At 41.6% G+C, this 124419-nt stretch overlaps 8 protein-coding genes across 11 annotated transcripts; 4 read left to right on the top strand and 4 right to left on the bottom strand.

Annotated features, from left to right (window-relative positions):
* Nucleotides 1-3770: 3770 nt before the first annotated feature.
* On the top strand, nucleotides 3771-35935 carry hlcs (holocarboxylase synthetase (biotin-(proprionyl-CoA-carboxylase (ATP-hydrolysing)) ligase)). Of its 4 annotated transcripts, XM_076101602.1 has the most exons (11): nucleotides 3775-4152; nucleotides 4705-4845; nucleotides 6837-6999; nucleotides 8048-9075; nucleotides 10062-10241; nucleotides 16052-16332; nucleotides 33180-33247; nucleotides 33357-33517; nucleotides 33715-33829; nucleotides 33985-34198; nucleotides 35335-35935. In XM_076101602.1, the coding sequence occupies exons 1-11, from the start codon at nucleotides 3889-3891 to the stop codon at nucleotides 35504-35506; spliced, it is 2787 nt and encodes a 928-aa protein (XP_075957717.1). In that variant the 5' UTR covers nucleotides 3775-3888; the 3' UTR covers nucleotides 35507-35935. The 4 variants fall into 4 exon arrangements, 3 of the variants coding, with proteins under 3 accessions (XP_075957714.1, XP_075957717.1, XP_075957715.1); XM_076101599.1 differs by lacking the exon at nucleotides 4705-4845 and having other exon boundaries at nucleotides 3774-4152; XM_076101600.1 differs by lacking the exon at nucleotides 4705-4845 and having other exon boundaries at nucleotides 3795-3900.
* A 3990-nt stretch (nucleotides 35936-39925) lies between these two features.
* Nucleotides 39926-60120, bottom strand: sim2 (SIM bHLH transcription factor 2). The gene is made up of 11 exons (XM_076102562.1): nucleotides 59946-60120; nucleotides 53442-53524; nucleotides 50527-50616; nucleotides 50206-50314; nucleotides 48097-48182; nucleotides 46005-46204; nucleotides 45601-45707; nucleotides 41631-41778; nucleotides 41385-41538; nucleotides 40844-41168; nucleotides 39926-40659 (listed from the first exon to the last, which is right to left on the bottom strand). Exons 1-11 carry the CDS (start codon nucleotides 60118-60120, stop codon nucleotides 39926-39928), a joined length of 2211 nt encoding a protein of 736 aa, XP_075958677.1.
* Nucleotides 60121-70271: 10151 nt separating this feature from the next.
* On the bottom strand, nucleotides 70272-72710 carry LOC142960469 (lactose-binding lectin l-2-like). Its single transcript, XM_076102318.1, has one exon. It carries the CDS (start codon nucleotides 70758-70760, stop codon nucleotides 70272-70274), a length of 489 nt encoding a protein of 162 aa, XP_075958433.1. The 5' UTR covers nucleotides 70761-72710.
* Nucleotides 72711-76639: 3929 nt separating this feature from the next.
* On the bottom strand, nucleotides 76640-77167 carry LOC142960677 (galactose-specific lectin nattectin-like). Its single transcript, XM_076102629.1, has one exon. The coding sequence runs from the start codon at nucleotides 77165-77167 to the stop codon at nucleotides 76679-76681; it is 489 nt and encodes a 162-aa protein (XP_075958744.1). The 3' UTR covers nucleotides 76640-76678.
* Nucleotides 77168-79474: 2307 nt separating this feature from the next.
* LOC142959724 (galactose-specific lectin nattectin-like) lies at nucleotides 79475-79963 on the top strand. Its single transcript, XM_076101124.1, has one exon. The coding sequence runs from the start codon at nucleotides 79475-79477 to the stop codon at nucleotides 79961-79963; it is 489 nt and encodes a 162-aa protein (XP_075957239.1).
* Nucleotides 79964-83232: 3269 nt separating this feature from the next.
* On the bottom strand, nucleotides 83233-83721 carry LOC142960751 (lactose-binding lectin l-2-like). The gene has a single exon (XM_076102757.1). The coding sequence runs from the start codon at nucleotides 83719-83721 to the stop codon at nucleotides 83233-83235; it is 489 nt and encodes a 162-aa protein (XP_075958872.1).
* Nucleotides 83722-85998: 2277 nt separating this feature from the next.
* On the top strand, nucleotides 85999-86487 carry LOC142960627 (galactose-specific lectin nattectin-like). Its single transcript, XM_076102552.1, has one exon. It carries the CDS (start codon nucleotides 85999-86001, stop codon nucleotides 86485-86487), a length of 489 nt encoding a protein of 162 aa, XP_075958667.1.
* Nucleotides 86488-105349: 18862 nt separating this feature from the next.
* On the top strand, nucleotides 105350-106213 carry bhlha9 (basic helix-loop-helix family, member a9). Its single transcript, XM_076101484.1, has one exon. The coding sequence runs from the start codon at nucleotides 105350-105352 to the stop codon at nucleotides 106211-106213; it is 864 nt and encodes a 287-aa protein (XP_075957599.1).
* Nucleotides 106214-124419: the final 18206 nt, after the last annotated feature.

Genomic DNA, 124419 nt, shown 5'->3' with positions numbered 1-124419 from the left:
CAGCTAGTTATGAAGTAAAAGGCCCAAATTGCCTTATTTCTTTGTATTATTTGTTATTTAAGACAGCAATATCAATAAACTTGTTTTTCGTCCACCACCAGCCAAAGTGCACCTACAATTTACAGGAACAGGAAGAAGCTTCCAGAAGTCTAAAAAGTAGGCTTCCATCATTTGACTAACTGAAACGTTCAGACACATTTGAGCCGTGAGGAGACAGCTTCTAACTGTTTCTGAAACATATAGTGTCACTCCCAGCCAACACAGAACACATACGTAACAAATCAGCATCTACTGAATACTGTATGAAGTGATATACCTTTCCAAAGCCTACACAGCAGGCAGCTGTACAGGAAAACTTGCTGTTTGTCCTCTTATTGAACTGCCTGTCAATTCCGCTGAAGGGAGCAGAAATGCAGAAACGGTTGATTATACATTACACGACTAACGACAGAGCTGTGTGAACGCTATTCTAATTCCCTGATGTTATTTCTTCTTATATGTTCAATAAGAACAATATCATGTTGGATAAGTGTGTGATCCACGTGGGCCGTACCATGCTTTTATGCGATCCATCAGAGACGCAGGGTGTGACAAGATGGATGTAGACGTGCGGGATGTCCCGGCTGGGCTCGGACACAGCTGCTGCATGGAGGACATGCAGCTCTCCAGGAAGTCTTGCATCTGATGAGACAGAAGCACGGGTGTAATTTAACATGTTGGAGTTGCCGAGTCATCTTCACGTAGCCGGGAGAATGTTACAGGTTGGACCTAAAAATATTTCTGTATCACTTTCAACATCATAAGTGTGAACAGAAATGTGCATCTTGACCATTCTAACTAACTTTCTAAATTTTTTTTTTTTTTTATATTCTTAATGAAAGAAAATTTGGTGGTCTGTTGTGGCCTGAAATTCTTATTTACCACAGCCAATATTTTTCCTTGCTCACTTCCTTCCTCCTGGATATATCTCTTGTTCGTCCCTCAACTGTATGGAAGTGCAATGCTAAATCACTGGAGTTCCTCTTTCATCAGTCCACTTATTCTAAGTTACGTATGCTCAAGCTGGTGCTGCAGCTATGCATGTCGCACTTCACCAGCATCCGGTGAGAGAGACGCTGCAAGCTGAACAACTGAACGGCTCACCCTGGCTCTGCCTTCCTGCTTCACAGTCCTGAGCCAGTCAAAGGGCGTCCTGCCCTCCCAGTCGTGAAACCTCAGATCTCCTCCAGCATCTAGCAAGCCCCTAACCACTGAAGGGTTACAGGAGAGTATGCCCGCGTGAACCGGGGTGCTCCGGTCCATACAGCGACTAGAAGAGAGTCGATAATGTAATCAATATGCTGTGTTGTAAAACTGTGACAGAAACATTGTTTTGCAAGTACCAAGTAAGTCTTGGCTAGGAAGTTCCGGGTCAAGTTCTAAGTCAAGACCAAAAAAGGCACAGGTCAACAGCAGTTGGTATATTACGTATTCAGAAATAAATGCTTTTTGCAACAAAGGTCCCATAGCCAGAATCGAACCTGAGACATTGCAGTTGGCAACCACTTGGCGAGCAAGGCGCTCTGTATTTATAACTTTTAAATACATTTGATATCTACAGGTATTCTATTCCTGGGTCTCGGGTTGAGGTTTGATATCGTTTTAGCAATGCAAAAACATACCGTCCACTCAGCATATTAGAGTGATGTTAAACAGCGATGCTACTTTTACCTCACAAAAGATCTTTAGCTCAGTACGGACACCAGCTGGCAGAGAGGCCATGAACCAAACAACAGACACATTTCATTCTAGGCTACAATAGAAGTCTCCTCACTGGTATGTTTTATGTGATACTGTGCTGATGTGCACTGACAAACATCTGTCCCTTCTGCTTGCGCAAAGGGCTCGTGTTGGATGTATTCAAAGTATGTCCGTTGTCAGAAATATGAAGAGTTAATACACGGCGCACTTTTGCATGACATCACCTTGAATCTTTGGGTTTGTGGCGGAATTAAGTCATTCCAGGCCAGAGGGCTAAAGTTCGAGTCAAGACACAAGTCATTGGTGTCATTGGTCAAAGTCTAAATCATTCTATCAGCGTGACCAGGACTTTAGAGGTAAGCTTTATGAGAATGGATGAGCTACAAGTATCCTTAGAGTGAGTGCCAGGCCCAGACTTACTGGTTGGGATCAGCCCCGTGACGCAGGAGCAGCTCCGTCACCTTTGCTTGGCCCGACAGAGCGCCATGGAACAGTGGAGTCTGATCCAAGTGATTCACACAGTCCACGTCAACACCTGGAACACATCAGGAAACACGGAGTGCAAGCGTCCCTTTATGTCAAGCACTGGGTGTCTGACTTAAGACTAGTATTGGATTCATCTTTATCTGCATGATGCCAACCTGGACGTATTACTGGTACAATTATAAATACAATACTGGTGCTATTACAGCAACCAAGTGACATACCCTTATTCAGAAGTTTCTCCAACTTGGTGAGGTTTCCCATCAAAGTGTATTTGTGCAGTTGAGCGTGTACGCCTCCAGTGGTAACAACACCCACATGCACAGGGCAGGGGAATGGCAGCGTGCTCATCCTGTTTCTGGTCGACCCTGCAGACAGTTACAGTGAAGTCAGACTTGTTGAAGCCCGTTTGACCTTGTGGATGCTATTATAGCTAACATGTTTGATGCAGGTCAAACACCAGTGATCTATGTAATTATGCAAAATCATTCAGTTTATCACCACTGCCTCACAGCAAGAAGGGAATAATATATAACACTTTCAACTAGTATTAAGAATTAGTACTTTTACTTAATACATTTAGAATTCACCCCTTGATTCCTTTATAGTAATATATTTCTAATGTTAACGTTACTTATGACATCATCTCTCTGTGAGGTGTTCTGGAAAATCCAACGTACAAAGTTCCCATATAATGTATTAGAATGCAGGACTTTACCTTTTATAATTAGCGTAACTTTAAAAATTCTTCTTCTTTTTTTCAGATTATAACTTATCACTAGTTCTCCTTAAGACATTTCTCTTTATCCATATCATATGGCAAATTAGCAAAACTGCTAATAAAATGCTAGCTAACATTAACTATTTTTTTTATAAAACGTTAGCTTCTGAAAAGAACACCCATAAAATAAACAATTCATAAAAACACTCATAGTGTATCCATATAGATGCCTGATCAATATTGAGTAGTAAAACTCAGACTTACGTAACGTTACAGGTAACAGATGCGTTCAGTTTCTTATCACAGCTAAGCTGTGCCTCATGATGGCGGAGGGACCAGGTATCTGACCCGCCTAGATGTGTCCCGTGTCACTCGTGCCTCTCAGCCAATAAGGAGTCACCTCGACTGTTAGCTGATCTATCCATGCTAACAATCGTTTCATGCATTACTTCAGTGGCCATTGCAGTGTTAAAAGAGCAAACAGAAACTCAGCAAAATTTAAAATAAAACGGTAAGATATAAATATATAAATAAATAAAAATGTATGGAAGTGGTTGTGTTGAGGTAAGGGCAGAGTGTAACATTAGTTGTCTCCTGTTTGTGTTTTATAGGCCTATATTTTTTTCAAACAGTTCAGAAATACTGGGGAATAATATTCCCTCCTTTGTTCCCATCCTGCCTGAAAAAAAACGTAATGACGTTAACATCCGCCATCTTGTTTGTTGCTAGCCCAAGAGCACTGGCACACACTCCAACATAGGTGGCGGCAATGCGCCATAACGCTTGTTACTCTACCCGCTGTTAAATAGAGAGACGAAGAGTCGTAGCAACCGGCTTTACGTTACAGCCAGCAGTCATGTTGTAACTGCTGTGAACAACATCAACATAACATACATGGCGAGAAGAACAGTCACGATGTCCCCCCTTCGTGTTGGCCGGTTAAGATGTTAATAACGGTGTGCTACGTCTATCTTTGGGTGCGCTTTCACAAGTGCTACTCGGTTTTGATACGTAACAGCCTGTCCCGACTGAGCAGCGGCAACTTCAGCTTCAGCTTCCGAGTCTGCTCCAGCTCGGCCTCAGCACCGGCCACAGCGTCGCCGACCGGGCGCCACACAGCTGCGCGCCGGCAGCCCGGTCCGCTTCCAGCCGAGGACAACGTTTTCCTCCAGCTGGGAGACAAGGCTGTGTATGTCACGGAGCCTCAGGTTAGATGCTTGAGCTAGCTTTAAATTGGCATTATATCGCACAACTGGATCCGGCCTGGGCCTGTCACCGCCTTGTTTACATTTCTCATTTAGCTCTAGAGCTACTTAACAGTGGTGCAAGAAGCTAGCAGTCCTGCTAGTCCTGAATTCCAAAACGCAACTTAAGTCAAAGTACTTCAACAGCTGTGATTAAGGAAATTGAATGAAAAAGGAAAACAAATCAGCAGTGTTTGGTTGGTAACTTACTGTAAACAGAACCAGGTTTACATACATAGCCCTAAATCACAAAAACTAAGATTTATAGACCCAAGTCAGACATAAGTCAGGAGGAGTCCTCATTTATGAGACTAATCTTGGACTTTTGACTTACTTGAGACTTCACTGCTTGAAGACCTAACTTGATATGAGCCTGTGTGTCACTGTCTACATGCCTTGATGTCATTCTGTGCCTTTATGGTCAAATCATTTTCGCAGCCTCCCCGTCACTAACTACTAATCACTGTGTAACAGCCTGGTAGTGTTTGGTGTCATTCTTCCCTGTGCTGTCCCCAGGCGTGCGACGACCTCAGCAAATGGACCGTGCTGTTGGGGTCCTCTCTGGTTTGCGGTCCGCGAATAGAGAGCATTTCATTCATCATAGAAGCTGCAGGACACAGAGTGGGCTACCATTCTCCTCACACGTCCAATAAGAAAGTAGGCACCACACATTGTCTAACAAGTAGTATCTTCAAGAGCACCATTCTAATTTAGTAAATCTGATTTATTTTGCCCCAACAGCCAACTTCATTATACCCAAATCACATGAATCTATAGTTCATATCTGTTATATTCTATGTCCATTTTTTCATATTTTATTCATGGCTGTTATCTAAATATAAGCTTGTATAAATACATTTTTTAGATAAACTATGTGTAAGGAAAACAGGCAGATGTACCTTTGCTCCTCCTCGACTAAGACACAGTAATACTGTGTGTATTACCGGTTTAGGTTATTGTAACTGGTATATAATATCTACTTGTACCAAGGACAGAGTCTGTAACATCCTGAGAGTTAACTTTAAGACAATAAGTTGAGACCAGCGTTTACCTTTCAAAAATCAGATTGCATTTAGCATCCTCCAGTGGCCAATCGCTTCCAACCTTTCTTACAGTATTTCAGAATCAAAAATACATACTGATACAGTTCTGTTAATCTAGTCATTTATTAGTCATACTGAACACCACCTATCGGTGAAATGCCATCAAACTTAGCAGAACTGTTTGATGTTCACATATGAACAGGCCTTCCATCTTTGGTTGGATGATGCATTCAAGAGTTATGACAGTGCTCTATTAACTGCCCACATGGTGGTGTTAACATGCATACAGTATGTTGAGCATATGCAGAGGGGGAACCGGTGTGCCAGCGACAAATATGCAAATTAAAAGAGCAGGCAGGGCAACCTGTGACTGGACTCGTGTTGATCGTCATGAAGCTCTGGTAGCTCTGTGTAACTGGAGGCGCTTCCACCTGACAGAAAAAAAGTATTCAGGTCTTTGTTCTTAATATTATCTCCATGCATCCCCTGCCTGCTTTCCTACAGAGCATGATTAAGTGATGCCATTTATTTATTTTCATCAACTCGGTAAGGTTATTTTAATTTTATTTTTTTAGCATGCTGGGTTTTTATTTTCATTTTTATAAACCACTAACTTGCTTTGCTCGTGAGGCATTTGGTTGCACTTTCCAGGACGGCTTCTCTTCTTTTGATGCGCTCCCTCTCTCCTCCACTTTTCTGTTTCTCCTTTCTTCCTCCAGTGCTGTCCATTTGTCTTCACACCGCTCGGCCATGTGCGCTCTACGCACTGACTGGATGTTGTGTGTCTGCCATGTTTTCACTTTGATTTACCCATTTCACTTTGCATTTTTAACACTGCTCTATTAATCTCTGTGTACATTTGTTTTTATTTCACACAAGTGGCTTCCTGATTATAGTATTTTAGAGTGTTCAAATGTATTTCTTAGTATGGGTAAATTAATATAATTTAGATACTTTAGCTGTTCATTAATTCTGGCATCACGTTTGCATATATAACTTATTTATCCTTGTATTTGTTTTCTTTCTATTTTCTCCATTTTCCCATTTTCTAATTCTCCAAACTGCCACTGTGAGAAAACCATTGCACACATCATAATTTATGTTTAGCGACTGAGAGTGTTTGGGGGAAACATCAAGTTAGTGTGGGAAGCATCATCAGTAACTCTGTTAACCTATTAAACTACAATGGTGCACCATTACCACATACTGTATGCCTTTATTATATTAGTATATACACAGAGTTGCCACTAGTTGCTAGCTACACCTGTATACATCTATTACAACTTCTATTATTCAACTTCCAACCTATTTTCAATGGCATACTTCATTAGTATTAGTTACAGTATAATGCAGATTTAAATATTATTGATCTTCAAATTATTTATTCATCTTTTGTGGGTTTGACAATTGCATCGAAATAAATGTTACTATAGTTAAGTAGTAACTTTTAGTTGCTCCTGGTTTAGCAAACAGCTCCCATCTCTATAACATGTAGCCTGGTTGCTCTGTCCAGAGTCTGTCTGTGTTTGTGCAGCAGACAGACATGATGAACTCTAGCGGATCAGTCCTGGGTGTCAGCTAACCAGTGATGTGTGTTGTGTGCAGGTGCTGAAGTGGTCTGACTACTGCCTCCCTCTGGCCCGCAGTCCCGGCCAGCCCTTCAGGGCCGTGGCTCAGGCCAGCGTGGACAACTTCAGCCGGCTGGGCGTGGCTTTTATCGAAGATCGCCTTCAGCTGGACAATGGACTTACGCCATCAAAGATAATCCGTATGTCGCCTTCAGTTCATTTTCATATTTCCCCTTTTCATATCACTGCCTCAGAACACCTTACTGATGTGGCAATATATCTCTTTCAATACTTATTTCATTTAATGAGCTGTGCGTCATCCGTTTTGTAAAGTCGCGGTTTAATAAACCAGAATGTGGCTTGAGCAGATTTCTAATAAATTGCACTGTATGTGCATTGTTCATCCTCATTTATACATTAGATGTCGGCTACATTTAGTGATATTATTCTTGGTAACTTCTGGAACTATATTTTACCATTTCTGATTGTTACATCTTAATATTACACTTACACGTTTACATCTTACATTAGCATCATAATCTTTGAGCGGACCCTTTGGCTGTGAACAGAAACCGCTATTTAGCAATTTATGCTCGTTTTAATTGACTTCAAGATTTACATATAATCAGAACTGTTTATTGCCAAGTCCGTTACACATACAATGAATTTGACTCGGTGAATGGTGCATAACAATAAACAATAATAACATCGTAACTGTTAATATATCTGTTACTGAATATTTAAGCCATGAAGTGTATTAGAGTTTAAATACAGAAATGCTTTTTGTAATATTTGCAATTAACCACTTTTATGTCAAACATTAAACTGTTTAGTTGTGTTTATTAATTGTATAGGATTTCTCAGACACATGGGGTGTTCTGGTCTAGAAACACAGATTTGTTTTTGCATTGTAAACTTAAAAAACTACACATTCAATATTCATTCACCCTCACTACCTGCTCAGCACCAAACTACAAACCGACAGTTAGCTGGTGAACATAGTGGAGCTTCTAGCAGCTGCAGAGACAGACATTTTTCTCAGGAGTCGATGGAAACTTGAATATTGAACTTTCTTTCATCGTGACTGCAAATAAGTGCTAAAGCTATCTGCTGGAAAAATAGACAACGTGTTTCGACTTTGTGACTTGGCTTAGCTGAAATACATGTATTATATATGTATAATTTTTACTAAATTTAAGTCACCAGACTGCACTGATGTTTTTCTAAATTGTTATGACCTTCCCGTAGCTGTCCTCATCCAAGAATCCACCCTCAGCGAGCTGCTGGAGAAGCAGTGTCCAAAGACCGAGACACCACCATGTCTCTGCGGCGTCCGGACTGGACAGGGCGTTGCTGAGCCTTTGCGCCATCACCTGCCGGCCGACCGCCAGCACCCGACGTGCCGCAAAGGCAGCCTCCTCCTCACCCCGGAGGTCAGGAGGAGGTTGGAGGAGCGGCGAGGGTCGGAGCCGCTCTGCGGCACTAAGGACCCGGGACCCATTTGCGACTCGGAGGACCGCTCCTTGGGGAACCATCACCACATGGAGGGCCACAGACACCACCTCCATCTGTCCAGCTGCAACGAGTGCTTGGAGCTAGAGAACAGCACCATCCTCTCAGTGAAATACGCGTCGGCTGAGAACATTCCGGACCTTCCCGATGATAACTCAGCAGGGCTGGACAGTGGCGCTGAGACTCTGGATGACGTCCACGATGCCAAAGGGTTTTCTGGGCAGAGCGGTGGACTGGACTGTAATATCAAGCCGCCAAATGTTCTGCTGTACACGGGCGGCTGCCAGGAGCGTTTTCAGTATGTCCGGCAGATTTTATCAGAGTGTATAAACATGGAAGACAACATAATATATCCCCTCCAACCACAGCAGGCTCTGAGCGACCTTTGGCTGGACAATACCAAGCTCCTCATCCTGGCAGAGAAGGAACCCCTGACCCCCCAGCTTCAGACCTGTTTTCTCACCTACCTTAGCCAGGGGGGCAGGGTGCTGGGGCTGGCCTCCACCCTGTGCCCGGCGGGCCTCTGCCTGGAGGCCAGGGAGGAGCGACGCGGTCGGGTCGGCAGGCTGAGCTTCACCAGGGAGGACAGCACGGAGCTGGAGCTAAGCGTGTTGTCGAGTGGGAAGGTCTACGTCAGGGACACGCAGGGAGGAGGGGAAGTGGAGCTCTGGGGGGAGCTGAAAGGGGACGCCCCCCATCAGAGGGACATGGTTGTAGTCAGGGTGACCCACGGAGAGGACGGCGGGGAGGCTGTCCTCTGCCAGGTAAAGACACATGACATCGCTAAAGGGGATGATTGCAGTGGTTTAAAGGGCTGAGTCTTCTTTGAAATGTTTATAGCTTCAGAGTCTTATTCGTCTCATACTCAAACAGCTCAGTGGACACTTTTTTATTTAGGTGGACCTGTTCATTTTTTATTGCAATCCAATTCAGCTTTGCCATGTATTCTACCATTATGAAGATTGTGATGTTCAGTTTTGATTGACACTTCCAGAGAGGTAAATGTGTGGTTGTAGTTGCAGTGGTGATGCACTGGACTACATGAGAGGGGACAAATATTCAAAACATATTTTAATATAATGCGGTGAAGTACAACTAACAATTTAACCTCAGTCATGAACATTATTATCAGAACATCCTGTAAGACGGTGCCTGATATTCCTCCAGGAGTCCTGGGTATCATCCAGCAACCCACATTCAGATATGACCGTCACCAGAGTTAATGTGGTTGTCCAGCGTTGGCTATGAAGCTTGCCGCTGCTGTTGAGGTGGATTGGAACATAACTCAGTCACCTCTGTCCTCACTGCAGCTCCTCGTATTGTCCTTTGCTTTCAAGCTGCATCAATTAGTCGTCAACTATTAAATCTAATCGAAAACTATTTAGACAATTGATCAAAACTAAAATATAACAACTCAAACTTGGTAAAGAAAAGAAAGTCAACACTGGTTGCAGCTTCTTAAATCTAAGTATTTTCTGTTTTCTTTACTCCTCTATCACTGTAACATTTTACAGACCCAGCAACTAATCAACAACAAAAATAATTAATATTTAATTACTTAATTTATATTTCGATATGAGGAAGAAGACTGCAATTTCTGAGATGTATTGTGAGGATATGTCTAAATTGCAAGTGCAGTTTGTTGAAATGCATGTTGATATTTGCAATAGGAAAATACTGTTTGGGACAGTCTGTAGGTAAGTCTAAGTCTAAAGCTTGTCAGACATGCTTTGTGTTCCCCTGTCTGCAGGTCCACCTGGAAATTGCTCCCGACCCCCAGAATTTGACGGCCAAAGGTTTCGATGAACTGAAGGTCAGCAACGCGCTGCGTTATGAAGTCTTGACGGAGATCCTCACCTCTCTGGGCCTCAGCTGCGAGCTCAACCAGACTCCAGCCCCAAGCCCAGTCCACCTGCTGGCCACCTCTCAGGTAAGACCCCCGCTGCTCGCCATCGGTACGTTGGCGGGCCGCAGGATTAAGATACGGTTGTGTCCAGACCAACAGAGTTATTCCACATAACAAGGCCCGTTATTCTCTGCAACATCAAGTACCAATACAAAAGTAGAAAAAAACAGTTTTCTGTGTCTATGGTCTATCAGTGTTTTCAGCAATGTAAAAACACAGCTAAGTCGATGTCTATTCATCCATCATCATCATTATCCATCCATTCATTCATATACACACACACACACACACACACACACACACACACACACACACACAAAGCAAGCACCAGATTTTTTTTGTTAAAGTTAATTGTATGAGCAGCAGCACAGATACCCGGCGTACTACGCATGTGGAAACAATTTGGCGTCCTTAATGTATGCAAATGTCTGAGCGTATATATACGTATATGCAGCTGGCCCACAGAAGGTCTGTGTACAGAGGGCCAGTACAAACAGGGCAGTAATCAGTCTTTGATCAGCCATCGCAGTGACTGGCTGTGGCGAGTGACACTTGGTTTGGGTACCATACGGTTTGATTTTTGGAAAAACATTTCAGTATGCTTTATCGTGAAGATATGTCTCATGACTGCAGTCAGATTAATAAAAAGCTCAAAGAAATATTTGGAATGATTGAAAAATAGTAATTTCAAATGTGTAGGTATAATACATAGCAAGTCTGAATTATTTATAGATTTTTTTAGGTGTCTAAAATACGTCCACCGCAGTACATTGTACCTCATACAGCCCTTTAAAATAGCCCCAAAAAGCCGTCTCTCCTCTGACACTGCACTGACAATAACCATAAAAGGTGCATGTCCACTGGAGATTTTAAGTTTCCGCATCACTTCATCACATCATCACTTCATCACATCATGTTGGACTGCGACTTGCCTCCAAAATAGTGATGTCACAAAATCAACAACAAACTCTGCACAGACATCATTCTGCACAGTGAAGGTCCAATTAATTTAAAGCAAAAAAATATACTTTTGTGATAATGAACACAGATTTGTCCTTATTTACATTTTATTTAAATATTTGTGGGGACGTGTAAGAAAAGGACGAGAATGGCAGCATTACTTTTGCACTTTTGTCTCAGGAGATTGAGGGCGTTTGATAGGAACGGTGTGGTCATCATGAAGAATCGCATATGTTTTTTACTTTTAGTACGTACTGCAGCTGCCCTTACAAAGTACATACTATTGCATGCAGTATGCATTCAATTGGGACACAAACATTGCTCCTTGAACTTTATCCCTCTTGCTCATACATCTGCGGCACAGAGAATTGTGGGTCAGAATAGCGGGGAAAAGCATACTGAATTTGACAAACTATGTAATGGGACAAACTAAATCTTTTTCTGTCATACTAAATAGAAAGATAGTGTGGGTGTTGAAACGCACAGTGTGTTTTGGTGATGCATGTACTCAAGACGAACCACTAGGGGGAGTCAGAGCTCCGGGGTTGCTGAGAAACAGAAATCAAGAACCTGAGTCACATTTTCTAATGTGACCTTTAGTTCCACTGGCTGGTACCATTGAAGGGAGATGTCCTACTTGGGCACTCCCTTAAAAAAACATAGTATTACATTAATATTGGCAGTAGTTGCTTTGGTATTGTAGTCGTTTTAGTCTTCATTGCTGTATATTTGGATTGCTGTGTGACCTTTAACCCTGCTGCCCCAGCCACTCCCCCCACAGTCCCAACAAGAAGCAGGCTTATGGAAATTGGGGGCTGCAGAATCGTTTCCAGATTGTTGTGGAGGAGAGCTGTGAACCTCAACATGTCTGTAGAGCGGCCTCTCTGCTCCTGGTGCACTACGTTGCATCGGTTCCAGTAGCTTCTATTCAGTCCTAAGGTTGTTTTTGTCTCTTGGTGTTTTGGTCCTAAGTCTGAGCGGTGGAGGTTTCCATTAGCGCTTGTTGTCGAGCATTGCTGCCCGCTCTCAACAGGTTGGAAGTTCTTCCCTGAATAAGTAGAATTTCACCGATTTCTTCCCATTCCTGGGCCAAATATTAGTAATATTCTCACCAGGACTTTGAAATTGACGTATTTGGAGCCCAGAAATCAAACCACTGTTATTTGTCTGTTTTGGCAGACAGACTTAACCTCCTCTCTGTGTCACATATTACATCCTTTCAGCAAGCGTAAGCGGTAGAACCTGAACAATACATTGGTGTGGGTAACATTATCTGCCAATATCGATCCACTTATATTGATACTATGTTTTGTGATACGAAGACGATTCTCAAAAATATGGTCAATTTTTAATGATTAAAAAATAGATATGCTGTCTCTGCATGTGCTGTATGTGTTTGTAACACTGTCTGTTTATATTTTTTATTTACTTAATTTATTACTTCAAGAATACCTTTTTTCTCAGACTTAATGCATAATGGTGGTCTGTTTTTTATACTTTGACAGTTTTTTTAAAAATTAGATTTAAAAGATCACATAACATATGCTTGAAGTATTGCAATATATCACAATATATTTAATCATAATATCACTATCAAGATTGCCAGATTCTGGCCAAAACACAGCCCTACTTTTTATCTCTCTCTCTCATTATCTGTATGTGTATACATATATATATATATATATACACACTACGCCAATTATCACTATTGATGTATACATATCTGCTGATAAGTAACGAGAAATGTCAAAAATTTACCAAAAAAGACACTAGTGTACAGATGTATAAATACGGCAGATGATAAGAATTAAATCATATACACTATCTACAGGCATAATTGTGCATAAATCTCACTTGGGTCATTTTACCAGTGTCTCTCCACAACTCGAAAGAAACAAATCGGTTGTGTAGTTTTAAACCTGTGTGGGGCCAGGGTAGCCACTACATCCTGCCACTGCAACAGCTGTAAGGTTGACACACTTGTCGTAGTCAGTGTAGTAGCAGGACTCTTTGCAGGTGATGAAAAGTCTCTCCAGCACACACTAATTCATTCAGTGTGGTGCTGATCAGTGTGACTGACTTCCACCGCTGCTCAGTGGGTGTTCCTGTTCTCCGCCATGAGGTGGAAAATCACCATTTCCCTCCGTATGGAAATGAAGTGGGCTCTTGAGTTAAATAGAATCAGGACAGGCATGGATTTGCTCTTATATTATAGAATTCATTCACAAGTGCAGAGGCCTATTGTGTGTCAAAGTTGTCAGATGTTATTTTCTTTATTTACAGTCATCAATAGAGTGAAAGTTGGGTGAGCATTCCAATGGAAGTCCAGTATTTCTGTTAACTAATGTGTTGGCCTATCATTAATTAGGCTCTGCAGTGGGTGTTAGGCTGTCATATATCTAATGGGACCGCTGACAGCCGACACCAATCTCTCGCCCTGACCTAACTAACCTTTGAGCTGGTTTTAACTCCTACTCTCACCCAAGCAAAGAGCAGACACTCGGCAGTCCTATACATCTACATTATATGTATTTAGGCTAAGCTACCACGGCACGCTCGGTTGTCCAGCCAACACTTTATCTAGCCCCACTAGTCTTACAAGTAGTGACTAGTTATATGAGAAAAAATGTCACTCCATTCGCTGACCTTTTCAAGCATCCTTGAACCCTATGCTAAGTGAGAAAGCTAACATTAACCAACAACGGGACAACGCCGCTGTGAGACTACTTTGCCAGAAGGAGAGCGGACGGGAGCTACGGAGAGGACAGCTGGCTAGTTATCTAGCAAGCTAGCTTGTCCATCTCCAGAGCTGGCTAGCTAGGTGGCGACTGTGGCTAAGTGGAGAGCAGGGCCGTCCTTCAATCAGAGGGACTAGCTCCGCTATTCGCATGTCGATGTGTCCTTGAGCAACACACTTAACCCCAAAATTGCTCCCGTAGCTGTGTAGCCTACGGTGTGTGAATGTGATAGAATCTGAATTTTAAGTCGCTTTGGATAAAAGCATCTGCTAAATGACTGTAATGTAATGTAATGTTACCTAGCTAGCTTGTCTATCTCTAAAGCTGGCTAGTTAGCTAACTAGTCTCCTGAGCTCATTCCTGCTCTTCTCCCGGCAAAGTAGTCTCCTAGCGTCAAGAAGTGAGGGACTGTCAGCCACCACCCAGCTGTTGGGGTGATTTTCTTTAACCAGTGTAACGTTAGCATGGAAGCGACCATGGTGGTCACAGTTCATCATCTCAAATATATGTGATATCGACTCTGCCACTCAATAACACAGCAAGATGACATTTTCCATGTCATGTTTCCAGAATCACTGAAGATAATCCACGGACCTCGTTGTGAGCAGTTTCATGTTGGGACTATGGTTGAAGGAAAATAGTTCCTACATTAAAATGCGCACAACGAGGTCTGTAAGTTGTAAACAATGCAAATTGTGTAAAGGAAAAAAAACGTTACATAACATAAATACCATCTCTTGTCCATATTCTGAGCTGGCTAGTTACCTTGCTAGCTAGCTTGTAACTAGCTGGGATTCAATGTAGGATTTTCAAACGGCTTCACATGACATCATTTTTTTAACAAAATGTGTGTTCGGATAGTATTTATCTGCCTGAAGTAATTAATATATATACCCTTAAAAATTGTGTTTTGCTGTGATGCTTTTCCTTCCCTGGCTTGTTTAAATTCTGCCAGCTGGGGGTGGAGCATTTATAACGCTTCCCCCTCCTCTGGAGGCCTTCTCTATTCTTTGAACTCATTTTCTGAAATTGGGACATCCCTCAACATGCCAGGTTTCCGTCGATTTCCGGGTCAAGTGATCAAGGATAGAGGAGTCAAGGAGGGATATTGGGGTGAACCCTAAGTTTTGTTGAAACAAACCTTGTCATGTTTCAGGCTTGCAGACATGTGTGGCACTGGGACCAATCTGTCATGCTCAGCCATTCATGTGGCAGGGTATGTTTATCCACAATGAGTTTCTGATCCATCTGTCAGTATCATACTGAGTGCAAATCATACCCTGCTATGTCTTGTGAGGATGACTTCACATTGATGTCGAATCAAATTTAAAGGAAATCATCTTTTCTAAAGTCAAATCTAATAAGAGAGGTGAAGGAAGTACATATGATGATATATTCATCATTCTAAAGACCAGAGTAAACATTAAGACAAGTTTTGTTGTGTGTAAGTACACAGGAGAGAAGCCTGATTAATAGGAAGTGACTGGAACAGAGCAGACTGGGACTGCTGCCTAATTACACCGTGTCATTGATTAGCCACACACACTGATTAACTCATTCAGCACATTTATTTCAAACGGAAAATCCATCAAATCCAACTCTTATTTTGGCCAGCTGATTCTGGATATGAAATGTCTCTCTAAAGGCTCGGACTGGGGGACGGTGCCTGATATGACAACCCAGTCAACTAGATAAATAAGTGTCTAAACTCGCTGCGGCTTCAGAAGATCCATAATTATTGACTGAGTAATGCCAATATTTAAGTTCCTTCATTGCCATGAACACTAAAAACAAAGACTAAGTAATAACAATACGATCATAACTATGTAATTACACAAAATGATTAACGTCTTCAGTAGGAACCAACAGGCTTGTAGCTGAGAGCCACAGAGTAAGGAAGTCAGAAAGTACTGACATACCTAGCCCAAGTAAAACAAAGTTTTACTGCCATATTAGTAGGTGCCTCGGCATATGTACTGTATATTATTATACAAAAGCAATTCCAAACTTTTCTAAGAGGTTTTCAGGTGGTTTGTCCAATAACATGACAGATGGATTTAGTTGTGTGTCTATAGAGAAATGGCTACGATAATTCATATAAAAGATGGTGTCATTGTCCTTCTCTGCTCCTCACAGGAGGCCAAGACCACCTTCGTGGATTGGCTGCGGACACGTGCGGATCAAAATGGCCTCCTCACATTGTCCAAGGCCTCCTTCTCGTTGGTGTCCAGTTCTGAGCTCCAGGACGGTCCTTCGCTTCCTGAGGGCTCTGTGGCCCTGGTCACCAACTCCTTAGAGTCCCAGAGCTGGCCGCAGTTCAGCATGGAGACCTACAGAGAGAACCTGAAGACCAGCCTACTGGGGCACACCCTGCTGTACGCTGAGGTCGCCACATCCACCATGGACCTGCTACAAGGGTAACACATGCTCCTATGAGCCTGCTTAGTGTTGGGAATGTGCACTTAGGCTGGCAGCTGCGTATTTTCACGGGCAAAATGGCGGCTTTGTGGCCGAATGGACATGCAACACTTGGTTTTTGATTGCTGCAATGTGCACGGGCTAACCAGCTGTAGCCTTACATGGCGCCTTTCATCACTCTAAAGCACAGTTCCCTGCAACTATTCAAATAAACTAGTCGGCTTTCTTGCAATTGTTACACTTGATTGTTCAGAGCCTCCAACAAGTCCAGATGAAATTAAATTCATCATGTGCTCACAAGATGTAGTATGGATCTTGTGAGTTGTCTCACAACAGGGTCGACTGGGATAATAATTCACACCGTGATTCTGGCACCAACCTCAGACACAAATCTCCACACATTCACTCAAGGTAAAGAATTACTGTCAATGCCAGGAACATGTCTTTTAGTTTTATAACTACACACAAAAAAAGGCTGAGAAAAAATATTTAAAAACAGCCAAGTGTCTTCAGTTTTAGGAGTTGGTCAATTGATTTTCCATAATTAAAGTATATATAGTTTTTGTTTTGCACTTTATGTTTCCTCAAAACCATGACTGGACTTGTGTTGATCATCATGACGCTCTGGTAGCTCTGAGCCTTGATTTAAATATTATTTCCATGCGAATCTATCTCCTACTTTGTGGAGATTACTTTTATTTGTTTTTTAAATCACACAATCCAGTGAGGAAAGGTCGCCAGGTACGCCTTTCTGTCTGGTTGCTTTGCGTATCTTTACAGTTGTGAAAGAGCTCTTCATGTGGAAAAGCCACCTGCAAAAATTTGGATTGGGGTAGTTTTGATTATTTATACAATTTTGAATAGTATCCTTATCTAAACAGGAATCTTGTGTGAGTGTAACATTTCTAACTTGAAAGAGATCTATGAATACGTGACACATATGATACCTTTTTCCATTAGTTTAGAACTAAACCTGAACTGACTGCCAGTGCTTAGGGGCAACAGTTTGATCAATGTAAGTTCAGTGTTGATATGCTAGGTGACATGATATTCACTAAATATACTCGTCACACTGCAGACAGTGCAGTGTTTTATTGACAATCTTCATGAAAAAGATTTGTGCTGAATCTAAACAGATTTTTAATAAATTAACAAATAAACCCCCCTGTGCAGGAAACAGACCACCAACCTCCCAGTCTGAGATATTCAGTCACACATGCACGAACACTCGCATGTTAATTGTCTTTGAAGCGGCAAAGGGTTGTGCACGTACTGTACGTGTGTGAGGTGTGGCATTCCAGCCTTTTTAAAAGAACGTGCACGAACGTGTGTATGTGTGTGTGGTAGTGAGATGACTCTTTTCTTCCCCATACACACACACACACACACACCAGCACCAGCACCTTAACCCAGTGTTGTAGTACTTAAAATCGATCTTGGTCTCAAGACCTCTTTTTGAAGGTCTGTCTCTTCTCGGAATCGACAGCATCTTTACTTGTTCTCATCTTGTTTTCAGAGAAAGAGGACTCTGGATTTTATTACAAGACGGGTCAAGACCACAACCGAGGAGAAATCACTAAACTCTATTACAACTACACTGTCTAATTCATTTGTTCAATCAGCACGGTGATTGCTCATAGAAAAACAAAGAAACATTCACGCGTTTAAAATTCACCTCTGCAGTGCCTTTTGACTATCTTATCAAGACTTTTCTCGTGCTTCACTTATACATACACACACATACAGTTTTTATGTGGATCTTTCAGATCAGTGCGAGGTTTGCCTATATGGTTTGCATGTTCCACATTCTATCTGAAAGTGTGTCATGCAGTGTGGGACTCGCACTGGTCCGGTCTTGATTGGTCCCAACCCCTGAAAGTCTTGGTCTCGTCTCGGTCTTGGTACACTCTGGTCTTGGCTATTCCTTAATCTCTGTTTATGTGGTATTGAATGCAACACTGCCGTTAACCTCCGCCATCAAAATAATAAATTAGGAGCGGTATATTGCATGTCTAAAACACAATTTAAATGAGTTCAGTCAGCCAACTGTACTGATACTATGAAATTTAAATAACCTCGACAATGCCAACTTCCCTCTTAATTGTGTGTGTGTGTGTGTGTGTGTGTGTGTGTGTGTGTGTGTGTGTGTGTGTGTGTGTGTGTGTGTGTGTGTGTGTGTGTGTGTGTGTGTGTGTGTGTGTGTGTGTGTGTGTGTGTGTGTGTGTGTGTGTGTGTGTGTGTGTGTGTGTGTGTGTGTGTGTGTGTGTGTGTGTATAGACGTGCTGGAACTAATTTAATGCCTAAGTGACCTCACTGCAGCGAAGGCAAGTTGCACCTAATAGACTTCTTTGTCTGCATCCACACATGAGCAAGAGTGGCTGTTGAGCGGGTCGATCAGGCGGCAGGTGGGAGCAATTAAAACTGTCATAAAGTTTGAAAAATGGACGGCGGAGCCGCAGTGAGCTGATTGGAACAGACAATGTTGTCATTAAGGTTATACAAAAACTAATGCAGGGTGAGCGAGCGGGCCGCGCAACCCCAGCCCCGCTGCTGCAGTTTGATTTCACCGCTAACGTCTGAGTTTCCAGATGTCCCCCCGGTGCAGCCTTGATTAATGTTATTATGAAGGAATGTCTGTTTTATTTCTTCGAGCGTTGGTGTTTATTAAGCATTCAGTATGATACTGAATACTTCTCAGAGAGAATCGGCCTCGTAGAACTGACAGTTGTAAACTGTTTTAGAGGGAAGCTAGTGGGGGCTAACGGAGAGTTTTAGCTCTGTGCGCACCGATGCTTCATTTCTGTTGGACAATATTTTTTTACAGTTTTTAATGTACAGATTAATGGAAACCTGCATTGTAGGATTTATTGTAATGGGAGTTTGAACTGTATAAATAACTAAAGTCGGGATATCTCGGCTTCTGTTGCGTCATTTTTACTTTTTTTCATCAATCTTTTGCAAGTCCCCCAACTTAATGGATGAATAAAATTTTTCATCACAGAGAGCACAATTGAAAGAATAAATATAAATAAGGCAAGAGACTTAAGAGTAAAAACACCACAAAATGTAAAATAATAGAAATGGATAAAACTGCGCAACAGAACGTGTAAACAGGTTGGGTCCTCATGGTCCACAGATCTCCAGTGTAAAGGGAGCGAGTTCCACTGTCTGTTAGCTTCAATCCTGTGAGCGTTGCAGAGATGTGAAGAGTTGGGATGAGAAGACATATAAATGTGAATAATCTTGATAATAGTCAGACTTTTTATTGATAAAAGGGTACTTTTCTTTTATGGATAAAAGTTATTTGATTTTGTTTAAAATTATGATTTTACGAATACATACCTACATTAGATATAAGGTCAAAATACAGCACAATACAGATGTTAGTAAATTAGATATCAGTGCGTACGGTAAATCTAAATGAATAGAATTTAAATTACAGTGAACCTTTGCCTTGACACAATGTATTACCTCAGCACCACTGGAGTGGACACGGTGTTTCTCTCATCTTTATTGAATAAATGGAATAAGAAGAAACTGATTTTCTTTGTTAATCTAAAGGAATATGAAAAGATGAAGTAAAAAAAATAGCCTCTCCATCTCTACACTTTTATTCACAATTTTCTCAGAAGACGTTTTAAAACTTATGATATGCAAGAAAGCTCTTGTGTGAGAAGTATATATGAATTCATCTGCAGTTTTCCGGTCAAGATCAAAACACTCACACAACAGAGTGCTGGAAATGAGTCAGCGTTTTTGCATTTCCTGTTGCCTCGTCTCAAAGTCAATGACGTGAAGTCATGTGACCGCGGTGTAGTTCGTTAATATAAACGTTAACATTTTAGCTCTGCCGATTGTATTTATGCTTCAAAAATCGTGAAAGTGATTTCTGAAGATTATCTTGCTGAACAATATAATACATTATATTAAACGTAAGTATAATAAATGTTTGTTTGTCGCAGAGCTTATTTTATGCAATAATCCAAAATCCTCTTTGTGGAGGGAAGCAGTCATCCCTGCAGCACTCTATATCAGGGATGTTAGAATATAATACAATTCAAATATATTATGTTATATTATGTTAGAATGATTTAAATATAGATACAGTTGTGTGAAAAAGTGATTGCCCCCCCCTGTTAAAACATAAATTAACTGTGGTTTATCACATCTTTGGAAAGCTGAGTTCAATTTCTCTAGCCACACCCAGGCCTGATTACTGCCACACCTGTTCTCAATCAAGAAATCACTTAAATAGGACCTGCCTGACAAAGTGAGGTAGACCAAAAGATCCTCAAAAGCTAGACATCATGCTGCGATCCAAGGAAATTCAGGAACAAATGAGAAACAAAGTAATTGAGATCTATCAGTCTGGAAAAGGTTACAAAGCCAGTTCTAAAGCTTTGGGACTCCAGCGAACCACAGTGAGAGCCATTATCCACAAATGGCGAAAACATGGAACAGTGGTGAACCTTCCCAGGAGTGGCCGGCCAACCAAAATTACCCCAAGAGCGCAGCGACGACTCATCCAAGAGGTCACAAAAGACCCCAGAACAACATCCAAAGAACTGCAGGCCTCACTTGCCTCAATTAAGGTCAGTGTTCATGACGCCACCATAAGAAAGAGACTGGGCAAAAATGGCCTGCATGGCAGAGTTCCAAGACGAAAACCACTGCTGAGCAAAAAGAACATAAAGGCTCGTCTCAGTTTTGCCAGAAAACATCTTGATGATCCCCAAGACTTTTGGGAAAATACTCTGTGGACTGACGAGACAAAAGTTGAACTTTTTGGAAGGTGTATGTCCCATTACATCTGGCGTAAAAGTAACACGGCATTTCAGAAAAGGAACATCATACCAACAGTAAAATATGGTGGTGGTAGTGTGATGGTCTGGGGCTGTTTTGCTGCTTCAGGACCTGGAAGACTTGCTGTGGTAAATGGAACCATGAATTCTGCTGTCTACCAAAAAATCCTGAAGGAGAATGTGTTCTCGGCCATCTGTTCGTGACCTCAAGCTGAAGCGCACTTGGGTTCTGCAGCAGGACAATGATCCAAAACACACCTCTGAATCCACCTCTGAATGGCTTAAGAAAAACAAAATGAAGATTTTGGAGTGGCCTAGTCAAAGTCCCGACCTGAATCCGATTGAGATGCTGTGGCATGACGTTAAAAAGGCGGTTCATGCTCGAAAACCCTCCAATGTGGCTGAATTACAACAATTCTGCAAAGATGAGTGGGCCAAAATTCCTCTACAGCGCTGTAAAAGACTCATTGCCAGTTATCGCAAACGCTTGATTGCAGTTGTTGCTGCTAAGGGTGGCCCAACCAGTTATTAGGTTTAGGGGGCAATCACTTTTTCACACAGGGCCATGTAGGTTTGGATTTTTTTTTCCCCTTAATAATAAAAACCTTCATTTAAAAACTGCATTTTGTGTTTACTTGTGTTATATTTGTCTAATATTTAAATTTGTTTGATGATCTGAAACATTTAAGTGTGACAAACATGCAAAAAAATAAGAAATCAGGAAGGGGGCAAACACTTTCACACAACTGTATGTTACAACCAGCTCATTTGTGTACAATGTTAAAACATGTAAACTGCTGAGTCAGTGGTTACTTCACTTGTCTTAGGCATTCCACAGACTTCTGTTCTCTGCTGCTGATACAACAAGCATACATATTCATACTCACTTAGATTAGAGTTCGTTGGTGGAGGTTGTTGTTCTTGACGCTGCACATGCTGATAAACAGACCTTATTACCGTTAAAAGTCCTCGTATCGTAACTCATTTGATAAAAGAGCGATATATTGTTAATCAAATAAGCAAACAGTGAAACAGATGATGAATTCCAGACGAGTCAGTTATTAGAGTCCTTTGAGAGGACAATGACTGTGGCTTTTCTTATATCTGCAGTACAAATAAAGGATGAGAGGGCCTAATGGCCAGAGGGGGAATGGGTTTGAAGGCGAAGTGCCCGCAGGTCAGCGCTGCCCAAAATTGAGGAGCTGATGAAAACACGGGTTTGGGCCGTTTGAGTGCAGAGGCTGGAAGCCGAGGCTCAATGGCCGGCAGACCGCGTGTTTGTCCAGGGTATTAACGCTTTGTTTGGCAGGAGGCGGCTAATAATAGCCGGTACCGAGACACAGGATAGTGTTCTCACAAGGTCACACGCAGCTGGAATCTCAATGCTTTTTAGAGAGCAGCTTCACGGTGACGGCTCAGTTCAACAGCTAGCACAGGGTGGACGCTATAGTGAAGGCCTTTCAGTGCCGTCTTCATGAGGAATGCTTCTATATACATTGTTAAAGGAATGTTTTTGTCATTTCCGCTTTCTCTTGGAGAAGATGCTACACCTGTCTGTTTAATACAGACTACAGCCAGCGGCTGGTTAGCTCAGCTTAGCACAAAGACTTTACACAGTGAGAATTTAAAACAATGCCGTTTTTAAAATATGTAATACCTTCAATAACAACAGACGTAGTCCTACAAGGTGCAGCCCCCTGCCTAACGGTCTCAACTAAAATATTATTTTTTATTTAATTTTCATTCTTTAATGATCTAATTTGTTTGAATTGACGGAAAAATCGAATTTTCTTCGAGTGTCTTTCGAATATAAGTTGTCCGACCACCAGTCCAAATCAAACAGTTTGAGTTGACATTGATGATAAATCCTCACTTTAGAGGAGCTGGACCCAGAGGATGTTTAACACTTTAACCTAAACCATTAATCGCTCATCACAACCGCCCACGGTTCATTTGTTCTTGCCAGTTGACTAATCGATTTATCAACTAATAGTTTCAGCCCTGTTGGTGTGTGAGAGTGTGTGTCAGCAACAAGCTGTTGGTATTTGGTTAAGGCTAGTTAGCAGCGTGGAAGTGTTTATTTGTGAAACACTGGGAGAAGAGACTACAGGGGTTTCTAACACCACTTGGCCGCTCCAGAGAGCATAATGATTCTCTTCCTGCTCGGCTGAACTTGATCCCTGCGCCTGGAGCAACACACTTCCTACTTGTTGACTTTTTCTTGTAAGAGCTTCAGGCTCAGACATGAAAACCCAAGGGCCCACTTTTACTTTTGTGTTCTTTCCTCCCCGACCACCGCTTTTATTTTCCCCCTATGCATAAATGAAGAGAGGCAGCGATGGGTGTAGATGTAACTCTGATTATTTTCCCTTCTACTTCTGCTCATACAAAGTTCTGTTTTCCGTGCTGTCCGCACGTTTAGAAGGTATTTTTTTTACATTTGACTTTAAACACTGTCGTAATGTCACAGTCACGACCGAGAGTCACGTGAACAGAACGAGTTACCGCAGCATAGCGCCTTCATACTCTGGAAATCTGAATAGAAAAACAACCTGAACAACGGATTCTTCTACTTAAAGCTGTTCCAGTTGTCGGGCATAAAAAAACAACAACCCTGGCAGTCTCTGTTTGTTTTGACAAGCAATCCAATATCCAAACTGACACTGTATGGAATTAGAGTCCTGTTTCCTGTGAAAAACCAACCAAACCGCAGAACACTCATGGGGGGTTTGGAGCAGAGAAAATGGATTCCTCATAACTGCGGCAATAGGTTCCACCATAAAAATCAAATTGGCCCAATTGACCTTGCATGCTCCACCTGCAATTATAAAAGATTGTAAGCAGATGCCTAAACGTCCCCGTTTCTTATTCTGTGGAACATATGGTGCAGTGTTTGACTTGAACTTTTTATGTCCGGTGGAAGGTATGTTATACTCTGGAGCCCCGTGGTGGTGAGGGGGTCATGGAGTCCCATGAAGGGTCCACAACGTGCAGGTCTTCATTTCAGCTTCACCAAGACTACTCCAACCTGTTAGCTTTCAAAGACGATATGTAGCGTGAGGAGGGATTGGTTTGTCATATTTATATTACTAGTTGTATACTGATACATACCCTCTAAAAAACTTCACATCACTTACGCTGTGAGCAGATTGTCCCTGCACAAGCTGCCTTGAAGGATCACTCTTGTTCAGTACAACGTGGATATTATTTTCAGAGGTGTGGCCATTGTTTCTATCAGTTATAATAACATTGCACTCACTAGAAACATGATGACATCAACGATAAAGTCTGATGGGACAAGAAATAGGCCCCTCAGGGGCCAACGAACGCTCCATGAATGCCATGTGTCAATCACTGTCAGGTGGTTCTATTGATTGGAATGTCCACCAGTAGAGAAGAGTACAAGATACGAACAATAAAATACTTCATATGGCCAAAAGGTGGGACTGGGCACCAATCTTCTTACATTTTATATATATTTTTTACAATGAATGCTTGAAATGATGAAGGCACTTGAAAATGACATGGTAGAACAAAATGTTTCCCGTACTTTGGTGTTTCATTTTCTTTACCTCAAGATTTCATTAAAGGTGTTCTTTTTCAAAATGACCCATAACACTGCTGATGATGAAGATCAATGATGAAGATCTCGGGCAGAGCTTTCTGTTTGTAGAGACGAGCCTCATCCTGCTTTTTAGTTACTTATTTGTTGACTAAAGGTTTGGGCATTTCAATCTTGTCTTGAAGTCAAAGATAAGAAAAACTGTTAGTATTTCAGTTTAGTTTCAGCCAATGAAAACTGTTTTAGTCATCAGATTATATTGAACATTTCGGCTGGTTACTTTCTCCCGAGCCGTTATTAACTTTAACTTAGTAGGTAAGTTACTGTTAGTCCTACTGACTGCTCATCGCGTGCTGCCGCTCTAGTCCTGATACTGACACCACAATATATAATATTTCAAGTTCATATTTTTCCGAACTACATTTCTGTCTCGTCTTGTTGCCAGCAGATATAGTCACAGTTAGTGTCTCGCCATTGTCTCATTGTCATGGAGAAAAATCTTTTATTTTAGTCATAGTTTTTGTCAGTGAAATGATGTAATTAATATAAGAAATGAAAACAAAATCATAAACATGATGAGTGCCTACCTCTCGTGCAGTGGTGTCCACACAATGAGCTCAATGACCACTGCTGCACAACCTGTTTTTAGCGTGCCTTTGTTTTCCTACCCGTTGTATTGACATTACACCTTTTCCAAATATGAAAGTTATCGTTTATAACATAACGCAAACTCTGTGGACTCCAAGCGTCACCACAACAGTGGTCTCTTCTCCTGTAAATGTCTTCTCCTACAACTGGCGACGGCTGACATCCATCAATCTCTGTGATCTTTATTGATCGAAAATCAGATGAAATCAAACTAGAATTGGTGCTTCCGCAGTTGTTTTGCTTGTGTCTAGCCCAGTTAGAGGCTGGGAAGTAAACTGCAGGACGTCCATGAGAGGACACCTGCTTTGGCCACAAAACACAAAAAGTGGAGGTTTTTAAGTCATGTTGTCGGTCTAATGGACGATTGCGTATTGCTGCCCAGAACCTCAGCCAGCCCAGATGAGCAGGCAGCAAAGAGCAAGGTCATCCATCGGTGCCTCAGCTGCCCCGCGGTAATGGAGCAGCCCTCTCTCATTGATCACTTCCAATAGTGCTATTTGGAAATGATAATTTCTGCTGTCCCTCGGTAAACAGGATTAGCTCAATTAATCACATTTACAGATTAGTTTGTCCTCCCTTATTGATCATCCCCTTTGATGCCGCTGGATGATCAATGCAAACGCACTTATGCACGGCAAATCCTGTTTCAAAAATGAGCATCGACGGCAGAAATAATCTTTTAATCTGAGATATTTTAATCTGGCAAGTGAGAGGTTTTTTAGTTGTTTTTTTTGTGGGAATGGTTTAGGAGATAAATGGCTTTCAGAAAAATGATATCTTAACTGACCACATCAAATGCACCCATTTAATTAGCTTGATTATGTATCTGTTATCTTCAATCTTTACTGGATTTGAAAGTAACTCACCTTTACTCGCACAGTGCTGGAAAACGTCTGAAGGCTGCTTTAAGGAAAGCAGAGACCCCCCCCCCCCCTTCATGTTGGGCGTCTGCCTCGCTGCGCTGTGTGAGAAAGACGCTGTCGTGCCCCGTAGCTTGCGATCACAGGTCCTCTTTCACCTTTCTTCTGTCACAGATGACTCGGCTGGTGGCCGTTTATCCTCCTGACCCGCCACGTCTCGGAGGGTGACCCCTGTGGCTTAGCCGCCCCCTTAAAACAAAGAGTCCTGAGCGGGGATTTAGAGGGCCCATGCTCTTCCTCCTGTGACAATGCCTCCCACTCCCTATCTGCAAACACGCTACTTTGTATGTCTTTGTTCCTGGTCTTGTTGGAATGAGTCGAGGACAACGGTCACAGAGTGATCTGAGGAGATGAAATGGATCTTAACACCACAGAGGGTCCACGTTCTCTCTGTCTGGGTGGCTTTTCATCACCTTCTCTCTCTCAAATAACCTGCCTTTATATTTTCTTTTTTTTCCAATTGAACACCCTGTGCTTCAAATGGAGCTGCAACGCGTAGAATTATCATTATGATAATCAGTTAGTCGTAATTGGCGAAAATTCTTTGGTTTCAGCTTCTTGAATTTGCTGATTTGTTTCTTTTCTATAATAATAAACTGAATATCTTTGTGTTACGGACTTTTAGTGGAACAAAACAAGACGTTTGAAGAGGTCACCTGGACTCTGAGAGACATTCTTCACAATTGTTTGACATTTTATGGACCAAACAACAAAACGATTACAGCCCCAAATACAACTTAGTTCTTATTTAGGTGGTTTTAAACAATCCCATATATATACAAAAGATATATCACAGTTTACTGACCCATTTACTACTTCAACTTTGACTAGAGGTAGAAATCTTGGGGAATCTCTCAATTAGATTTTGATTCTTGCTTTAGTGAATAAAGGGGCCTCTAGTTACAGGCTCTGACTCCACTTCTTATTAGAAAATAGGATTGTTCAGGTAGCGGCACTTTTGCCCCTTAAATAACAATGCACAGTTGGCAGCAGGTCGCTGATTAACATTATTGTTATCAAACCCTCAACCCTAATTGCACAGCCTCAAGAGCATTAGCAGGCTGGAAGCTGTTTGGAAAGTTACACAGTACATTTCAGATTCATACACTTAACCGTGGCTGTAATCTTAAAGTAGCCTGCTGGTTTGTTCCAGACCTGGAGAGGCCAGAACCAACATCTGGCAGGGCCTCATCGTGATCTGCTGTGAGCGGGATTCATTAACAGCTGTCCCTGAACAATGCAACTACCTAATGAGAGAATACCCTATGATCAACACGTCCTTGAGAATGAACTCAACAGTAACTGCATGTATCTGAGAGTTTTACCGGGTTTTGCTCTTTTTAACTAAAATGAGTCTGGTGTTTGCCAGAAAATGACCAGCGTGTTAGTCCTTCTCTCAGTGATTCTGACTTCCCTGCTCTGTCTGTGGCCCTCGGCTTCAAGTCCACTGGTTCCTACTGAAGATGTAGATCTTGAAAAGCATCCCATTTTTCAGTGGTGGATTAATCCACATTTGGTGCTCTAGTGCAGGGGTCACTAATCTCTGTGTGTGAGTTTAACATGGTCTGGACTAGTCTATTAATTTTCACTCTGTCCCACATCTGCAATCTTTCTCTTATTGCCACTTTTGCATCCCTTTATGGACACGAATGCGAATTCTTGTAATACATTTGAGACTTTTCTCCGAGCTCGTGGTGGCGTCAGTGGAGGTGCTTTCAAAATGAGATTAGCTTTCTGGAGGAATGCGATTGCCCCCTGCCTTCCAGCCAGAAGCTGGAGTACGCAACACTCCTCCTCCTCTATTGACAACCGGCCATTGAGTGAGTAAGAGCATTAAGGTGTTAAGACACAGGATTCGTCACTGATCTCATAATTGAGTTCCAGAGATGAATTTGTGCTTCTTTGGATGTCGGGATGGACATAGAGCAGGATTTTCATCTCTGAATGAGGCACTTTCCAAAGTAAAGGGTTTGGGATTTGGTCTTCTGACCCGCTGCTGTGGATCTGGTCCTAATAGTCTGAGACCCACCAGAGCAGTGATATAATACACATAGGACTAGTCATTTAGAACCAGTAATCTACCAGTGCTACTACACCAGCACTAATGTTGACATGAGTTAACTATCACTAATACAGTCGGAAATAAAAAGCTTCCAGCTTATTTTCCACAAGGTCCCGATTCAAAACTAAGATAAGCTTCAAATACTGACATGTACAGTAAGGTCAAAGCTGAAGCAGGACGTGGGTGTTTATACTGGATATTTTGGGTAGAAATGTTACAGTTGTCCTTCATGTTTTACTTTGTATAAGTTTGACTAAAACCCCTTTCCGACTGGACAGAAACACCCTGCTAACATCTGGCTTTTGTCTTCAGTGGGAAAGGTTACAACCGGCATTCATTCCCGGGACAAAGACTCTGCAGCGGGCCTAATTGGACAATTATTATAAATTATCAACGTCCAAAACATGCAATTTATTTGCAACCTTTTAAAAGCCACTAGACTCCAGTCAGAGCAGTTTACCTCGCTGATCATTGAAACACGCTTCATTCAAACTAAACTGAAGCTAAGTAAAACTATTTACACCATTCCAACCATCACCAACCATCACCAACCCTGATTTACAGTTAGAATGAGAAACTGAGTCAGTAACAGATATATAAAGAAAAGAAGTAACTCTCGTAACATTTTCACTGGCCTCCATGCTGCTTTCTACTGTTTACTCACCATAACTCTATCCGTGTTTACAAAAACTGCACATTCGTGCTCATTTAGTTGGAAGAGAAGGTTTGTTCACACGCTGTGTGATGGTCTGACTGCTTGTGTTGCTCGTGCAAACATCATTCATGTCACTTGGTTGTCACTCAAAGAAAGCCTCTAAGGTGGATGGGAGTCGACATAAGATGTATGTTATATCTTAAATACATCCCTGCGCTGTTTCAGTCAGGACAGATGCTTATTGCATCATATTGCACATTTTACACATGAGGATGATTGTTGATGATCAGATGGAAAAGAATGAGTCAGGACTGAGCGACTTGGTGTAGAAATGGATCCACTTTAATAGTTCAAGTCCTCACAAACTGAACGTGGTGCGTTCCCAGCCCCGTCCTGTGTCCCCCATTGATGCAGACACCGCTGCGATATCAGAAGAGACGGTCAGTGGTGGACTCGCTGGTCTCGTTAGGTCCAGCTCCTCTCATATAAAGCTCATTTTATGAAGCTCGAGGACTCCGGAGAGTCAGCTTGGACCCCCGGTCCGGTTCTCCACGTGGGGCTGATTGTCAGCAGAGACCCTTCAGTCACGGATCAGGCCGATTCTCCGGTGGTCCTGCCAAACAGCAGCATCCCCCCAGTTACAGCCTCAGCGGGGACTAAGCACCTCCTAACCAGCCTCACCCTCAGCAGGGTCATGCTCCAGCTAACACGGCACACATTAAGATCTCACACGGCGAGCGCTGCACCGAGTACCACCCCTCCTCCCAGTGCTGTGTGTTTATCGCTTCATATGGAAATATTTCATGTGCTCCAACATAATTCAATCACATAAGAAAAAAAAATACACTTCAGCCTCGTCTTTCCCAGTTTTCTGCATATATAATGATCTATTATTATTCCATCTGAGCATAAAGACAGCAGAGACCCAGGGTTTTGCTTTTTTAATCTATTTTGTTTGTCTTTCATTAGTGAGCACATGTTGGCGGTTACTTGGCTGCAGAAGCGCCGCACAAAATGTCCACTGTGATCAGCTTCAGCTAAGTGAACGAATTCCTGAAGCTGTGAGCTTTTTCAGAACCCCCCCCCCACATGTTTTCATTCGCCCCCAAGCTATGCGCGTCTGGCCGACATATTTGCATAGATTAAAGGATTTGCAAATAGAGTTGTTACGAAATAACCACTGCACAGGTGAACTGTAAGGATAGGTTCACATGTCAAACAATAGCTAGGTGTCCGTGTGAAGATTGAATCAGAGAGTTGCTGTAATCATTCCTCCTGTTCACACTGGCCGTTAAAAGAGCCTTTCGTAATGGGCTTCAGCAGTCTGACTTCATCACATCTAGTGGGTGTCTTCCAAAGTTAAGGTTGTTTTAGTATAAAATCCCCTCTTTGCTTTTCTTTGTTGAGCTGCAGGAAGGAGAGTAACAGTTCTGTCTTGTTATCCTCATGATCCGTCTAACTTGGATGGCTGAGGCCGATTAGCTTCAGATCTTTCTTTTAAAAGAAATTGTACATTTTTGCACCAGAATGAAGACTGGATTTTGTATTATTGTAATGCCATTAGGAAGCAGCATGTGGGCATTGGGCAGCTGATTATTGTTATGGAGTGCTGCATAAATGAGTCCTAAAACCATAGACTTTAAATAAGGGGGCGTAGTCGTCGTGACGTCACCCATTGGTTTGTGGACTGCCGATAGGAAGCCTGGATTTCGCCGTCGCCATGTTTTTTCCGCAACCAATGAACAGAAGTTACCATATTTAGAATACAGAGGAGTGACGTAGAGAAGTTATATACATACGGCTCTGGTAGCAGCAGTGACCTGTCAATCACAGTAAGCCCCGCCCTAAAGCATACTCTGCTTTATGGTCTGTTTGACTCTAAATGGACCATCATTTACTAAATGAACATCATGCTGTATTGAAGAAGACTTGAAACTAGAGTTTGAGACCATAAACTCATGTTTACAATGTTTACTGAGGTAATAAATCAAGAGAGAAGTAGAGTCATTTTCTCATAGACTTATACAACCAGAGGAGTCGCCCCCTGATGGACATTAGAGAGAATGCAGGTTTTAAGGCAGTTCCACATCGGCTTCACTCGGCAGAACCGGAGGTTGTCGCCTGCCTAAAACCCAGAAATGAGTCCGCAAGTTCTCTGGTACCGAAGTCAATGTTTTAAAAACTAATAGGTTTCTGGTTACATGCCTTAAAATAAGGTCTGTGGTTAACACAAGCTTAATCGATTTTAACGTTTTGTACTACAGTATAAAATATATCGGTAAATACTACAGTAGATTCATTCTGAAGCCTTTACGTGTCTTAAAGAAGGTGGTTGCTAACAAGTGTCTAAATGAGACGACTAAGCATCCTCACTGGGACACCAGTCCTCCTTTAGCTCAGTGGTGGTGACGTGAAGTCACGTGACTGTCATGTAGTTCCTTTATAGCCTAAGGTTAGCTTTTTATTATCTTGATGAATAAAATGTGTCGCTGTCATAAACCTTTGTTTTCTGCAACAATCCAATGGGAAAATCTCATTGGATTTTTGAGAACCAGTGTAACGCAAACGTCCTGGTTGGCCTACAGAAATGTGTCCTCCCTGCAGCGCTCTATGAAACAGACAAGAAGAATTGTGAACGTTCTTTTCATAATCAGTCGTACTTAACTCGACTAACGGCTGATAAACTCCTCGCTAATTCAGTCCGCCGCACAAAGTCATCAGCCCGTCACATCAACATTCCCTGAGCTCAGAAGCCAGATTGAGCCGTCCATCTATCCCTTTGATAAACAGCTCTTAGAGAAGTCTGTTACAAAGCTCTATCTGGCCAGAGTTGGGGGTGCCCTCATCCTTAAGCTGATTTACCGATGACTAACTTTGCATCACAAAAGCAGAAAGGCCCTGCTCGCATGCTTTGCACCCTCACAATCTTTGTTCGCCAGCCAATCGAGGGCAGTTCTTCTTGGGCCGCTGGATCAGCTTTAATTGCATTTGGAGATGAGAGAATGTGCAAACATTTTCCCTTTTTGGTTTTCTGGTAGTAAGGCCGACACAGCTCTCAAATGAGCATTGATGGAATGCCAACACACTGTGCTAATAATTACAACCTCGCAGGACCGTCATGGAAATACAACTGCACTTCAAGCTATAACTTACATTCACTTTATTTAGAAACTTCATAAGCTTTAAGAGTGGACGTTTTTTACTTTTTGAAATGAATTCCACGAGTCGTCAAAAATGAAAGTGCTTCTGTCTGGTTAACACGCTCTCTGCATGTTGAGTGTGCTATTTAGTCTCAGTCAAAGATCAACAAAGAGGCGGCACTCAGTTCGATGGTTGAAAAACATGTGAAATTGGTTTGTCTTTTTTTGGGGATTTAAAAAGAGTTGACGTTACCATTAAGACGTCGGCCATATTGCCCAGAGAATTGTTTCAATTCAAAACTTGCACAACAGAAATGCGTTTCTGTTTTTTGTTTTGTCGTGTTTTTCTCGTGTAGAAAATGGGCGACAACGGCACTTGGTTGTCAGTGTCAGCACAGTGTTTCATGATGAAAACAAATTCTACTTTGTGGCCGGCTCATATGCTCAAACAGCTGCGTGTGAATCGTGGACGAAGGTGGCTTATGTTCTCATCATAATGTGATCCACGCCGGGTTGAGACTCGTAGGTGTGCCATCGTGAAGCCCAGTCATATAGCAGTCAGTGAGTTTAACAGAAGCTAGTCTGTAATGATAAACGTTAAACATGATGAACATTCTGAAATCAACACAAATATAAAACCTCCCAAGGCGATCCACAGGATCTAGATGAGGACAGATCCAGGCGTTCTGATGAATAAGCATGAATCCAGATCTCAACATCACCTCTATTGAAGTAAAGTACTGACCACAGCATTGTGAGCTGCTGGACCACATCGCATAGAAATAGCTGTCAGTTTCTTTTCATTTTATAACCACGATTACTGTAATAGTCAGTATTCCGGAAAGTATCTTTTAGTTTTTACATTCGCACAAAAAAACGTCTGCACCAAATCTGCTGGAGATGACAATTTTTAATTGCAATAGAAATAATAAATGTTAAGAAAAGCCACATTAACTAGACTTCACAGTCCCTGGTGAGACTGTTTTAAGAGTAAGACTAAACCAGGGGCCCCTGTAATACTCTTTAAAGGTTTTAACATGTCTGTCTCCCTCTTTAGGTTGACTCTGCACTTACCAAAGGAAGTGGGTCTGATAGCGGTCGCTGCTCAACAAAGCCAGGGCAGAGGTCAGTGCATCATATTGACATGTTCGTTTTTCGGGTTTTTTCTTCATCTTATTTGTCAGAAGTGTGTACCACCTATCGTCCCCTCGTATGTCTCCTGTGTTTCCTGCAGGTCGGGGCAGGAATGCCTGGCTCAGCCCTCTGGGTTGCGCCATGTTCACTCTGACGGCCCAGGTAAAGCTGAGCTCCAAGCTCGGACAGAGGATCCCCTTCCTGCAGCATCTGGTCGCCCTGGCGGCAGTGGAGGCTGTCCGCACTCTTCCTGGATACCAGGTACCAGCACACACGTCCTCCCTTCACCGGCTTCATCGGCCTGCACATCCTCTGTGATATCGTATCCAAACATCATTTAAATAGTGCTCCCTGGTAGCAGGATATCATATTGTAGCACAAAGTGAGTATTGGGTATTCTATGAAAATGTCTTATGTTGATGGTTGATGACGTTTAAACGTGTTTCAACCTTTGTCAGGACATAGACTTGAGGGTGAAGTGGCCCAATGACATCTATTACAGTAACCTGATGAAGCTCGGGGGAGTACTGGTGACTTCCACTGTGATAGGATCAACCTTTCACCTGCTCATAGGTAACAACCTCCTCTTCGTCACCTTTTCATTTTTGGGACAAATAATGAGTCACCAGTGGTAATAATACAGTCTTTTTGCACCAAGTTATCCATCAGGCACCAGTCAGAAACAGTGTTTGCACAGTAACATGTCTTGAACACTTTGTGCCCTACAGGCTGTGGGTTCAATGTGACGAACAGCAACCCGACAATGTGTATCAATGACCTGATCCAGCAGCACAACGCGCAGCATAACTGCAGCCTGCAGCCGCTCCGCTGCGACCAGCTCATAGCTCGCACGGTCGGCTGCCTGGAGGCCCTCATCGGCAGCTTCCAGCGGGGGGGGTCGGACGCCGTCCTGCCCACCTACTACAAGAGATGGCTTCACAGGTGAGCGCGGGTTTTACTTTTCATTTTGAATCAGAAACTTTGCTTTAGCTGGTACACGCATGTTTAGGTGGAGATGTCAATACAGCTCCACTCAGGTTACCAAGTACAGATGGTATGCCGGCGCTCTCCCACCTTTATGTAAGCAGAGCTGAGGCCAGGGCTGCTGTGACTAAAGGAAACACAGAAATCTATAATTACGCTGAAGAAGAAACTGTGGATCTGATACTCATCCCACGAATCAAATCAATGCATCACTAGTCGATAAAAAAAATGAACAGCTATAAGATAAGAACTCCATTGCACATGAAACAATGACAAATATCTAAGAATGCTATGCACAGACACAAACACATGCAACGGAGATGACAGGAAAGGAAGGAGTCTGTTAGATGTGTTGAATGTACAAAGTACATCGTCTTTCTATGCAGTTTCAAGAAAGTAAAACGTACATATATGCATATGATGGGATCGGCACATATGAAAAACTAAATTATTGACATCAATAGAATTATTAATGTCAATAAAAATATTAACAATAATAACAGCGCACCACCCTGAGAACAGGGTCCAATAACCAAACTAGAATTGAAGTCTCATAGTTAGTGTTCAAAGTACTATTCCACATTCAGAGTGAACAGTGAAGGTTTGAATTGGAGCATAGGCCACAGATAATATCCAGCTATTATCCCAATACACATGCACGAAGTCATCACAGACAGCTGCTCTTTAAGTATAACAGAGGTTAGTGTTGGATGTGCCGAAATACAAACAAATCAAACTAGAAAGGTGCACTCAGTAGAGCATTGCTGTGTTGAAGGAGTAAATAAATACTAACCAAGTGTGCATAATTCTGCAAAGGACAGGAAATGGAGGAGTCAAGGCAGTGAAACACATGACACACACATGTCAGTCAGTAGTAGGGAGCATCAGAGTTTGGCTTATATGATATTGGGGTAAGGAAAGCCACTAGTGAATATTGAAGTATCCATGTTTTTGCTTGAGATGCCCGTCCCTAGCGGATAGTCGTCTCAGTCTTTAAGGCTCTTGGTCTTTGTCAAAGCCGAGAAACAAATACCGCTTCCAGCCGCAGCTTTTTGTCATTTCCCTGAATGGGCTCTCTTGTGCTCTGCCCTCAGCGGGACTCGGGTGCGTCTCTGGAGCGAGGACGGACTGGAGGCCGCGGTGGTGGGCCTGGACCACAACGGCTTCCTCCAGGTGCACAACAAGGAGCAGGGAGTGGTCTCCGTGGAGCCCGACGGCAACTCCTTCGACATGCTGAAGAACCTGGTGGTCATTAAGCAGCATTAGGACCAAATCCAGCATCTCTTCCAACAGACTGAAGCACTAACTGAGTTATTTAGTCTGATCAAAAACTTTATGTAACGATATAAATGTGTTTATAATTGATTAATACATTACTATGTTCCTGAGTATTGGTTAGCTTCGTGTGCTAACCTGACATCCATTTGAGCTAGTTGGGGTAATTTGGAAGACAAAGAGTGACTGTGACTGGGTTTAAAGGCAGCTAGTGATACCTGCATCACTACACACATCAGGTTGATTATGACCGGCTGAATCGGGACCACCAGTTCAAACCAATATCTAAGAACCTGACTTTCTGGGAGCATTAAATCCTGTACCCCTCATCTGAACACTTAACCTGACGTCACTGTTGCATGAGAACAGGGATCATTGAGGCTGTTGCTAATGTCTGCAAAATAAAGATTTCCACAGAAATACGTGGCTCGTGTCTTTTAACTAAGCAGCTTCTGTTGACCTGCCTGGTCTACAGAATCCTGATTATCAAAGAAAACGTTACAGCGGTAAGTTGTCTAGAAAAAGATCAGCACTCATGGTGATGTGTCGCAGTATCTAAAATACAATGACATTTCAAATCTAAAACTACTAATATGACAATGATAAAGATAGTAGCTTTTAGATTTGAACAGGAAGTATTAAAATTCTGTTTCACTGAAAGGAAAACTTGAAAAACCATATTTTATATCCGTACGTGTTTATAAACCACTTGGCCGGTGTTTTACACACCTAATATAATGTAAACCACGGCATATATTTACACAAACATGATGAACTGAACACTACCCTCTTTGTAAAGGTAAAATGTGTGGCTACGCTGTTGTATTGGATTACTGGCGTGCCTAATAAAGTGGCCACTGAGTGAATCTCATGAAGGACTCCTATAACATGTAGTGTCGTGTATTGCATGTGCTGTGATATCGGTGGAGAGGAGTGTCGGTGTGCAGAACGTCCTGCGGGTTAAACCCGGGCTCGTGTGCTTCCAACGTGTCGCCTCAAAGAGAAGCCTCTGAGCTGATAAAACACTCGGTGCTATATTTAAATCTATAAATGCTATTTTTCATATCAGTAGTGCAGTAAAAGTAACAGTATATCCCTCTGCATTTTGTAGTGAGAGTAAAAAGTATTAAGTAGCATTAAATAGAAATACTCAAGTAAAGTCACTGCTATAATACTTCTATTATATCCACTGCTGTTATTATTAGTAAGAGTCATCATATTCCCACTTTTATTTCCGCTATGCTATTATTATCATTCTATTAAATGCTACTATTATTGTTGTTATTTAGTCCAATCTCTATTATTGTTATATCTGTTGTGCTATTGCTGCTGTACATCTCTCTCTCTCTCTCTCTCTCTCTCAACCCAGCCCGGGTCGGGGCAGGTGGCCGCCCATCCAGACCCGTTAAAGGGGAGTTCTCTTCTGGCTCATGGGGGAAATGCTGTGTCTCAGGGAATCACAGAGTACGGTCTAGTTCTGCTCACTCTCTGAAAGGTGTTTCCGTAATGTTGTCAGACACTTCTAATAACAATCTGAGCCTGTCGGTGGTTAAACTAGCACTTTTAGTGGACGTACATTGACGGTGAGGAGTTGCCCCGAGCACTGCAGTCTGCAGCGCTCTCTCTCAATACTGGACCGATTTCACAAATGGTTGTCCCCATTAGTCACTTAGACACAAAGACATGGGACAACAGGACCTGAGCTGAAACATATCCAAGTTACTCTTCACTGTACATTAATAACCCGTCAATGGTTAATGTAACAATTCTGATTCGGAGCGGCTGTGGTAGAATGAGTCGTCTACAAACTTCAAAGTCGGTGGTTCGAGTCCTTGAGCAAGACACTGGTCCCCCAAATTGCATGGAGGTGAAAGTGCTTCATCTAAATGCAGAGGATAGCTGCACTTTCAACCCGTGGTGTGTGTGTGTGTGTGTGTGTGTGTGTGTGTGTGTGTGTGTGTGTGTGTGTGTGTGTGTGTGTGTGTGTGTGTGTGTGTGTGTGTGTGTGTGTGTGTGTGTGTGTGTGTGTGTGTGTGTGTGTGTGTGTGTGTGTGTGTGTGTGTGTGTGTGTGATTGTTTCTCTGAGATCCGTCCCACAGCTACTTGATGACAGTTGTCTTCAGCTCCTGGGCCTCCTGGCTCGTCCCACCAAGATGAAGTGAAAATGTCACCTGGCCCTGTGCTTCATCACAACCTCGGGCCTCCTCCTCCTCCTCTTCAACCCTGTCTGTAAGACACAACACGCCAACATGGAAGTCATCACGGTCAACAGGATGTTCTGCAGTGAGTGTATTCACACGCACGGGCCGGTTCTCTCATGAAAGCCCATTTACAAACTAAAAGTGGCTTATATTACATGACTGAGCTAGTATAATGCAAGTAGGCATGTTTGTTCTTATGAGTCCAGTTTAAAGATATTACAGTTATGTATTACAGCTGCAAGATAAATGATTCATAGTTTTCATTATTTAACTAAACTGATTCACAGTGGATTGGTTTTGATTCTGATCAAACAAGTGAACAGGAAAAGTCAAAACAAAAATACAAATGGATCTTTAGAACATTATGAAATGGAAATAAATAATTCCATGAAAATGAGTTCCCTTTATGTTAATATGGAAGCAGACAGCATGTGGATAGGTCTGTACTGTCTTTACACTTTCTGATAAGAGTGAAATAAAAAAATCTATCAAGAAATTGAAACCAGCTGCTGGACCTTCCAGACACACATGTCAAACTTGGATTATATGCACACAGTCGATCTCCATTCAACCAAGTATGTGACCTTTAAACACAGTTGCCTGCACCAGTGCTCGTCCACAAATTCTAAGCAGATTTTGACTCTGTGGGGCCTACAGAGTCAAAATCTGCTTAGAATTAGGATTCGTAGGGTGTTCACAGCGACAAAAAGTATTCTTTAAAAAGTTAGCGTGCATGCTGAACACCTGATTTTTGACTGTGATGTTAATGTAAGCCGAGAGGAAATGGACGAGCTGCTCACAGCTGCAAAACATAACAATAAATTGTTGGTGGTGAGAGTAAGAGCTTAAAAAAAGAAGTGTTTATTCCTGGAAATTCATTTATTTATTTTGTCACCAGTTTTTGACATAATTATAAAAGCGACAATATACTGTATCTGTCTTGGCACTAACAGTAAGTAGTATATCATTTTGTTGTCGCTACAGACTATTTTACCAAAATACTCCCTTACTTTGAAAGGAGTATGTAGCAAATGGCACTGATGATAAGTAATGTTAGTCTCCAAGGTGGACATCTGATTAAACCCGTTCTTTACTGAACATGGAGGGTCTGCTGCTCCCTCCCTATGTGCCCCATTGCAACCTCACTGCTTGCATTGTCCGTATTTACGCGCCTGGTGATGTCACCGTGTTCATGTTCATGTTGCTGAGTGCAGTGTTATCATAACCCATCACCAGAGCTATGGAAATAAAACCCAAATTGCAATAAACCATCGTTTTCCTTTAAAATAACCTTTATTTTATTGTCTACAGACATGTTTCCATGACACCAATTCCATTATCCAAATGCAAACTTCTCAGTCACAGAGTTGAGTGTAATGAATGTTTCAGCCTCTGGGGGCTGCTAGCTTTACATCATGCTAAACAGTCCCGAGCCGGCCCACTCGATTGCACCATATTTTGAGTGTGGAAATGGCTGATAAGTGATTTAAGTTATGCAATAAATATATAACGGGGAATAAATAGTGCAATTAAAGACAAAATCCTGCCCTAATTCATTGTTTTTGCCTGTTAAATAAAAGTAGATTTTAGTTTCTAGAGCTGCTGTAGCAGAGGCTTGTTGCTGCATCACATACACATAGTTGTACTACACTGCTTCTAGTGCACAAGGTGCAAATCTGTTAGCTATTGTTTACCAAGAAATTTAATTTTCAAAAAATAATCAAAATTTTGAGATTTTATTGATGTATGCTGGGCATATATGAAAAATCCGTTTTCATCAAAAACTTCAAACATCGCTGATACTCACATTTAGATTAGGATGGGTTGTGTGTAGATTGTGTTTAAATTAAATGTGTAGATACAGAAATTAAACGTGTAAATTAAAAGATTCTTTGATAACAAAATCAGGTTGAAGTCATGTATAACGTTTAGGCCCTAAGTTTGGGTTTGGGTTTATTATTATTAATAATAATAATAATAATAATAAAAAGTTAAAGTTAATCAAATTTCCTGCGAAAGCTCTTTTGCATATATATTCTATAGAACGTCTTTTATATGACGGACGACATGGGAGAAAAAAAGCTCACAGCTGTAATGTCCTATTGTGTGTCAAACTATCCTGCAGGAGTGCAAAGTGGACGCGTCGAGGAGAAAAAACCCTGGCTAGAGTCTTTGAAGCACTCAGAGACTCCTGAGCTTCTGTCCTGGGTCACCTCTCATTCGTGATGATGACGGATGTGCCGATGTAATGCGGGATTTCTCTGTGGCTCTCAGGTGACGAGCCGGAGCTGGGGCTCTGGCTGTTACAGCTGTAAGAGGCCGTCTCTTTGCCGTGGTAACATTGGCTGTCGGTTATCTGTCTCAGTGTGCTATAAGCGGGGGCTTTAATGGAACCGTGTTTGCCCAGGACCTTGTGAAAGTTCAAAGACATGTACGGTGCTTGGGCTGGAAGTCCAACCCCGACCCCCATACCGATCAACATTCTCCTGTCCTCCTCAGCAGACATGGGCTGCAGCTCCGCAGCAGCTCCATGCTGCTGGAGGCCATCGGCAGGTTGTGGATATGCTGTGGCCGGATGGCTGTAGGGAGCCTCCATCATACACCGCCTCCTTTGCTCCAACTCCATCTGCACGGGGAGAGGCTGGCCTGCGTCGTGCAGCGAGCCGCCCTGCTCAGCTTTACCTGGTACCAGGCCGCTGAGCAAAGGGCAGGCGACGGCCCGGGCACCTCTCGTGTTTTGTCGGACCTCCTGGCCAAAACGCTTACCGTCCTTGGCAGCGTGAGGGCGGGGGTGTAGACAAACCTCAGGCAGCTCGCTGTGGACAAGCGTGTAATGTTCGTAGGGTTCTTCCTTCAGCCTGCTGGTAGAATTTGGGTTTGTGCTGCCGGAACAATCATGGTAGATCTCATCGGGGTGCCTGCGGTCAGCTGCCAGCACAGGAACTGATCAAGAAAAACAATATTCAGAAGCTGAAATTACACCAGAACTTTTGCAGAGAGAGTGGAGGGGCAGCATCAGGAGCCAACAGTGTTTTTGATAAAATGCAGGAAACACGTACAGAATGTCCAACTACCTTTTAATGTGGCTTAATTGAGGTAACTCAACTGTGTTACATAAAGAGTGTACCTGTGTACTTATTTGTTGCTGGGGGACTGTTGATGTTCCACCCAACAGACCCTCTGCTGTGCAGGGAGCCGATGATCTGCTGAGCCAGCTGGGGGGACGGACCTGAGCTGGGAAGCTGGCTCTGAGCATCCAGATGTCGGTGATTGTAGGGGTAGTGCAGGGTCAGGTTGTATGTGGGGCCGCAGGACACCTGTCCTGCTTCAGGACTCAAGCTGGAGCTCCTTTCCCTGCAGGAGGTCAGTGGGTACGGGGATCTCTCCTTCCACAGCCCCCTCTGTGTGGAGCAGCTCGAGTGGTCCGGCTGGAAGAGGCTAGCAGCCTGCTGCTATCCATAAACAAACACAAAACAGCATAGAGAAGGTAACAAAAACAGAAACTACTGAAAGCACAGAAATACAATTTACAGCAGTAGTGGAATCCTTAAGATCTAAATTACATCCTTAGGATTACATTATTTTCTTTAAAATGGGGGGCACAAATCATTTTCCAGTGTGAAAACATTCACCTTTTGTTTAGTCAGTAGGCCAAGTGAAAGGCCCACCTCGGGATAGTGAGCTGCTCTAAGTTTGGTCTTCATCTTGACTGCTTTGGTTCTGAGTTGTTTGCGGTGGTCCTGAACTGAAGTCAGACTGAGACCCGACTTAGTGGCTCGACTCTGGTCTTCAGATAACCGAAGATCCTTGCACTCGACGTCACTGTGTGCAAACAGGAAGGCACTGTGTATCTTCGTACTGGTTGAACTGGAGGTTTTACATGGAGAATCACTGGGGGAAGTCAACCTACTCACGTGAGGACGTAGTTCACGCTGACAATACAGTGAGGTCTGGAGGAGCGGCTGTTGTGGACGATGGTGGCGTAGCTCTGCACCCACACCCAGCCTCCGTGCTTTGACAACATGCGGTAGTACTTAGTGGTGACCTGCCCCTTCACCAGTACTACAGGGAACACATAGATCAGGATCAAAGAGAAAAATCAGCCCCTTAGACATATACAGGAAGGGCCTCTTGTTATAACCAGCATTATGCATCAGTCATTCAAAAGAAGCAAAAGAAACATTTCTCAACGGACTGTAACTTAAAACCTGCAATGACCGTTTTTTTGCCACTTGGGGGCAGAAAAAATAAGCTGTGAACAAAACACTGCCATTTTATCTTTATAGTTTAAACGGCTACTTGATAGCAAACAGTTGCTTACTTACACGTTCAGTAGTTGCGGTGCAGCATTATCATTCGTTTAGAGTCATGTTTCTGGCCACCTGGCAAATGTAAGCCCAATAATCTCTCTCTCTCTTTTAACTCTAATTGTTCTACCAACTCCTGAAGGAAATATCTGGCTTTAAATGCACCATTATGTTCACCAGCTCGTCTCTACATGTGTCTGCTGTTTGGTGCTCAGCAGGTAGTGTATAGTGGGTTTTTACAACTTGTTGCCTTCTGTTGCCGAAAACAACATGAAGCTAAACAATGAGTCATATTTTTTCTTGCATAGTCATTTCATTTTCATAAAGTATCAATTATAGCTGCTTTAGAAGACCACAATGCAATGCAGCCAAAATTAACTGTGTTTTAAGTATAAAACATTATAGTTGTGGTATAGATGATGACAGCACCATCTTAGCTATTTTTGCATCTATTTCCTCGGTTGTGCTCAGATCTTCCCAAATGTTTGCAATATTCTGTTAAGGCCCCTTGCGAGTTTACTTTGTCTGTCACAACTTCCGCAGCTCCTTGTATGTATGTTGCCTGCTCTGTTTTACCTGCAATATGCTAACTATCCTATCACTTATATCCAGCCACCCGCTCCAGCCCTGCAGTAACACGTTTTTTTGCCATTCTTCTCACCTGACAATCCCCGCCCTCCTTCTCACTTGACTGTTCCCCATTTCCTTCATTAGTCTTGCAGTATATAAATACCAGGCCATTTCCACAAGTTCAGCAGCTTTCCATGATGGTACAGGACCCGGTGGCGGTTCCTCCACTTAGTACTCCAGCCCATCCACCTTCTGTGGCTGAACCACGGCTCTCAATTCCAAAACCCTATTTAAGAGCTTGTTGGTCTTTTCTCCACCAATGCTGCCTCATGTTCTAGCTCCAGCCTTCCTCCTTCCCATCTGAGTGATCCAGGGTGGCCTACATCATCTCCGTGCTTACTAGTTGGGCCAGGGACTGGGCCACTGCCGAATGGGAGAGAAAATCTCAGATCTGCCACTCAGAGAAGCTATTCACCACAGAGCTCTAGAAAGTATTCGATTATGCTACTCCGGGAGGAGAGGCAGCTTGAAGTCTGTTCAACCTGGTTCAAGGAGGGAGAAGGGTTGCTGACTATTCCATTGAATTCCGAACCATAGCAGCATGAGAGTAAGTGTGATTCTTATTCTTTCTATCATGACTTATATAATGGTGAGATGGTCAGATGTCATTTCAAATAAACTGTCTGCCCGGGATCTCCCTGGACACTGATCGCCCTCCACATGGAAAGTCCTCTTTGGTAACAGAGAAGAGAAAGAGCCCTCTGTCGGCCAGTCAAGGTCTTCTTTACATTACAGTCATTTAGCAGACGCTTTTATCCAAAGCGACTTACAATTCAGATCTATCATATACACTGTAGGCACAGCTACGGGAGCAATTTTGGGGTTAAGTGTCTTGCTCAAGGACATATCGACATGCGACTAGCGGAACCGGAGCCAGGGATCGAACTGCTGATCCTCTGATTGAAGGACGGCCCTGCTCCCCACTTAGCCACAGTCGCCCGTCAGTCGTCCGTCTTCTGCTTTTGAACTGCTACAATGGGCTACCGTGTTTTCGAAGTTTGACGAATGGAATGGAAGACTGCATGTAACACACCCAATGGAATTTATGAGTACCTTATCATGCCTTTTGCTTCATCAAACGCCCCTTCTGTGTGTTTGTCTATCTTGAAGTCCAAGCAGGAGCATGTGCAACATGTGCGGCGCATTCTCCAAAGGCTTCTGAAGAGGCCATCAAGGCCATGAAATGTGAGTTTTATGTCTCAGAGTTGTCATTTCTTGGGTTTTGTCAATGCAGGGATTATCCAGGTGTATCCTTCCAAAGTCAAGACAGTCTGGGACTGGCCCATACCCTTTTCTCACAATGAACTATAGCATTTCTTGCACTTTGCCAACTTCTAGTGGCGATTTATCAGGAAGTACAGCGCAGTGGCGGCTCCTCTCATGGCCCTCATCAACTTCTCACTCTTCTTCCGCCCACAGTCCAAAAACATTAAACCTGATCCCTCTCTCACTAGTTCCAGTCTGAAAGTTCTGCTGTCCAACCTTCCCTCCACTTGCTTTGTCATTGCCATCACCTGGGCAGTAGAGGTCAAGATAAAACGCTGGGTTTTCTGCTCCTGTCCCACTAACCATCTCTTCGTGCCAACTAACCTCCACTCTCAGGATCTGCAATAGGGTCACTCTTCTTGGCTGGCATGCTATACCGGTGTCACACCCACGCTGGCTCTCCTACGGCAATGTTTCTGGTGGGTCTTAATAGAGCAAGACACCAGGGATGTTGGTGCTGCTTGTCTGATCCTTTCTCAGCACAAAAACTCCGACAGGTTCCTGCTGGACCATCTTCACCATTGTTGACCGGTTTTCCAAGTCTGCTCACTTCATTCCTATCCCCAAATTCCCTTCTGCCAAAGAGACAGCTGAAATTATGTTAAACTATGAATTTCGCAATTATAATGTCCCCAGGGATATTGTCTCTGACCGCACTTCACCTTTCATTTCTGGAATAAGTTTTGCACCATCCTGGGAGCCACCATCAGCCTGTCATCTTCTTTCCACCTTCAGTTCAATGGATTGCAAGAACCAGAAGATGGAGATGGCTCTGCACTGCCTCTCCTCCCACTCAATTTCTCTTCCTAGTCCATACAACTGCTTTGGGTACGCCCATAACACTCGTCCCAGCTCTGCCACTGGACTTACCCCCATCAGTGCTCTTGAGGTTATCAACATCCTTTCCTTCCTGAGCAGGAATGGATGGCCTGCAGTCCCTCATTCCAGGCTTTCATTGGTTGCTGTTGCTGCATATGGATGCAGAACCTTTCTATTCTTCTTCGTACCTCTGACCGCGACCAGAAGAGTGGCTACAGACCCTGCATTCGTGCTCCCTGCTACCTCCCGGTAAAGGATGTCTGGTTATCCATGCAGGACTTACTTACTCAGAGTGAAGCCCAAGAAGTTAGCTCCATGGTTCGTGACTCTTTTACCCATCTCCAAGGTCATCAACCCAGCTGCACTCCCCCTCTGCCTTCCTCGCTCCATGAGGATCCACCTGACCTTCCATCTTCCGGCTCAAGCCAGACAAGGAGAGCTTGCATCATTCCTTCTGCTGCCTGCTCTGTTTACACTGCTATACTAACTCTCCTGTCATTTCAGATCCAGCCACTCCCTCCTGCCCTGTAGTAACCCCTTTTCCTGCCATACCCATCACCCACTTACCTATTCACCTGTTATATATTCCAGACTTTGTTCTGCTTGCCTGATCCATGGATTTATGATTTTCTACCTAACCCTTTCTGAATAAGTTTGCCTGTTCTGACTGCCTACCTGGTTTTGACCTTTGCCTGTTTTTTGGTTTCAAGTAAACTTTGTATCTTGACCTGTGAGTCATGTTACGGGGTTCAATCTTGCTGTTTTTCTGAGCCATTACATTGATCATTCATCATTGCTGATTTGTCACTTAACTTCTATTTACTCTCCCACCCAAGTCTTACGAAGGATTTGGAGGACTCACATAAATGGTGAGCATAGCGTAGATGGAAAACGTCACAGGCGTGGACGTGGTGGTAGAGAGTCTTCTCTATCAGGTCCTGAGGCTCATAGCCTGTCAGCTCTGCCACCCTGGCTCCAGCACACATGAGAGAGGGCACAAGCTAACAGTCAGGGGGTTGATTTTGTGATCAGTTGTGCTCAAGTGCATCACAATGTCCAGTGAACAATCCAGCAGTCTACACAACTATTTTATATTATGTATATATTTTAATATTCTTATGTGTTATGTTGTGCATGTGCTGTAGAAAGGGTGTATTTGTAATTACTGATTATTTGTATTGATGTTTTATACAGGGACCATCAACATATCATGACATCATTGCTTTAATCTTTTTACCCTCTTGCTCAGTAAAGGGTCTGTCCTACCTTGTGTCCAGGAAAATGAGTTTTAAGTCCAGGCTGGCCCGGAACATGAACATGTTGCTGTGGAGTTTGATCTCGGTGATACCACTGGGGGGCAGGGAGTGACCGACTGCCACCAGACCCACAGTCTGATAACTGGATTCATACGGCGCCATGTCCATCATGTACTGACGCACTTTCAGGTAACCGCTGCAGTGGATGACCTGAGAAGCCACAGCGTGACACGAATGCCGTTACACTTGTACTCAATCAAAGGGATTCAGAGTGACAGAAAAAGTTGAAAGGGTTTGTACCAAACTTAACCTTTTTTAAACTTTTGTTGCTCAGATACCCCAATACAATGCTGCCAAAGTATAGCTCTGCTGCTCTTGCTGGCAGCATCAAAGCACACTTAACCTGGCCTTCCAAAACATAACAGTCATGTCTTTGTTATGATCCGAAGTTTTGCAGTTAAGGTTTTTCCGCATCTTTTGGGACATGTGGGCCATGCTCCACCGCGATGCTTAGCACATACCTGTGCAGGACCTGTACAGTGTAGTTGTCGTAGGACCACTGCAGTGCTCAGGCTGGCTGTTACAGTTTTTGTGATTGGACAGCAAGAGCCCCTGGTTTGCCCTGTTGTCTGATCCTGAGCCTAAGGCCTCGGCATATAATTACCAACTGGGCGTGTGTTGCACCCTTAAAATGAACCGTCCAACAACACGTCCATCGTCGTATTGCAACTTTTATTACAAACCCCACGGTTAAGCACAAGTTTATCTTTTCCTTCAGCCTGCATACATCACGTTCTCTCTAAACTCTCTTAAAGCGACAGCGCTTTCTTCTAAAGGGTCAGTACACCAACTTTCTTCCCTTTACAGTTAGCAAGCATACCGTTCAGTAGTTAATAACATTACCTACTGAAGTAATACAAATATGAATGAACTTAAACACATATTTAAAGCAAATGATTTTACATAGACACCCTGATAGTAAATTAGCAAGAAATATGAAATGACATATTTCAGTGCGCTACACGTGTAACTCATCCCTAACAGCCGTAACCTTTAGTATATGCAAATAACAAACCCTGTTAGAGGCCCACACATATGAAGATGAAATAGCAGTTATTTGGATGTAACTCCAGTTCTATGTGTGCATGTGTAGCCCCCTAACTGCTTACCCAGCTGGCTCTTGTGTTCCGTTTGTTATGTTCACGGGTAGTCAAGCAGCTACTCCTTTAGAGGACATGCTACCACCCAATTAGTGCTGAATGATTGATCTGTCTCCGTGCAGAGGGAAAGCTGCAGTATGCCAAAAGAATAATGACGTTTGTAACCTCTATTTTCTGAATGTTGCAGTAAAACAGGGCTAAGATATTTAAAGCGTTTTGGAAAGTGTTAGCAAACAATCTCTTTCATATGGCAGAAGGACATTGTGCATCTACAGACAGCTGTCACTTTACCCTGTGTTGTGGCAGAGGAAACTGATTAGTGGAAAGATTGAATAGCTTTTTACAACATAAATGATAAGTTTAAATACAGCCAGTACTTTGCTATTTATATGCCAATACCATTACACATATTGATGTTAATTATACAGCATAAACAAACAAATTATTTTTAGTAATGCATTTTTATTGATGTTTTATCCCATACAGGCTTTAATCTTTTTATCCACTTGCCCAGTAAAGCAATAAAAAACAAAACAATGGGTCAGATATTTCCACATCCTGCATGCATGCACTTCTCTACTGGTTTGTTATACATAGGTTGCTTCAAACAAGCCAACAGTACCCTATATCTCCCCTAAGGACGGCTTAGGCTGCTCTCTCACCTGTAGCACAGTACATCACACATGTGTGCGTGCAGTATGAGGGCTTCTATCCATTGAAGTTATCGGACAAAGATCTGACAGCAGCTTTCGACCTTTTGAGGGGCAGATGAATATTCCTGGATGTCCAAAATTTGTAGCCAGCTAATGACCGATGACTTGTTTAATTATCACTTCATGAAATTAAATCACTTCCAGATCCCCAAGTTACCATAAATGAAGTCATCGTGTGTGTGTGTGTGTGTGTGTGTGTCGGAGTAAAGCATCCCGTGGCTGCACCTACCTTATATCCCCCACATGTGAGTCCTGCATTTCGTTTAGCCAGAACACACTTCATCCTCAAGAAGAAGGCGCGCTCCATTTCATACTCTGTCACACAAAACACACATCACAGAGACATTACCCGCACAATACAATATCCCAGTGCTGTGGTCACCAGTAACACTTTTTAAAATTTGGTGAATAAATAAATAAAATATTGATTTTTTGTTTTCTTTATACACACCAGTATTTTCAAATATGCACCTTACTTAGCAGCTTCAACCTGTACCAGTGTAGTAAGACGGACCAACAGAATACAGCCTGAATTCTGTCATAAAGCTATATGTTGTAGGTAGACATCATTCAAAACACCTCATGACTCTAACACATGTATTCATGTATTCATTTGGCGAGCACTTTTGTCAGAGGAAACCTACAAAAAAGAAGCAGTCCTACAATTCAAGCCACAAGTCCACATAAGAGGCTGTACAGAGCTGCTTCTGACAGGGACCGAGTCTAAGTTTGGACTATCAGCCAGACACTCTTCTCCAGCACCATGGCAAATTTACCGGGATCATTTTCAAGTTATCTGTAGAATACCGTACAGACAACATTTTAAAGATACAGGCCTCTCACTCTGTCTTCTAGTCTAGGAATATTGTTTGTAAAGTAAAATAATGGGTTATGCAAGGCTCACAAGGCTCACAAGGCTCACAAGGCTCACAAGGCTTAAAAAAAACAACGGGCGATATCAAAGCAGCATATGGCGAGACATTATTATGTTACTGTAAGACCCAACATCCAATCATCTAAAAAAAATTTGTGCTGGGCAACGATTACAATTTTTAATCGCGATTAATCTCATTGTTATGCGCAGAATTCAATAATGAATTCAAAAGTAGTGTATTGCGCACTTTTATTTTAAAAGTACTGCTATATGAACAACAGTGCAATAACATTTGGTTTGCAAACACTTTAAACAAATACGGTTATTTTTAACAGCAGTATTCCCTTTACACAGTAGCAGTTAAAATATAGTTAAAATGATTCTGTTCACAACTTTATCTTCATGTGTGTAATAGATGCAATTTGAAATATACTCCTTGAAAACTGCAAACCTCTCTACGTCATGTTTTTATGTTTGTTAAATTCTCAGTAGCGATAACTAAATGATATGCTTATTATACATATTCCAAACAAAAACACTTTAAAAACTCTAAAAAAATTATTTAAATGAATCATTTCTTTTTTGCTTTTTTTGGTATTTAGGTCAGACACATATGCAACGCTGAGTACCGTGTAATATGTGTGGTATTTGTTATAAATGTAAGTTGGTACATAGAGGGTGATAAGAAGCTGTACATGGAGGGACTTAGGACCCAGGGGAATGTAGGTGAAGCTTGGAACCTGTAGTCTGTACCGTGGCACTAACGTGCAGCATGTGGAAGTTATGCTAATAAAGAGTTGCAGTTAAGAGCAGTTTGTTCTCACGTGCTTATATGTTTATTCAAAAACACGACAATATGTATTTTGATATTGTCACGTTTGATCCTGTGACGAGACGATCGCGCGCGTGTGTGTGAGACAGGAGGGCCCGACGGTTCCGGATCTGGCGTGTCACTCGGTGGGGGGGAGAGCGGCAGCAGAAGGAAGAGACGCCACACAAACACAGCTGTTCACCGCTTGCTGCCCGGTTCTTGTGTTAAAAATTATATTATGCGCGATAATATACCGGTAATTGTCGGCGTTAATGAATTAATGCGTTAATGTGATAATAACGCGTTAACTTGCCCAGCACTAAAAAAAACTTAAAGTTCTTATTACTGTTAGAAACAGCTTTGGTGGCAAAACTATGAAAATAACACAGAGACTGTCAGAAAAAAAGAATTCCATACGACTCTGTTGTAATACTGATGGAAATTGCAGCTGTGGAAATGTGCATTAAGCTTAATTTATCAAGACAACAGCTACATGTGTAATAGTTTAGTAACATGGGAAATGAGCAAACAAAGGTCTGTCTCTAAGATAAGCCTGTTTCAAATACTGGTCCTCTATGCCGTTGAGATAAATGTACAGTACGGGTATTCATGACATGTGCACGAGAGCCTGGAGATTGAGGCTCTTTAGGTACCTGGGGAGAAGTGATGGTGTGGGGGCTGACAAAGACTCAGCACTGCTGTCATCTCATCGTGGTCTGATGGGTGGATGTACTCAAAAATGCTGTTTCCTGTCAGCTCCACCTGTAGCACACACATTTCCAGCATGCGCTCATAAATGTGCAGTGACGAGCTACATCGCAACTAACTCACCAAGACAAAACACAGAAATGTATTGAATCCATGCAGACTGTGAAAGACTGTTTCATCCCAAATATGTGTGTGCACATTACTTTTTATATGTCACTTGCTCTGATTATGCTTTATCATACTGAGGTCAAGGAGGAGGGACTTACCTGGGACAGGCCGAGGTGGACTGATGCTGTTTCAGAGATGTACATGATTTTGCCATCAGAGGCAACGACAAACACAAAGCCATCCAGAGTCTGAGGAGGCCAAACAAAACACTTAGTAATGTTAACTATTTTACAGTCATCTGTCCCAATGTATTTACCCATAAGATGTAAGAATATATGGTGGCATTATTCTGAGAGTTTCCAGCCCTGCCTCCATATTTGTTCTTCTTCAGCCTTTCTGCATTAGCAGTTTAGTTAGTGTAGACATTATTTACCCGTGACTAACTTTTCTTTATCATTGGACAGTATACGTTTCTTTATAAAAACATTTGTAAACATAATTCCCAGTGCAAACACTCCATCAGCAGCTCATCTGTATTTCCCTACATGTTCTTCTTTTAATGTTCTGGTATTGAATGCATGCTCTTAACTGCAGCGAACACTCTTCTTCCTTTTTTTGATGCATACATCTACTATAATCTTTTGGAGAAATGAATGAAATAAAATAAAAGAAGAAATTATGAAAAATAAAATACTGGCAGTTAACATTTTTAGCAGCTGTATTGACAATTCTAATGTGTCTGATAGCTTATATTATCCAAATGGCATACATTATTCCAAATACCCCTCATACGTGACTCATAGAACAGCATCATTTATTTAATTGGAATCAATCTATCAGAACAGTCCGTACTTTAAACCAGCAGCCTGCATAGTAGCATGTGCAGCATTTAAGGGCACAACATGTGTGCAGGAATATTTAAGAGGGAGCAAATATGAATTAGTAAAACAACAATTGAATGTTAATTAAAGTTAAAAAGTTCGGTCCAATGCATCCCAGAGCTCTCTACAGAATATTCATGGTCAGAGGAAATTAGAGGCCCAACTCTAAACTCTTATTCAGCCGTCCACACAGACCTCAGAGCAGCTGCACATTTTTCAGCAGACCTGTTATGCGTGACGCTTATAACTGCACAAAGAGTACATTTATTTAAAAAAATGACAGCACTGAGTATTAACTATTAGAAGTCAACTGGACCATAAATCATGTCGTACTATTGAGTAAAGGCCAAGTTCAAGCCTTTACTATCCATCTTCTTTGTTGGTGCTTCTGTTGCTCGTGACATGGCTGTTATAAATGTCTCCTTCCTACAAAAAAAACTATATGTATATACCACTATACTATAGTTATTTATCAAAAAAGATGAATTCATTATTTTTTATATCATTTTATATGATAATAATAATAATATTATCCTAGAAACACTTCCCAAAAATGTTTGTCTTGAGCTTAAATACAATTCTAAATATGAGGGTTAAATATGAGTGTGAAAGCAAACACAGGGGAAGCCAGAGCCAAAATTAAATTAAAAACAATGAAATAAAATAACAAATAATGCACAGTAGAGCTGACAGAGGTAATATCTGTAGCCTTTTTAAACATAGAGAGGAGGAATGTATATGCTTGGCCTACTAATTGTATTAGCAGTAGTAGTTTTGTCAGATTAGTGGCATCGGTATGAGTAAAATAGGTAATAAAATGAATATTTAAAGTATGTTACAGGCTATGGTGGTGATAACGTGGCATTGGCAGTCATTTGTAGGCACAGGGTTTGGATCAGAAAGCAAACATCATCCTACATGGGTGTTTTTAGAGGCTGTTACAATCGTAGCCAATCACATCCACTACCGTCATCATCCCCTTTAAACGCGCGGCTCTCCCCCCGTCATGACACGATAACAGTTTGTGGATCCTGTCAAGAGTTTTCCTCAGAGGGAACTTTTTACTGTCCTGGACTGAAGAGTTTTAAAGTCAATGCAGGAGCTGCCAAGAGCGGATGATGAATTCACCTTTCTGGACACGCTGAAGAAGAACATGCATGGTTTCCATGCGTAAAAGTGCATGTGCAATAATGCATATAATAACCATCACGAGTTAAATACCACTCCAACGCCGCAAATAAAATGTAAGTAGAATTGAAAATGGGATAAGAATCCCTCTATTTTTGTATTCTGTTTTACTGGCATTAATGCCATAATCGGAATTGCTGATTTAAAAACGTAGTGGGAAGACGAGCAAAACCTGTGATTTCAAAAAGGTTTTGTATTATACTGACCTGTGTAATTTCCTGCAGTAAACAAAAGCTTTGCAGTATTGCTATAATAAAAATATATGTGAGATTATTCATTATCCGCAGCAGAGACTGATTCATTTAACATAACGCATTCTGCTTTTGCTTCCATGAAGTGGTTCGACGCGCAGTGATACATTTAAATTAAAACTGGTAACAATGGCAGCAGCACTTTGATCATTGCTGATCCCACTGCTGCCCCTTATTGAAAATACAACGGGAGGAATACCTCAAAAGGTTCCGACTAGTCCAGGCTGTGCAGAGCCCCACGTTGCAGTATGTTAGGTTCTTGCAGTGTAAAAGGACTTTGTGATAGATTCATGAGCCTACAATCAAAGCCAGCACCTCCTGATAAAACAAAAGAAATTGGATAGTAAAAAACCTAAAGCACCACCGGCTGACCCTACTGTAATTACAGTATTTAATTGTAAATACGGTATTTGACTGTTATATTTATGGTGGAATAATAAAGAAGCCCAACACATTTGATGTTTCAAATGTATTTGTGGGCCTTGATAATTTGGTGTAAAGTCAGATTTAGCTGGCAGGCTACTTGCTGCTGTTTGCTGACCCCCACTCTAATGTAGCATAACATAGCATAGCAAAGCATAGCATAGCATAGCATAGCATAGCATAGCAAAGCAACATTTGAAATAGCACTGCACACACTAGCACAAAGAGATATCATTTGGTATCAGTTTCATGCAGCACATAATAGCATAGTCGTGCACACTGAGAGCACACTGCGGAGCAAGCACACAGTGTGTTGTTTCCTGTACTGACTTGTAAAAGGTGGGAGCCCAGTTCTTTAGCCATGCTGTCCAGAGGACTGAGCCTTGTTGACCGACCCCATCCATCACCCAGACCTACAGAGAGAGACGGACACAGTAAGACAGCCAGGGGGACAAAGACTGAAACTCCATCTATCATGCAAGAGACAAATACTCAGGGAGATAAAGACACTGGGCTTTCACACCAAACATGCAAGTTTCACATTGTGCAGATGAAGGGCATCATTTCCAGTTTGCTCCACTGAGGAAAAACTTTGACATCAGATATGCTGACGTCCACAGCGCTAACACAGTAACATTCTGGCATTGACAAGAATGACGACGCCATATTGTGCATCTTTAAACTTTAAACTCTCTGAGGACTTGAGGAAAAATATTTGTATCATGCGATGGAAATAAAGAAAAAAAAAATACACATTAATTGAGATTTGTCCAATTTCAAAAATACAGGACAAGATTGACTTTTTTTCATTACGATAAATGTTATCCAGGCTGTACCAAGAGACGTCTGCTTTAGCTGTTTACAAGCAAGCAGAGAGTATGTTCTTTAAGTCCTCGGGGAACACCCCAAATATGTGCCGTCAGAGCACATGATACATATTTTAGTTTTATTCAGTTTTATTCAGCCTCTGGTCTGTGTCATAAACAACACATAGCCTTGTCTGTCAGTGAGTGTGTTTGCATGCTATTCCTTTATAAGTCTTCAGGGATATGATATGGAACATAAGAAATGATCCATATTCCTTATTCAGGTTTCTCTGTCCATGCCATAAATGTCCTGACCACGCTTTACGATCCAATGCTATTGATCTTAATGCTTACGTGTACACTTAGCCTACAGTAGGCCTGCATTAAAGTCAATAAAGCAATGTGTATGTGTATGTGACAGCTAAATAGCAGATTTTGTTCGGTGTCCCCAGAGGATATCGGATCCGTTGTTGAAGAAGGTCTGGGCGGGGATTTAGACAAACTTTCTCCAGTAACGGTACAAATAAATAAATACATTTCATTTAAAATTAGCAGCATTTTAGAAGTGTCGCTGAAATAGACGATATTTTGGATTGTGGATCAGTACAAATCTCCCCATTTTTCCTTTTCTTCAACTGATTAACTACATGACTTCAAAGGTACACTTGCTGAATCATTTCAAGAGCAACGAAACTGAGGAATGTCTGCACTTTGTCTGTTGTACGCCGTAGTGTATGATTTTTTAAAATCCAGGTCGAGTGACTAATAAGTTGCAGTCGCTATTAACTTTAGCTTTGCTATTTATAAATGGCAAGTTTTGGCAGATGACCCGTGTCCTGCTATAGTGACGATTCTCTCTGACCAATCAATGGTGGGCAGTGTTTTAACTCCACCTTCTAGTATCGGCTGAGCTCGATGGTACCAAGAATGAAGTGGTTGTTTTGGTACCATCCATGACTTTAGCTAATGGAAAATGTATGGTTTGACTATCCCATGTCTTAAGAAATTTAGAGTGGATTGCCGTGACATTTGGCACACTTTCATGTCCCCTTCAGGAACTCTACTAACGTTGGTAAACTCTTCACTTTTCATCTTGCTCCATCAATAACTTTGCTTTGTTCAACACTCTGGTTTATGACTCAAAACAGTAAATGCCCACAAACTACTGACATTCCCATCAGCCTCAGCTGTAACTACTTTCACTGTATTGCTGACTACCAAATGGTGGACATGGTAAACATTTGACCAAGTTAGCATTAGCATGTTAGCACGGTCGTTGTAAGCATGTTAGCATGCTTCCATTAGCATTTAGTTCCGTGTGCTGTGCTTTTGTACAGCCTAACAGAGATGCTAGCATGGCTGTAGACAGTCTTGTTCAAGTACTACACAAATTAATTTCCATTCATCTCCATTGTAATGGGTTGGGGGCAGATATCTCTAAACCTGGACGAAAGAAACCAAAACAATCTGCATGCGAGACACGGGAAAGTGACAATGCACGTTTTTTTTTTTTTGGTCTACAGTCCAATTAGCAACTTAAGAAACAAGACCAGAGTTGGAGTTGAGGGACAACTTGTACAACCGGATTGATTTGAAAGTAGCCAGTTTTCACGCTAATTTTAAAACAATAAAAAGCTAAATCATCATCAGACGATAGCCGGTGGGTTCCCAGACTGCATTTGGGCCGATGCGTTCCGCCTCTTTTGTTTCTCCGCACTTACTGTTTACCTGCATGCAGCCAAAGCCCCCTTAAACCTGATCAATACTACTCGGACTACAGATGGAAACCAAAACGCTTCTTCTGCATATAAATGAAGAATCTGTTTATAGAGATCAGATAGACAGCAACAAAACATTCAAACAAACTAACCTTTTTGGCCCATTTTCAGATAAGCCATCAGTCTCTGAAGATTTTCACACATTATTCAACAAATGCTCCCAACATTTTGCACAAGAGTGGACACACATGGTCCAGAGGGCTAGAGGACTAGAGCTCTTATTCCACCATTTTGTGGATCAACAGATTGCAGTCTCGCTCATTGAAAGTGTGTTGTATTTGTGTTAGTTGTTTAAAGTTATTATTTAAAGCAGCAAACGTCATATCTACCTACTGTGTGTGTCTATGTCCTTATCCTTGCCTCTACTTCTAGACTTGGAGAAGAGCACGAGCGTGTGTTGCTTTGGGACACAGAACTGAGACATGCTCTGTCAAACATGCCAATAGAATCCATTTCTTGGGACACTTTTCCACTTTGTGCTTTAGGCTGCGGTAAAAATACAACACGTTCTCATTCCAACTGGTCACACACTGATGCTCGGTCAGACCCCTCGGCGTCACTTTGATGCTCCACTACGGTCGCAGTAAACACGCAGTCAACGCTGCAAATTACTATCAAAAAGCCTTCCTTGGGTTTCAGAACAAACCCACTTAGTTAGGCTTAGGAAAAAACGTAACATAAGTATGGAAAACACGTCACAAATATCACTAACCTAATTTTGGGACATAATCATCAGTCTCAAACACTGGTCTGCTGTTAAAAAGTCTAGTGTTTATTTGACCCATCCACCGCCACTCCCTCCCGTCCTGGGTTATACACTCACTACTCTCACACTTCTGGAGCATTTTCTCTGAGCGTCTAACAATAATGTTGCCTTGTATCAGAAGTGAAAAAGCATCTGTATTTGACAAGAACTGGCAAAACATTTGCATAAAGTTATGTGTGGGAAGAGCTAGAAACAAGGAAAACATTGGAGGAAGCAGAGGGTTCTGTCATCACCTGATCAGGAAGGACTGAAATGTTAAGTGCCTGACAGTTCCAATTGAATCTCTTTTTTCCCCATAATCCAGGCTAGCATTCAGAGTGCTCTGCTGTGCTGCTTCACACAAAATCAAACACCCAGCTGTCCTCACGTATCATGACCCCAGCTACTTCTCAGTGCTTCCTCTTTTTAGAATGCAACCGTCGGCGATGCTTTTGAGATCTGTACAAGGTGTTACGCACCACATCTCAGTGCTCTTTTCATCAGGTGGAGGCCGACCCACAATGTCACAGATTCCAATCAGAGTGTCCCTCTCACACTGATAATCCAAAGAAAGCCATTACATAATATACTGATGATGAAAGGGCTCAAAAATAAACGTGTGGTGGAGTATATTGCTCAACTGATACTGGAATATTATCAGATTATTCTAGACAAAGAATGAACTTCTTTAAAAGCTATACAAACACATATTTGCATACATCTAGAATAAAAGATGCCCCGCATTAGGACTGAGTCTTTTGCATGTATTTCATTTCTACAGAATCGTTTCCTGCAGAAGGTTGTGCTAAAAGCCTGACAGAACTGCAGAGATGTGTTTCTGCCACGCAGGTCAGTTTGTAGAATCAATTCTGCTTTTCACATAATTTGTAATTTCATACCAGAGCTGCAGGAATGTTGGCACTGATGGGTATGGGGGAAATAGTGAATGCAAAATGCTGAATATCTAAGTTGCAAAGAAAAAGTACATGAAACCACCAAAGCTCAACATGCACCTATTTTCTATTTCAAAACTAGTTAGAGAGACGGGCGTAAGTGAAAAGAGTACTTCTTATCAATCTTATGTGTTCAGGTTTTGGTGAAGGTGTGCAGGTTCAGGTCTGACAAAGTCATAGGCTGATGGATAATTTAAACTGCAGTGATACATATTTTTTGAATGCAAAATATATTTTATATGTAAAATGTTTAAAATGGAAATGATGCACCAGTGCTTCTAAATTGTACTAAAACTGTGCTTGAGATAATACTTATCTTTTCATCTCTGAGAATTACATCATGGTGGCTATGATGATGTGCAAAATTATGACATTTATTTATTTTCCTTCAGTAATAAATGAACTCCTTTGAGAATAAATACACTACTCTTTTTTTTTTACTGAATTATAAGCTCTCCTTAACAATAGATCATTGCTGTGTATTGAAATAAAAAGTGTAAAACTTGCACACACAAATTAATAATTTAGTCTAAATCCAAATAAATGTATCTAAATATCAGAAGCGTTATATAACCCCCACATATGGGAGCTCAAATCGTCACATATTTTTTTTGTGACCTTGCTGGATTCCCGATGTTCTTCTTCCCATAATAACTCAGACTAACAACGTTACCAAAATAAAAAGCCTAAATCTTAGCACCAACATACAATAAAATGAAATGCGAAATTATATGCAAACAAGATGCAAACCCGAAGCCGCACACGTTCAAACTGTCGCCGTTCGGTCTGTATGTCCACGCTTTTATGTGTTATTAAGCCCGTGTAGTTTACTTGTTTGGATATAATTTGTGACACAATGTGAATAAAAATAGCAATGAAAATGTCTGAGCAGCCAATGTAAAGCTACTGATCTCACAACAACCAGGCTGCTGCGCTTCGGGCCGCTGTGCTGAGTTCAAAAGTATCCAAAATAATAAAAGCTATATTTTCCACTTCAGGATATAATAATATTTGCAGCCGGAGATCATCGAGAAAAAGTGACTCGGTCTGATCCTGTCTGTCTATATTTACACTGACACGATAGGTCTACTCTTATTTTTCTTCTGAGCATTAAAACTGATGGTGAAGTCATAAAAGCATCACATTAAGAGCTTCCACGCGCCTCTGGATAACTCAAAGTTCCCCGTGTCCCACGACTCTGCATTGCGGAGCTTTGTCGGGATTCTGGACTTCTTTAAACGCACCGTAGGCTTCACGGGCATTAAACGTCTCACGGGGTGAGCGTTGCAGCGGGCCTGTTGCCGCTGAGGCGTTTACTGCGCCTCCGACAAAGAGGTCGCGACGGCGGCTTCGCTGGACTCTGAACGGGTGGCCCGGCCACAGAGGGCCGTGTGTTCACTCTGACTTTATGAGTGATGACAGAGAGGAAGGGTTCTGTTTGCCTGCCCTCTAACCCGCCCGGCGGAGCTGCATGCGGCCTTAATGAAATAATTCACCTTGATGAATGAGTGAGGCGTTTAAACGAGACATCGGCTTTTAATCAGAGTGGGAAAACAACCTCAACACTTCGATGACACCCTAATTCACAAAATTGGTTTAACAGCCCACGAAGATGATGATTGAGCGAAGGAGCTAACTCTCACTTTTTTTCTTTTTCTTTTTACCGCGAGGAGAATATAGCATTTGACACGTCGCGGAAAAGTAGACCTGATAATAACTAATACCAATAACAAAACAAACTACTACTATTATTATCATACTATTATAGCTTTCAGGCAAACGTTTTGTAAAAAAAAGGCTCTTACATTATTTAAATTAATTAGCAGGTCGGCGTTTTCTAAAGCTCTAAAAAGAAAAATACAGGCACCCGTTATGGTTTACAACTTTTGGCTTTATATATAATCTATTTACAAGAACGTTTAGGTTACTTGGTTGTGAAAATACCTTCGGCTGGTTTATATGAAATATATTGTAGAAATGCTGATTTGATATAAAGTATTAGTAAATTAATAAAGCAATTAGGTAGGCTTTCACGTTACAGAGGACGCCTTATTAAACAGCCTACCAAAAGGAGTGTATGGATCTATTTCTTCCCATAATACACATTTAGATTTTTTCTTTTCATACAGACAATTTAATAGAAAGAAACTCCTCTATATTAGTTGGATGTTTATACGACACAGAGGTCCCGCACGTTGGTTCTTCTTACAGAATTCCTTATTCCTCTTCTTACACATTAAAAACCACAACGGAACAGCTATATTTTCTACATATTGAAAAATATTTAGTCATATATTTGCAAAAATATTATACACTAAAGCATGTGCAATTAGAACTGCAATAAACTGAAGAGCTATTTTCATATTTCAATTGGATTGGATAAAAATGGATGTATTTCTTACACAGAATGGCTGAATTGACTATCCTATTATAAATCATTTAAATATGTCAACACTATGTCACTATAATACATAATTCCTTTTCGGTCCTCAGAATCTGAAATGAATGGACGATCCCAGTCCCTCTGCGGGCAGCTCTATGGCTGTTCCTACCGTCGGGGAAGACTGCCCTCATCTTGAGGTAGCTGCTGGTCAGTCGGATGATGGAGGCCTTGTCAAGCTGGGAGGTGATGGCCGCTGGCAGAGGCAGCAGCTTGGCCAGCTCGTAAAACTCTCCGTTCTCTTTCTCCCGCCGCGTCTTCGCCGCGTTCTTGCATTTTTCCTTCATCTTCTCTGGAAGTTTCACATAAATGATTGTTGCATAAAAGTAAGTTTCCCCATAGACTCGTGTAACAAATAGTTGTGTTACTGAGAGGTGGGGAAGTGCTCCTGTCTCTAATGTCCAGATTCCTGTTTAATAAAACTGTAAATGAGAGGATATCTGTTTGTAAGGAACGGACCAGACTTCGTGTGTTTCATTTATCCCATCCTCCGCTGAACGCACCCCGAAAACCAGAGAGGAGCTGCACGTGTCCGAACCATCCCCGTTGACGCTTCGTTCAACTCCCCCCGAGCTCCACCTGTTCAACGGCGGACTAAGTCGCGCCGAACGCCTCGTCCGCTTCACGGTGTTTTCACGGTGCTGCCAGATATCCAGACACCAGGTTTCCTGCTCCGCTGCTCCCCCCGACCTCGCGCACCGAAAAAGTGAAACAACAAATAGAACACTAACTGAAGTTATTACATGTGCGAGTTGTAACCTGATGTAGATAACAGCGCAACAGAAGACTGCGAACTGAACGAGTCTGGAAACCCCTCAGACCATCTCTGCTCTCTCTCTCTCTCTCTCTCTCTCTCTCTCTCTCTCTCTTTCTATGGGCGCGCCTGTGGGTGGGTGTGTGTGTGTGTGCGTGCGTGTGCGAGAGAGTGTGTAAACCCACAAAGTGCTGGCTACACACTTTACACAATTACTTTAGGCTACCCTAAAGCCACACATAAAGAATTTTATTTATGTTAAGAAATAAAATTCATACAAATAGCAAAAATCCATCCAAATGTTTTTGAACTAAATAATATTCTAACTTCCTGAGGTGAGTCATCTGTATGGCTCCCATAACCTTCGTGTTAATTCATTCAAGGATCATTTATTGGCATGCATGCACACCGAAATTCATTTGTAGCTCATTTGTAACACAACAAACACATGACAAACAAAACAAAAACAGTAGTACATTCCTGTAGTGCATATTTTGAATTTGCATCATAAGGAATGTAAACAGCAGCAACAGCCACAATTCTCTGGGCAGATACGTCCGACATCTTCACAATAAAAATTCAACACGAGGAAAAAGATTGTCCATCAACTTTGAGTGTGTTTGGGCACCAAGCATCATGATGTAAACACAGAGTGCACCTCCTCTGGTCCCACTCGAGTCCTGCGCTCAGTCCTGCGGTCCGCCCGTTAAGTGCAGCTTGTTTCGAAAAGAACGATGGAGCCATTTCTCTGTGATCTTATTTTTATGCAACCTGGCATCAGACAGCCAGCAGGAGGCTGGGTAGTGGAGTAGCCTCAGGTCCTAGCTGGGTTAGCTTAGTTTCCATCTTGGCTCTTCTCCTTCTCGTCCTTGGGGCAGTTTGGTGGTTTTGGCCAGGACCATGTTACTTATTATATTATATTATATGTTACTATAAGTCAGGCATTCTATTAAATGGTGGAAAAATACATCTCAAAAACATGATTAAAAAAACAAAAACATTTACTGTATCCTTTTATTAAATACATTTTATTGCTTTTGTAGTGACACCAGAGAAAAGGTAGAGGATGACATGCAACAAAGGTCCTTGGCTGGACTCTTCTTAGGAATGCTGTGATTACGTAGACATGGTCTTAAACCCTGGAGCCACCACCCATGGGGATAGGCAGTGGGACTGGGTTGGGGCGGGGAACTATGGCATGCTGACCCAACTGGTGCTAGGATGTCCTCTAGTCTTCTAAGGTACTGGGAGGCCAGAAGGGCCGCAGCTTTGGTGGTTGTGGCAGGGTTTGGGAGGAATTCAGGAGGCTGTGAAGTTCTCAGATCCGCCAGACGACCCAGGAAATGGAAGCAGGGCTTTGGCTCAGGATGTATTCAGTAGTGGAGGAGAGCTGCTAACATAGCGAGGGAAATTATGGGGTGGTGAACAAGCCGAATAGGGTTGTTCCCCTTTGTAAGAAGGGGGAACGCAGGGTGGTCCATACCACACTGCTCATCCTCCCTCGCATAGCTCATGCCAGGGTACTTGAAAGGAGACTCAGGAGGAGCGGTAGGGATTCCCTTCTGGCCAAGGACCGACTCTTCACCCTTGCAAAGTTACTTGAGGGGTCATGGGAGCTTGGTCCTGATATAGCCAGACTGAGATCTCTGTTAATCAGGAAGTCAAGCACATTTCCATCAGGTGTTGTTCTCTGCCAGGATCGTCCCTAATCACCGATTCTGTTTGTCATCTTCAGGGACTCGATCTCAAGTTGCAGCCAGGGGGAGGAGATTGTCCCATTTTGGGGACCTCAGAATCTTTGCAGATGATGTGGTTCCGTGCTTCGTCAGACCATGGCTATTAGAGACCCATCATGCACCGGGGCGTTTCGCAGCACCTCCAAGTCCGAGGCCTCGTTCCCTGCCAGATAACTGTGGATTGCTCCCTCGAGGTTGGGAGGGAATTACTGCCCCATGTGAAGGAGTTCAAGTATCAGTGATTTTCTTTTTTCGCAAGGGAAGGAAGGCACCCTAAAAAGGTCAGTTTTCTGAAAACTGCAGTGCACTCTGGGAATTTGGTTTGGCATAAGATACTACGACCAAATGCTAGAGATAGCTGAAACAGATTGAGTATGCAGAACTAATCTTTCAACAAGATATAGCCAAATATGTGCTCCACCAAATACATGAGCAGCATATGAAAAGTTGTTTTCAATATATCTTATATGAGCACAGGCATTTGTCTTATAAAAATAAATATTCTAAACAGAACTATTGTACAATGTAAGAAAACACTGGACTTTTGTCTCTCTATGAGTGACAATAATAATATTAATACAATTACAATTTTATCACTGTTCTGAAATAAGTCACTGTCTGTCTTAACAGGAAATTTAACCAACACTTAAAAGTTGTGTTAATCATGCGGTTTGGGCTGTATGAGCTGGATAGTAACTGGAGGGAAAAATGTGCTCCTGAAGGCAGCTTTCATAAGAGCGTAATCAGTCCATTTATTTGCTTTGGCTGTAATAGTGTGGCTATCACTTTCTGCTTGGCTGTCAGCGTTGATGGATGAACATTGCTCTGGCTGCTGAAGATAAATCTCAGCCCAGGACTCACTGTGGTCTTTTCAATCCGAGGGCTCTCAACAAGTGGAGGTAGGACTGTTGTTGTTGTTGTTGTTGTTTTGGATGCCAGTACTGTACATTCCTGCAATAAACCCCTCTAAAGAGCACGTAATTCAACAGTACCACACACTACAGCCTCCAAAACAACCACACATTGTTGAATCAACGCTGGCAAACATTTTAAATGTCAGACAGGTTTTATTAATGAAGGGCTGTTGTATTGAATTACATCAACAGGTGTTAAGGCAACAGTTAGTAGGGATAGGGGACAAGTAGCAATTTAGTCTTCATGTCTTAATTACATTTCATTATTAGTTAAAATGCTAATTTAAGATATTTGTAAAACAATTTTGATATATTATCATATGTAGAAATATGTGTAATTAAATCTTTAATTTAATTACACATATCAGTAATTCCTTTTTCAGTAGTAAGAATAACACATACCTATCATTGCATTTCTACATGCTGAAGGGTTGTGACTTGTGGAAATGTACAGTCCCATCACAGATACCAACAATTGATTCCACTTGTGACAATTTAATTGTTAATATCAACAATCAACATTTTGACAAGTGACAATTCAGTCGTGGTTCTGCAGCTGATACTTCTGCATCTCTTTCAAGACGGCAGCAGGTGAACAGGTTGTGGCTGGTTGAGCTCTTCACAGGCTCCTCTTCTCACCAACAACACTGATGCTCAGTAGATGGGTACCAGGGATGTTCTGAGTGGTTTTAATCACTCACTGTAGAGCCCTCCTGTCCTGTGCCGTGCACATCCCATGCCAGTTTGTAATGTCTGCCGTCAGGTTGCTTTCTATTGCTCCTTTGTAAAAGTTGACGAGAAGTTGGTTTAAGTTTCCTTTAAAAAATACAGCCCAAAAAAGTTGCTGTTTGAAACAGATTACAATCTTGTCAATTAAAACATTGCCAATTATTGCTAATTCTTACACATGAAAAATATAACTTAAAAACTCGCCTTGGCTTGAATGCTCCAGATCAACGAAACAAACTATTTCCATATCACCTCATACACCACACACTCTTAACTTTAAAAACCACAAAACAAGAAAACATCCGGTGCTCTCTTCACCGGACATACATCTATTTATAACACCCTCACGGTCACTCTGAGGTAGGGTCTTAGAATCCCCCGCTGTCTGTGGCTGCTTGTTCAGAACCTCACTGTACAAAGAAGGCTGCAGTCCCTGAATTGTCTTGCTAGCTGAGAATTGAGACATCAACGGCTCTGCAGTAAAGATAGGTTCATCTCACAAATAACCCCAGCTGGTCACCCAACACCGGATCAAGAAAGCCCAACAGCGTGTCCACTTCCTGTGTCGCATGAGGGAAACCAGGCTTTCTTCCCCCCCCCCCCCCCCCCCCCACTCCCACCGTGGGCAGCAATATTGTGAGGAAGAAGAAGAAAATTTACTTTAACAATTCCGATTTTTGTCACGCTTTTGCCACAGTCCACACTCTAACCTACTTTAACCGGACACACTCTCCGCTTCCCAAGCCAAGTCCCCCCACAGGCAGAGCTGCTGCAGACACACTCCTGCTGCAGCAACAAACCTGTGACTTATACTATGCTGCTAATGGCTCTACCCCAGTCCACATTTCTTTTAGCATTGTTCGTATTTCTTTTATGTGCGTATTAGAACTTCAGCAACTATACTTAAAAAAGTAATGCTGAAAACTGATAACCCATTTTCATCAGTAAGTGGGTCTCTCAAGTACGTGTTACCCGGGCTAGTAGCACAGGCAATAAATGAGCATCCATCTCAAACATGTCATCTCATTGTCCACTGTACAGTTAATCATTCATTGGAAACAAAGTCAGTATGGCATTAAGCCCTTTAAACATTAATTAGCAGCAGTGACAACAATTGTAGATATCAACAATTACAATTACAATTACAGATTGAGTGACCTTGATGAGAGAGTGCAGTCGCTTTGCTGCTTGCTCTTGCCTCTGCTTGCCTCTGCTTGCATTTTCTTGCTTCACTTTGCCAGATATATCACATATATCACTCTTCAACATTTGAGTGAAGACAAATCCAGAAAGTCGTCGAGCTATTTGGGTTGTTAGCTAATGCTAACTAGCAGCTAAGCTAAATCTAAGTAGCAGCAAGATGCCTCCCTTCTCCACGGACGACTACTACAAACTCCTGCAGAAGATTGCAGTCTTGGAAACAAAAATCCACCGACTAGAAGTAAACGTGGAGGTAAATGGACTGTGTGGGAATGATACCACTTTACCATGGACTCAAAACATTGGACAGACGCAAGCGAAGACACAGCTAACTAGCACCACCAGGCCTACCAAGAAACAGGAGGAGAGAGCAGATAATGAATCTTCAAATGGTAGTCCTCCCTGGAACTCTCTCGGTGCAAAGCCGAAGAGAAAATCATACCCTCAGGATGTGGGAGGACGACTAACAGGCAGAGCCCAGCGCCCTGAGATTTGTGATGCGACTGGCTGGTCTGCACTACCACACAGGCAGAACTCCTCCTCAACCCCTGCACTCAGACGGACAAAGCCAAGGACAGCTGAGAAAAGTAAAACCTGAAAAAAACCTCCACAACAACCAAGCCTACAACTTCAAAACAGATTTGCTCCATTGTCGCAGGATCCTAAATCTCCATCTGATGACCTGGATAAGCAGCTATCTCCTCAAAGTAGGGTGAGAGTAAATGTGAGAGTAAAAGGCCGCAGGCAAAGCTAATGACTGGGCCTGAGACTCTGATTGTTGGTGACTGTGCTGTAAAAGATGTCAGAACACTGTGCAGCAAGAATACCAAAATAATCTGCTTTCTGAAAGATATGGTCTCTAACATGAAATACAAACCTTGTAACCCAGTGACACGCTATTGCAGACTTTTGTCTGAAGGTGGCAGCATTGAGCGATGATATTGCTGCTCCTCCAAGTGCATCATGGTCCTGAATTGGCTCAATCCCAATGTCCCCCGAAAGCTTCAAACCCTGAACCCTCAAGGACTTACTGACCTCATCCGGTAAATGGTTTGAGTATGAGTGTGAGAGACTGTGAGGGCATGAAATGGTGTACATAGGAAAGGGACAGCACTGCTGCAACATATTACTATATATATATATATATATATATATATATATATATATAGTAGTATATAACTATGAAAATGACAAAAAATAAAATGTACAATTGTGGGTGTTTATTTTATGCTTTGTACTCCCTGATTTGAACGTCTTTCCTCACAAGATGAGAGGTAATTCATATAATCGATTTACTCGTTTTTGTCAAAACAAAATCAAATATTTGATGAATGAATGAATAAATCAATATTCTCTGATTTCATGTTGTTTTTTGTTCCGTCTTTAATCCCTAATGTTTCTGTGTAAATGTAATGTGACAGGCTGAACACACGTGAGCCGTCCTCTTTGCCTTTTTTTTTACGTCTCCATGCGTCCACTGGTTACCCCGTGTTTAACGTCACATTGCAATGAATTGTGGGTAATTCCCTTGGGCAAAGTCTGCATCTAATGCTGATTTACGGAAAGGGTTCATAAAGGGCTCAAAGTGTCTGCCAGAGAGACTCAAACACTCGATGATTTGACAGTGGGACAGAACTAAACCCTCGTGGACTTTGCGGGAGCGCGCCTCAAAGTCTGTGAGTCCGTAAGAGTGGAGATTGGGATCGGGCCTTCCTGTTTATGTGCAAACAACATGGAGGTTTGCAGTGTGGACCGTGTTGTGACCCTGTGGTGTAAAATATAATTTGGTAAATACACACGTCTTAAAATATCCCTGTACAAACACTGCAAAAGACCTTTTTTTTTTTATCATTTTCCAGTCGTCGACCACTGTGTTCTCAGTTGCATGGTAGGTGAAAAACAGTTCTCAAAACATGACTATTAACTTGTACTGTCATGGGGCCCTCTGGTGGAGTGCCTTTGCTTGCACAGGACAGTCTCTCTTTTGACAAGTTCACTGCAGAGATCTGTTGACTTGAAGCTTTACCTCTGGCTTTTACAAATCTTTAGTTATTTCGGGTTTGCACATTCTGTTGTGGGTTGGAGCTCCACAGTTTAAGGCTCAATTGAGGTCAATATAACAAAGGTAACTGATATTGCTGCTGGGTAGAGACCTCTTTCTCCAGAGGTGAGACTCCTTCATCTCCTCAGCGTTCAACTCTACTGACTTCAGTCATGACGTGTGTTCCTTCATCTGTGCATCAAAGACCATTGTCGTGAAGTTGTTGACTACTTTAAGAACAGCAGATAATTCTTCTAAAAAGGAGGGTGAGCTGAGATAAAGACTCATCTGGCTAGTTTCTTGGAGGGAAACTGTGACGCTGTCATAAACGTTACTGCTACCTTATGAATAACTATAATATTGAACTAAAAGTACAGCTGTAGGAGAAGAGTTCTCTCCAAAAAGCAAGCTTGCATTATCCTCTGAGGTAGGGATAGTAGTACTCTTATCGTTACTGCTTATCGGTTTGGTTCCTTATCGAAACTCTTATTGGTTCTTTTTGATTATTTTGTGAGACAAAAATACAATTAAGAAGAAAATCAACATTGCTTTATTATTCTTGTATGTAAACAAATCGTCTTTCTTCAGCAGCAATACAAAAAGTTCCAAAGCTACTGCTTATATAACCTTCAGTTATGTTCAGCGTTAAGCCTTTCTAATTAGCTTTACTTAACTCTCACTCTCTCCATCACACATACACAAAACCCTGTACTCCTATACTTGTGAGGACACTCTATTGAGCAGCCCAGCCGCACACACACTCACTCCACAGCCTACCACCCAAAAAGAGATGAGCCAGAATCAGCATTAGATAATTTTAACAAAGGCACAGTTGGTATATGAGAAACCCTGAAATTAAATAAAACTGTCAATTTGAATAGCTTGTATGCATGATTATCATGCAGTTGACAGACAATGTTGATATTGGCATTGGTATCAGTTGACAAGGTATCTTTATAAATGGCAGTGGCTCGGCCTCCCTACTCACTATACCTTGCACATGTTTAAAATAAAAACATGAATATATGAACCTGTGTATTATTTGAATAGCTTAGTATTGAACGCACAATAAAGAGGTATGTTTATACATGGCACTAGGCCCATTTAATATAAAACACAATTTTATACAATATATATAGTCGGAACAGCTGGTTCCAAAATGACAATTTTGCTTGACCTCACCTGACCTCTCTGTACTAAAACCTCTAACTTTTTTTTGCTTCACTTTATCAAAGTCAAAATTTGCATAGAGACTATTGACATGTTGTGCTATGATTTGGGAGATGTTTTAGGCTAACCACTGCCTCATTTCAAGAAATAATAACAATAAAAGGGCTTTTTTTTCAGGCGAACCTGAAACTTTTCAATTTCATCTGTGTGCCATCTTCATTTACTCTTAACCAGTAACATAAACACTGATATTTACACATCTGAACAAATCTCACAAGTGTTACCTGTATTAACATCACAATTATTCAAATATACCTTGTAGTTAGAGAAAGACACTCTTTTTAGTATGGGTATGCAATTTTTGAGCAGAGGCCTAAAATAGGGCTAGGGTTCTAGAGGGACCCGGTTACGGTAACCCATGCTGATAACTTAGTTGAGCCATCCAAGTAATTTATTTAAAATTTGTGTAAATTCTGAAGACTAAAGAAATCAGTTTATTGTACGGTAAAGGTTTTTTGCAGCTATACATGTTAGTGTTGATATTCACAGTATTAGAGAAACCATCCAAGATTATAAGAGTAATATTCATAAATTCTGTGTATTCTATTTTGAAGTGACACAACTCAATATGAGGTTCAACATTGTGTCAGTTCATTCTTGAGAAGAAAAGTTTGTGGTTTGAAGCTGGAATGTAAACGTACTTGTAGTTCTGTTTTCTGGCCACTTGAGAGCAGCAGAAGAGCAGGTGGGTGAGATGACGCTTCTCTTTCCTCTGCAGTGGACAGGAAACCAACAGGAAGGTGGATTTAGTGTTTCATCGGCCGCAGTCATGACGTCTTTTTTAAAGCAATGTTGTTTAAAACCTGTTTGCAAGTTAAAGCAAAAAACACAAAGCTCACAATGCAAGATAGGACACATTGAAGGCTTTGTACTATTGTAATATTGTTGATGTGTCAATATATGCCCATGTTTGGTATGTTATTTATCAGTTGTAAATGAAAAATTGGTCCGTCACAAAGCAATACGTGTCCCGTCAACCTTCTGACAGCTGAAGCCACATGTCTTTTCTAAAGCAGCGTTTTACTATGTCAACATTTGACTGAAATTAATAAATTATCTAATCTTGGCGTCTTCCCATATTCGGATAAGATTACCTTTGACAGAACAAATTGTTAAAGGACGGGTCCAAACCTTGCCTAAATCATTCTGCTTTAAAGCCTTTGTATGTATTATCTGCAGTGTATAATCCAGAGACTCAGACCTCTGAGCAGCAACTTGACACAAGCTGTATGTGTTTCAACTCTGTTCCTTCTTGCAAGAATAAATGTCCTGATTAATGATTTTACACCGTGTCGAGTCATATTTTTCTAACAAAAACCCACGTACAGTTCTTTACCTAAGATGGTCTTTATCAGGGAGGAGAGGGTCACATGTGCTGTACATATTAATAAAGTAGAGAATAAATGTATTAAAATGTGTTGTGGGAAGTGAATGGTGGGCAGATAGAACTGCTTTGAAAGCCATATACAGTAGATTATTTAGGTCTATTATGGTTGTGTGGTGTATGGATCAGCAGCAAGCTGATCTCTCAAAAAACTGGATAGTATTCAATAGGCAATGAGAACATGCACCGGTTCCTTTAAAACAAGCCCAATGGCTGCATTACAGGTGGAAATGCTACTAGAACTAAGAACATAGTTAGCATGGAGTAATATGTAAATATTTCCTTTTACCCACAATTTAAATGACCTGTGTTAGTGTCAAACATTCATGAAAATGAAGATCAATGAAATGACTTCTGTGCACACTTTCATATCTTTATTGTTCAGGCATAATGCATAACAGTAACAGGTGGAAAGTCACAGAGTTCAAGCAGACGTAACCGTTTTAGTTACTAAGGACAAATTGTGCGAGATGCACAAACAAACTGTAATTTATGAGAACATGGTATATCATTCCATCTAAATGTTGGGCCAGAGTTTGTGTGAACACAGTGCTCACGTCCTGCAGCGTTGTTTGGTTCTCCTCCATGCCAAACGACAAAGTTGGCTGAAGACCCATCAGACCACATCCATGTTCCTTCTTTGTGGATGTCACTCAGTCCGATCCAGGTCGGTGCCTCAGCAGGGTCAAAGTTCTTGATCAGGAATTTGACAAATTTCTGTTCGTCCTTACTGTGGACTGACACCAGGTTGGCTCCCTCTCTGACACAGTGGATCTCTGCATCAGCCCAGGTCATGTCTGTGGCGAGGTACTTGTAGCAGCGGCCGTTGAAGCTGTACCAGAACATGGGACAGGTGGCCCTCTGTAGAGTCATTGTACGGTCATCAGAAGGACACACAGCAACCAGAGCCAGACCAAACAAGAAGAGGAACAGAAGCATGTTGGTGTCTGTCACAGGAGCAGGATGAGGCTTGTTGTGTTGGTTGGAGTTGATGGCGACAGACAGGCTGCTTTCTTATAGAGGCTTCAGAGAGGGTGCTTTCACTGTTGGCACAATATTATTATTGGTCAGCTGAACTTGGTGAACACTTTCAGCAACCACACAGTATCTGAACATAACTCACCTGGCGAAGTCACATTAAAGCTATAATTAATTTAAATAATTTCTTTAAGTTTTTAATTTCCTCAAGACTCCCTCAAACTGTCAGGGTTTAGGCAAAACGAGTAGCAGGGGATGGACACAAATGCAGAGAGACACAGGAGAAGATTAGACAGATTTTTATAAACAAACAAAAAATGTCCAAAACAAAACTTAGAATGAGAATCCAAGGAAAACAAGGAATGGGCAAAACCCCAAAAGGTAATTAGAAAACAAACAAGAGGGATACATACATGAACGTGCAGAGTAGAGCAAGGAGCCAAACAGGGAACATACCATTAAATACCTCAGCAGAGCAGGTCACACAACAGACTAATGGACACTGACACAAGGGACACACAGGGTTTAAATACAATAGGGAGGTGCAGGTGATTAGACACAGGAGGATTCAATCAGGGGCGGGGCAGACAATCACTTTCTTTCTTTCTTTTTTGAGGTTTGTTGGCGGTTGGCAAACAATGAATTGCTGCATTACCGCCACCAACTGGTCTGGAGTGTGGATCAGGATGTCTAGTACTTATTTAAAAATTAAAAATTTCAAAGAAAAGAAAAAATAAACAAAACTAAACTAAACTAAAACAAAACAACAGGCTCATATTTTCTTAATAATATTAATTAATCTAAGACATTGAAATAATACTTGATAACACTCACTTTTTGAGTTCTTTTGCAGAATACATCCACTATATCCAACCGTACCTTCATCTTGCCGAGGTCTCCAACCAGCGGCCCTCTTTCCTGTTCATATTTCTGACATTGCACAATAACATGTTCTATTGTTTCCTCTTGCCAACAATAGTCGTATTTTCCTGTTTCCTGTTTACCTATTTTTTGAAGCATACTGTTTAGGCCAGCGTGTCCAAATCTAAGCCTTGATATCACTGTTTCCTCTCTCCTGTTCCTTCCTGCACATCTCATTTCTCCCACTTTCCTCTGAACTCGGTAAAACCATCGTCCTTTCCTGTCTTCTTCCCATTGCTTCTGTCACCTTTCCTTCAACCTCTGTTTAATGATACTTGTTGTTTCTGATTTACTGAAGCAAACTGCAACATTAGTGCAGCTATTTCTGTGGCCTCTTTTGCAGCTTTATCTGCCATTTAATTTCCTTTGACCCCAATATGTGCTGGTACCCACAGGAATATCACTGTCAGACCCATCATTTGAATTCTGTTCAATGTTTGTTGTATTTCTATAAGAATGTCTGGTCTACTGTCTGAATGGCTGTTCCGTAAGCTGGCTAATGATGAACTTGAATCTGAACAAATGTTTGCCCTCAATGGTTTTGTGTCCTCTATCCACTGTAATGCTCACATTATTGCCAGCATTTCCCCTGTGTACACTGATACTCCCTCAGTGATCATTTGACCTATTTTAATATTCAATTCTGGAACAATAAATGCCACTCCTACCTTGTTTCCTAAATTCTTTAAGTTCCCTCAGTGAAACAAGAGTGCATCCCCTCCACTCAAGAGGATAATCTCTTCCATTTCAGTAGCGCTGAACCCAAACACAGTATACAGTAGGTGAGTCTACTACGACAGGCCCGTTTGGATATATGATACCTCCTCTGTCTTTTGGCAGCTGTGAGGTTTATATAATAATTCGGAGTTGTTTCCTTTATAATATGAACTTTCAGAAATATATCCACTATTTCTTGATGTTTTCTTTGAGATGTATATCATTGGACAGACTTGTCTGGGTAATATTCAATTTTATACATTTTTTCACCCATCCATGAAATAGGTAGATCAATTCATCAAATAAGACTTTCTTGACATCTTTAAGTATTCTGTTTAAATTTAGTCTTTATAGCTTTCTAATATTAATTATCCATAAGTACAACAATCCAGAGGTACAGCAGACCAAGAAAAATGAAGTCAGGATAGTTCAATATATTCTCGCCATATCCAATTATATATCGATATCCACTGATCACAGCCATTTATTATCAGAATCAATTTGACTTTCTAACAAGGAACCAAATAACTGACTAATCAACATTAAGGCTGGTCTAGATTCATGAGGACAGTAATAAACAGTAAGACATCTGCATAAAGCTCAGTTATTATAGAATAGATCTTATTAGGGTTCCTGCTGTGGCTCCTAATGGATTCAGCAAGCAATTCAATAACTAGCATGAAAATCAGAAGGGATATAGCGTCTCACTGACGGCTTGATTTCCTCAACAAGAACTGTGATCATTTCTTTTTTCTGATATGGACATCACAGGGGCATTAGAATTGTAACATACATTTATGCACAAGGACCAGATGCACTGTTTGGCGTTTGTAGCGAAACGCTAATTTACAACACCTGTCCACATATGCCATTAACGAGTACGCAGGCCTTGGGTTCAGCTTAAAAATCAGCTTAATCCAGCTAATAAAACCCTCCAAGAGCATCAGTACTACTGATCAAAGAGCTTCTCAGCAGCAAGTGAAACTAGAAAATGCATTTCCTGCTGAAAATGCATTGGAATGCTGAAAGCTGAAATGAATTGTAAAACAATTGCTGAAAATTAAGAAATGGGAGACTACCTGTCTGGAAAATGTTGAAGCCTGAAAGCATTTAAACTGCACTGCTGAAAACCCTTCTAGTTGAAATATCTAACTATGGTGTCTGTAGCTGAAAGTATGATGAAGAAGAAGGCTTTGAAAGTTGAAGAAGTACAGGATTTGAAAATTTGCTCCATAGAGATCCCATTCAAAAGAAAATTGCAAATAGCTTAATATTTCAAAAAATTTAAAGATTACAAATATGAAAAGTCATTTCACCCCTCTCCTGAAAGAGCTGAACATTTTGATATTCGAACGGTTTCTGTGACTTAAAAAATGTCAGCAGTAGTGATATTTGTAGTAGTAGTACTAGAAGTTGTAGTAGAAGTATTATTAGTAGTAGAAGTATTAGTATCAGTAGTAGTAGTAATAGCTGTAGTAGTGGTCATAGTATTTAATATAACAGTAGAAGTAGTAGTAGTAGTAATAGCAATGGCAGTATTTGAAGTAGCAGTAATAGCAGTAGTAGTAGTACTAGTAGCAGTCATACTAATAGCTGTAGTAGTATTAGTACTGGTAGTAGCATGAATAGCAGTAGTAGTAGGAGCAGTTGTAGTATAAGTAATTGTAGTAGTGTAGTGGTAGTAATAGCAGTAGTGGTAGTAATAATATTGATGGTAGCAGTAATAGCAGTAGTAATAGTAGCAACAGCAAAAGTTGTAGTAGTAGTAGCAGCAGTAGTAGTAGTAGTAATACTAGAAATATTAGCAGCAGTAGTAGTAGTTGTCGCAGTATTAGTAAGAGCATTCATTATTTCAACAAAAAAGCCTAATTTTGAGCTTAATGTTTAAATACCGTTAATCCATGGGGCTTTTATTTTGAAAGGGTGGGGCTGGGTAGGGGAGAGAGGGGGAGAGCAGACATAATCATAATGTTTGACACATAAACAGAGGTTATTAAATGACAGGCGTCATCACAAGCATTTCAGTTAAAATTTACTCTGTGGGGCTTTTATTTTGAAATGGGGTGTGGGGGGGGGAAGGGGAGAAGAGATGGACTCATAATGTTAGATAAACACAAACAGGTTATTAAATGTCAGGCTTCATCACAAGCATTTCAGTTAAAATTCATTCTGTGGGGCTTTTATTTTAAAATGGTGTGTGTGTGTGGGGGGATCCTCTAAAGATCTCTAAGAACACAAATAACTGTATGAGAGAGAGACAGAGAGAGACAGAGAGAGAGAGAGAGAGAGAGAGAGAGAGAGAGAGAGAGAGAGAGAGGAGTGCGTGTGTGTCTGTGAGTCTGTGTTTATCAACATCACTAATGAGCTTAATCAGAAACACCTGTGTCCTTGCAGCCTTTTCATGGAGATAAAACAGGGAAACACCTCTCAAACAAATCCTCAAAACTCCCATAACCGTAGCTCCTATTGCTCCGATATTAATAAATGAGAGGAAGGATGAGTTGAAAAACAGATCCTGTAAAAATTGTGTCTGTAGTGTAAAAAATGTGGCTTAACTGGCGATCTAGAAATGGGGTACCGTGTTCTGTGGAAGATGTTTTTGAAGCAAGATTTAACATTGGTCTCTATGGAGCAGAAAGTTGGGTTTCCTCTCAATTACAGGCTTCTGTGTCAAATGTGTAAATCTGTGGGATTCCACAGTAATTTGTCTACAACAAGGACAAGATTAGCTACTTTTAAATCCAGAAATTATTCATGAAGAGTGAAGATTGTGGACTCAGTGGCAAAAGACAAATCTTTTTTTCACAAGAATCTCAAGCTGCTCTTCACTCTAGCGGTGACATCACCCACTCTAAGCTGCGCAATACACACCTATTATAAAGTCAGAAAAGGGCTGAAAAAATCATAAAAGCTAAATTGCTGCAGTTCAAAAAGTTTAAAAGATATCAGAAAGCTGAATTACGCGGCAATAGTTCAGGGTTTTCTCAACATTTGAAACTTGAAATGGTGTCTGTTGCTAAAAGTATGAGGAAGTAGAAGGATTTGAAAGTTGAAGTTTAAGAGGATTTGAAAATATTCTCCATAGAAACCCATTCAAAACAAAATGTGCAAAAAGCTTAATAATTCAAAAAGTTTAAAGATTAGAAATATGAAGATATATAGCAGACGTGTCCTTGATGAGCTGAACATTGTGATAGTTGAACGGTTTCTGTAGCTTAAAAAATGTGGAAGGAGATAAGTGCCAAAATACGTACGGAAGAAATAGTTGAATAAAGATTTGAAGAACAATAGTTGGAATGCTTAACAGCATTCCAACAATGATCACACCTTGTGCTTTATAAATGTTTATGTTGAATGCCACCCAAGTTTCTGTGTGAGGGGTCTGATCTGCTACACATGATCATTGACCAGACGTCATCCCAGGGCTAATGATTCAATTCTGTGGTAAGAAAAGAAAATACAATGATCCCTAAACAAATCACTGATCTATGCTGTAGGACTCAATGAGACATTCCTTACTGATTAATATATAGAATCATAGTTACAGTACAATGAAGAATTATCTATTCGAACAAAAATAAAGTCCAACGAGAAATGCACAAGTAGTGTTTGGATGAATATTAACCTGGACTCTAAAATGAAAAGGAAATAAAAGACAAGCAGTAAAGAGTCACTCAATAGTTGTTGAACTCTGCACCTTCAGGAGAGCTCAGTTTGTTTTTATATAGATTCATGGAATCATAATTTCTTATAGAGATTAGCCTAGTATCAAACAATGGGCCGGAGCTAAAACTATATAGACTAGCCCTCCATGACACAGGCACTTAGCTCAATGGACAAGTGATTAATCATCCATAAGTCATCATTCCCTTTTATTTTTGACCCGAGATTATCTTTTGGAAAAAGCTTTAAGCTCTGTTGATCCCACCAATACGTTCATCAAACAATCCCTTGTGTTCATGATTAAAGTTATGAGGAACTTTTCTATCCATATTGTTAAGTTAGATTATTATTTTGCTAAAACTATACATCTTATTTGGCTAAATAGGGTAAAAGGAAATATTTATAAACATTTTGAATACTTTTTAAATGACCTGTGTTAGTGACGAACATTCATGAAAATGAAGATTAATGAAATGACTTCTGTGCACACTTTGGTATCTTTATTGTTCAGGCATAATGCATAACAGAGTAACCGGTGGAAAGTCACAGAGTTCAAGCAGACGTAACCTTTTTAGTTACTAAGGACAAATTGTGCGAGATGCACAAACAAAATGTAATTTATGAGAACATGGTATATCATTCCATCTAAATGTTGGGCTAAAGTTTGTGTGAGCACAGTGCTCACGTCCTGCACCGTTGTTTGGTTCTCCTCCATGCCAAAGGACAAAGTTGGCTGAAGACCCATCAGACCACATCCATGTTCCTTCTTTGTGGATGTCACTCAGTCCGATCCAGGTCGGTGCCTCAGCAGGGTCAAAGTTCTTGATCAGGAATTTGACAAATTCCTGTTCGTCCTTACTGTGGACTGACACCAGGTTGGCTCCCTCTCTGACACAGTGGATCTCCGCATCAGCCCAGGTCATGTCTGTGGCGAGGTACCTGTAGCAGCGGCCGTTGAAGCTGTACCAGAACATGGGACAGGTGGCCCTCTGTAGAGTCGTTGTATGGTCATCAGAAGGACACACAGCAACCAGAGCCAGACCAAACAAGAAGAGGAACAGAAGCATGTTGGTGTCTTTCACAGGAGCAGGATGAGGGTTGTTGTGTTGGTTGGAGTTGATGGAGACAGACAGGCTGCTTTCTTATAGAGGCTTCAGAGAGGGCGTTTTCACTGTTGGCACAATATTATTATTGGTCAGCTGAACTTGGTGAACACTTTCAGCAACCACACAGTATCTGAACATAACTCACCTGGCGAAGTCACATTAAAGCTATAATTAATTTAAATAATTTCTTTAAGTTTTTAATTTCCTCAAGACTCCCTCAAACTGTCAGGGTTTAGGCAAAACGAGTAGCAGGGGATGGACACAAATGCAGAGAGACACAGGAGAAGATTAGACAGATTTTTATAAACAAACAAAAAATGTCCAAAACAAAACTTAGAATGAGAATCCAAGGAAAACAAGGAATGGGCAAAACCCCAAAAGGTAATTAGAAAACAAACAAGAGGGATACATACATGAACGTGCAGAGTAGATCAAGGAGCAAAACAGGGAACATACCATTAAATACCTCAGCAGAGCAGGTCACACAACAGACTAATGAACACTGACACAAGGGACACACAGGGTTTAAATACAATAGGGAGGTGCAGGTGATTAGACACAGGAGGATTCAATCAGGGGCAGGGCAGACAATCACTTTCTTTCTTTCTTTTTTGAGGTTTGTTGGCGGTTGGCAAACAATGAATTGCTGCATTACCGCCACCAACTGGTCTGGAGTGTGGATCAGGATGTCTAGTACTTATTTAAAAATTAAAAATTCAAAGAAAAGAAAAAATAAACAAAACTAAACTAAACTAAAACAAAACAACGGGCTCATATTTTCTTAATAATATTAATTAATCTAAGACATTGAAATAATACTTGATAACACTCACTTTTTGAGTTCTTTTGCAGAATACATCCACTATATCCAACCGTACCTTCATCTTGCCGAGGTCTCCAACCAGCGGCCCTCTTTCCTGTTCATATTTCTGACATTGCACAATAACATGTTCTATTGTTTCCTCTTGCCAACAATAGTCGTATTTTCCTGTTTCCTGTTTACCTATTTTTTGAAGCATACTGTTTAGGCCACCGTGTCCAAATCTAAGCCTTGATATCATCGCTTCCTCTCTCCTGTTCCTTCCTGCACATCTCATTTCTCCCACTTTCCTCTGAACTCGGTAAAACCATCGTCCTTTCCTGTCTTCTTCCCATTGCTTCTGTCACCTTTCCTTCAACCTCTGTTTAATGATACTTGTTGTTTCTGATTTACTGAAGCAAACTGCAACATTAGTGCAGCTATTTCTGTGGCCTCTTTTGCAGCTTTATCTGCCATTTCATTTCCTTTGACCCCAATATGTGCTGGTACCCACAGGAATATCACTGTCAGACCCATCATTTGAATTCTGTTCAATGTTTGTTGTATTTCTATAAGAATGTCTGGTCTACTGTCTGAATGGCTGTTCCGTAAGATGAAGGTACGGTTGGATATAGTGGATGTATTCTGCAAAAGAACTCAAAACGTGAGTGTTATCAAGTATTATTTCAATGTCTTAGATTAATAAATATTATTAAGAAAATATGAGCCCGTTGTTTTGTTTTAGTTTAGTTTAGTTTAGTTTATTTTTTCTTTTCTTTGAATTTTTAATTTTTAAATAAGAACTAGACATCCTGATCCACACTCCAGACCAGTTGGTGGCGGTAATGCAGCAATTCATTGTTTGCCAACCGCCAACAAACCTCAAAAAAGAAAGAAAGAAAGTGATTGTCTGCCCCGCCCCTGATTGAATCCTCCTGTGTATTTAATGGTATGTTCCCTGTTTTGCTCCTTGCGCAACTCTGCACGTTCATGTATGTATCCCTCTTGTTTGTTTTCTAACTACCTTTTGGGGTTTTGACCATTCCTTGTTTTCCTTGAATTCTGATCCCTGTAAGTTTTGTTTTGGACATTTTTTGTTTGTTTATAAAAATCTGTCTAATATTCTTCTTCTCCTGTGTCTCTCTGCATTTGGGTCCATCCCCTGCTACTCTTTTTGCCTAAACCCTGACAGTTTGAGGGAATCTTGAGGAAATTAAAAACAAAAACTAAGAGCAATTAATTCTAGCTTTAATGTGACGTCTCCAGGTGAGCTTGTGGTCTTATTTCGGCTTATGTTCAGATACTGTGTGGTTGCTGAAAGTGTTCGCCAAGTTCAGCTGACCAATAATAACATTGTGCCAACAGTGAAAGCACCCTCTCTGAAGCCTTTATAAGAAAGCAGCCTGTCTGTCTCCATCAACTCCAACCAACACAACAAGCCTCATCCTGCTCCTGTGACAGACACCAACATGCTTCTGTTCCTCTTCTTGTTTGGTCTGGCTCTGGTTGCTGTGTGTCCTTCTGATGACCATACAATGACTCTACAGAGGGCCACCTGTCCCATGTTCTGGTACAGCTTCAACGACCGCTGCTACAAGTACCTCGCCACAGACATGACCTGGGCTGATGCAGAGATCCACTGTGTCAGAGAGGGAGCCAACCTGGTGTCAGTCCACAGTAAGGACGAACAGGAATTTGTCAAATTCCTGATCAAGAACTTTGACCCTGCTGAGGCACCGACCTGGATCGGACTGAGTGACATCCACAAAGAAGGAACATGGATGTGGTCTGATGGGTCTTCAGCCAACTTTGTCGTTTGGCATGGAGGAGAACCAAACAACGCTGCAGGACGTGAGCACTGTGCTCACACAAACTCTGGCCCAACATTTAGATGGAATGATATACCATGTTCTCATAAATTACAGTTTGTCTGTGCATCTCGCACAATTTGTCCTTAGTAACTAAAAAGGTTATTTCTGCTTGAACTCTGTGACTTTCCACCTGTTACTCTGTTATGCATTATGCCTGAACAATAAAGATACCAAAGTGTGCACAGAAGTCATTTCTTTAATCTTCATTTTCATGAATGTTCTCCAAAACTTTTGGGATTTTATTTTTTTCAAGCACTTTTCCAGGCCTGGAAATGACTATTTTAAAATCCCATGACCATACGAACCCTGTGTTGTGTTGCCGCCTTAGGTTAGCATAGCGTAGCTCCAAACACCAAGGCGCTCGGTTGCAAATAATGAACATTCTTAGCCATAAAATGTGCAACACTTCTCCGACGCTGTTAGCCAGAAATACCGTTCGTACAAATCCTTTTCCTGGCAAAAATGAAGTCAGGATAGTTCAATATATTCTCACCATATCCAATTATATATCAATATCCACTGATCACAGCCATTTATTATCAGAATCAATTTGACATCCTGACAAGGAACCAAAGAACTGACTGACATTAAGGCTGGTCTAGATTCATGAGGACAGTAATAAACAGTAAGACATCTGCATAAAGCTGTTATTATAGAATAGATCTTATTAGGGCTCCTAATGGATTCAGCAAGCAATTCAATAACTAGCATGAAAATCAGAAGGGATATAGCGTCTCACTGACGGCTTGATTTCCTCAAGAACTGTGATCATTTCTTTTTTCTGATATGGACATCACAGGGGCATTAGAATTGTAACATTTATGCACAAGGACCAGATGCACTGTTTGGCGTTTGTAGCGAAACGCTAATTTACAACACCTGTCCACATCTGCCATTAACGAGTATGCAGGCCTTGGGTTGAAAGAAATCAGCTTAATCCAGCTAATAAAACCCTCCAAGAGCATCAGTACGACTGATCAAAGAGCTTCTCAGCAGCAAGTGAAATGATCACACCTTGGGCTTTATAAATGTTTATGTTGAATGCCACCCAAGTTTCTGTGTGAGGGGTCTGATCTGCTACACATGATCATTGACCAGACGTCATCCCAGGGCTAATGATTCAATTCTGTGGTAAAAAAGAAAATACACTGATCCCTAAACAAACCACTGATCTATGCTGCAGGACTCAATGAGACATTCCTTACTGAGCAATATATAGAATCATATTTACAGTACAATTATTATCTATTCCAACTAAAATAAAGTCCAATGAGAAATGCACGAGTAGTGTTTGGATGAATATTAACCTGAACTCTAAAATGAAATGGAAATAAAAGACAAGCAATAGTCACTCAAAAGTTGAACTCTGCACCTTCAGGAGAGCTCAGTTTGTTTTTATATAGATTCATGGAATCATAATTGCTTATAAAGATGATCCTAGTATCAAACAATGGGCCGGAGCTAAAACTATATAGACTATCCCTCCATGACACAGGCACTTAGCTCAATGGACAAGTGATTGATCATAGATCCATAAAGCAGTTGTCATTCCTTTTTATTTTGGAAAAAGCTTTAAGCTCTGTTGATCCCACCAATACGTTCACCATCAAACAATCCCTTGTGTTCATGATTAAAGTTATGAGGAACTTTTCTATCCATATTGTGAAAAGTTAGATTCTTATTTTGCTGAAACTACACATTTTCTTTGGCTAAATAAGGAAAAAAGTATTCAAAATGTTTATAAATATTTCCTTTTACCACAATTTAAATGACCTGCGTTAGTGTCAAACATTCATGAAAATGACGATTAATGAAATGACTTCTGTGCACACTTTGGTCAGTTGTAAATGAAAAATTGGTCCGTCACAAAGCAATACGTGTCCCGTCAACCTTCTGACAGCTGAAGCCACATGTCTTTTCTAAAGCAGCGTTTTACTATGTCAACATTTGACTGAAATTAATAAATTATCATTTTTTATGTGACACCTCCGGATGTGTTCTTTGGCTTATGTTCAGATACTGTGTAGATGTGTACAAGGGAAAGTGTTGACCAAGTGCATTTGTTTTTCCATCCACTCTATTAGCTAAATGTGGGAACAGCAACAGTGTGAATATCTAATCACATCTACAAAACATTTTCAACACTAATGAATTCACACTGTTGTGAGATATATTAGCATTATGTTTATGTTAAGTGTATGGGTAACAGAGGCAGCCGGAAGGACAGGAGAAGTAAACACTCAAACATGTATACACCTTTTAAATATTGTCCCACTGTCCCAAGTGCAAAAAAGTATAAAATAATTGTCATTTCATTAAGAAAACCCACGTACAGCTCTGTACCTCAGACGGTCTTTATCGGGGAGGAAATTATCATTTCATTAAAAAAAAACTGTTGGAAAAACTTAAAGAATGTTGTGTTTTAGTCAGTAAGAAGCTAGGCAGCTGCTTCCAAACAGTTTGTGACCCTCGTGTTGAACCTTTTCAATAATCTTAGCTGTTTTTCTTCAGCATCTTCTTTTAGTGTCCCTTCATCAAGGGAGATAATACATTTGTCAGTATTTACGTATGCCGATTTGGACCTTGACGTCTTCCCATATTCGGATAAGATTACCTTTGACAGAACAAATTGTTAAAGGACGGGTCCAAACCTTGCCTAAATCATTCTGCTTTAAAGCCTTTGTATGTATTATCTGCAGTGTATAATCCAGAGACTCAGACCTCTGAGCAGCAACTTGACACAAGCTGTATGTGTTTCAACTCTGTTCCTTCTTGCAAGAATAAATGTCCTGATTAATGATTTTACACCGTGTCGAGTCATATTTTTCTAACAAAAACCCACGTACAGTTCTTTACCTAAGATGGTCTTTATCAGGGAGGAGAGGGTCACATGTGCTGTACATATTAATAAAGTAGAGAATAAATGTATTAAAATGTGTTGTGGGAAGTGAATGGTGGGCAGATAGAACTGCTTTGAAAGCCATATACAGTAGATTATTTAGGTCTATTATGGTTGTGTGGTGTATGGATCAGCAGCAAGCTGATCTCTCAAAAAACTGGATAGTATTCAATAGGCAATGAGAACATGCACCGGTTCCTTTAAAACAAGCCCAATGGCTGCATTACAGGTGGAAATGCTACTAGAACTAAGAACATAGTTAGCATTGAGTAATATGTAAATATTTCCTTTTACCCACAATTTAAATGACCTGTGTTAGTGTCAAACATTCATGAAAATGAAGATCAATGAAATTACTTCTGTGCACACTTTCATATCTTTATTGTTCAGGCATAATGCATAACAGAGTAACAGGTGGAAAGTCACAGAGTTCAAGCAGACGTAACCGTTTTAGTTACTAAGGACAAATTGTGCGAGATGCACAAACAAACTGTAATTTATGAGAACATGGTATATCATTCCATCTAAATGTTGGGCCAGAGTTTGTGTGAACACAGTGCTCACGTCCTGCAGCGTTGTTTGGTTCTCCTCCATGCCAAACGACAAAGTTGGCTGAAGACCCATCAGACCACATCCATGTTCCTTCTTTGTGGATGTCACTCAGTCCGATCCAGGTCGGTGCCTCAGCAGGGTCAAAGTTCTTGATCAGGAATTTGACAAATTTCTGTTCGTCCTTACTGTGGACTGACACCAGGTTGGCTCCCTCTCTGACACAGTGGATCTCTGCATCAGCCCAGGTCATGTCTGTGGCGAGGTACTTGTAGCAGCGGCCGTTGAAGCTGTACCAGAACATGGGACAGGTGGCCCTCTGTAGAGTCATTGTATGGTCATCAGAAGGACACACAGCAACCAGAGCCAGACCAAACAAGAAGAGGAACAGAAGCATGTTGGTGTCTTTCACAGGAGCAGGATGAGGGTTGTTGTGTTGGTTGGAGTTGATGGAGACAGACAGGCTGCTTTCTTATAGAGGCTTCAGAGAGGGTGCTTTCACTGTTGGCACAATGTTATTATTGGTCAGCTGAACTTGGCGAACACTTTCAGCAACCACACAGTATCTGAACATAAGCCGAAATAAGACCACAAGCGCACCTGGAGATGTCACATTAAAGCTATAATTAATTTCTCTAAGTTTTTGTTTTTAATTTCCTCAAGACTCCCTCAAACTGTCAGGGTTTAGGCAAAAAGAGTAGCAGGGGATGGACCTAATTGCAGAGAGATAAGGGAGAAGAAGAAGATTAGACAGATTTTTATAAACAAACAAAATACATCCAAAACAAAATTTACAGGGATCAGAATCAAAGGAAAACAAGGAATGGGCAAAATCCCAAAAGGTAATTAGAAAACAAACAAGAGGGATACATACATGAACGTGCCGAGTAGAGCAAGGAGCAAAACAGGGAACATACCATTAAATACCTCAGCAGAGCAGGTCACACAACAGACACAACAGGGTTTAAATACACTAGGGAGGTGCAGGTGATTAGACACAGGAGGATTCAATCAGGGGCGGGGCAAACAATCACTTTCTTTCTTTCTTTTTGAGGTTTGTTGGCGGTTGGCAAACAATGAATTGCTGCATTACCGCCACCAACTGGTCTGGAGTGTGGATCAGGATGTCTAGTACTTATTTAAAAATTAAAAATCAAAGAAAAGAAAAAATAAACAAAACTAAACTAAACTCTAAAACAAAACAACAGGCTCATATTTTCTTAATAATATTAATTAATCTAAGATATTGAAATAATACTTGATAACACTCACTTTTTGAGTTCTTTTGCAGAATACATCCACTACATCCAACCGTACCTTCATCTTGCCGAGGTCTCCAACCAGCTGCCCTCTTTCCTGTTCATACTTCTGACATTGCACAATAACATGTTCTATTGTTTCCTCTTGCCAACAATAGTCGCATTTTCCTCTTTCCTGTTTACCTATTTTTTGAAGCATACTGTTTAGGCCAGTGTGTCCAAATCTAAGCCTTGATATCACCGCTTCCTCTCTCCTGTTCCTTCCTGCACATCTCATTTCTCCCACTTTCCTCTGAACTTGGTAAAACCATCGTCCTTTCCTGTCTTCTTCCCATTGCTTCTGCCACCTTTCCTTCAAACTCTGGTTAATGATACATTTTGTTTCTGATTTACTGACGCAAACTGCAACATTAGTGCAGCTATTTTTGTGGCCTCTTTTGCAGCTTTATCTGCCATTTAATTTCCTTTGACCCCAATATGTGCTGGTACCCACAGGAATATCACTGTCAGACCCATCATTTGAATTCTGTTCAATGTTTGTTGTATTTATATGAGGATGTCTGGTCTACTGTCTGAATGGCTGTTCCGTAAGATGAAGGTACGGTTGGATATAGTGGATGTATTCTGCAAAAGAACTCAAAACGTGAGTGTTATCAAGTATTATTTCAATATCTTAGATTAATTAATATTATTAAAAAAATATGAGCCCGTTGTTTTATTTTGTTTATTTTTTCTTTTCTTTGAATTTTAATTTTTAAATAAGTACTAGACATCCTGATCCACAATCCAGACCAGTTGGTGGCGGTAATGCAGCAATTCATTGTTTGCCAAACCTCAAAAAAGAAAGAAAGAAAGTGATTGTCTGCCTCGCCCCTAATTGAATCCTCCTGTGTCTAATCACCTGCACCTCCCTAGTGTATTTAAACCCTGTGTGTCTCTGTATGTCAGTGTCCATTCATCCGTTGTGTGACCTGCTCTGCTGAGGTATTTAATGGTGTGTGCCCTGTTTTGCGCCTTGCTCTACTCGGCATGTTCATGTATGTATCCCTCTTGTTTGTTTTCTAATTACCTTTTGGGGTTTTGCCCATTCCTTGTTTTCCTTGGATTCTGATCCCTGTAAGTTTTGTTTTGGACATTTTCTGTTCATAAAAATTAGTCAAATGTTCTTCTTCTCCTGTGTCTCTCTGCATTTGGGTCCATCCCCTGCTACTCTTTTCTCCAGGTGAGCTTGTAGTCTTATTTCGGCTTATGTTCAGATACTGTGTGGTTGCTGAAAGTGTTCGCCAAGTTCAGCTGACCAATAATAACATTGTGCCAACAGTGAAAGCACCCTCTCTGAAGCCTCTATAAGAAAGCAGCCTGTCTGTCTCCATCAACACAACAACCCTCATCCTGCTCCTGTGACAGACACCAACATGCTTCTGTTCCTCTTCTTGTTTGGTCTGGCTCCGGTTGCTGTGTGTCCTTCTGATGACCATACAATGACTCTACAGAGGGCCACCTGTCCCATGTTCTGGTACAGCTTCAACGGCCGCTGCTACAGGTACCTCGCCACAGACATGACCTGGGCTGATGCAGAGATCCACTGTGTCAGAGAGGGAGCCAACCTGGTGTCAGTCCACAGTAAGGACGAACAGGAATTTGTCAAATTCCTGATCAAGAACTTTGACCCTGCTGAGGCGCCAACCTGGATCGGACTGAGTGACATCCACAAAGAAGGAACATGGATGTGGTCTGATGGGTCTTCAGCCAACTTTGTCCTTTGGCATGGAGGAGAACCAAACAACGGTGCAGGACGTGAGCACTGTGCTCACACAAACTTTAGCCCAACATTTAGATGGAATGATATACCATGTTCTCATAAATTACATTTTGTTTGTGCATCTCGCACAATTTGTCCTTAGTAACTAAAAAGGTTACGTCTGCTTGAACTCTGTGACTTTCCACCTGTTACTCTGTTATGCATTATGCCTGAACAATAAAGATATGAAAGTGTGCACAGAAGTAATTTCATTGATCTTCATTTTCATGAATATTCTTCTCCAAAACTTTTGGGATTTTATTTTTTTCAAGCAATTTTCCAGGCCTGGAAAAAACACTTTAAAATTCCATGACAATCCTGTGTTGTGTTGCTGCCTTGGTTACCTCAGGTTAGCATAGCGTAGCTCCAAACACCAAGACGCTCGGTTGCAAATTAAGCACATTCTTAGCCATAAAATGTGCAACGCTTCTCTGACGCTGTTAGCCAGAAATACCGTTCGTACAAATCCTTTTCCTGGCTGGGTCAGGGCTGCTAGCTGTGGGGATGGCCGACCCGCTCAGTTTTTCTGGAAATGTCCTTGAGAAATCTGTTTCTCCACCAGCCATTGAACGTTTAAAAAACAAAGCTAGGTTTAAAAAAAAAAAATAAAGTCCCATGTCATAACTTCTTACTAGTGCTGGGCAAGGATTAAAATTAATTGCGATGAATCGCATTGTTATGGCAAAGTTCAATAATGAATTCAAAAGTAGTGTATTACGCACTTTTATTTCAAAAGTACTGCTATATGAACAAAAGGTCAACATTTGGTTTGTAAACACTAAACAAATGTTCTTTTTAACAGCAGTATTCCCTTTACACAGTAGCAGTTCTATCTCTTCACTATCTGTGCTCAGTGTGCTGACTGTATGTGAAACGCTCCACTTCTGTGCAACAGGAATAAAATGTTTCAGCAAAAATGTCTGTCATGAGTCAGAGCATATGAATGCAGCTCTGTTCAATATAATGATGGTTACCCAGCGATCAAAGAATAGACACTTTACCCACAATTTAGGTGTATTTTCCCTTTAACTCACGAGATGCAGCATGTTTTATAATTAATGTGAATATAATTCATACTTTGGCATCTTATTCTGAAAACCGGATGTTCGTCTGAAGAAACCGGATGTTGTCTCACGTTAATCTTTCAGTTAACTTTCAAAGTCCTTCGCTCGCTCCCGATCCGTGCCGTTTAAATGCGTTTACCGTGAATTTCAGCATATAGGTGCACTAAAGTGTAAGTGTCTGCTGAGTTGACCACGGAGATCTGAGTGTCTGCTGACTTTACCGTAGCGATGTCCAATAGTCTCCATTCCTCCACCGCTGCCAGTGAGCAACGGACTTTCAAAATAAAATAAATGCGTTAACGCGCTATAAAATAATTGTCGGCGTTAATAAAAGAATGCGTTAAGGCGATAACGCGTTAACTTGCCCAGCACTACTTCTTTCATATCTTTCAACTTGAACTGTTACTACTAATAACTTCTGCTAGCTGCTTCAGTGTCACAACAGTCACGCTAGCCCACTGACCAATCACTCCGCACCTTAATGCTGAGCTGCAGGTTAATGCTGACCTACTTGTAGACTACCTCGGTAGCTCTGGCACGTCAAAGAATACGGCCACCATGTCAAACTAAAGATCTTGTAGTGACTAATTTCAGCAACTAGCCACTCGGCTGGGTGCGGGAGAAGATCCTGTTCCTTACTCGCTTGAACAAAGATTCCAGGCTTTTCACACTTTTGGGTGAGGTTTCCGTTTAATTAGAGCTACAGATCTGATTGGTTGAACACTGACAATCCACAATATCGTCCCCATTTACTTTAATCTGCAAAGTCTACCTAGGGCCTCGGGCCTCTCTTCTTACCTAGAGAAATAGGGGTGAAATCTGATTGGATATAAGCTCTACCTGTTAAAAACGGACCTATTTTTTAGGCCTCTGCTCGAAAATTGCATACCCATACTAAAAAGAGTAAATCTCTGCAACCACAAGGTATATTTGAATAATTTTGGTGTTATAATAAAGGCAACACTTGTGAGATTTGTTCAGATGTGTAAATATCAGTATATATGTTACTGGTTAACAGTAAATGAAGATGGGACACAGCACAAATTGAAAAGTTTCAGGTTCGCCTAAAAAAAAAAGCAATTACAGGATTATTATTTCGTTGGAATGATGCAGCTGCAGGTCTAAACCTCTCCCAAATCATAGCACAATATGTGAACAGTCTCTCTGCAAAGTCTGACTTTGACAAAGTGAAGCAGAACAAAATTAGAGGTTTTAGTACAGAGGGTTCAGGCGAGGTCTCCAAAATTGTCATTTTGGCACCATCTGTGCCATTTTAATTTTCTCATGTACCAAACTATATATTTCACTTTATCACTAATGGTGTTCAATACATCCAAATACAGCAGTTTGGGCTTTATTTTGAAAGCCAGAATCCTCTCTGAACCCTCTCTGTGTCTCTCTGCGTACTGGAGTTTTTCTCGATGTCAGCTCCCTGTGAGTACGCAGGGCTCTATCTCAGTCTATCTCAGTCGATTTCAGTGATTGACACCTCATTTGAAGTGTTAGAGCCAATAGAATTTAGCTATACCAACCAAAATGAGATTGACAGCACTGCTAGCCAATCAGAATCAGCATGGCGCCGTCCTGTAAGACATGTTGGTTATGACTTCCTGCATGGACTCACAGCAACGTAGAAATGCCTGGAATGATTTTAGTGTAACACAGGACATAGGTCTAACGTATTTCAGTGTGGAATTACCGGGAAAATAAACATTCCACTGAAAAACAGCAAAGGTAAGAGAAACTTTGCAACTATCGTTTGATGAAGCGATTTCTGTTGTTGGTGTTCTTTGGCTCAGATCTCGCTGATGCTTTGTTATAGCTGGATTTGATGTATATGTCCGGAATCTGTGGAGTGTCTTTTGAGATATCATGTGTGCGTATTGCATAAAATACCACAGCGGTAGAGCCAGAAATGTGGCGAGTGGGTTGACTAGGTGGCGCAATATGGATTTTGATATTTGGTAATTCATTTAGTTGGTGTTTGAGTTGTGTTTGGAGCATGTAAAACGGCTAACATATTCTTGTAGCCCAGGTTCTGCTGTTTAATCTGATGTACAACATCATTATATTCGTTCGTGATAAGTGCATTTTTTCCTACGGTATATGCTAAACTTTCTCCACAGCCCCCCAAAAAGGGGGCGCTGCACTGGAAGCAGTGCTGCAGGCTGGTTGCAGAGCAACTGAGGAAGACAGTAGCTGTGCAATGAGAAAATAGGCTAATGGGAAAAATAATTTAAATACATGTAGTGTATTTGTGAAAAATTATAAAATTATAAAATAGCTATCATTTTGTGATTCTGTTTAGGCCAGCAGAGAAGGCTTTGCTGGCCCTGACGGCCCACCACTGCGTAACATGTTGTTATACCATACAAGTCTACTGTGCAACTTTACATGTCAGTATAGATGTATAGCAGATGCCTAATATGAACAAATACAAAACTAGTTTCTGTACTATATGCATCCATAAATATTGGTAATCTTAGACAGATTTAAACTTTGCCTACATTGTGCAGAGAACCAAGAAACAATAATTGCCTAATTAAGGCACTTTAGGCTCGAATGCGACATCTCCATTATCATACAGCATTGGTTTCACATTAGCATACAGGGACAGAATAAAGGCAGCGATAAACATGTTTGGGACTCCTACGGTCGCCACTAAGCAAACAACAACGAACGAGCGACTAAATATATCAGACTACATTGCCATGCAAAATAACACAATAAAAACCTTATGATGAAATTAGACTAACACCGAACTTTACATTTACTTACTGGTTGTTTGCACACACAGTCTTAAAAATTTAACTCTGAACAGCCACATAAACACTCTAATCTATTTACGGCAGTCCTTCTGAGCCGCCACTCTCTTCAAAGCCTTTTCACCAACTCAATGCCGGTCATATTATTCCGCGAGCAGCTGACTGCCGTCCTCTTCCGCAAGCAGAGGGGCGTAGTGCAGTTCCTGCTCGGCTGCTTCTCCGAAACCCGTCTCTAGAGGTCATCCTTCATCACAGCCGCCCCCAAATCTGTCCCAACCAATTTGCAACTCAAGAAGGACTGACTGGATCAGTGTCTGGGATGGTAGGCAGGGTGACAAGGCGAGCAACTGGTCTGGTATAGGTCTTGCCCTTGATCTAGACCACTGCCATCCGGACTCTCCCGTCCGTTCCTGGGATGACTTCAGTGATATGACCTAGTGGCCACTGAGCTCTTGGCAACTGGGAATCCACCACCATGACTATGGTTCCTAGTTGCAGCTGTGCAGGATCCTTATTCCACTTAGACTGGGTCTGGAGATTTCTAAGGTAGCATTGGATGAAATGTGTCCAAAACTGGTCAGCTAACACCTGAGTGTGTCTCCAACGTCGGCGACTGAGGAGCTCGGACTCGCATACACAGCCTGTGGTAGTGAGGGGTCAAGTCGCCCCATGAGTAGCAAATTGGGGGTGACTGGGTCAACATCCAACACATCTATTGACACATAACCCAGTGGTTTGGAGTTTAAAATCCCTTCTACTTCAATCAGTACTGTCCTTAGGACCTCTTCTGGGACAGTTCGGGTCTGAATGGTGGCGTACAATGCAGCTTTCACTGATCTCACTTCTTTCTCCTAGACATCTCCGAAGTGTGGTGCACCTGGGGGGTTGAATTGAAACTGTTTCTGGTGTTTAGCCAGATGAATGTGGGGTGCATAGTTTTGAATGCCTCCTCGAGTTCTCTCTCTCCTCCTTTGAAATTAGTGCCCTGGTCAGAGCGAAGCTCCGCTGGTTTGCGTCTTTGTGCAATAAAGCGGCATTGAGCCATCAAAAAGGAGTCAGTGTCCAGGCTAGACAAAACATCGAGGTGCAGGGCCCATGTTGTCAGGCACTTAAACAGTATGCCCCATCTCTTCTCGTGGCGACGGCCGACCTTCACTGTGAAGGGCCCAAAACAGTCTGTGCCTGTGGAGTAAAATGGGGGCTTCAGCAGCCTCAGTCTGGACTGGGAGAGGTCTGCCATCCTGGGCACAACTGGAGTGGCTCTCCACCTCTGGCAGTCTGGGCAGGAGTGCTGATGGCGTTTCACAGCTTCACGGCCATGCAGAATCCAGTATTTGCGGCGCAGCTCTGCAAAGAGGCGCTCTGATCCTGGATGATGGAGGTCCTTGTCTAAGTCCTGAATGATGAGCTCGGTCACTTTATGCCGAGGGTCCAGTACCACTGGATGGATGGCATCTGGCTCTAGCTGTTCGCTGCGGCGGAGCCTTCCTCCAACTCGGATGAGACCCACAGTCTCATCATACTCCAGGGCTAGGGAGAGCAGCCTACTGGTGGTAGATACTGGCTTACTCCTCAGCAAAACTGTCTTGCTGGGCTTGTCTCAAGACTTCTCTCTCTGCTTCCCGGTAATCCTCTGCAGGAAGACTGTCTTGATCTGCTGCTGCCCCATGGTAGGACTGTGCAAAAGCCTCTGTCAGTGATCTGAAGGAGGAGAACTGGTTGGTGTCTGGCAGCAGAGGATTATGAGCAGTCATGGTGAAGTAGCTGATGGTAGGTTTTCGCAGTTCCACAGAATTCTCTGTCTCTCTTGAGGCAGGCTGTGTGGGCCAGAATCCAGGTGGCTGCTGAAAGAAGGCAGGGCCCTGGCTCCACCTACTTTTACCAGACATTTCCAACAGTGTCTTCCCTCGCGTGATATCATCAGCTGGGTTGTTGACAGAGTCCACGTACCTCCAGGCCAGGACGTCAGTCAGCTCCTGGATCTCAGCCACTCTCGTTCCTACGAACACTTTGTATCTACAGGAGTCTGACTGGAGCCATACAAGGACTGTTGTGGAATCTGTCCATAAGATGACGTTGCGGATGTTTACAGTCAGCTCTCTTTGCAGTAGTGTGGCCAATTGGGCAGCTGTCAGTGCAGCACAAAGCTCTAGCCTCGGCACTGATTGCTGTTTCTTTGGAGTCACCCTGGATCTGGCAGTTAGGAAAGACACTTCCACACGGCCATGTGAGTTCTCTGCACGCAGGTAGGCCACTGAGCCGTAAGCTCTCTCTGAAGCATCACCAAAGATGTGCAGGTCTCGCTGGAGGTTTGAAGTGTCCATCTCAGGGCCCACATAGCAGCGAGGCAGTGAAATCTGAGACAGATGCTGCAACTCCTTCTCCCTCGTCAGCCATGGCTTCAGCACATCATCAGGCAGTGACGGGTTGTCCCAATCTCTTTGCTTTCCACATAGTTGCTGCACAAGGATCTTAGCCCGCGTCATGAAGGGGACAATAAAGCCCAGTGGGTCGTACAGGCATGCCAAGACCCGGTATATATTTCTCATGGTGGGTTTGGGTCCATCTAGCATCCGATACTTATATCTCAAGGTGTCTGAATTGCAGAGCCAGCGGAGTCCCAGGGCCTGACTCGTTGAGCCACAACTGTTTTCGAATCTGGCTTCTCTGGGCAGGTGGCTGATAACCTGAACCAGGACTCGGCTGCATCGCTAAGCTCCTCTTCTGGCACTTTCACTGCATAGATCCAGCTTTCTGATCTCTGCGCAGTAAGCGGCTGCTCTTTGCGGGTCTCGTAACAGGCGTGCTGTGGAGGTTGGCTAACACAGCCCCCTTACATGCCTGGAGCTGTGGTATGTTCTTCACCCTAAGGAGGGGAGTGGCGTAGCGCTGGATCCCATCGACGTCTGCTCGTGTGGTCTTTGCCTCTAACAGTTGGACTGCTTCCTGATCCTGCCTGGATCGTATGGAAATCTTCTCACTCTTGTAGGGAAGGACATCTAGCTGCCACAATCTCTCTACACTCTGCAGAAGCTCAGATGCAAGTAAGAGGGTGGATATATGTGGACACTGTTGTGCTGTTGACTGCTGCTTGATGTGCTTGATCGGCCCCTGAAGCGTCCCAATCTTGTCTTCACTGCTGCTGGCTCCCCGGGAGGTCCCAGATGCACCGGCTCCACTGGAGTGATGAGGTGAGGATAGACTGACCCAATCAACAACAGAGGTTGCACTCTGTTTAGTGCTTAGAGAGGAAGGCCTCTTAGGTGTTTGTGCTTCCTCAAAAGCGCATTTATCGGGTATGTGTGCTCGGCCAGACCCAGGTGATCAGCAGTGAATGCTCTGGGGAGATGGAGAAAGACACTGCAGCGCCATGCAGAACCCTGAGATCCTGCCGAACAGTTCTGACAACCAAATCCTCTGGCTCACCAAATAGCTTAAGTCTCTGCATTGCTGCTGGAAGGAGAATGGTCCTCTCCGACCCATCATCTAGGATGGCATGTGTCTCTAAGGTGTGGTCACCATTACGCAGCAACACCTTACTCACTTTTAGTAGGACTTGGCTGCACCCGGACCGCCTGTCCAAGTACAGTACGTCATTGGTTGTGCTGACTAGGCAGGACGTATTCTCAGCTGCAGGTTTTATATTCACATCGTGCAGAACTTGCAGATGCTTCCCCTTACATTTCTGACACGTAACTTTCAGGCGGCACTGGGCAGTCTGGTGCGAGCGGCTGCATCTCCAACATCTTTTGTTGATCTTGATCCAGGCCGTTTTTTTGTTTTACTGTCAGCCGTGCAAAGTTTACACACTGGTCGAGAAAGTGCTGCGTGTTTAAGCAGTAGTGGCAGTATGCCGTCCTATCTGGCTGCTTGGTGCTTGGGGGTGGCTTCGCTACTGCTGGTGAGCTTTCAGACTGGTCTGTAGTGTGCAGGATGCTGGTGCTCCTGTTGCAGTGGTTCTCTGCCCGTAGTCCTGATTTGCTCTTGACTCTCTCTGTACAGTCTCTTGAATCTTCAGCTCATAATCGAGCCAGTCTGAAAAGTGCAAGAGGCTGGGGATGGTAACACGCATGGGGTACAAGAACCGCTTGAACTCTGCCCGCATATCTTGAGGCAGCTTGGACAACAGCCGTGTCACATGTGATCCATGTCTGAGTGCAGCTCAGTATGTCCACTGTCCCCAAGCTGATCTAACATACCAACCAGTTCTCTCAATCGCAGTGTGAACTGCTTGAACCCACAGGTGTCTCCATGTGCGATGTTCGGGGCATCCATCAGGTCAGCAATTTTTCTGAGAGCTAACTGGTGAGGCTGGCCGTAGTGATCAATGAGGCTCGCCATCGTGTCAGTGTAGGGCTGCAACAAGTTGGTGTAGGAGTCCACTATGAGCAGCGCCTCCCCATACTTCAGGTGGTCCACCAGGATCTGATATTTAAAGGGCTCTGTAGCGTCCAGAGGCAGCAGGTTCTCTAGGGCAACCTTAAGCCGAGCAAACTCCCTCGGATCTCCTTTAGTGAATGCAGGGATTTGGGGCTTAGGACCGCGGTACACAGTCTCTTGGTGTGGGAGGGTAGCGGCCTGCTGGGCAGTGACTCCCTCCTTGGTGGGTGTAACGACGCATCGCCGTTACTTAGACCACGGATAGTGTGTGAGATGGGGTGTGATGGAGTCAAGGAGAACACAAGTTATTTTATATATTTATTGTTGGACTGTGGACGCTGGGAGCCATGTGCACAGCTAAGACACAGAGCTGGTCCTTTTGTTCTCCCTGCCAACAAACAGACAACTGCAGTCAGTGACAAAGTGAATAGACTTGACTGTGGTAAATGTCTATGTGGCAGAACATTATTGTGTATATATGCAACAACTTACCTCTGCCTGTTTCCTCTTCCCAGGGTGTTCGGGCAAAATACTTCCCCGGGGGCTCGAGCACCCATTTATAGTTCCGGGAAATACCAACTACAGGAAGCAGGTAGGGGGAAGTGAAGATATGTGTTGCTGTGTTTATTTAGATAAATGATGGTGTTTATAATTTACTTTATTTATAGGTATTATAATTAGATGTTAATTATTATTATAGATACTTGTGGTGTGGGTAAAATCAGGTAAATATTTATTATACATATATGGTTAGAAATATATTTACCTGTAGATGGCAGGGCTGGTCCAATTAGATGGACCAGGTGTATATAAGGGCCTCATTTTGTTTGTGTGGAAGAGATTAGTGGCAGCAACTAGACACTGGTGTCAACGTTGGTGCGATGGTTGAAATTTAAAAAATAAAAGAAGTGGCATGTAATCGTCTGCAACGATTAAATGCTTCTTATTGCTTTCAAAGTTTGTCTGTAAAATGGTGAAAAAGACACACATAGTGGAAGAGAAGAGATAATACATGTATGGAAGAGTCAGGGGTCATACCTCAGCAGTCAAATCCTGATGTTTCTCCCTCAGCTTCTCCTTCTCCTGCACAAAAACAAAGATGAGCAATGAAATCAGGGCAACCAGTTTAGCTGTCACCATTTTACAGTCCTGTTTGAGTTTAAACTCTGAGATCTGATCTCAAACTTTATGCACCACCGGTTCAGATGCAAATGTCTCCACAAATCAGTTTTTTTCCTCTTGTTTAGATGAAGACAAATCCTAAGTCCAACCTAGGGCTGACTTTTTAGATAACGGCTATGATCCAGAGTTAAGACACTGTACCATTCAGCTATTTTGCAAAAGAGTTGACGACAATGTTGCAAAAACAGGAAGTGTGTAATTATTCCAAAATGCTGAATGCAAACTGCACATATACTGTATATTTGGGATGGACCTATAAGTGTTAGCTAACTTTCATTTAACATTTACATCTGCACATGAGGAAGCGTAAATGTTCGCATGGTTCTGAGAACTGTAGCCTTCTATTAACATTCAATCTAATAATAAAGGTTAGCACACATTCTTTTTGTTTTACTGATGAGAGGAATAAAAGAAGAGCCCGGTAATTCATTTATAAAATATGTAACATGTAAAAGTTTTCAATAATACATGCATAAAAAGCAGTAATTTATCAAATGTATTTCTTTTCCAAATGGTTGGTTTACCTATTCGAGCTAATAATGTCAGGGCCTGTTGAGCCGATATTTGCTCTTCTCAATATTTATAGATAGGGATTGTTGTAAATTGGGTCAGGATGGTTTGTCACTTGAAAAAAAAAGTGGGTTTACAGAAATAAAGTTTAGGAAACACTGATATCAATTTTCTTTGTCACACACAGAATATGCTCAATGTAAACGTGATATAAAATCAGTTGTTTGAAGACAAATGTTTAGTTTAGTGCTTCTGTCCTCCATTGAGGCTCCAAACATCAATGTTTCAGAGCTGGAAAATGTAATGACGATGAGTTTTTTTTTTTAAATTTCAAATCTGTGAACCCATTTCGTCTCATGCTTGGACCCGAATGCATGTTAGTCATTCACAAGCATGTATTTAAAACATAATGACTGTCAATTTATTCAAACAATTGACGACCTACTATATATGTACTGTATATGTACAGTATGTATATATATATATATATATATATATATATATATATATATATATATATATATATATATATATATATATATATATATATATATATATATATATATATATATATATATATATATATATATGTGTATATATACAGTATGTATATATATATAGTTTTGTTATATTGATTTTGATTGTTCCTCTTCTCCTTCTCTGTGTAAAGACTCACTAATTGGAATGTATGTGAGTGAAATAACTATTGTTTATGGTTAAACTCCATGTTGAAGTATTTGTTTATAATTTGGGATGTTTTGTGTTAGTCCCCTAGACCAGTAAAGAAAACGGACGTAACAATGTATATATATACTGTATATGCATATATGTGTATATACTGTATATACATATATAAAAACATTTGCATGTTCATAGATGAATTCATAGATGGATCTTTCATTGAAGCAGGAGTAGATCTAATTCAAATCTTTATTCCGATTTTTCTTTCTTTCATAACTGACTGATAGTTGTCAAAGTAGTTGTAGTAGTATTCTCTGATTCGACAAATCCATTAGAATAACATCTTTAGCTTGAGTATTTCTCAACATCTGAATAATTCAAGTGTGTACGGCTACAGCCATCGCAAACACATTCCTGAGGGAGGCCTGCAATGACCTCCATGAAAAAGTGTCCCTCCACCAGAGGACAGCACCTCTAATGACTTGACATGTTTTACAGTAAGAGCTCTTGTTTTGGTGCTAATGATTCAATATAGTTTGATGTAATTCTAAAGGCTGTTAAATCGTTTTATAACAAAGTATCCTGCTTAGATTTACATCAATGAATTTTAAGATTTGGGCCCAGATGTAGAATTTACTGGAATATAGTGAATAACTTGATACTTTGGAGAACAAGTCAACTAAAGACTTGTTTTAGATTTGTTGACTATATTTGTATTTGTATATACAGTGTGTGTAAGACTTTAAACAAAATTGATACGATCAAAAAACTCCTTGAGGGAATCGATTATTGTGGATAGATGGGGATGTAGGGGCTGCAGCTCTCCCTGCTGGCCACATTGAGACACTAGTTATATCATTTGAACAGTTTCTGTTGCTTGGGGATGTATTTCTTCTGTTGTGATTCAAGTAAGCCGATGACAAATATGGCAAATTTGAAGGATTAACATACATTTTCTACTGTCCTGAGTTGACTGGTCGCTTCATCTCAAGTTTAGGAGAGCTGCTCAACATAACATGTCTTCACTTAAAATATTCCAAAAACAACTAAGAAAAAGGCTCAAAGGAACAGTTTCAAAGGAAGAGCACAGCTACATTTTATCCTCTAAATCCAGTGTTTTCTGATTTAGTTGAAACTGACTCTCAGGGCTCTATTTGGGTGCACTGAGATTATTTCCTCGCCTGTGCCGGTTTGGTATCAGGACTTGCTGTGCGTCAGCGTGGGAGGTGAAGGATGGTGTAGAAGGTGTGGCGATGCCAATCTAGTAGCACACTGCAATCTTGGTGCCAAGAATGAGCGTGTCTTGCGAGGTCGGCCGCCTCGCTGCCCAGAGAAGGTCGACGGCTCAGCGCACTACGAGCCGTAATGTTTTCATGACTTTATTTAATGAAAACACATATGAACTTTTATGTTTTGTTCCTTTATTCTATACACAGAACGAAAGTTGTATTCTGTTAATGGCAGAATAAAGATGACTGAAACATTAGTAATATACTGAAGGCCTTTCCTTACTGACTCCTTACAGCACCTGATCTGTTCATCTGCAGTCTCCAGTGGAGCAATGATGTCACTGGTTGAATTCTGTGCTGATAGCACCAGAATGTTGCAAAAGTAACCACAGAAACCTTCGAACTTGTGTACACCAAACCTAACTTTGTCATAGACTACACTGAAAACAGTTCCACCAAAAATTGCGGGTCACTTGATGTTTCTCTCTCCGCAAATAACTCCGTCAGGACCGCTTGTTGCTGCCAGTCTTCAGCATCCAAAAACACCGGGTAACCGGAGTAACCGGTACGCACATCATCTTTTATTGAAGGAGTCAGGCCAAAGAGAGTTTTATTATAACACAGATGTATGACTGATGGCTATGACGTGGTTGTTCAGGTTGGATTTTATAGCAGCGTTCCCAGACACAAAAGAATGTTTTTTAATTTATTTTTTTATCACAATTTATTTGTGAATCATCACCAGGATCACGTTTATCTGGCAACATGAAGACAATCTACAATTATCAATGAGCATGTGACGATCATGACTTTCCAGTCTTTCATTTCACTCACTCATTCATCAATCCTCTAGTTTCTGACAACTGTCTGTCAACCTGTGAGCTGAGACACACATCCATGTAAATCCAGAGTACTGCTGCTTTGTTCCACTCTGCGGTCAGAGGGCATCACTTTAACTGCTGAGGGTTTGTGTGGGAACTAGCCTACAGACAGTTAACCTTGACCACATGTTCCAACACTCCAAGAAGGACCCTGTAATGATAACCAGGCATAATTACTGACTTCTCTTTGGAAGGAATGCACTATGAATATACACCGCTGCCTTTTTCTTTTCTTTTCTTTTTTGGGGGGGAAGAGGGGGGGTCTTTTTTAGTCTATACATTTTGTATGCCACAATGACCGCAACATGAGCGTAAATGAAACACAGTTTAAATGAAGAGTTTAATGCCAAACAAGTCTTTTTCAGCAATGCCTTCAGTTTGCAGCTTGTGTGATCACCGTAAATACTGTCCTGTAAAAACAAGTGATTGATATCAGGATTCAAGTGTTCAGGGCAGGGGAGGAAGTGCGCTGACATTCCTATGTGGAGGACACTGTTAGACATGTCATGACATACTGACAGATTTGCATGGTTTTGTTAAAGTATAAATCACGAGGAAGGGAGGCTGTAGTAATGGCTAAATTAGAGAGTGCAGGGTTTTTTAGTGACCCAAGCATTACATGTGCTGTTTTGTTCTCTGCATGGCAACCAGCTTTCCTTTATGACCCGACTGAAACAAAAATGTCTCATTAATCAACTGGTTACCATTCAAATAAAGCAGGGTTCAAATCAAACAAACATGTAAACTAAATCAGATATTTACACAATACTAGATATTAACTTGATTAATAAATAGTCAAGACATTATTGAATTAATCAGAAAGATGCCAGCAAAATGTGTCCTGTATGATTAATTGCTTTACGAAAAAGGATGATGACATTTATTGGCCTCGAACACAATATTCTTCTCTTCATAAGCAACCACCAACTTTACTAGTCCCCCCCCCCCCTCTATAAATCACTAACTACTGGAAACATCTCTAATGCTGCAGCATAAGCTACACACCTGTATGATTAATAGCCAACACTGTGACAGATCTGTGAATAACACTTTCAATGTTTGAGCTGTGAATACCTGAGGCACTGTTTCAACCCGACAACTGAGGTTTTATAGCTGCTGAGAGGATTACAGCAGCAGATATGCGTAATTGCCAGTAATCTCAGACGGAATGATTCACAATAGTCGTGTCGGCGGGCTTGCTGTTTTCACGTTTTGTTTTTAACGAGCTGGACAAGATCTCTCACAAGATGTAGACGCTCTCTCACCGTGTCGCCAAAACGTAAGAAGTGTGTTTCACTTGTGTGTGGACGGAGGATTCCTGAGCTCCTGGATTTCTACAGTGCTCAGTAAACCTGCTGGTACAGTGAATAAATGCTAATTCTGCCATTTAATTAGTGGTGGAAAGTAAGTGCATTTAATCAAGTATAGCACTTAAGTACAAATTTGAGGTGCTTGTACACTTCAGAGGCATATTTATTATTAACGGTTACTTTACAAATCAAGATCATGATTTTGAAAACATTTCTATTTGTAAAACACGATGGATTCTAGTTCCCAGCAGTAAAGAAAATGATTCTAATTAACTGCACGTCAACAAGCTGTGATATTAGAATGCGTAGTGTAAGTGTAAATGGGTCAGTAATAATAGTATATATAATATACGGTATATCATAATACAACCGTCTGAAAGGCCCAGTTTGCCCAACAAGCACTTTTACTTTGATACTTAAAGTAAACTTTTTAGATGTATCTTGTATTCTTACCCAATTAAACATTTTTACCTGCAACAGAGTATTTTTACTGAGTAATATTGCTACTTTACTTACTCCATTATTTTGGGTTTTTTAATATGCTATACTCCCAAATCCATCTAAAAGCGTGACCTGATGTAGGTTTCCGTATGATGCTGCTGCTACATATACAGTATATGTAAATCCTTATAGTCTATATTTACGTATATATATATATAAAATATATATATATTAGTGCTGGGCAACGATTACAATTTTTAATCGCATGATTTTTTTGCGATTAATCGCGATTAATCGCATTGTTCTGTGCAAAATTCAATAATGAATTCAAAAGTAGTGTATTGCTCACTTTTATTTTAAAAGTACTGCTATATGAACAAAAGGGCAATAACATTTGGTTTGCAAACACTTTAAACAAATCAGGTTATTTTTAACAGCAGTATTCCCTTCACACAGTAGCAGTTATAATACAGTTATAATGATTCTGATAATAGATATTCAGCCGGTGTTCACAACTTTAATTTCATGTGTGTAATAAATGCAATATGAAATATACACCTTGAAAACTGCAAACCTATCTACGTCATGTTTTTTTCATTTTTTTTTACGTTTGTTAAATTCTCAGTAGTGATAACTAAATGATATGTTTATTATACATATTCCAAACAAAAACACTTTAAAAACTCTAAAAAAATAATTTAAATTAATCATTTCTTTTTTGCTTTTTATGGTATTTTGGTCAGACACATATGCAACGCTGATTACCGTAATGTACGTTGGTACATAGAGGGTGATAAGAAGCTGTACGTGGAGGGATTTAGGACCCAGGAGAATGTAGGTGAAGGAAACAGGAAGAGACGCCACACAAACACAGCTGTTCACCGCTCGCTGCCGGCCGGTCGGTCGGACGGTTCTTGTGTTAAAAATGTCCGTTTAATAATTTAAAAAAAACGCGTTAACGCGCAATAAAATAATTGTCAGCATTAATTAATGAATGCGTTAACGCGATAATGATGACTAAAAGTCATCCCGCTGACTAGTCCACCTTTACAGCCTCGTCGTGTTCATACTAACACTCATGTGATCGCGGTGTAGCATGTTTACGGCTTCACCTTCGTTTTTTGGAATCTGGCGATTGTATTCACACTTCAAAATCATAAAAGTGGTGTTAATTTATGAAGATTATCTTGCTGAATAAACCGTGTAAGTATGATAAACATTTGTTTGCCACGAAGATTATGCTCTGCCAAAACCTAAAATCCAAAGGAAAAATCCCATTGGCTCTTTGTGGAGGGAACCAGCGTGACGCTAACTTCCTGTTTGGCACACAAAAATGCGTCTACCCTGCAGCACTCTATTGATTATCTTACTGTGGGGACATACGTCACTGCTTTTTGCTAAAGCCAGGAAAAGAAATGCCCTTTAAACTGCATTTATTAAGTTATCGGTGCACCAAAAATCAATCATCACACTTTATCAGGTAAACATGGGTAGCATATCCTTTACAAAGAATTGGGAAGGATGACGTCATGTGCTGTGGTATTTCTAGTATGAACACATTATCATGAATCAAAATGATCAAAAATAAAGTTTGAAATTTTCATTTCTTCCATTGACCGAGGAAGCAACACAGTGTTTTTGCAATAAAAGAGATTAGAGTATAGCAAATAAAATAACTGCAATGAAATGATCACAGATTGGCAGTGCACAGTTGATAACATTGATTGTTACAGACATTATCCTAAGGGATTGTGGTGTGACAAATAGTGGACTGGAGACTGCAGACTTTTATTGAGGTGAGAAAATTCCATGGCAGACACCAACAACATGCATTAACATACCACTGCAAAGCCAAGGTTAGCGAACCTGGACCTTACTTACTTATTACCCCTAACTACCCCTTTGGAAATATACATCTATAACGTTTGGTACACAGACCTCTAATAACAACCGGCTAACAACCAGTCATTATGGGGGCTTGAGCAGGCGATTTACAAATCTAAGGTTCAGCGGTGTTGGACGGGTTCCCTTTGCTTGAAAATGGTTATTCCATGGAGGGCATGGTGAGCTGCGTGATAAAATCTCGTGATTTATTCCTGGCGGCTGATAATTACTGGTGTCTTGTCATCTGTCAAAAATGAATGGACGGGGAGAGTCCGAGGCTGTAGTCGTCATGCTCTTTACACCACAGCAGTAAATCTGACATGTTTGTGAAGCCATAAATCACAGCTAGTGGTAAAGCCTACGTACTCATTGGAGCTGAGCGGCCTGGGCTGGACATTTCAAACTGTTTTAGCTATAAAGGTATGCACAACATTAGCTGGCTTATTTAAAGGTGTGGTAAGTACAGTGGTTGAAGTGGTTACTTTATGGGATCTGTAACAAAAACAAAGACAAAAATGCTCAAACATGTTCATCGTGTTTCATCATCTGTGCGTCTTTAGCCACAATAGGATGCTACACAGTGATATACTTAATATCTCAATATTCAAGTTTGGTATTTTGTGGTGGTATGTTTTTTCTATTGCATGCAAGTAAGAAGAAAATTATTTTTTTAAGTTCAAGCTATTAAGTCGGTCATTGGGGCTTCATTGTGTCAGTGAGAATTATTTGATACACAGAACTGCATCTTGGATTTATCTAATAAAAGCAGGTTAGATTAGAATCGAGAAGACTTGAGCTCAGAGTGGAATTGACTTACGAACAGCTTTATGGTCAATGTCTTCAAGTTTCAAAGAAAGAAAAAAAAGATCTCTTCACTTAATTAAAATGCAGTGTATAGAAAACAAATATGTTAATTTTGCACAAATTCTGTGGCAAATTAAATTGTGCAAAACCTCAGGCGCCATCCAAACATTAGCACAGCTCCTGACTACATATGTGGGGGCATATTAATAAAAAAACAACTATATGATTTCGGAATAATCCAAGTCCAATCCGTGCTGATCTCACAGACTCGATGGTAGAAAGGTGAGAATAAACGTTCCCGCCTCAAATCAACAGTCGTGCTTTTAGAGCTGAAACTCTGGGCTGTAATTGTTTTAAAGGTTGGCGTCTCAGAGATGCAACACGTACAATAAAAAGAAGAGGACAGGAAGGAAGCAATGCTTCTCAATGACCCCCAGTTCAGTGTCTGAGGGCCGACCCTTTAGTTACCCTTTAGTTACCTGATCTGGTGCACTTGGTCAGAAGCCCAGCTAAGTTTCAGTGCAATCACCTTTCACTGTCCACTACAGTATCTGACGCACAGATCTTTAAGATGGATGCAGGTCATTTTGTGTCCAGAGGAGAGAGGTGTAAATGAAACACAAGGGAATCTGTTTCTATTCTGTATCTAGTAGGAATTCGTACCTTACAGGGTTATTAATAAAGACTGTTTCTAAAATATTTTAGTATTTTCACAGTTTAAATTTCATTAAAACATAACCACATCTTCAATTCAATAGCAAAAGGTTATTAATGATGGATAGCCTAACCAGCAGCAATTGCAGGTTCTAATTGTAAAATATTTGCCCTTATTTTTTCCCTCTCTTTGAAGTCAGGGGCTCGCTCCGCTCTTGTCCTCAGGTGCTGCTCGGACCTGATTTATGGGGATGGGTTCCAGGGAAGCTACTCTAAATTACATGGCCCTTAAACCTGAGCGGTGAGATACAGAGCGAGCGGAGGATCGCCAGTCCAGAGACAACTAATTGCTGGGGCAAATCTAACCTGCGCCAGATAAGAAGGTTCCTCCCTTCCCAGACCTGAGAAAAGGGGAAACATGGATAACGGATTGGGCCACTTGGATAAATGCGCAATTTGTCCCGAATGTCCCTGAGACTAATAGTCTATAACCAATGGTTGAAAGTAAGAGGCACACATGGTAGTGTGCAGAGAAAGAAGTAATCTTGGCACGATACAGTGTTCATTTGTAATAACAGGGATTGGATCACGTGACTGTATTTGGCTGTTCAAAACTCCACAGCTTCATGGAAAGTCTCAAGTAAAAACATGCAACTAGAGTCGGGGATTATGGGAGCCAAAAACAGTGGCATTAAATCCTCCATAAAGGTGTTAAAGGAAGTGTGAACTTAATTGCTATCCAAATAATTAGTATGTTTTGCGTGCGTTTTACACTGAAGTGAAATGTTGAAACTCCTCTGTAAGAACCTGCAAGGGATGTGAGGGAGAGTCAGAGGAGGAGGTGACAGTGCCATTTGCCTGGAGGGCGCCCATAAACCTGGAGAGGGAGAGAGAGTGCACCATTCCTCAAAGGTGACTGTACCATGTGACTTCAAGAGCTTTAAAAAGCAGGCCAACCTGTCTTGTCGAGGCACAAGTAATCAAGAGGCAACGGAGGAGTCAGAGGAGGAGAATACCTGGGCTGTCGGCGCAGCAGCAAATACCGACAGCCCCACAAAACAAACCGGGGAACACCTGGGGAGCGTGTTGAGTAGTCTGCAAACGCAGCCTCTTCGCTACAACAACAATACAAGCAGGACGACTTTACCCGCACTCATCCAGTGTCCGGGTTTTTGACACAATGAGCTGCAGCAGTGTTGCAGGATCGGAGTTCTCTGAGGAAGAGCTGGAGCTTGGCGTGCTGTGCCAAGGGGAGGACGAGGGAAGTCCCAAGGCATCTTTCCAAGACAGCGAGAGCTCAACGTGCAGCCCAAGCGACCCCGAAGAAGGCCAGACCAAGAAGCGCAACCGTCCCGTCCGCTCAAAGGCGCGAAGAATGGCCGCCAACGTCCGCGAGCGGAAGCGCATCATGGACTACAACCAGGCCTTCAATGCCCTGCGCGTCACTCTGAACCATGACCTCAGCGGCAAACGGCTCTCCAAGATCGCGACGCTGCAGAGGGCCATCAACCGCATCTCCGCTCTCTCGGTATTCCTGAGCTCCAACCCCACTAGCAAGCCCTGCACCCACCGGGAGTGCAACAGGTCGTCAGCGGGGCCAGCTGCGATGGGAGCATCTCGACTAGAGCAGACCAGGGCGACGGTGCCTCGCCTGGAGCACATGAGCTATGGGCCCTGGCACACATCCATCTCTCACCAGATGCAGCCACAACAAGGGCTTCACTCGCACCGACTGCCCACGGAGCCGCATGTCTACATGGATAACGCCGCGTCATCGTGTCCCCCGTCTCCACACTACCCTTGTTATCCCACCGAGGGACAGCTTTACGCCTCGTATGGACACTGTGGCAGCCCCCACGACCATCCGCCCAGCCCTCTGCGGTACCCCCAGGTGGGTGAGGGGTTGGGGTACCAGCCGGGCGTGTGGGCCTCCTGCACTCAGAAATACATGGACGCTTTTGTGGAGCCTCCTCCAGCTCTGGGGCTTCCCTGGCAGGTGAGCTACCCAGAGCACAGCCTCTCTCTGGGCTCTGACATACTGTGACGGGGGACGCCCACCACTGTGAGCCCTGAACTGCTGATCACTCCAGTGGACTGCTGAATGACCTCAGGGAGAGAAACGTTGTTGTGTTCCTGCTGTTGCAATCAACTCAGTATTACAGTCTCTTATTTTAGAGCAGAGTCATTGTGATGCAATTAACATATATAAATAAAAGTGCATTGGCAATCCAGACTACAGAATGTTGTATATATTGCAAAGTGTATTTTGACTTGGCATTTCAAAAATGTTAACTATAAACAATGTGTCACTGTCTGCTGTAGATAATTCACCTACGGAATTGTGTTCTGATTGTCTCCTTGTCATTGTTTGGTCTTAAGCAGAAGCTGAAATATTGGAGATTATGTGACATTACTTGGTGTATCATATTAAAAGGAAACATAAGAGTAAGACCACAAAATGCCATTGGTGGACTGATCAACACACATGGGACAGTTTACATATGTGTTACACTGTTATGTAACTTGTTCTTACAATGTGTTTTCTATCAAGCAGTGCATCTTAAGAAAATGTGACGAAGATTTGAATCTAAAGTTCATCATTTGCTAATGTATTTAATATACTCTTGCATACGAGATAATGTTTGTAAAATTGTAAAGAGTTTGTACATAATTTTCCAAATTAAATGTTCATATGATATGACAGCTGTCATGCTTCCTTTCATAACAACAAGGTTTGGTTGTAATAAATTGGTTCTGACTGAGGGCTTCGACATGGCACCAGCACAACATTCAGCTTTAGTGTGCACGCTTGTCTGTGTGTGCGTGCCTGTGTCTGTTTGTTTGATTATAGCCTAAGGTCAGTAGCCTCTACCACTCTGAGTCTGACATGACAGAGGTCCTTCACTCAGTTGAAAAATGTCCTTACAAGTCCATTCTTGTCAGTTTTTTTCTGGGGGAAGAGATGTCAAGGTGCTATTTACACACAGCAAAATAAAAGCCCGGGCCGACTGGGAGAACACCAACACTGACAGTGTTTGTGCTAAAAATCGAAAAGCAATGCAGGGGTATGAAAAGTGCATCTTGCATCTTGCGCTATATGCTATATTCCGACTTATTTGCTTCCAGCTCATGTCAACAACAGCCCCTCCCCCCGCTGAGCAGCGTGTCATGGAAAACAGCTTTAATATTAGACTATAGGACGGAGCCCACCGACAGATTTATGTGGGCTCAGGAAGGAAGACTGTGCCCCGTCATCAGCGTGGTGAAATCCCCTGTCGGGCTGCACTGGCCCGCAGCTGGGATTGGGTGTGTGCAGAGTTTTTTTGAACATCCCGGAGGTCTCCCAACAAGGGCCCCGAGACGCCGCGGGAAAGAGTCGACCCGGAGAGCTACTGCAGGCTGTGGTGGAAAAATAAATGGTGTGGTGCCACAACAATTAGCAGGCAGGAAGGAAAGGGACTACACGGACAAAGAGATGAATGGAGAGGAGGAGTGAAATAATAGGAAGAGGAGGATGTGTGAGGTGAGAAAAAAGGGGGAGAGTGGCTTTACTTTGAGGCCGTCGTTTGCAGACGTGAATCACCAGAAAACTTTGACTCACCAGCGAAAGAGGAGTGTGCTGACAGCGCTCAGTGACGGCATGTCTCTTCCTCCTCCCTCTCTGGCAGACACGTTATCTACTTGTCTGGGTCCTCAGAGACTCCACAGGGAAAGTGGGGCTGCCAGTATACTGCGGGATGAGACCTCACTGGTTTCTACTTCTGTCGCTAGTTTGTCTTACAGAGAGAAAATCAGAGTCCGCAGCAGGTAAATAAGACTGAGAAGAAAAGCTTGGCTCTTTGAGAAAAAAGTTAGCGACACATTGGGAGGATTGAGGTATTTTCCCTGTGAACTTATGCATGTGCTAACAAAACCCATTTACAAAAGAATATTTTAATAGAACTGTTTATGTTTTATCCATTAAGATAAAAGCAACACCATTACACATTTAGTGACTGCCACTTTATATTCAGCATCTGCACCATGAAACAGAGCGGAAACGATAGAAAATCAAAGGTGCTCAATAAGAATGTCAGAGCATTTCTATCGCCTCCGAATGGCTCTCAACATGTCGACATCTGAGCCGGCCGCTAGCAGCTACTGGTGATAACAGTGCTGACAGTGCAAACAACGGCAACAGTGCTGACAGAGCTAACAGTGTTTACCCGAGGGGTACCGGAGGGTGGGAGCTACACGCTGCGGCGCTGCCGAATCAAATGGCGTGTAAACGCAGGGCAGAGCGGCGGCCGTGAGCTCACCAGTGGGCCACGTGCACTAAAAGGAATAGATGGTCGGCCACGCTATGTCAACAAGCTAGGAGAAGCTCTGATTACAAAGGGACTTCATTCAGAAAAGTAAAATGTGAGCTTTTGCTGCTTTTTGTTTTCTAACATGATGTAGACTGAATGTCTTTTGCATTTTGGACTGTGTGGCGGAAGACATCTTCACTTTGTGCTCTGGGAACCTGTGACAGACATTTTCCACAATTTCCATAAATGTTTGACAAAACAATTAATTAAAAAAATAAGATGAATCGATATTGAAAATACTCATTAGCCCTACTGTGAAATGTTTTCAATAGTAGGCTGTTCTAAATCAGTTTGAGTCATGAGATTATCCAACAACCTCGTGGAGAATGTGGTGCTTTCACTGGTCGACGCTCATGCTGAACTGTGACTCACCCTAGGATTTACCTCACTTCTCCGACATGCGAGCCCGTCAGTGATGCATCTTTTATTCAGACTGCTCGGCCTCCTCGACACCCTCCGCTGCCAAGCCGATGGAAAAGAAAACAAGCATACATGAGAGAAATGATTCCAAGACGCAAGGGTGTGTTTGCGTGATATATGGGGATGAGTCAGCCTTCAGAGTGAAGATGCATGTTGATGCTCTACATACTGTGCCCACCCCCTGCTCCCTGAACACACACACACACACGCACACACACACGCACACACACACACACACACACACACACACACACACACACACACACACACACTGTTATGACATCAGTGGTGAAGGTAAAGGGAGTGAAGGTGCCAGAGGACACGATGTGACTTTGTTTGTTCCCATGCCATTTACAAACAAGCACATTAAAGCTGAATTATTGCTTCCTGTCTGAGACACACAACAGGACTTTGGCAGAACTTTGTCACCTAAACAATGCTTACATAAAATAATGTTATTTTAATTCTAACAGAACACACAATATGGCCAATCTGTCAAATCACATATCAAACAAGAGGGGCAGAACTCCACCAAGAACGTTTCCGTAGGTGAAACATAATGCGAGTATCTGCCCTGCGATTGGGATCTACTCCAAAGTAAACCCTTCCACCGAGTTTCATGAACATCGGTCCAGTAGTTTTTGACAAACCAACAAACAAAGCTATCTGAAAAGCCTGCCCCACTCATTCATGAAGTGTTACCTCTGCCCTTTTCTTGAGATGAGACAAGACGCAGCTTGTTTTGTTGATCTGTTTGGATTCACAGAGCAGTAAGCAGTTCCACTGCTGAACACTAGATGGAGACAAGATGACGGAGCTGTGCTGCATGTTGATCCGGTGAAGAAATTAGGAGCCTGAGCTCCAGTGATATTCAGTCAGTAACTGGTGGACAGGATGCATGGATTCACCCAAAAAACAACTACAAGAAACAATGTATTTGATATTCCTTCATAAAGATCTGTGTTGTAGGTCATTGCCATAAATAGCACGCTGGACTGTATGACGCAAGCAAACTGTCTCCAGTTGAGACTTAACAGCTGAAGTTTTCAAGAGTGTATTTGATGTTACAATACCACGTCTGGGCAGGTAATAACATTGCAGCGTACTATTCAGTTTTTGTCTACTTTCAGGGTTTTGTTATTCTCATAGTGACAATATTTCTTTGAATTAGAAACACATTTTCTCTTCACTGTCTGTCTCAAACTGAAAACGCTTTGGTTTGAATGTTCTGCTGGACTACAACGACGACGTCTCCTGTCAGATAAGGTAAAACAAAACTTAGATGCAAAGACAATGCTGTAGATTACATATATATATATGTATATATATATATATATATATATATATATACATACATACATCTTCTGTATACAGAAGATGGTCTTTCGTTTAAAAAAGTTCTAATTACAAACATGAATTAAACGGTACGTAAGGCAGTAGAATGTGACTGGCATTTCTTCCAAAATGTACAGTATAATATTTTAGAATTAACAGTGTGTCAGTACAGTACGTACTGATAGGTACAAGGGAACAAGATGTGAAGTTAGAGAATAAAGGGGGTAACAATCTGGGAACTTAAAAATAATCTGTACTGGGAGTTCTGAAATCGACTGAGATTTATTCCAAAACGTCCATATACTACTCAGCAACACTGGAGGGCACAGACAGGAACAGAAAGAGGATAGGCCAAATACATAGTTCCTTTTCTTTAGCTCTGGTGCTCACTAATTAACAGGGGGACAGTAAAAGGCTTGTTCGATTAACCATGACCTGAACTCCAGCTATAAGACGTCTGTTTTACTACAATGTCAGAGATGCTGCTATGAAACAGAAGAAGAGGGCAGGATTACTAACTATTTCAATACTAGCATCGCACAAAAAACAAAGAGTAGTAAATAGTACTGTTGCTGTTCCCGGTGAAACGCTGGTTATCTGGCTCATTAATGGCAGCAGGATTTGAAGGTTCACGTGAACACACTGAGCGATGTTTTCCTTCAAATCATCGCTCCGTTATCTGCAGTGCGGGTGCTAACGCGGTGGCACAGACTACTGTAGATGAAAGGTAGCTATGTTATCCTGTCCCCAGCAACTTAAATAGGAAAACAAAGGAACAGATAACCTTGTGACGTGTAAAGTGTGCGGTGGAGCTTCAGCAGACAGTCAGTGGCAGAAGGGCACAAAGGGAACACGTCTCCCAATCCAGCGCGGATAACTCGGCTGACTGACGTTGAGGTTGCAGACACATGGGGATAAGCTGGGAATAGAGGGTGGCGGCTCCGGCTCTGGGATCAGGTGAAGAGGCCTCTGCTTTATGAATAGGAATGCCTGATGGAGCTTCTAGCTTTGATTTGGTCTCAGTCCCATGACTTTGCCTTTTCATTAAATCCAGGATCTCTTCATTAGCCGGTAGGAGTTGTTCATCTGCTTAGAGATGGAAAGAAAAAAGAGATTCAGCCCTCTGCAGCAGGATACAAGCAGGGGGCTCCCACATACCTTATGATATTTACTACACACACTTGCAGATAAGCACAGTGTGTCATGTTTGGTCTATTTATTCAGGGCTGGCTATGTATTTGTATGCAGTATGTACACATCTTCTTTGTATTGTCATCCTCTCCTCTCTTCTTTTTATTTGCTGTCTTGAGCTTGCTCATTGATTCCTCCTCAAACTCAGCTCTGAGGACAGTCTGTTCCAATTAAGCGTACATCATGAAAGCAAGGAAAAACTGCAACAGTCTGAAAAACATCTGGGGCATCTCTCAAAAATGTCTGCGTCCAGACTGGAACTTCTTAGATCTCTGTGTTGAGCCCTCTCAGCAAAAAAAGAAACAAAAACATCTGCTTGAATAAGAAAAGATACAAATAACTGTCAGCAATAATTGGCACATTGAATTGGCTACAGTGTGGAAATTCAGGAATAACCCGTGAGACCTGCACCGCAACTGTAGAAGACATGCAAATGAAGGAAACATCTTCACCAATTTGACAACACGAGGAGCATTTGGAGAAAAATGCTGAGAAGAAATTAAACACAGGCAGAGTGGGAAACACATTCATCAATCACATATACAGTACATCATAGAAGAACGAGCTGAAAACGTCCTGTTTGTGTATTTGGTTTGCTTTTTCTATTTTCCTGTGTTTCTTTATCTATATGCTTCCATATATTGCTGCCGCGTGTGTGTTGTCGAATGCATGAAGATATTTTCTTCTTTGTGTTTTATCTGTTTCCGAGTGTTTTCTTTAGTTACAGTTCATTCAGCCCTCAGGGCCATCAGTACCGTACCCGTTTACTGCGTAGAAGCCCTGGATTTTTATTGGAAATATTTAAAGTACAAGCTTTGGGGCTCCCCACTGGTTCTACTGGTGGAAGCTGTGGTGAAAGCTGTACTAATGCATGGCTAAGAAAATCCCATTTGCCTGCCCTAAAACGCCACGCTCCAGTGTTGGTGTCATGCTGCGCGGTTTGTCCATGTCGGCCCTCCGCTCCGCTCATTAGTCTTTGATTTGTCCACATCCCAGTTGGCTTCAGTACAAACAGGATGCCGAGCGGCTGACTGGACTACAAAGCCTGCGCTGAATTTGTTTTGACACACAGTTAATGTGTGCTGTTTTAATAAAATATTCATGTTACATGATATTACAGCTGCAACTTTACACCTTCATCAAATGTATCAAACTACTTTGTTATATGGAGTATTATTGCTAGTAGCAGTAGTGTTGTTTCTGGAGAACCCCTGGACTCCCACATGGGAACTTTAAGTTTTGTACTTTGACTTTTGACAATATATATATATATGTATATATACATACAAACATACATACATACAGACGTATATATGTATATATATTATTGTCCAAGACATCAAGCTAAGCAGTTTTAATTGTGAGAGTATTAACACAATGATTGGTGGTGCAATCCGCTGACATGAAAGGTGCACCATTTAAAATCCTGGCTAGGGCACCAATATGGTAAGGACTGTTTAGCTTACAGACACATACAAGTGGACATAAATACACGAAAGAGAACGATTTCTGATTTTTTTCTGTTTCACCTGAAGAATGTTAAGATGGATATCATCTCCCCAGGTCCCCGCTTATATCATCAGTCAAGATGCCAGGCAGAATAGATGGCTGATGTCAACGACGCAGCCATCTCCCTCGCTCATGTTTCAGGTGCCATGGATTGTAGAAATCTTTAGGAAATATTTGATCCACCTTTTGCCTGCCACCTGTTTAGAAGAAAAGTTTGATCAGCAGAGACAAGTGAATGAAGGAAGATAATTGTTTATTATATGTGTGATGATAAAGTAATGACAGAAAGTCTTTAGCACTTAGACTCTATGGGGAGATTTGCAATCGAGGGGCGGGGTGGGTGATGGGGAGGTGGAGGGGCGAAGCATTGACTGTTTATAAGAAGTAGACGTAGTCACCGTGACGTCACCCATTGGTTTGTGGACTGCCATTCTGAAGCCTCGAGTTTGCCATCTTGGCAACCGGTGAACAGAAGTGACCGTATTTGGAGTGAGGAGGAGTGACGTAGAGATGCCGTATACGTCTCCGGTAGTGATCTGTCAATCACAGTAAGCCCCGCCCTAAAGCATACTCTGCTTTATGGTCTGTTTGACTCTAAATGGACCATAATTTACTAAATGAACATCATGCTGTATTGAAGAAGACGTGAAACTAGAGATTGAGACCATAAACTCATGTTTACAATGTTTACTGAGGTAATAAATCAAGAGAGAAGTAGAGTCATTTTCTCATAGACTTATACAACCAGAGGAGTCGCCCCCTGGTGGACACTAGAGATAATGCAGCTTGAAGACATGACTCATTGGCTTCACTTATCAAATATTACAGTATGCAAACACAGGACACTATCCCACAATACAATGCGGTAAAGAAGACGTTTATAACAGACAATGGCGGACAGCACTGTAATGTAAATAACGCTTCAATAAGCGTAAGTACTTTGCTAGACGTAATATATTTTTTAGAATTAGCTCTGACTTCATGATTCTCACATCATCTTTTGGTCACTTGAGGTTGTCATGCCTTACCATGGTTACCCGTCTCTAACTGGCAAGGATGCTCGCAGGAAGTGAGAAAAAATGCTGTTTATTCATAAAAAAGGATGTTGATATATATATATATATACATACACATTGTGAGTATGTAGTGCATGGTATGCGATTTCGCATGCAACCTAGGTACTTAATAATACAACAGACAGAGGAGAACGTCAATTTCAGAAGCCCACCTGCCCCCCAGACAGATTGTACACGTCTACGTGCCCCTTTCCTACAATCCCCTGCCTATTAACTCAAAGGTCAACAAGCCCACACTGAATGGATTTTGAGATGCTGTCAGTTGCTGGCATTTCCAATGAAGTGCTTTCATTTCACTGGATTAACTCAAATTAAATAATTTGGTCCGACAGATATCAGTGTGTTACAATTGTTTATTGTCGTTTCAACAAACACCGTCTGGATTTACAGGAGATTAAGTAATATTAATATTTTTGCAAGGAAGTTGTTGCTTATCCAATTTAAAGTTTGGCTGATTCATTGCAAAAAGGTAAGATGTCTTTTCTTCCAACGTGTCCACTTTAAAGATGGTAATTCAGCTAATACAGTGGTTCTCAATAATTGTGAAAAGTAAATAGTTATTTTAAGGCCACCTAAAACGACACTTTGTTAACAGATTGGACAGGCTCATTTCGTCAGCTAGCTTCACTGCTGCAACTTTAATTATTTAATTGTCTGCCCCTTTGGGAGTCCACCTCTAATGAATTGATTTTTTTCCCCAGGGAAATTGGTTTATAAAACCTCTGTGAGAGTAGAGGGTGGCAGTGAAGTGTCAGAGGAGAGGAGGCTGAGGAGGAGGGTCGGGTTTGAAGAAAAGTGTCAGGGAAGATGAAGAGAGGAGGACAACGCGGCGAAGAAGCTGAAACTGACAGTTTCTCGTTTTCCATATCCTCCCTCATTCGTTTGAAACTGTTTCATCACAGTCACAAGACAAACAATTAACTGATTGAACTTTGACATCCTGAGGTCAAATGAATATTGGACCTGAGCTGACGTCTTCCCGGGCAAAATAGATTTTCATACACGTTCATACGATCTCATTCAAACGAGTGTCCTGTGAGAGAGACAGCTGTAATGAAAGAAGTTGTGTCATTAGTCAGAGATAAAGATATATTATATGCCAGACTTATTTAGCCTCTGGGGCTTTACTGTATGCCCCTTTTTCTTTGTTTCCCCTCTATGCCACTGAGACTCGCAATTTAATCAATTCCCTTTTCTGAGCCTGAGAAATAGAAAGAAAAGGCAATTACTGAGGGAGAAAATATGATAAGGGTAAAGGATTGAGCCCCAACTGTCAGAAGAAGATGGATTAGTTTTGTTCGGTTTGGTAAGTCAAGCTTTATATTTACCATGTGGTTAAGGAAAATGAAACCCAAACACCATAACGTCAAGGTCTGTCTTACATGCATCAAGCTGTAGTCTACAGGGTTTTAATCCATGATTGTGTGAGGCAATCAGCAAGTTTAATAATCGAATGTAAATGTACACGCAGCGCGAAAGCAAATGTCAAGTCACTTTGGAAAAACGACTTAATAATGGAGAGCATTTCTTGAACGTTCCTACTTTCTCCTTTGATTAAGTTTCATGAAATACTTTTGTTTTTAATCATCAGAAACAATAAGTTGTTTTTTGTTCTTCCTGAAAATTAGAAATTTTTAAATGGAAAACAGAGATTTTCATTAACTTTAGTTTTTACCAGCTGTGACAGCGTGTAGGTATCTTTTTTCTATTTTTGACCCGACTCCTCCAGTCTTCTTTCCTAGAAAGCAAATCCTCACCGTTATCATTTCATTGAATCTAATGTAAGCTAACAACAGTACTAACATGTGAAAATACTTCATAAATAAGCATTCAAAGTCTTACTTAAGTAAAAGTGTTGTCAGCAAGTATTCTCATCAAAATGTACTTTTACATTTACTGCACAATCAAAAGTATTGTGCAGTAAATGCACAATATAACTTTAGTTTATTTTCATCTGAGATGTGGGGAGGAGAAGTGGAAAGTGGCAGAACATAGAAATACTCATGTAAACTACAAGTACCTTGTATTTTTACACAAGTACAATACTTGAGTAAATGTACTTATTTACATTGCTGGTAATGAAAATAACAAAGTTGTAAAAAGTGAGTATTTTGTTTGCTTCATTTGTGTAAACATGGTATGTATTGAAAGTTAAGCTACTATAGTAGCTAAAAATGTTTAACTAGATCAAACTTAATTTTAGTTTGTAGAAATTAAACCATTAAATTGATCTGACTGTACAAAAACAAAAAAGGTAAATAGTAATTGAGGTTACATAATACATTTTAGTATATTGAACATGAACATAGTGAGTAAACTTTACTCAAAATAGTTAAGGTAATATTATGAATATAAATTAAGTAAAGTCAACTTAAAATATATATCTGGATTTAGATACATTTATTTCGTGCAACCACTTACCTAAAAAAAATTAAGTAAATCCAACACAACATTTTTTTCAATGAGGGTAAACTATTTGGCTTCTCAGCTATTGAGCAACAGTAGCTTCTTACATCATTTTATATGATTTAGCACTGTATCTAAACCTCTAGGTCGGTTATATGGATGCCTTTTCTTTGCCTGTAGGTTCCTCCACAACTCAAAGTCAGATTAGCATGAGCACAAATGATTTCGTCAATAAAATGACTGGTATGAAATCCATTTTTCCGCCAGCGGGATTATCCCTCTGACAGGATTGAAAGTGCAAATCACATTCAACGATCTTAGGAAAAGAACACTACTCCTATTCAGAGCGTTTGAAACAACAACAAAAAAGAGACTCTGTGGCTCCATTCCTATAAAAGACATTCAAAACCCAATCATAGAAATGTCCGAGACTATCCTGACTGCTCACTGTAATGAAGCTCATTCTGACATGTCTCCTTGTACAGGCTGAAAGAAGGACATACTTTGTGACCCTCTTCTTAAACCAAGTCCTTCTGGATCTGTACTGCAACGTGACTTTTAATGTCATTAAGTATTTTTGGGATTGTTTTTCCTGATGAATCTCTCCATTTAGATAATCTATCTTCAAGAGGAAAAGAATCTTCATCCACAGCATCCAAATAATGCGTTGCAATTTAATGTAGTTGTGGAGAATGTATGTGATTCACTTCATTTGAATTCCTCTGTGTGGGTTGGCAAAGTTCTACTGCATTCACAAGGACCCAGAGAACAGTTTGTACTTTCTTTGTTAGACATTATATACATGTATCTATATCTATGGATATCTATATCAATATCAATATCAATCTATATATATAGTCTTTCTCAGGTTCTAAATCTACCTCTAACTCTCAAAACGGCACCACTGCAGTCTGAAACATGGTATTTCCGATGGTTTGCGTGGCGCCACAACGTCTTTTCTTACGTTCCTCTGTGCTGGTCTGAAAGGAGCTGAAAGGAGTAATACAATTTGTCGTCTTTGTTCTGACTACAGTTCTCCAGGTTTTTGTTTTATAATCTTCACAAATACAGACACAACTCAACCTAACGCACAACACGGTTGGTTGGTGATTTTATTCGCGGTGCAAAAGCTCAGAATAATCACCCAAAAAAAGAAATCCTGCTTTTTTGACATCTAATATTCACGTTCTGTGTTTAAGCAACAGATACAAACAATATACTTACTTGCAAATTAATTGCACAAAAAAAAAATGCCCCTGGTGTGTAAAATGCCTTTACTTATAACATTAACAATGACATTGTGTCCCAGTACACCATAACAATGTGACAGTAAGCCAGCATGAACAATACCAGGACCTTGAAATTAAAGCAGCTAAATGGAATTCAGCCATCATTCATGTCATTACTTACACCTGTGCTGTTCGTACTCAGACATGTCAAACTATCTGCAGTGACCAGGGCCTATTGTTGCACAGGTGTTTCCCTTACACACTTGAACTGGAACCTGTTGATGATCGGCCGTCTTTAGCTTGAACTCCATTATTTTGCTTATTCCTGTGAGCTGCTGGTTCAATGCATCATGGAGGTCTGTTTATGGGCCTTTCTCACTATTCAATTCAATTCAATTCAATTTATTTTTGTATAGCCCAAAATCACAAATTACAAATTAGCCTCAGAGGGCTTTACAATATGTACACATTTGACATCCTCTGTCCCGGAACCCTCACATCAGAACAGGAAAAACTCCCCCAAAAAAACCCTTTAACGGGGAGAAAAGAGGGAGAGACCTTAGGGAGAGCAACAGAGGAGGGATCCTCTATCAGGATGGACAGAAGTGCGATAGATGTCATGTGTAGAACAGGATAAGTGAATTACAACACATTCAATGTAATTACAGCACATTCAATGTATGACAGAACCACGGCAGGAGGCAAGACCTGGTCCAGGTATAACCTGGATACACAGGAACCTGTGAGGCGAGAAAGCACAGACACTCTAGTGAAGAAGCAGGTCAATAATGTGCATTAATGGTATCGGTAATATGAAATAGTAATGCGAGTAATAATAAAAGTGATATTAGCAGTTGGAGTCAGCAGGGCCATGGTAGGAGGAAGGACCAAGGTCCAGATGAAACCATGCTCCATGGAAACCTGTGAGGAGAGAAAGCACAAGGACTCTGGGGAAGAAACAAAGTCAGTACTGTGCATTAATGGTATCGGTAATAGGGTTAATAATGTTAATAATGAAGATAGTAGTAGGTGTCAGCAGGGCCATGGATGGTTGAAGGACCAGTGTCCAGATAAAACTGCGGTCATGGGAACCTGTGAGGCGAGAAAGCACAAATACTCCGGGGAAGAAGTAAAGTTAGTAATGAGCATTAATTGGACATCAATTCATACAGACAGAGATGAAGAAGAGGAGAGAGGAGCTCAGTGTATCCTAGGAAGTCCCCCTGTAGTCTAAGCCTATACCAGTTTGTCTAAGGGCCGGTCCAAGGCAAACCAGAGCCAGCCCTAACTATAAGCACTATCAAAAAGGAAAGTCTTAAGCCTACTCTTAAATGTGGTGAGTGTGTCTGCCCCCCGGACTGAAACGGGAAGCTGGTTCCACAAAAGAGGTGCTTGATAACTGAAGGCTCTGGCTCCCATCCTACTTTTTACTACACTACACTACAGACATCTTGACTTGTCAAATCCAGCTGCAACATGATTAATGGCTGGACTCCATTCAGGTGTGCCAGTTCCAGGGACTTGGTATTGTGTACTGCCTTACTGGGACATTTGTATGGAACAGAGCCATTATTAATGTTAATAATTACACCTGCGCTTTTCAAGCTATGACCATTCTAAATGTCTGCTGTGAGAAAGGGGCACTGAAGCAAACAAAGCACTGCACTAAGGCTGCTTTCAGGGGCCTCTGTTGTTGTTGTTTTTTCAGGGAGAAAAGCCCCTCCCTGGAACTAAACAGCTCTAAGAGAAATCACGTAAAATATTTTGTTATTTCTTTATTATCATTTGGTGTGCTTTACAATTGAAACCACTGTGCTTATGCTGAACAACAAAGCAACGTTGTCTCATGTATTTGGTTCATTTGGTTCACCATCTGACTCTAAAGTCCCTATTGTAATCCATAATGGCAAAGTCAAGTAGGTACTTAGGTGTAATGATAGACAATCTTCTATCCTGGAAAGACCACATTGAATCTGTCTGCACAAGGACAAAACAGAGAATGTCTATTCTCCGCTGCCCTGGGTCTTTTGGGGCGAGTAGACAAATTCTTCTTTTGTTTTGTACCTCTGTGATTATGAGTGTTCTGCAGAAATGTAATATGTACTACACGGTCAACATGTTCTCACTCACAACTAGTCAAACACAGCAGCTTGGCCTTACGCTTCAAACTAGGATTCTCTGGGTAGTGCAAAATACAGGGGGTCTCTGGGGGTCCGAGACCCCTTGATTGACCCTTCTGACCCCCTGAAAGCCTCAATAGGAAAATTTGCCTTTGACAAGTTTTTGTAGTAACGTTACCTAACCGGTTACGTATGCAACGTAGTAATGTCTGTTCTGGTTTCACCAGTAACATGAACATCGGTCTGCTGGGTGAATGTCGACCCCACACAGACTTTATCGCTCTTTATATTACGTAATCTGACTTCCTCTTTGAGTTCCGCCACAACTAAGGCCAAGTAGAGCATCACAGTTTGACACGCAAGGCCACAGACCAAGCTACCATATTTGACGAGTTGGGCGTAGAACGGTGTGTTTGTCCACCACTTAAAGTCTTCTCAAAGGCTGTAGGACAACCTCTTGAGGGACTCTATGAATCAGTCTACCATAAAAGCATATTAAGGCTGGCCAGCAACGTTGACTCTGACCCCAATCATGTCCTGAACAGTGAATACAAATTATTGCCATCAAATTGTAGATGCAGAGTTCCAAGATATAATAATATTAGACTGAAGCACTCCTTTGTGTCAATCCTAAAATAAAAAATGGAGTATATTATATTATTCCGGATCAATTGTACATTACAGGGTCTTGACTATTTTGTCTTTGGTGATTGTAAAGTTATGTTAAATGTATATTTTCTTGTTTCTTTTGTTTATATTTGTGTGCCTGTTGATGTTGCAAATGGAGCTGCTGTGATGCAAGAGACATTTTAGACTTGATCTGACAATAAAGTATCATCATCATTGTTATACGTGTTAACAGTCAAGCTTCAACAACACTTAACTTGCTATATTTAACATTTCCAACAGAGATTTCCTTTTGCACCTCTGTTGTTCTGTAATTGCCTTTGAAAGTGTACATGCTGCAGAACTAACGGGCTTTGCTTGCGTGACTCTATTGAAATGTTAAATAGTTTTTCCTGAGAAAAAGTAAGTTTCCTGGTCAATGATCCTGAACGTCAGTTCAGATGAACTGTTGAATAGAAAGATAGCTTCAAGCTTTCTCTTTGAAAAGAGAAGTCGGTCTTTCGAAACAATTGAAACAATATTAGAAAACATTTTAACCCTTGTGTACACCTATTAAAAAGCTGCTCTGATGTCCTGAGAGGACAAATATGTCTGTGTCAAAACTGCCTCAAAATGACATATAATTACCATAACTACCAAGTATTTATTAATTATCAGAGTTGTTAAATGCCATTTGGTTAACCTAATGACATTTGTTTGTTTTTTATTAAAAACAAAAACAAAACATTTTTGTATACTAAATGCGAGGGGGATTTTGTTTTCACAGGCTGGGAAATGACTGTGGTTACTGGCACGACTTCACTCTGATGAAGGCCACAAGGTCAAAACAATACTTTGTTATATATAGTACAAGTAGGGATGACCCCCCAAAACCTGGTTCTAAACGGTAACCGGTTCTAAATGAATAAAACCCGGAGTACTGATGCGGTCCGGAGTTAGCGGTTCTGCTATCGGTACTTAGAAGTTCCGGAGTGAGATGTCCTCGTCTCAAACGTCCTCTCTCTGTCTCTTTGTCTTTGTCTCCGGCTCAGTACAGCGTGAGACACACATCATGGCAGAGAGAAGAAAACACTTCAGTCCAGTAGATGGTGAGAACTCTGGTCGTCTCAAACACAATAAAACCCTCACAAGTAAGAGAGGAAACAGCAGCAGTTTATCACAACATGTGACCAACAAGCAGAATATCCATCTGTTTGTGGAGCAGCCGTCAGGAGTTTGATCACAAGAACAGGATAATCAATGAAACATCATTTGTAACACATTGTTTAGATGAGAACGTATTTTAGACTATTTGTTTACATACAATAATAATAACGCAATGTCGATTCTCTTCTTAATTAATTGTCTTTTTTTCGCACAAAATGATCAAAAAGAACTTGATAAGAAATTGATAAGATTATCAATAAGGAACCGAACCGATAAGCAGTATCGATAAAAGTACTAATATCAATAAAATCCTAACGATACCCATCCCTACCTTCAAGTGTTGCTGGAGTTGTGACCTCCTCATATGTCAGTGATTAGAAAATGGCCTGTAATTGCCCACTAGGGCAAACATGGGAAACAAAAACCTCACTCCCTTGCCAACATGTATTCCATTTGCATTAAAACAGACAAAATAATCAAATATGTTTTTTTTAATTTAAAAGTCAAAAATGTCCTAAGTGATGCACAAGGGTTAAACCTGAGTTTCAAATACAATACCATGAAAGGAAATAAATAAAGTGACTTCTGACACCTTAGTACAACTATGTGGATGGTTTTACTGATGGATAATTATCAACATAAAGAAAGAAACAGATTCCTGTTTGTATGTTCAGTCTGAATAATGCTACACAAAGCACAACGCACTAATGAGGCTGCTGAAACCTCTCTAGATAATAGATTGTTCATGACAATATAGTGCATAACTGGCTCATTAAGACAAGGGCAAGTTACTGTGTTTTTGGGCAAGCAAGCATCATCTGGCTTTAAATAGCACATTAGAGCATGTCAGCAAAGTGACGCGCACTGATAAATGTCTACAAAGAGAGCGAGCTGGGACACTACAAGACAGGACAGTGGGGGGAAAGTCAGCGGTATGTACTGGAAATCTGTCAACTTATAGAAGTGCCAACAAGATATGACATCAGATAATCAGATAGGTTCCTAAATGAGATAGTGGAGCAGAGCTGGGATATGCTACAGTACATGTTTGTGGAGTTAAAAGTGTTGTTGAGCTGTTGACAAGAGACCCGCAAATGAAATAGCAGATAACATTTAGCAGTGGTGGGCCGTCAAGGCCAGCAAAGCCTTCTCTGCTGGCCTAGACAGAATCACAAAGTTATAGCTATTTTATAATTTAGTTATTTTTCATAAATGCACTACATGTATTCTAAATAGTTTTTCCCATTATCTTATTTTCTCATTGCACAGCTACTGTCTTCCTCAGTTGCTCTGCTTCCAGCACAGCCTGTTTTAAGTAGAGCTTTTATCCAATCAGAGTTTGGCCCTATGCTGTCTCTACGTAAAACAATCTGCCTGGAGGCCTGCAGACTCACAAGTGAATCTCTTTGCAGTTTAAGTGAATGGGGACGATATTGTTGATTGTCATAGTCTTCAACCAATCAGATCTTTAGTATGACATGTTGGGCGTATTCTTTGACGTGTCAGAGCCTGCTAGCTGGCCTACAAGTACGTGATTGGTCAGTGGGCTAGCCTGACATGTTGGGCGGGGACAATCCCAAAATCTGCTGCTTCTGTGGAGCGGACATTTTCAGCCCTCAAAGGCATTAAAACGTATTCAAGAAATACAACTGGCTCGACTGTCTTCACTGGCGTCCATGAATAGAGAAGGACTTCTTACCGGAACTAAAACACACGGATGTACTGAACAACCGTGAGATTAAACTCTTTGTTAACAAAGAAAGGAGGATGTACTTTGTCTTTAAATAGTGAACAGCAGCTTTGGTAAGTGAACTGCTTTTGGTTTTTTACATCTGCAGCAGCGTTACTACTGTGTTAATGTCACGGTTGGGTTTTGCTATGTGTGTGTGTGTGTGTGTGTGTCTCTCCTGATCATGCTCATTCTCTCCACCTGTGCCAAATCACCTGCCCCTGGTTTTTCCCTCTGCAAACTCCACTCATTTCCACTCACCTGCCGGCAATCCGCTCATCACCCCTCACCTACTTATACTCCCCTGCTTGCCCTGTTCCAGTTGCTGGATTATCATTTGTCCTTTTTCCTCCCCGTGGACTCGTCGCGCTCCTGTGGTCATCTCTCGTGTTGACCCTCTGCGCCCCACGGTTTGTGACTTTGCTTCATACTCCAGTTTGGATTTTTTCCGCTCCCGGTTGGAGTTGTTTTTGGTTTCCGTTTTTGTGTATGCTTAAGTGCCCAGTAAAGAGCCTTGCATTTTACCTCTCATTGTGTCCTTTGTCTAAGTCTGCGCCTGAGTCTCTGCTCCAATCCTAAACCCACACGGCAAACCCTGAACCGTCACAGTTAATTTGTCTATGGTGTCGTTTTTATGATATGGTTAATATTGTTCCCTCTGATGTGAATAATATTTGAATGGCCTGTGTTCTTGAGTGTGTGGCGGAATGCGTGTTTTAGCTCCGCAGTTTTGCTGGATTGATTTTGACTATATGCATTGTCCGTTAATGACGCAGCATCCCGTCATGTGCGTATTCATTTATCTGCACTCTGCAGTTAGTGTATTTGTAGCCCTCATAGGTGTTGAGCTTAATTTTTACATGAAACAAATAATAACCCGTAGCTGTGGCGTCAAAATGAGGTTATTAGGAGGTGGCTCTGTCACGGGGGGGGTGGCGGACCCAAACGCAGACTCAGACCAGGGAGTACAAGAGTGTAAGGGTTTTATTTCTGGGAGGACACAAAGAGAAAACTGTCGGGGAACAGCAGGGAAATCCAAGGATGAGAGGGCAAGGGTGGAAACTGTAGGAAATTTGGGTTTAGAACTATGTTTTAGGAAATTATAATAGAAGT

The sequence above is a fragment of the Anarhichas minor genome, unplaced genomic scaffold (assembly GCF_050575085.1).
Source record: "Anarhichas minor isolate MPS153535 unplaced genomic scaffold, ASM5057508v1 ptg000027l, whole genome shotgun sequence".
In the NCBI taxonomy this organism is placed as follows: Eukaryota; Metazoa; Chordata; class Actinopteri; order Perciformes; family Anarhichadidae; genus Anarhichas; species Anarhichas minor.
The sequence above is the reverse complement of the archived record's forward strand: the minus strand, read 5'-3'. Positions and strand labels throughout refer to the sequence as shown.

Bases quoted from the DNA above. Each gene is read 5' to 3' on its own strand.
- hlcs (XM_076101602.1), top strand. From the start codon at position 3,889: ATGTTAATAACGGTGTGCTACGTCTATCTTTGGGTGCGCTTTCACAAG. The intron at 9,076-10,061 runs GTAAAGACACAT...CCCTGTCTGCAG, and splicing joins GGGAGGCTGTCCTCTGCCAG to GTCCACCTGGAAATTGCTCC. The intron at 33,830-33,984 runs GTAACAACCTCC...TGTGCCCTACAG, and splicing joins AACCTTTCACCTGCTCATAG to GCTGTGGGTTCAATGTGACG.
- sim2 (XM_076102562.1), bottom strand. From the start codon at position 60,120: ATGAAGGAAAAATGCAAGAACGCGGCGAAGACGCGGCGGGAGAAAGAG. The intron at 48,183-50,205 runs GTACCTAAAGAG...TTTGTGTGACAG, and splicing joins ACACCATCACTTCTCCCCAG to AGTATGAAATGGAGCGCGCC. The intron at 41,779-45,600 runs GTGAGTCCTCCA...TGTTCCCTGTAG, and splicing joins ACGCTATGCTCACCATTTAT to TACTGGTGAAGGGGCAGGTC.
- LOC142960469 (XM_076102318.1), bottom strand. From the start codon at position 70,760: ATGCTTCTGTTCCTCTTCTTGTTTGGTCTGGCTCTGGTTGCTGTGTGT.
- LOC142960677 (XM_076102629.1), bottom strand. From the start codon at position 77,167: ATGCTTCTGTTCCTCTTCTTGTTTGGTCTGGCTCTGGTTGCTGTGTGT.
- LOC142959724 (XM_076101124.1), top strand. From the start codon at position 79,475: ATGCTTCTGTTCCTCTTCTTGTTTGGTCTGGCTCTGGTTGCTGTGTGT.
- LOC142960751 (XM_076102757.1), bottom strand. From the start codon at position 83,721: ATGCTTCTGTTCCTCTTCTTGTTTGGTCTGGCTCTGGTTGCTGTGTGT.
- LOC142960627 (XM_076102552.1), top strand. From the start codon at position 85,999: ATGCTTCTGTTCCTCTTCTTGTTTGGTCTGGCTCCGGTTGCTGTGTGT.
- bhlha9 (XM_076101484.1), top strand. From the start codon at position 105,350: ATGAGCTGCAGCAGTGTTGCAGGATCGGAGTTCTCTGAGGAAGAGCTG.